At 45.3% G+C, this 125,815-nt stretch overlaps 1 protein-coding gene across 1 annotated transcript; it reads left to right on the top strand.

The window, feature by feature from the left end:
- Positions 1 to 43,644: 43,644 nt before the first annotated feature.
- On the top strand, positions 43,645 to 113,885 carry ptar1 (protein prenyltransferase alpha subunit repeat containing 1). Its single transcript, XM_084314024.1, has 8 exons — positions 43,645 to 43,743; positions 51,263 to 51,432; positions 59,458 to 59,524; positions 69,235 to 69,339; positions 91,212 to 91,455; positions 106,352 to 106,929; positions 108,381 to 108,727; positions 113,646 to 113,885. Exons 1-8 carry the CDS (start codon positions 43,658 to 43,660, stop codon positions 113,825 to 113,827), a joined length of 1,779 nt encoding a protein of 592 aa, XP_084170150.1. The 5' UTR covers positions 43,645 to 43,657; the 3' UTR covers positions 113,828 to 113,885.
- The last annotated feature ends 11,930 nt before the right edge of the window (positions 113,886 to 125,815 follow it).

The following is a 125,815-nucleotide window of genomic DNA, read 5'->3' as shown; positions in this document are numbered from 1 at the left end:
GGCACATCGCGAATCGTCCCCATTTAGCCAAGAGTAAAGACCATAACCCTATCAAAACAGCAGTCAAAGTGTATATTTTCATTTTTACCGATGTTTTGTAAGATTTACCGAAAATAAGAATTTATCGAAAACATGCTAATTATATCTCTTTTATTGTAAAACCGTGAGGAAATGACTAAATCAAGATTTAACCCTGCCATTGGAAAGAGGAGCCTTTCCCCTATCCATAGATGTATGATTTGGCCATAATAAGGTCAAGGTGACGTTCAAGGTCAAATATGAATTTATAATTAAAATCGATTATCATTTATTACTGTATCTACAAATCCATCTGTTTAATCATCTTCCCTTTATTCATTTGCTTAGATTTTTTGTACACTTGATCTCAATAAGGTGTTGAAGGAGCTCAGTGAGCGAGCTCGGTTTGCTCACAATTGTAACATAGTGTTATTCACCGGCACAGATGCAAAAAAATATCATCATTTATATTCTCCTTTTTTTCATTACAATTTACTCAAGCCTAATAACAGACACAATATTTATGACACTGGAAATACATTTCCCCAGGTCCCTAGATGTTCCTAGATACCAAGAACATGCACATTGACCTTGTAGAAGTGGAGCAATCTTCCATTTATTTAGGCATGTACCTTTAGGCAAAATCTCTGAAAATAGGGCTACAGTTTAATTAATCTGATATTAGGATGTCTATTTTTTCCTGTTTTAAAGCCTGTTATTGTGTTTAATAAATGGATACTTGTGTCAAACCGTGTTGTGTTGTGCTTCCTGCTTCAAGAACAGAACAGACAGTTCTTAACTATATTCACAGGACATACTTGACTCCTATAAGACTGAAAAAAATGGGTCTTATACAAGACTCCAAATGCTCCTTATGTACAAATGGGGACGAGGGGACATTTATGCACATGTACTGGGACTGCCCACCAGTTAAGATATTCTGGAAAGAGGTGACCCAGCAACTATCAAACCTCTTAACTTGGAATATACCTGTACACCCCTCTGTACTACTGCTGAACGATGTTTTTGAGTGTGCAGTACATCCACAGCTAAAGAGATTGGTTTTATCGGGTATCACAGTGGCTAAAAAGCTGATAGCATCACGATGGTTCCAACCGGAAAAAATTTGCCGAAAGGTCTGGATTATTACATATCTCGATGTGATCTATCAAGAAATATCTACAGCAAGAATTTTGGGTCTCAATGAATCCAAAATGACATTGTGGTTAGAAGTGGTGGAGAAAATAAAAGCTAGCATATAATGGTAATGTCTGGTTAGGAGCGAGGGAAAATGGATGGATTATCCAATGGGGGGTCCGGAAGGGGGGGGTACGAGCTGGAGCATATGTGTGTAGGTTTTTAGATAACAGGTATTAAGGGTATATCCTATATAAGACAATTAACTAAAATGTGATTTCATTGGATGTGCACTGACAACTAATGCTTGTATATCCTTTTTTTTTTTTAATTTTTTTTATTATTGCAAAACAAAACTTATTAAAAGTCAGTACTCAACACACAATGTATAATGAAACTTTCAGTAAAGGTGGTTAAAATATATGCAAGTACAGAAACAGGATAAAACAAAAATAGTCAATAATAACATTTTAACCGTATACCGTGTATATCCAGCGAAGTTACAATTATATAAATGTTAGTATATAATATACCCCTAATACCTATTTTCTAAAACCCTACACACATATGCTCCAGCTCAAATCCCCCCCTCCCGGACCCCCTCTTGGATAGTACCTCCATTATCCCTCACTCCTAACCAGACATCACCATTATAGGCTAGCTTTTATTCTCTCCACCACTTCTAACCACATTAACATTTTGGATTCATTGAGCCCCAGAATTCTTGCTGTTGATATTTCTTGATATATCACATCAAGATATGTAAGAAACCACACTTTCCGGCACATTTTTTCCGGTTGAAACCAACGTGATGCAATCAGTTTTTTAGCTACTGTGATACCCGATAAAACCAATCTTTTTAGTTGTGGGTTCACTGCAAACTCAAAAACATCATTCAATAGCAATACCGCGGGGTGTACAGGTATATTCCAAAATACGAGTATTGATAATTGTTGGGACACATCTTTCCAGAATGCCTTAACTGGTGGGCAGTCCCAATACATGTGCATAAATGTTCCTTCGTCCCCATTTGTACATTGGGAGCATTTGGAGTCTTGTATAAGCCCCATTTTGCACAGCCTTATAGGAGTCAAGTATGTCCTGTGAATATAGTTCAGATTGATTTGTTGATGATCCGGGTTCCTTGATGTAAGTCGGACATTTGCCCAGGCTCCTTGCCAATCAAAGTCATTTTCCAGGTCTGGTATATCCCTCCTCCAGACATTGTCTAGTTGAAGGGTTTCGTACGAGGACGTTAGTAATTGATAATAAAAACCTGATACAAAACCTCCCAATGTATCTCTTTCATAGAAAAATTTGTGGTATCTGTGGTGTTCAATTGGTATGTGTAATGGAACACCGTGAGATCTCATACAAAGTCGTAACTGTATGTAAAAAAGCCATGTGGACTCGGTGAGGTTAAACTTTATGCATATTTCGACATAACTACAGAGGCCCTTGTTATTAAAAATATCCCCTAATGAGTGTATGCCTCTTTCTTCCCATACAGGGAATCTTATAGGTCGTTTTCCCATTAAGAGAGCATTGTTATTGAATATGGGAGTGTGATTATGCCATACTTGATTGTTAGGAAATTTCCTTTGTGTTTCCCGCCATGTCCTGATTGCATGGGTTATTATTGGGCCAAATTCTCGCTCACAATGCTTGATTGAAAGTTTAGTGTATGCTATGTCTTTCAATCTCTGTGGGGCTACTATGTTTTCTTCTAATTTTCTCCAAGATACCAAAGCCTCGGGGTCAAACCATATCTTCTTCAATGGTCTTAATGTGAAGGCATTAAAATATTGTAAAAAATCTGGGACTGCCATGCCACCGTCTGCTTTACTTCTCTGTGCGGTGGATCTTTTTATGCGAGGTGGTTTGTTATTCCAAATAAATTTGTATGTGGAGGTTGTGCTTGTATATCTTATCGTGTGTTGTCATGTTTGTTTATGTGTTTGTTTAAAAAATAATAATAAAAAAAAAAAAAAAAAAAACAGAACAGAACAGACCAATAGAGCCTGATCTGTGTTTAAACATGGAATCCACTTCTGTGTTTAAACATGGAATCTACTTCTGTGTTTAAACATGGAATCCACTTCTGTATTTAAACATGGAATCCACTTCTGTGTTTAAACATGGAATCCACTTCTGTGTTTAAACATGTAATCCACTTCTGTATTTAAACATGGAATCCACTTCTGTATTTAAACATGAAATCCACTTCTGTGTTTAAACATGAAATCCACTTCTGTGTTTAAACATGGAATCCACTTCTGTGTTTAAACATGGAATCCACTTCTGTATTTAAACATGAAATCCACTTCTGTGTTTAAACATGTAATCCACTTCTGTGTTTAAACATGGAATCCACTTCTGTATTTAAACATGGAATCCACTTCTGTGTTTAAACATGAAATCTACTTCTGTATTTAAACATGGAATCCACTTCTGTATTTAAACATGAAATCCACTTCTGTGTTTAAACATGGAATCCACTTCTGTGTTTAAACATGGAATCCACTTCTGTGTTTAAACATGGAATCCACTTCTGTATTTAAACATGAAATCCACTTCTGTGTTTAAACATGAAATCCACTTCTGTGTTTAAACATGGAATCCACTTCTGTATTTAAACATGGAATCCACTTCTGTATTTAAACATGGAATACACTTCTGTATTTAAACATGAAATCCACTTCTGTCAAAATTGCGCTTACTATTTATACAATTTATGGAGAAGAAAAGGGTCTTGATTGTGAATTTAAAGTAATGAATGGGCTGCTGACATGTTGTTGCTGACACAAGCTGATGCCCACATGTCCTCTAGGGCAGTGGTTCCCAACCTTTTTCCCCCCAGGGACCCCCAAACATCTCTGATGAAATTCGCGGACCCCCCCCTAATAAGATACCATAAAATACTTTTTTTTTTTTCATTTTAATAACAAACTGCTTATACACAGGCATATGCATCACAATTAGACCCACTATGCTTCTTTGACTTGTGCCTTCAATCAACAAATCTCATCTTGCACCATATGCATTTCAAAATGTTTGGCCAATATTCAAATGCTGTATTCATCCTCTCAAATCAGGCCCTAATGGTGAACGGTTTGCATTTATGGAACAAATCAATGCAACAAATTAAACTAAATATGAGACAGGAAATTCCAATCAGTAGCAGAGAGAATCTGTCCTAGCTGGGTTTAATACCTTTTTTTTGTCATTTTAATAACAAACTGCTTATACACAGGCATATGCATCACAATTAGACCCACTATGCTTCTTTAACTTGTGCCTTCAATCAACAAATCTCATCTTGCACCATATGCATTTCAAAATGTTTGGCCAATATTCAAATCCTGTATTCATCCTCTCAAATCAGTCCCTAATGGTGAACGGTTTGCATTTATGGAACAAATCAATGCAACAAATTAAACTAAATATGAGACAGGAAATTCCAATCAGTAGCAGAGAGAATCTGTCCTAGCTGGGTTTAATACCTTTTTTTTGTCATTTTAATAACAAACTGCTTATACACAGGCATATGCATCATAATTAGACCCACTATGCTTCTTTGACTTGTGCCTTCAATCAACAAATCTAATCTTGCACCATATGTATTTCAAAATTTTGGCCAATATTCAAATCCTGTATTCATCCTCTCAAATCAGGCCCTAATGGTGAACGGTTTGCATTTATGTTGAATGAAGTAAGAATCCACTGCAGTAAAAATCTCCTCACCTCGAGTGGTGGTAGTAAGGTTGACTGACATGAGAATGTCCTGCTTCAGATCCTCATTTTCGATATATTGCACATAAACGATGAGCACAGCCTCGTCTGCGACAGTTGTAGTTTCATCAAGTTGTATGGCAAATGGACCCTTTCTAAGCTTTTCTGACAGCTGCTGCTCGCAATCACTTGACATCTTATCAATTCGGTCTTTCACTACATTGTTCGAGAGTGGTACTGATTTTAGTTTATCCGCCACCTGTGGGCCGCACAGTTTCTAAACCATTTTGATGCAGGCTGGTTTGATGAGCTGCTCGCCAATATTGTGCGGTTTCTTTGCTTTTGCAATTAAAAGCGAACACTCAAAGGAGGCTTCGGTAGCCTTCTGTAAATCACTGCCACCCCTGCTCCACGCTACTCTAACATCAACAGGCTTGTTCGCCTTGAGAGACTGTTCTTTCCTCCGAAAAAAGTCCGGATCCTTCCCAACGGTTTCTGGGTGCTTAGACGCCTGATGTCTCTTCAGCTTGCTGGGCTTCAGGCTCAAGTTTGCCAACTTTTCTCCACAAATCACACACTCAGGTCGTTTGTCTGGTCCCTCAGTGAAGCCCATGGTGATGTAATTTTCGCGATTGCTGTAGGTCCTAACTTTTTTTGCAGATGAGCTGCCGTCATCTCCTTTTTGTTTGTCACACATTTTCGCCTCTGGCGGCTGACTGCAGACGAGCCGAGAAAGTTAACTAGCGTGCTAGGCTAGCTACAGAAAGTGATACAGTCAACTGATTCGCGTTTTAGCGGCTACACGGTAGCCTACTTGTAACCCGATGGTTTAGCTTGCGTTGTGTTCTGGTGTACTGTCAAGAATCAGGCAGGACTGGATCTCAGGTTGTTTATTCACCCTCTGTGAAAACCCAAATAACACAGGAATCACTGTCTGGTCTTATCCTTTTTGGCCACAAGATGGCGCCTTGGTTCTCTTAACAACCAGAGAGAAACTCTCATTTTAATCACATTAAAATGGCACATGGAGTAAATACAATTCAATACCAAAAATAATACAATATGGGTCACTCATCCATCTGTTAAAACAGATACAAAATAATACAATATGCCAATAATAAGATTGACTCATTACCTATTAAACAAATACATTAAAATAATAAACAAAACCATTAGTAAGATGGACCCATTACCTGTTAACCAGATACATTATAATAATAAACAAAACCACTGATAAGATTCAATCTTTACCTGTGAAAACCCAAATAACACAGGAATCACTGTCTGGTCTTATCCTTTTTGGCCACAAGATGGCGCCTTGGTTCTTAGATTGTAATGGGAAGACATAATAACGTCAGGGTTTGAGGCCTACTCAATGTGTTACACAGAAAAGATCGTCACTTCTAAATAACTCCACAGAAAGTGCACAAAAGTTACTCTTCACCATAGGTAGTTAATGTATATAATCTGGTTCATTGCCCAGCAACTTATCCATACATTTACACCACAATAATGCTCTTTTAACCCAAAGATATGTCTAGCACCACAGAGCAGTCCTTACCTCTTAACAACCAGAGAGAAACTGGCGCGAGAGGGACGCACGCTCAGAAATGAGCGACGTGAGGGGAAATACGTCACTTCGGCAGGAAGTGACGATGTTTCAAAACAAAAGACTTTTGGTAATAAAATAATAATAATAAACAAAACAATGAAAAAAGGGTGTTTTGGCGAAATTCACAAGAGGGACATATTAACCTGTTACATTCACCCCCCCCGAATTTCCCCAAAATCACCTAGCACCAAAGCTGCACTTCAACACTAAGGACGCGCATAAGACACCGCTCAATTCTACCCCTCTGGATCAGTCAACACAAAGATCTAATCTCTGAGTTCAGTTAAAAAAACTATCCGTAAAACAGATTAAAAGGCGTTACAGGTTGATCAAACCCCCAACCCTTCAAGAACATAGGGGTGCAGTCTACACCCCATTACACCCGATCCCCAGGCACTTATATGCGACAGCGTCCTATCGGTCCCATTTATAAATATGTGTATGAAGTGACTTTAAAGCTTTATGCCACACCATGCCTTGCGAGGCGGCAACAGACCCCAATTAACAGGTTTCTGAACCATGTTCTCTATGAGCCTATTGACTGGCTTGACCATCCTCCCCGCCCTTGTGACTACCCCACCCGCAATCGGAACTCGGACAGAATCATGCTCGGGCAACCCTGAGAGTGGTCTGTCATGTCGGCTGCTAAAGGTTTGAGATAGGTCGGGCTGAGGGCTGTAACGTCTGTGTTCAGAGGTCTGTGGCATGTCCGAGTCGACAACAGGGACAGTCTGTGTCTCTTCAGAGTCAAGTGGACAACTGGCCAGAGTGGAGGCTGTGTCAGTCAGTGCGTCATCCACGTGGTCAGAGGGAGGCGAGTCAATGACATCTGCCACTGTGCTTCCATCCTCATTTCGGTCTGAGTCAGACAGGACCCACGATGATGTCCGCTCCCTAGAAGACTCGTCGTCCAAGCCACTGAGATCACCAGCATCGGATGAGATGTCTGAATACTGATCCTCCAGTCGATCCCGAACAGGGAGGAAACTGACATCCAACAGCAGGTTCCTGTGGACGACCTTCTGCCGGCCCGAGACATCACAGATTTTGTAGATATGAAGCTTGGGGTTTTTCTCGACAACAGTGTACACCACAGGCTCCCACTTATCAGCTAGCTTCCTCTTGCCCCGTTCTCCCTTGTTGGCCAGCAGCACACGATCCCCAACTTGTAGACTGATGCCCTTGACCTTCTTATTGTACTGACCAGCCTGGTGCGCTTGCTCTTTGGCGGTGTGCTGTTGAGCAATTCTGGCAGCCTCAGACAGGTAAATCTGGAGGGTCTTAGAGTAGCTGCTAAAATCCACCACAACGGGATCATGCAGGGCAGACCTGAATACAACGTCCACCGGAAGCCTCGGCACACGCCCAAACATCAGGTGGAACGGCGCATAGCCAGTGGTCTCATGGACAGTCGCATTGTAGGCAAAGGTCAGCGTCTGGATCTGTTGAGGCCATTCTTGCTTGGCTCTGAGAGGGAGTGCTCGCAACATATTTCCCAGGGTGCGATTGAACCGCTCTGTGCCCCCGTTGCCCATGGGGTGATAGGCGGTGGTATGAGACTTGGCCACACCAGACAACTGCAGCAGCTCGGACACCAGTTCACTCTCAAAGTTGGTACCCTGGTCTGAGTGAATGCGCTCAGGGAACCCGTAGGTACAGAAAACACCGTCCCACAGCTTCCTGGCAATCTGTTTGGCCGTCTGGTTTCTGCATGGGAAGGCATGTGCCATTTTCGTGAAGTGATCAGTTATCACAAGCACGTCAACAGAGTTCTTGTTCTTGTCTTCCGCTGACCAGAAGTCGATGCAGACGAGTTCCATGGGAGCTGAGGTCTTTATGCTCTCCAACGGGGCTCGTGCTGCAGGTTCTGGAGTCTTAGCAAGCACACACCTCTCACAGCACCGAACATACTCCTTCACATCCCTCTCCATGTTAGGCCAGAAGAAACATTGCCTTGCCAGATGGAGGGTTCTGGCCCGACCTTGGTGTCCTGCCAGATCATGCACTCCCTCCAACGCCTTGTCCATCAGACTTGCCGGCAGCACCAACTGAAGTCTTTTTATCTTGCTTACTGGGTCTCTTGTCTCCCTGTACAAGACACTGTCTCGGACCTTGAGCTTCTCCCAATGTTTCAGCACAGCCAGTGACCTTGCATCTATACCACTTCTCTCCCGCCTGGAAGGACGTCGCTTGCGGACAACGAATGGCAGCACACCGGCGATGGCAGAATTTTGAAGCTGGTGATCCTCCAGCTCACGTAAGGTGAATGAAGGCAAGGTGTCTTGACCAGCAGGTTGCAGCTGCTGTACCTGGTGAACGAGGCAAGTAGCCCTGTTCTCTGCAGTAGCCGTCCAGTCACTGTGATGCAGCAGGGCAGCCCTTACTTCAGAGGAGCCGCAGGAACCAGCCATGTCCGGTGCGGACTCAGATCCCTGGACCACCTGAACATGCTGGATGCTAAGCCTGAAAGCATCCTGCACTCTGCCAGCTTCTTCACCCTCTGCTTCATGCACCAAGCTACTGTAGGGTTCCTGAATGAGACGCCTGCTGATGGGAGAAGTGAAGGGGTCACGGCTGAGTGCGTCTGCAACAACATTCTTTGGACCTGGGATGTATTTCAAGTCGAAGTTGTAGGCCGACAACTTGTCCACCCATCGCTGTTCATAGGCGTCAAGCTTGGGCTTCGTCAGTATGTGGGTGAGTGGGTTGTTGTCAGTCCACACCGTGAAGCCGTGCCCTTTCAGCCAGTGACTGAACTTCTCCGTAACGCTCCACTTCAAAGCCAAGAATTCAAGACGATAGGCGGGATATCTCTGCTGCGACTTGCTGAGGCTTTTGCTGGCAAAGGCGATGGGGCGTGCCTTATCCTCTCCAGCAGGTAGCTGTGACAAGACTGCCCCTAGTCCGTCCAGAGATGCATCGACAGACAAGATGAAGGGCCTCGAAAAGTCTGGATGAGCCAGCACAGCACAGCTGAGGAGCTCCCTCTTGAGCCTATGAAAGGCTTCCTCACATGCAGGACTCCAGTCTGCTGCGGCCAACTTCCTGAACATGCCGGCACTCCTTCCACCACGGCCCTTCCTCTTCTGGCCCCCTGTCAGGGCAAACAGAGGCTTGGCGATGGCAGAGCATCCAGGGATGAAGCTCTGGTAGAAAAATACCATGCCCAAGAAGGACCTAAGCCTCTTCACGGAGGGAGTGCAGCCATCCTCCTCCATTACGGCCTCCCTTGGCATGTTAGAAATCACATCCACCTTTGTTGGGTCCACAGCAACACCACTCCGGTCGATTACGTGACCAAGGAACTTGACTGACTCCCGCAGAAGATGACATTTCTTCGGACTCAGCTTGAGATTACTGCCCCTCAGCTTCTGGAAGACCACTCGCAGCCTGCTAAGGGCTTCCTCTTCGGTGGGGCCAAATACAAGGAGGTCATCCAGGTAGCAGAGCAAACTGGTGAAGTTGAGACTGCCAAAGATATCCAACATCATCCGCATAAAGGAAGCTGGACTGTTGCAGAGTCCCTGTGGCATTCTGTTGTATTCGTACAGGCCAATCGGTGTCGTGAAGGCAGTGTACTTTTTGTCTTCTTCGCACATGGGGACGTTGTAAAACCCGGAGGTTAGGTCCATTGTGCTGAAGAAGGCATTGCCTCCGAGAGCTGCCAGACAGTCGGCTTGGTGAGGAAGCGGATGGGCATCCTTCAGAGTCCGAGCATTCAGCCATCTGAAATCTGTACAAATCCTCAGCCCACCATCCTTCTTCCAGACCATGACGAGGGGAGATGCATATTCGCTGATGGATTTGCGGATGATGTCCATCTCCTCCATCCCTGTGAGCACCTGCCGGAGATGTTCATAGTGGGCAGGGGGCACTCTCCTGTATGGCATGCGGAACGGCCGGTCATCTGTCAGGCGGATGCGATGCACAAACCCCCTCTGATCCAGAGAGTAAAACAAGGTTGCGCTCTCCAGACTACACGACGAGGTAAATAGAATCCAAGAGGCGAATGTTAACGCCGCCATTTTAGTTCTGGGAGATTTCAATAGCGCCAATCTGAGAAAGGTATTGCCCGACTTCTATCAGCATGTGACTTGCAACACCAGAGGCGGTAACATCCTAGATCACTGTTACACGCAATTTAAAGGTGGCTACAAGGCTCATTCTGATAGTGGCTTCGGTAAGTCAGATCACGCATCAATTTTTCTTACACCGAAGTACAGACAGAAAATTAAAAGTACTCCCGTAGTCTCGCGAGAGGTGCAGAAATGGGATGTGACGTCAGAGGATACGATCCGGTCAGTGTTTCACAACACAGACTGGAATGTGTTCCGCGACACAGATAACATTAATGCCTACACGGAGACAGTGCTGGACTATGTTTGTACTAGGGTGAAAGAAACAATCCCCACTACCAAAATGAAAGTTTACCCAAATCAAAAACCCTGGGTAGACAAATCCGTCCGTGAAGCTCTGAGAGAGCGCACCAAAGCATACAACGACGGCCTAGAGGCAGGCAACATGAATGACCACAAGGTGGCGCGATACAACGTAAGGAGGACTGTGTCAGAGGCCAAACGACGCTACAGGGATAAAATTGAACTCCAGTTTGAACAAGCTGACTCTAGAGCTATGTGGCAGGGGCTCAAAACGATGACAGACTACAAAGGCGCCTCCCTCAAACTGAACAGTGACATCTCCTTAGCAAATGACCTCAATACCTTCTATGCGAGGTTTGATGCTGGTAATAACAACACCAGCTCACAAGCCTCTGCAATGGGGGGGGGGGGGGTCGGCTGCTGATGGAGGCGCAGTGTTCAGGGTAACAGAGCATGAGGTGAGGCGGACCTTTAAAAAAGTGAATATCAGGAAGGCAGCAGGTCCAGACGGCATCCCCGGCCGCGTCCTAAAAGTCTGTGCCGACCAACTGGCCCCAGTATTCACTGACATATTTAACCTGTCCTTAGAACAGGCTGTCATCCCCACCTGCCTGAAGAAGTCCACTATTATCCCTGTACCCAAAAAATCCAAGCCTGCTTGCCTCAACGACTACCGCCCTGTAGCTCTCACCTCCATAGCCATGAAGTGCTTCGAGAAGCTAGTAAAGGGCTACATCTGCTCCTCCCTCCCCATCAACATGGACCCCCTGCAATTTGCATACCGCCCCAACAGGTCCACGGAGGACGCCATATCCCATGTGCTGCACACAGCAGCATCACACCTGGACAAGAGGCAGGGGAACTATGTGAGAATGCTATTCATCGACTACAGCTCGGCATTCAATACCATAGTCCCCTCCATACTCATAGCCAAGCTCAGGGACCTGGGCTTGGGCTATGACCTCTGCCAGTGGGTCTTGGACTTCCTGACTGGCAGACCCCAGGTGGTGAGAGCAGGCAACTGCACCTCCTCATCCATCACCCTCAACATAGGGGCCCCCCAGGGCTGTGTTCTGAGTCCCCTCCTCTACTCCCTGTACACACACGACTGTGTGGCTCAGCGGAGTAGCAATACAATCGTCAAATTTGCTGACGACACAGTGGTGGTGGGCCTGATCTCTGCCAACGACGAGAGGGCCTACCTGGAAGAGGTCAAGGTCCTGGCGGGATGGTGCCAGGAAAACAGCCTCTCCCTGAACGTCAGCAAAACAAAGGAGATGATTGTGGACTTCAGGAGGTCGGGGGTCAAGGACTACAGCCCCCTCAGCATCGACGGGGCACCGGTTGAGAGAGTCAACAGCTTTAAGTACCTCGGAGCCTACATATCCGAGGACTTGACATGGACCACACACATTAACAGTGTTGTGAAGAAGGCACGACAACGCCTCTACTTCCTCAGGCGCCTAAGGAAGTTCCAAGTCAGCCAGAAGATCCTTAAGAACTTCTACTCATGTACAATAGAGAGCATCTTGACCGGCAACATCACCTCCTGGTTTGGGAATAGCACTGCACAAGACCAAAGCAGACTACAAAGAGTGACACGTTCAGCCGAACGCACAATTGGAGGGGGGCTCCCCACCCTCCAGAACATTTACTACAAGCGTTGCAAGGGCAAGGCTAAGAGAATCATTAAAGACTCCAGTCACCCGAACAACTGCCTCTTTGAACTGCTGCCGTCAGGCAAGCGATACAGGAGTCTCAAGGCGAGCACAGAAAGACTCAGAAGAAGCTTCTATCCCCAGGCCATCAGGCTGCTAAACGAACAATGAATGAACACTACACAACAACAACCACCAAACGCACATAGCACACACATCCACACGCACACACTCACTTTAAACAAACACACTGTAGCACCCACTCCACACACTTATAGCACACACCCACTTTAAACAAACACACTGTAGCACCCACTCCCCACACTTTATATTTATGGATGAAGGATTGCACTACAACTCGTACACCTTACTGTAAATTGTACCTAAAATTGTACCTCATCCCATTTCTGCTTTGCACTAGATAGTACTGTACATTAGTACACTGCATAGTATTGTGTATTGTATATTATATGGTAACTCAGAACATTGTACATATGTCTATACCGAACACTGTGACCTCATTTTCTTCTTCTAAATTCATGCTATATTATGTTATTATGTTATTTGATACTATCTTGTCTAGCACAGTCTCTGGAGCGTAACAGTAAGAAGCATTTTGTATGAAAGTATTCTGTACTTCTGTATGACAACTATTAAAGAACTTGAACTTGCTTTGCCGCAGTCAAGTGAGTGCCTGGAGAATATATCCTGGTACTCTTCGACAAGCTCAACAAGCTCCTTCTTAGAATGGAAGCTGGCGTGGCACGAGTCGATGTCGAGGGCACTCAATCCGAGGGTGGAGAGCCTGTCCCTGAGGTCGGTATCTGTGGCAGCCGGCCTGATACCCTGTCCTGGCCCTCCTGCCTCCATCGTGCAGGAGCCCTGCTGGATGTCTAGGTCTTCCACCGCAAGGCAAGGTGAGACATCTGCGACCTTGGAGTTGCGTTTCAGGGTGATTGGTCTGGGTGAGAGGTTGGTCATCCTCACAGGCACCCACCGATCTCCCCACATTGGCGTGATAACCCGCCCAACAAGCACGTCTCTCGGTCTGGCCTTAGAGGTGCAAGGCTCCACGATGACCGTGCTTCCTGGAGACACTGGCACATTGCTGGGCAGCCTGCCCCACACCAGGTATTCGCGTTGAGGGAGCAGCGTGATGGCATGGGGTAACTTCACAGTGCCGATCCTGTCGGGGGCCTCGTCTCCCCTCCATCTGGTGGTACATGACATCATATCCAAGAACTGCTCATGATCAGGCGGCGAATGCTTGCCTGCCGCAGATATGAGTTTCCAGTAGGTGTCACTACCTTTCATGACACTCATTAGGTGCTTGAGAACGTTTGATCCGATGATGAGGTCATCGCGCTGACCTGGGACCACTAGAACAGGGACGAAGCATTTCACTCCGTAGATGGTCAGTGTTAAGTCATATATGTATTTGGGGTGGGTCTGTTTTCCTCCACAGCCAACCAGCATAATCCTTCCTGCTGACTGAGGTTCTCCCACTAGGGCCCCAGCTTCTCTGAGCTTACATTCTGCCTCCTCATTCAGGGTGCAAGCCATGGATCCTGAATCAATCATGCCCTTCAGTCCAACTCTGTCATTCACTGTGACCTGAGTGTAGAACAATTCACTGAAAGCTGGCACCTCTGCTGATCTTTGAACCACGACTTCGCATTCTGGCATGGCTGAACAGGTGTTAACATAGAGAAGCTCGAGACTTGACTCATCTTCACTGAGGGTCTGCTGTCCACCCCCCACACTGCCCCTCTCTGAGTGTGGGTGTTCTAGTTTCCCGAAGGCTGATCCCGACTGGGGTTGCCCTAACCTGACTGCCTCTGTCCACGTCTGTTGCAGTCTCTCTTCCAATGACCTGGAGTGAAGCATGAGAGGCACAGATTCTCTCTCCTGCAGTGCATGAGCGTGGAGTGGCCGGTATCACCGCAGACCCGGCAGTTCCTCGTCTGAAAAGGACCCGGAGCAAACTGTCTTGGCGGGGCCGGTGCCGGTGCATGGGCTGCCACCTGCACATTCTGCTGTGTCATCATGCGACCCAAGAGGCTGAATAGAGCACGCATGCCATCTACGTCGGCCTCTGCAGTGAGGCCCGGAGCCGGCTGGCGATGACCTGGCTCAAAACCAGGTTGAGCAGTGGCCACTGGTACCGGGTGAGGGGCGATTAGCACCTGGGGAAGTTGTGGAGTGAGAGCGGCTGTTGGAGCCGGAATGAACTGGGCTGCTGTGGGCGAAAGCTGTGGGGTTAGTGCTGACCCCGATGTCACATCGTATGCTGCCGCAGTTGAGACAGCTGAGAGATGTGAAGCTGTGCTGACATGCACTGGCGGTGGTCTCTCCATGTGCTGTGGTATGGCCGTCTGGGTGTGGCTCAGTACATGTATCTGCGGGGCTTGAGAACGGCCTTGCGATGACCTGAGCTCACGCTGGTGGCTGTCGATGCGCTCCTGAACCTCGCTGGTCGACCATTCTTCAGCCGCTCTGATGCTGAGCCTGTTAAAAAGGACCGGGTCTGGACAGTACTTGATGAACATCATCGACACTTCACGTCCTGGATCCTCCACACTACGCCCCTGCCTCTTTAGACACTCGTCTGCAATATCAATGGCATTGTTCAGTCTCACCCAGTACTCCATCACTCCCTCCCGCTGCAGTGGCTTGATATTATAAAAGTCAGCCATGGGCATGGATGAGTAGGATAGCTCACCGAAGTGCTGCTTCAGAATGTCAAAGATCAGGTCGGGAGTCTTAATGGGGTCGAGTGTGGGGTTGTGTCGTAGCGTAATTCTCACTACATCTTTCGCCCCCCCCCATTAGCTTAGACAGTATCTCTTGTGACTGTTGGTGTTTCGGTGTGTTTTTCTTTATAAGATATACCCCCATTACTTCCACCCACTCACGAACGGAGTATTTATCACTGCCATCGCCCCTGAAAATCGGTGGCTCCTTAACATCGGACTGCATGACGAGCTTTACACCTGACAAATTCAACTCAGGGGCTCTCTGCTCCGATTTAGGGCTCTCTGCTGACATGGACCTATTAACACCCCTGTCACCCTGTAACTGGGTCGCAATCGACTGACCAATCTGACTGGCCAACTCTGAGATGAGAGCACTCAACTCTATGTGAGAAGCTGTTTGTGGGCTTGGTAATTCATACCGGGGGACCTGGCCACCAGTGGAACAAAACCGTGGGGTTTGCAACCCACCCGCCCTAGGCGTTTGGCCTTCATCTACATGAGAAGCTGTTTGTGGGCTTGGCAATTCATACCGGGGGACCTGGTCACCAGTGGAACAAAACCGTGGGGTTTGCAACCCACCCACCCTAGGCGTTTGGCCTTCATCACCCAAAAACCAACCTCTCCCAAAGCCCACCCCAGATAAACTCTCTACTTCAGAGACCCCAGCCCCTTCTGAGTTAGCTGCTGGTTCCATGCCAATTGAGAAATTCAAAGAACTATACAAAAATAAAAATCATACGTACATAAGTACATATATATATAGTCACACAATATCCAATAATCCAATGTTCCTATTTGACACTTTAAAGTAATTATTCTCCTTTTTTTCCCAGCCTTTTCTCCTTTTTTGTGTGTATAAAACCTTATCTAACAAAGTATTTGCTTTATTCTATTCGACACTTTGAAGTAATTATTCCCCTTTCTTCAGTTGTCAATCTTTTCTCCTTTTCTCCTTTTTTTTTTTTTTTTTTTTTAAACCTTATTCAAAATGCCCCACACGGCCAAGAGTGACCAACTTGAAACGAAGGCGATCTCCAGCTTCCCTCGGCGATCGAGACGACATCGATTGGCAGATGAATCGGAAGGTCGACGGCACCAATGTAACCCGATGGTTTAGCTTGCGTTGTGTTCTGGTGTACTGTCAAGAATCAGGCAGGACTGGATCTCAGGTTGTTTATTCACCCTCTGTGAAAACCCAAATAACACAGGAATCACTGTCTGGTCTTATCCTTTTTGGCCACAAGATGGCGCCTTGGTTCTCTTAACAACCAGAGAGAAACTCTCATTTTAATCACATTAAAATGGCACATGGAGTAAATACAATTCAATACCAAAAATAATACAATATGGGTCACTCATCCATCTGTTAAAACAGATACAAAATAATACAATATGCCAATAATAAGATTGACTCATTACCTATTAAACAAATACATTAAAATAATAAACAAAACCATTAGTAAGATGGACCCATTACCTGTTAACCAGATACATTATAATAATAAACAAAACCACTGATAAGATTCAATCTTTACCTGTGAAAACCCAAATAACACAGGAATCACTGTCTGGTCTTATCCTTTTTGGCCACAAGATGGCGCCTTGGTTCTTAGATTGTAATGGGAAGACATAATAACGTCAGGGTTTGAGGCCTACTCAATGTGTTACACAGAAAAGATCGTCACTTCTAAATAACTCCACAGAAAGTGCACAAAAGTTACTCTTCACCATAGGTAGTTAATGTATATAATCTGGTTCATTGCCCAGCAACTTATCCATACATTTACACCACAATAATGCTCTTTTAACCCAAAGATATGTCTAGCACCACAGAGCAGTCCTTACCTCTTAACAACCAGAGAGAAACTGGCGCGAGAGGGACGCACGCTCAGAAATGAGCGACGTGAGGGGAAATACGTCACTTCGGCAGGAAGTGACGATGTTTCAAAACAAAAGACTTTTGGTAATAAAATAATAATAATAAACAAAACAATGAAAAAAGGGTGTTTTGGCGAAATTCACAAGAGGGACATATTAACCTGTTACATACTGTTAACGTTCAAAAATCATGTCTAGATGTTTATTTATTTATCTTTATTTTTTATTGTAGTGGAGAGACTATTCATGCTTCTGATGATAAAAATATGCTAATTAAATATTTATCTGGAAAAAAAAAATTAAAAAAAATTAGAAAAAAAAATACCTCAAATCATCTGTGGTCTGGCGGACCCCCTGCGCCCCCTGGCGGACCCCCAGGGGGTCCGCGGACCCCAGGTTGGGAATCACTGCTCTAGGGCAGTGGTTCCCAAAGTGGGGGTCGCGAGTCGCCGCGGAGGGGGGGGGTTGATTAAAAAGATTTAAAAAAAAATAAAATAAAAATTGTTTATGCATTCAGGCCACTGAACTTAGAAGCAGGCCAAGCCATTGATTCTAGTTGCAGCGGCGCAATAGTTAGATAACCTAGGTGGTGAACAACCAGGTGATCACTGCAACTCACACAAGTTGGAGAACTATCTCTCTCTCTCTCTCTCTCTCTCTCTCTCTCTCTCTCTCTCTCTCTCTCTCTCTCTCTCTCTCTCTCTCTCTCTCTCTCTCTCTCTCTCTCTCTCTCACACACACACAAAGGGAGCCGCATGTGATTGGTGGGCGGGCCCCTCCAAAAAAACAAAAGATCCATCAAAATCAGTGTTGTTGCTAATCATTGACACATGCTAGCCTGTATTAATCCCCCTCAGAAAAATCTACTTTGCATTTGATATATTGCAAATATATGCCATCACACACACTGGCATTTAAATGGTTAGAATTATAAAATTAATATGTGGTGTTATGATCAGGGCTGAAGTTGAATAAAAGATTGTATTATTTTCAATCTGACATTACAAAAAAACTGAAAATCCATCAAAAGCAGTGTTGTTGCTAATCATATACTAGCCTGTTTTTTAACAATACGTTGTGATGCCATCACAAACACTGGCATTTAAAGGGTACAAATAAAAAGATTCCTGCACCAGAATGCCCCGCCTGGTGGGGGACCCCCAGACCCCCCGCTAAAAAAGTGGCCTGACTGGGGCTATATTTCACACTATATTTCCTGGCCTGAATGATTTCCCCAGTCCGGCCCTGGTTAAAAGCCTCCAATGCTTATTAGTGTGTGTGTGTCTGAACGTTTGCATGTTTCAACCATACATTTCCATTTATATAAAAAAAATAAAAAATTAAAAATATATATATATATATATATATATATATATATATATATATATATATGTGACTGGTGTACTTAGACAGCGTTGTGTTTAAAGATGACAGACAGGGAGACTGTTGGTTGTATTTATTTTCACCCTGTTGTTACAAAGGCAACAAAATGCAGCAGCATTAGGGACACAGTCATGACGTTCTGCAACACGAGCTGTCTCATACCTCGGAGACACTCACTCATAAGAATTACACATTAGAATTACACATTAGAAAAATACATTGAAAAAATAAACAATTCAATACAAAACGGACCAAAAACATGGGAGCTACTGTACACACATACCTGTTGTTACAAAGGCAACAAAATGCAGCAGCAATAGGGATAGTCATGACGTTCTGCAACACAAGCTGCGATTGGGAAAAGACGTGACTCCATTAGCATGTTACCAGCGCACGTGCTGTGTGCAAACCCCCTACATGCTAGGCTACTAAAGTGCATTTATAAAGTTCCCTAACCCAGTCAAACCTCCCACAAAACAACTGCACAGGTACATATTATCAACATGAGTTACATTACAAACTCGTTTCACAGTTTAGGAATATACTATACAATATTTAACAACTTTTAGACCGAAGTCTATCATTGAACATAAGAGTTAGACCTCACCTGTCTCATACCTCGGAGACACTGGCGCATTAAACAGGAACCAGACAATTATGTGTGCTCCGGGAGGGAGGTGCCGATTTCAAAATAAAAGACTTAGCTCCCAAAAGTGCAATAAAATAAAACGAAAGCAATGAAATAAAACCAAAGCAATAAAATAAAACTGATTATTAGTGGAATGTATTAGAGTGTATTTTGTGATGGGGTGTAATTATCCATACAAGGCAACAAGGCACTTGTTACATATATATATATATATATATATACTTTTTTTTAAGTTCAAGTTTCAAGTTTCCATATTATTTGTCATACAGAAATACAGAATACTTTGCATGAAATGCTTCCTTCTGTTGCTCCTGAGAGTGTGCTAGATAATAACAGATTATATAATAAGTATAATAAGTATAAAATAGAAAGTCAAGTCAAGTAAAAACAGTGTAAACAAAGATTTTTCAGTATACCTCTATATACAGTATGTACGTCTGGTACAAGAATGGTGAGGTATAGCTTAGCTTGTGCAATAGGAATAAGGAATAAGATATGTGCAATTCCCTTATCAATATAAATATGAATATAAAGTGTAAAGTGTAAACGTGTACAGTGTGGTAAAGTGGGTGCTACAGTGTGTTGTTTATTTAAAGTGAGTGTGTGTGCTGTGGGTGTGTTGATGGCCTTTTATTGTTCATTGTTCAATCATTGTTCATTGAGCATCCTGATGGCCTGGGGATAGAAGCTCCTTCTGAGTCTCTGTGCTTACCATGAGACTCCGGTATCGCTTGCCTGACCGCAGCAGTTCAAAGAGGCAGTTGTTTGGGTGGCTGGAGTCTTTGATTATTCTCTTGGCCTTGCCCATGCACCGCTTGTTGTAAATGCCTTGTAGGGTGGGAAGCCCCCCTCCAATTGTGCGTTCGGCTGAACGGGCCACTCTCTGTAGTCTGCTGCGGTCTTGTGCAGTGCTATTCCCAAACCAGGAGGTGATATTGCCAGTCAGGATGCTCTCTATTGTGCATGAGTAGAAGTTCTTGAGGATCTTCTGACTCACGTTGAACTTCCTTAAGCGCCTAAGGAAGTAGAGGCGTTGTCGTGCCTTCTCGATAACACTGTCAATGTGTGTGGTCCATGTCAAGTCCTCGGTTATGTGGGCTCCGAGGTACTTAAAACTGTTCAATCTCTCAACCGGTGCCCCGTCGATGCTGAGGGGGCTGTAGTCCCTGACCCCCAACCTCCTAAAGTCCACAATCATCTCCTTTGTTTTGCTGACTGTGTTTAACCCAAGAAGACTACTTTAACAAGGAAATACTAATACAAACTAAAGAACCAAGAATAGAAGAACGTGATAACCCTCTCTGTTAACCCACACTCCTCTAACCACAGACCCTGCATGTGTGACTCAAGGGCTGGTTTTAAGCTCCCAGCAGGTAACCAATCAGCAGCAATTAGCTAATTAGCAGCCCTCACCTGTATGCCCAGTGACACAGCAGTGATCAGGCAGTGACACAGGAGTGATCAGGCTCATGGTACATAACACCTCCCCCACCAAACTGGTTGCCCAAGAGGCAACCACTATACACCAACCCATAAACAAAAAACAAAAAACAACTGTGACCCATTAGTTGTCAGGGCCACTACCACAACAGCGATAACGGGCCGGCCCCGGTCGAACACGACCACCAACCGTGTTGTATGCTCCTCAGCGTGGAACATTTGTCAATGCTGTGTAAAACAAAAAACAACCCTGTCCCGACTCACGGGCAAGCTAGACCTCACAAAAGGTTCCGCCACTGCGGTACATGGCTGCAGTGGGGCAGGCGCCTCCTCCGCTGAGGCGTAAGACTTAGGACCCCGTTGACCAACCAAGACCGTATCATATATGAGCTCCCTTTCAACAGGCCCCTCCACCGATACCGACCTGTCAAAAATAGACTGCAAACCAAAATCAATTTGAGAACTAATCTCACTGCGCTCAACAGGACAGAACACAGAAAAACAAAAACCATAGATCTCTGATACCACCAACGCGCCCATATCCATCCCACCTGGCACTGGCAGTTCAGGATACCGCAAACCGTGAACATCCAGAGTAGCATGTACCGCCTCAGGTACAGCCCCACCGTCCCTGGAACATGGCAATACGTCAGTCACAAAAGCGTCTGGAACACCATCCAAAATGGCGTCACACAAAATAACATTGTCCTGATCAAAATGGCTGCCACTCAACAGACCAGGTCGCGAAGGCGGCTCCTGCTCCACAGGACACAGGTAACTAGGTTGACCATCACACCTAGTGCATGGCAGAGAATCAGTGTGGACACATGGATCAATGTCAGAATCATCAACTGACATACTGGGACCATCCCTGCCCACAAGTGAAACATCAGGGACAATAGAGCTACTGTGGGAAGGCTGGCAGCCTAAGTCAGGCCTAGTAGCCCCTTCAACTAGAACGGTGTCACATGAACCAACAGCACCTCTCATAGCATCCTTCCCACACTCATCCTCCAATTAGTTCGTGGCCTCAGCCACCGTACAGGCTGGGAAGACCTTGAGACACTGCGCTGCCAGATCATCTCCTACCACATGCCTCTCCGGCACGCATGTCAACCCTGGTTTCACCACCGGGCCGAACACAAAGGCACAATCAAGAGAATCATTATGCAGAGGTACATCCACAGTGTGCTTTCCAAAATTCTCAACAGGTACACTTTTCAATTCAACAAAGAATGTGTCACCAAGTGTAATGTCCCAGGTCGAAGTATCAACAACATAATTTCTGTCCTTTGACATGGCCTGTGTCACAGCACACACAGGGAACACTGACGTTCAGGGAGAGGCTGTTCTCTTGACACCATCCCGCTAGAACCTTGACCTCCTCCAGGTAGGCCCTCTCGTCGTTTGCAGAGATCAGGCCCACTACTACTGTGTCGTCAGCTAATTTGATGATTGTGTTGTTGTTCCGCTGTGCCACACAGTCATGTGTGTACAGGGAGTAGAGGAGGGGACTCAGAACACAGCCCTGGGGGGCCCCTATGTTGAGAGTGATGGATGAGTGCAGTTGCCTGCTCTCACCACCTGGGGTCTGCCCGTCAGGAAGTCCAAGACCCACTGGCAGAGGTCATAGTTCAAGCCCAGGTCCCTGAGCTTGGCTATGAGTTTGGAGGGGACTATGGTATTGAATGCTGAGCTGTAGTCGATGAACAGCATTCTCACATAGTTCCCCTTCCTCTTGTCCAGGTGTGATGCTGCTGTGTGCAGCACATGGGCTATGGCGTCCTCCGTGGACCTGTTGGGGCGGTATGCAAATTGCAGGGGGTCCAGGTTGATGGGGAGGGAGGAGCAGATGTAGCCCTTTACTAGCTTCTCAAAGCACTTCATGGCTATGGAGGTGAGAGCTACAGGGCGGTAGTCGTTGAGGCAAGCAGGCTTGGATTTGTTGGGTATTTGAAGCAGAAGTCCTTCACATTTGTTAGTAATGTTAGTGGAAGTGAACGGCGTTCCTTTGCATGTCAGATATAATGTAGCACCTTCCAAACCCCCCTCTCTGAGAGGCAGTGGATGTGAAACCCATCAAAGGTGCAGGTTAAGGCTGCGGTTACACATTGATTGGTTGATCGAATGTTATTAAGATTGCAGAATGGGTACAACAATACAGTATACAGTACTGTTTATGATACAAAATAGCTGTTTATTTGTTCCTCACATAACCATGTATGTAAACTTTTTTTTCTGGTGATTTGTTGTCGTGGAATATATTATCATGTCATTGACTGGTTCACTCTGACCAGCTATGTAATGTGTGTGTGTCTCTTTAAGAGACTCCAAGATACCGACATCTCCCCAGCCATAGCAAGGTTGTTGTTGCTTCCCGTGACTGGGACCCATTTTTTATTTACCTTCATCATCATATCTGATGTATTATGTTACGTAGACAGTTCAAGTTTAAGTTTCAAGTTTCTTTAATAGTTGTCATACAGAAGTACAGAATACTTTTATACAAAATGCTTCTTACTGTTACGCTCCAGAGACTGTGCAAGACAAGATAAGTATGAAATAAAATAACATAGTATAGCATGTAAATTAGAAGTAAAAAAAAAATGAGGTCACAGTGTTCAGTATAGACATATGTACAATGTTCGATGCAGAATAGACGTAACTGAGTTACCATATAATATACAATACTATGCAGTGTACTAATACAATACTATATAGTGCAAGGCAGAAATGGGATGAGGTGCAATTTAGGTACAATTTACAGTGGGTGTACGAGTTGTAGTGCAAATCCTTTATCAATAAATATAAAGTGTGTTTGTGTGGTTTAAGTGAGTGTGTGCGTGTGGGTGTGTGTGCTGTGTGCATTTGATGGTTGTTGCATAGTGTTTATTGTTCGTTTAGCAGCCTGATGGCCTGGGGATAGAAGCTTCTTCTGAGTCTTTCTGTGCTCGCCTTAAGACTCCGGTATCGCTTGCCTGACCGCAGCAGTTCAAAGAGGCAGTTGTTCGGGTGGCTCGAGTCCTTAATAATTCTCTTAGCCTTCCCCCTGCACCGCTTGTTGTAAATGTTCTGGAGGGTGGGAAGCCCCCCTCCAATTGTGCGTTCGGCTGAACGTGTCACTCTTTGTAGTCTGCTACGGTCTTGTGCAGTGCTATTCCCAAACCAGGAGGTGATGTTGCCAGTCAGGATGTTCTCTATTGTACATGAGTAGAAGTTCCTAAGGATCTTCTGACTGACTTGGAACTTCCTTAGGCGCCTGAGGAAGTAGAGGCGTTGTCGTGCCTTCTTCACAACACTGTCAATGTGTGTGGTCCATGTCAAGTCCTCGGATATGTGGGCTCCGAGGTACTTGAAACTGTTCACTCTCTCAACCGGTGCCCCGTCGATGCTGAGGGGGCTGTAGTCATTGACCCCCGACCTCCTGAAGTCCACAATCATCTCTTTTGTTTTGCTGACGTTCAGGGAGAGGCAGTTCTCCTGACACCACTGTGACAGATGCTCTACCTCTTCCAGGTAGGCCCTCTCGTCGTTGGCAGAGATCAGGCCCACCACTACTGTGTCATCAGCAAATTTGATGATTGTGTTGTTGTTCCGCTGTGCCACGCAGTCATGTGTGTACAGGGAGTAGAGGAGGGGGCTCAGAACACAGCCCTGGGGGGCCCCTATGTTGAGCGTGATGGATGAGGAGGTGCAGTTGCCTGCTCTTACCACCTGGGGTCTGCCCGTCAGGAAGTCCAGGACCCACTGGCAGAGGTCATAGTTCAAGCCCAGGTCCCTGAGCTTGGCTATGAGTTTGGAGGGGACTATGGTTGCAATGAGTATTCTATTATAAAGGCCCAGACTATAGCTCACAGGATTGTGTTTCTTCAGAGCCATAACCCAAGGTTATGGGAACTGTTAGACAAAGCTGTTTTCCTTCCAGGCTATAGTCATAACATAGTCGTATTATTAATTATTCTAAGCAGCCATCTTGTTCTTTCTTGTTATTTTCCATTCTCATACGTCATTTTCATGTGTTTAATTGTATGTCTGACCAAAGTTCGTTCTCACTTCGTGGTCAGCCATTGGTTACACTGGTCTGATTTCTAACTGAGCATTTCCTTTGTATGATCATATGAGGGAATAAATCTATCTCTTTTTATTCAACTTTGGACTCAGAAAATTGTTATTGCTCACCTTATATTATAAATTCCCATCACAGTGTTCACAGAGAAAGTGACCACCAGGTTGAAGGGCGTTCGGAACAAGTACAGGAAGGCCTGTGGCGATGGGAGGCCAAGTGGCCATGTGGGCGTGTCAATGTCATCCTCCTGCACTAGGAGCTGCAGAGCCATGTGGGCGTGTCCTCCTCCTGCACTAGGAGCTGCAGAGCCATGTGGGCGTGTCCTCCTCCTGCACTAGGAGCGCTGCAGAGCCATGTGGGCGTGTCCTCCTCCTGCACTAGGAGCTGCAGAGCCATGTGGGCGTGTCCTCCTCCTGCACTAGGAGCTGCAGAGCCATGTGGGCGTGTCCTCCTCCTGCACTAGGAGCTGCAGAGCCATGTGGGCGTGTCCTCCTCCTGCACTAGGAGCTGCAGAGCCATGTGGGCGTGTCCTCCTCCTGCACTAGGAGCTGCAGAGCCATGTGGGCGTGTCCTCCTCCTGCACTAGGAGCTGCAGAGCCATGTGGGCAGGATGTCCAGCAACTGAGCAGCTACCTCACGGTGTTGCGTCCATCAACGTTGACGCGGGCCCCCCCGGCGACAGCCTAGACGAATCCATGGCAACATCGACACAGGGACATGAGGAGAGCCGTGAGGAGAGCAATGGAGTGTCCTCTCCTGAGGTTGTGTTGATGACGGAGCGACGTCATTTACTAAACGCTACCTTGGCGCCACAGAAGAGACCAACTCAAGAGAAAGCTGTCCCCCATTGACCAGTCTCTGGCCTTACAGCGTGACGACATGGCCTGGAGAAAGAGAGAGAGACGGGAGGACAGAGAGAGGGACAGAGAGGACAGAGAGAGGGACAGAGAGAGGGACAGAGAGAGGGACAGAGAGAGGGACAGAGAGAGGGACAGAGAGAGGGACAGAGAGAAGGACAGAGAGAGGGACAGAGGACAGAGAGAAGGACAGAGAGAGGGACAGAGAGAGGGACAGAGAGAGGGACAGAGGGAGGGACAGAGAGAGGGACAGAGGGAGGGACAGAGAGAACAGAGAGAAGGACAGAGAAAAGGACAGAGAGAAGGACAGATAGAAGGACAAAGAGAGGGACAGAGAGAGGGACAGAGAGAGGGACAGAGAGAGAACAGAGAGAACGGAGAGAAGGACAGAGAGAACCATGTAGCTCTCGTTGCCTCTTTGAACACGCTCGCCTCCACCTTTTCACAGTTTATGCAGCACATGTTGGGTCCAGGTTCCATGGTGCCACCACAGGCACCCATGATGCCACCCTCCCCCTACTATGGCCACCAGCCCGTGGAACCACGCTCACCCTTGGTGTCAACCCACAGACCTCGCCAGCCCTCTGGCCTGTTCATGCCAAGAAGGTCGTTGCTTGCGCCAACACGTGGCCAGCACAGCAGAGAACCGGCTCGTGATGATGATGATGATGATGATGATGATGATGATGATGATGATGATGATGATGATGATGATGATGATGATTGTTACAAAGGGTCAGATTAAACCGAATATATATATATATTGCTTGAGATCCCTTGTATAATATTTGTATATCGTTTGATATCCCTTGTATATTCTTTGTATATATACACGGAATATCCCTTTACCTAGGTACAAACCAGACCATAATATTCGTTCTCCTATTGGACAGCGACCCCTAGGCGCCAACGACCATACCCCCAATGGCGAGTTCAAAGCCACCGCCAAGGCTTGTCTCAACATGTCCAGGTTTGCGCAGTAATACGAGACAGAACTGAGGTTGGCACTAGATAATTCACCTTACGTATAAATACGGCGCAGGTGGAAAGCAGCAGCAGTTCATTCAGTTCATCATTCGTTCAAAGTAGTTGAGTACCAAAACGTTAAAGCCTTCACCACGAGTCAACGACCAAGTGAAGTGAGCAACTTTGCGTCTAAATAGAGCACTTATAACATGTGCGAATAGGATAGTAAAAGTGTCAGAGTTTAGGAAATAACGTCAAGTTCGACCTAGTTAATGTGAAGTATAGTGCACAGGAGAATCTACACCGGCGAATGCAGAGCCTTTTCCGGCTGGATTATATTGCTTTGGTACTGTGGCTGCTGGAGCAGAGAACCGTCTACCCCACTGCTGTGTGGGATCTACCCTGTGAGGAGCACCATCGAGCCCGCCTCTAGGACCACAGAGGCTGGTTAGCTTTCATCCATGCTGTCGTGCATACTTGGATTATAGCTGCTGCTTTGTCTGCCGATCAAGGGGAGTACATGTACCGCCTCCCGTAGCTGGAGCTTCTTTGTTCTTCGTTGATCCAGACTTTGCTCCCGAACATTCCTATGCCCTGCCGGCTTACAACCGGAGGGAACCCCCCTAGTGTCTCCAGCTGACTACGAGTGTGCCTTATGTAATTCTTATGCTACAGGTGGCGTCAGTTATACCCATCTTACTATGCTCATGGACTTACGCTCTTGACCTACTTAATTGTTCTTCGCCTTACAAGCGCAAGTATAATTCTCATCCTGTAACCTACCGTTGTTGCTATAATAATAAATCCCTCCAAATAGAACTTTAGGTGTCATTGTTGTATTCTTGTGTGGGTGTTCACCAGATATACCGTGTACTGTATGGCCAGTAATTAAAGTACATAACTAAGTAGTGGTTTAATAATACCATACTCTCAATACAGTCAGGGAATTGTACCCCTCAGTTACAATGATGATGATGATGATGATGATGATGATGATGATGTGCACTACGCAAAGCTGTAACAAGAGTGACATGGTGCATTCTGGGTGTTATGTGCAGCATCCTGAGGAAGAGGAGAGCAAAAAGAATGTTTTTTTTTTTTTGCTTTGCTTATGCCTGAGTTGTGTGATGTTCCAAAGTTAAATGAATAATAAAACAAATGGCTGCAACCATGTCCAGACCTCTTTCTTACAAAATCAGGTGTAACAAATTTGTGCAAATGCAGTATCACATTAATAACTGTCCTTTATGACATAAGCATTTATAACGGAACTAGTCACCTTGTGTACGACGCAACACACCTTTCTCCCACACAATCCACTCATAGGCAGCCTTGTGTTTATGGGGTTATATCATGTAAGCTATTAAACTAGAATATATGCAGGTGCGAACCTGTTCCACCCCAGGTGAAAATCTGCATAAAATGTATACCTAGGTAAATGGAATATTGCTCCACTTCTACAAGGGCTATTTGCATATTCTTGGTATAGGTACATCTATGGACCTCAGTGAATGCATTCACAGTGTCAGAAATATTGTATCTATTACTAGGCTTGCTTAAATTGTGATGAAACAAAGGAAAATATGAATTATGATTTTTCTTTTCATCTTTGACAGTGAATAACACCATGATAATAATGTCCAGACCACTGACCTCGTTCAGTACCCTCTTGAGATCATGTGTACAAAAAATCTAAGGAAATTAATAAAGGGAAGATGATAAAACCGAAGGTTCTGTATATACAGTACTGAATTCTCCCATCCGGACCAATGCAATTTGAAATATTATTATAGAATATATGCTTATACATTACCTTATTATAGCCAATTCGCACATTTATATATATATATATATATACATATAGTATCTTTCAAATGCCCGAGTTCAATTTGGATTTAGTATCACCAGGCGTGCATAATAACAGATAATGATATCTACTGTAATTTACTGTAGTTTTTTTATTTTCCCTACAGTGGAACCATTTTGAAACTAATTTCAGATCTAATTGTTCCTACATGCTAACAATAGGGAGGAGAAACTAACTGCATTTCAATATTTGTCAAATCGTTACCTTTTGTGGCTTATTATCGCGAATTATTATAGTTATTGCCATATTCATAATTCAACTCTGAACTTTGAACCCCCATCAAACTTGAAGGGAAATGTAGTTCGGAAAAATATCATCGCTGATCCACATCTATGCATGCCCTCGACAAAATGGCCACAAAAAAACTACAATTCCGTTTTTTCAACATTTTCAAAATGGTCGCCGTCTCGGATTATAGTTCAGCAAAACAGGAAGGTAAAACCATATTATGACTCTTTTAACCTATTGCTACCCTATTGCTAAACTAACGTTTTACATTCTACATGCTTTTGTGACATGTTAGTGATGTTAATACTTGAAAACGTTTGATTTTAAAATCGCAAATTATTTCCATCACTTCCAAAAATATGCCTATATGATCATAATGTCAAAAGGGGTCGGTACCGACCCCGTGGGGGGGAACAGGTTTAATGCATGTACTTATTCATTATGTTATCAGAATGTTATCTTTCAAAAAGAGACCAGGCTTATGCATGTGCTATATAATCTATAGTTTAGATTCATATATAAAGACAGTAGAGGTTGGGTACTTTATTATCTAAATATGGTAAGTTAAGTGTTGTGTTCATTCATAGATAAAGTGTAAACAATATAATTAACTGAAAAAAAAAGTATGCAGTCAATGTCTCAAGTTCAAGTAAAATAAAATGGCCACTTTTCAAGTAGGCAGTGTGACTCTGGCAAAAACAAGATTTGAATATTCAGGAATGTTGGTGCATAGTGAATGCAATCCTTTTATTAGTATGATAATTTGTGTAAGATGTAAATTGGATGTGGATGCTTGTTGCACTGGTGGGGCACCTGGGTGTGGGCATGCATTATTTTGTGGTGTAAATAGGTGTCTGCAAAGCCAGACAGTATTGTGTGGCAATATGCATATTGCATCTGCAGCCCTACCACTGTGACCAATGCAGGAAGGGCTTCAGCCATATCATATTCCATAATGCATTTTATTCTGCCAATATCCTGCTAGCTAGCAACACACCTTTATCCCACACAATCCACTCATAGGCAGCCTTGTGTTTATGGGGTTATATCATGTAAGCTATTAAACTCCAATATATGCAGGTGCTTAATGCATGTACTTATTCATTATGACATAAGCATTTATAATAGATTCATTTATAGATTCATATATAAAGACAGTAGAGGTTGGGTACTTGGTAAAAAAAAAAGTGTTTTATTGTTCTGAGCACATACATATAGGGCTGTGTTTCTCTCCGTGGTAGGAGCTAAAACGTTTACATTGCTCAAGGATTTGGTGGCGCCAGACAAGCCAGGCGACGTGGACTTGAAAGACTTGTTAACGGAAGTGAGAGCCTATTTTTCACCGAAGAAGAATGTGCTAAACGTTTTACATGAAATACAGCCCAAAAACCCTGCTGACAAACGTTTGCTTATTAAATACATTCTATACTATAATAATACAAACGTTTCATTGCCTCTCTGTGACGACAAAGTTGTTTAAATAAGGGGAGAAAAGTAGCTAAAACCAATGTATTTGGATGGGAAAGGAAGTACCATTCGCAACCGGAAGTCAGCCGGAAGTGCCTACTTTCAGGTTGTGCAAGTGGAGAATACTCTCTCTGGGGGGGCATCCGCTTTGATCCTACCCCCGGTCTGGGTCCTGAGGACAGATGGGGTTGGTGATGGCGGTGTGGATGCTGGTTGGACTCCCCAGGCTGGCGTAGAGCCCACTCTGGTCCTGGAAGGTGTTCTGGCCCGGGCGGAGGGGGCCCGCGGTGTCTGTGAACTGGGACAGCCGCCTCCTGAAGTCAGGCGGGTCCTCCAGCAGAGACAGCGCCCTCTGTGGGTGAAGAGAGGAGACGCAGGACACGCTGAGGTTAACCCTTTCACTGCCACACGACCAAATGGTTAACCCTTTCACTACCACACTACAGAAGGTTAACACTTTTCACTACCACACTACAGAAGGTTAACCCTTTCACTACCACACTATAGACCAGTGGTTCTCAAACTTTTTACACCAAGTACCACCTGAGAACGTAGCTGGCTCTCCAAGTACCACCATATGACCGGCGTTAAAATACAGTCTATTCAGCTATGCACAGTTCACACAGGAGGCAAATGTATTCCTAATACCATTATTTATTGTTAACTTTTGTCAGACACAGCCACAATGTACAAAGGGATAGCACTAGAACTAGCAAACGCTTCCACACAACTCATACAATGCAAGGGGCATTGAGAACATAATAACTAACATTCTCACATAGCAAGTGAGAAAATTAAGAACAACTGTATTTCAGCAAATGTACTTAATTCTCTCTCTCTATCTCTCTATCTCTCTATCTCTCTCTCTCTCACTCTCTCTCTCTCTCTCTCTCTCTCTCTCTCTCTCTCTCACACAGCAAGCAATTGTCCGTCATTCTCTCTCTCTCTCTCTCTCACACACACACACACACACACACACACACACACACACACACACACACACACACACACACACACACACACACACACACACACACACACACACACACACAATTATTTTGTTACAAAAACATAATTTCCTGCATTCTGGTGCAGGAATATTTGAATGTTTACCCTTTAAATGCCAGTGTTTGTGATGGGCATCACAAATTATTGTAAAAAAGAAAAGAAAACACATATTCAATACATTTTTGAATGTTTACCCTTTAAATGCCAGTTTGTGTGATGGCATCACAAATTATTGTTAAAAAAAACACACACACAAAAAGTAAAATATTTTCAATATATCAAATGCAAAGTAAATTTTTCTGGGGGGGATTATTACAAGCTAGGCATGTGTCAATGATTAGCAGCAATTACAAAAAAATCTAAAAATAAATGGTTATGATCAGGGCTGAAGTTGATGACTGTTTAGACTGCATTACTCTCTGTCACAGTGATCTCCTGGTTGTTCCCCACTTAGATTATCTAACTATCGCGCCGCCGCAACAGAAACACTGGCCTGGCCTGCTTCTAAGTTCAGTGGCCTGACTGCAAAAAAAAAAAAAAAAAAAAAAATCTTTATTTTTTTTGCTTTTTTGGAAATGTTTTCAAGTACCACCAGCAGTACCACTAGTGGTACGCGCAGGGCCGCCTCAGGGGGTGTGCGAGCAGTGCAGTCGCACAGGGCCTCGCGGGAAGGGGGGCCTTGCACAAATAAAAATAAAAATAAATAAAAAAATTATATTTTTTATTTATTATCTTTTTTATTCTTTTTTTTCTTTTTTTTCTTTTTCTTTTTTTTGCGAGGCCCCCCTTCCCGCGAGGGCCTTTTTCATCACAGACCTAAAATCTAGTTTTGCTTATATGCTTATATATTTCACATTAGACACGTTTGTAGAATGTGTCTGACTTGTTCCTGGCTCTGCGGCTCTGCAGCAGACATACTCACTATTGGAGCTCTGGGGCTCTGCAGCAGACATACTATTGGTTTCAACGAAGGGAGGGGTTACATGTGTACAGTCGGCCGGCGTGCGTCAGCTGCGTTTGACTATTTCGCGCGTGCAGCATTGGAGGTTATGCTTATGCCAGACGAAGAGGACGGCCGTTCGGCAGATGGACTGAAGATGAAAGTTGTTGCATGTTAGACAGTTCAGTCAGGCTAGCCATGTCGGCTTAGCTAAAGGCAGGGACAGCTAGTTAGCTTTAGCTACGTTATAATATCGAGTGCTAACGTGTGGTTCAGTCGGGATAGCCATGTCGGCTAGTAGCTTAGCTAAAGGCTAACTAGCGTTAGCTAACCTAGAGAGAGCGCGTGCAGCATTGGAGGTTATGCCAAGATGAAGAGGACGGTCGTTCGGCAGATGAACTTCGTCAACTCCACGCGGTTGTCTCCATCCTCTTGGACGTTTGGTGAGTTTTTAATGCACTCTATTCTATTCCCGCCGTGGATATATCTCTCTCTCTCTCTCTCTCTCGGGCCGGCTAGCTATCGTGGCTAAGGCTAGCGTTATGTTGGCTAACGTTATGTTGAGCCAAGCGGGCCGGCTAGCTAACGTAGCTAACGTTATATTGAGCCAAACGGGCCGGCTAGCTGTTGTAGCTAACGGTGTGTACCTGGTGTCAGTACCTGGCTACTCTATTTGCAGTTAGCCTATTTAGCTGATGTCGGCCGTTGGCTCCTTGCTACTTTGTTTTCTCTGGTATAGACCCTCTTCTCTTTGGATTTAAGTGTTGATCTTTGTCCTTTTGGATCTATGTATATTCATGTTGCCTTTGTGAAGTTATCTTTTCCTTCTGTTTTGTTCTTCCATTAAAAGTTGAATATCCTTTAGGGGCTCATCTTAGCTGTCTTTCTTATCTCTCTCATACATGCTCTCTCTCTAACACACACACACACACACACACACACAGACATACTCTCTCTCTCTAACACACAAACACACATGCTCTCTCTCTCTTTCTCTTTCTAACACACACAGACATGCTCTATATCTCTCTCTAACACACAAAATGACATGCTCTCTCTCTATATTTCTCTCTCTTTCTAACACACATATACATGCTCTCTCTCTAACACACACACACAAACAGACATGCTCTCTCTCTATCTCTCTCTTTCTAACACACACAGACATGCTCTATCTATCTCTCTCTCTCTTCAATTCAAATGGGCTTTATTTCACATTCTTGTATTTCTCCCAGTAGGTATGGGAGTTTTGAGTTATTGTCCATGTTTTCAAAGTCTCTTTGGGTGTTTGCAATTTGTGGGAAGTATATGTCTTGGTATAGTGGGCAGGTTGTTAAGAACTGGAGCTCGGTTTCCACCTCATCTTGTGTGCAGTGGGTCTGTCTTCTCTTGGGAGCCAGGTCTGCCTATGGTGGCCTTTCTCGATGGCTAGGCTGTGCTCGCTGAGTCTGTACCTAGTCAAGGATCTTCTTAGTATTGGGTCAGTCACAGTGCTCAGGTATTCTGCAACTGTGTACTCTCTGTTTAGGGCCAAATAGCATTTCAATTTGCTCTGGTTTTGGGTTGTTTCTTTCCAATGTGTGTCTCTCTCTCTCTCTATCTCTCTCTCTCTCTCTCTCTCTCTCTCTCTCTCTCTCTCTCTCTCTCTCTCTGGCCTTGCTCTGGTGGAGGGTCAGGGGCATTGCCGGGTCTGTGCAGCGATAACACTGTATATTGACTGTAGAACGGGAGCTCTCTCTCGCTCTCTCTCTTGCTATATGTTGACTGTATCATGCCCAACCTCGGGCAGCGCTATTATTTAAGAATATGTTGACTGTAAAAAAAAAAAAAAAAAAAAAATACCTTTTAGGGGGGGGGGGGGGGGGGGGGGCTCGTGTTTAAATCTCGCACAGGGCCTTGCATCTCTCCCAGGCGGCCCTGGGTACGCGTACCACAGTTTGAGAACCACTACTACAGAAGGTTAACCTTTCACTAAAACACTACAGACGGTTAACCTTTCACTACCACACTATAGACGGTTAACCTTTCACTACCACACTACAGAAGGTTAACCTTTCACTACCACACTACAGAAGGTTAACCTTTCACTACCACACTACAGATGGTTAACCTTTCACTACCACACTATAGACGGTTAACCCTTTCACTACCACACTACAGAAGGTTAACCTTTCACTACCACACTATAGACGGTTAACCCTTTCACTACCACACTACAGATGGTTAACCTTTCACTACCACACTACAGAAGGTTAACCCTTTCACTACCACACTACAGACGGTTAACCTTTCACTACCACACTACAGAAGGTTAACCCTTTCACTACCACACTATAGACGGTTAACCTTTCACTACCACACTACAGAAGGTTAACCCTTTCACTACCACACTTTAGACGGTTAACCTTTCACTACCACACTACAGAAGGTTAACCCTTTCACTACCACACTACAGACGGTTAACCTTATGTTCTGTGGAGCCCAGTAGCCCAGTAGGGAGTGAACTGCTGCTGGGAAGACTACAACTCAAGTGTGTAAATATTGTTCCAATCGATTATATTTCAATTTGATACAATCTCACTGTGAAGAAAAATAAACGATGTTCACCAGAGGAAGTGTTCTATATTCCAGCATTTGAACCCGAGGCAGACGTTGTATTGAGCCTCTCGACACGGTGGTCCGGGGGGGCTGCCCACTCCGCTAGCAGGCGGGTAATGCCAATATAACGGCCGGTCAAATCGGTTACAGGTGGCCTTGAATGTCCTCGTGTAAAAACCAGAGAGTTCAGTGGCGTTCAACAAAGGCCATGGCGCCCTGCGCACGGTCACCCTTCACGGGCAACTTCACTCGCTTCCTAGTCCATGTTCCTTGATTTCCTGTTTCAAAACTAGATGTGAATTTTCCGATGTCTAACGCAGAACACCTGTGGGCCCCCAGAGCGTAAAGCCCTCGGCTCAGAACTCCAGGGTCGCTACTGCGGAGAGTCAGGGAACATATTGCACATCTGGAAAGGCTTATATCCAGAGCAGTAGAAATAGAAGAAGGAAAGCATGTTTTAAATACATGATGTTACAACCCTATTCCTGCTTACTGTGCAATAGACATTGTTTGTGTATCCGGAATGTCAAGTTTGATCTATGACATAACAGAGAGACTGAAGTGGAGGAGATATTTGTTTGTGATATCGGTCAGCCAATCTTCACGCACTAGTCTTTACTAGGAATGACGTTGTTAGGGAACAGCCCAGACATCACGTGTGTGTGTTTCCTGTATGATAACAACCGTATCATCATCTGATCATCACGTCTCACTCAGTGGATTCATCATCTGATCATCACGTCTCACTCAGTGGATTCATCATCTGATCATCACGTCTCACTCAGTGGATTCATCATCTGATCATCACGTCTCACTCAGTGGATTCATCATCTGATCATCACGTCTCACTCAGTGGATTCATCATCTGATCATCACGTCTCACTCAGTGGATTCATCATCTGATCATCACGTCTCACACAGTGGATTCATCATCTGATCATGGTACTCACGGCTGGCTCCATGCAGCAGCCCCATGCAGGTAGTTGAGGTGGGTAAGCCCCTCCATATGTGGTGTGCCACCTGCTGAGAGGGAGAGACAGACCACGGTGAGGAAGCAGCTTCCTAACTCGATGAGTCAGCAGCGTCCAAGGCTTCCCAAGGTATTCCAACGCCTGGCTGTACAGCAGGGACCCCCCCCCCCCCCCCCCCCCCCCCCGGGGACCAACTCTGAAATTTATACTGTACCAGTTTACAGGATGATCTGACACATAGATTTATACTGTACCAGTTTACAGGATGATCTGACACATAGATTTATACTGTACCAGTTTACAGGATGATCTGACACATAGTTATACATCGTATAGCTCCGCTCTGCGTCATACTGGAATACTCTTCCATATCAGTATTAGCACTGAATAAATTTTCACATGCACCTTTACACACCTCATCTGTCTGGCCACACCCCCATCCGCTCCTCTACATAAGCAGGGGTGTGGCCATACTAACAGCTCCTTCTTTAGTTTTCACCACGGCAAGTGCCTGTATATCCACTTTGAGACTGCTGAAATATTGAAGAAAGGAGCTACGATGCAGGAGCTACGTTGACATTATATATTTGTTTTCTCTCTCACTATTTTCGAGGAAATACAGCGAAAATGTTTTCGCCACTGGGGTGTCTAGAAGATGATGATCATTCTGACCTCCACCGGCATTTTAGTATTAGGGGCTCGCGTCGCTGGCCTAATCCCCACCTGCATTCCTCCAAGCTGCAGTTGGACAGGTATTACCTCCGCTCTGCATTTGGACTTTGCTTAAGAGGCGCTCGGCTGTTGTGAGGGCTAGCAGCCTCTCCGGGTGAGTGATGGTTTTGATATGTGAGCGCCAGAGAGAGAGAGAAAGAGAGCATACCTGATCAGAGAGAGAGAGAGAGCATACCTGATCAGAGAGAGAGAGAGAGAGCATACCTGATCAGAGAGAGAGAGAGAGCATACCTGATCAGAGAGAGAGAGAGAGAGCATACCTGATCAGAGAGAGAGTGAGCATACCTGATCAGAGAGAGAGAGAGCATACCTGATCAGAGAGAGAGAGAGCATACCTGATCAGAGAGAGAGAGAGAGCATACCTGATCAGAGAGAGAGAGAGAGAGAGAGCATACCTGATCAGAGAGAGAGAGAGCATACCTGATCAGAGAGAGAGAGAGAGCATACAGTACCTGATCAGAGAGAGAGAGAGAGAGAGAGAGAGAGAGAGAGAGAGCATACCTGATCAGAGAGAGAGAGAGCATACCTGATCAGAGAGAGAGAGAGAGAGAGAGCATACCTGATCAGAGAGAGAGCGAGCATACCTGATCAGAGAGAGAGAGAGCATACCTGATCAGAGAGAGAGAGAGAGAGAGAGAGCATACCTGATCAGAGAGAGAGAGCATACCTGATCAGAGAGAGAGAGAGAGAGAGCATACCTGATCAGAGAGAGAGAGAGCATACCTGATCAGAGAGAGAGAGAGCATACCTGATCAGAGAGAGAGAGAGAGAGCATACCTGATCAGAGAGAGAGAGAGCATACCTGATCAGAGAGAGAGAGAGCATACCTGATCAGAGAGAGAGAGAGAGAGCATACCTGATCAGAGAGAGAGAGAGAGAGAGAGCATACCTGATCAGAGAGAGAGAGCATACCTGATCAGAGAGAGAGAGAGCATACCTGATCAGAGAGAGAGAGAGAGAGAGCATACCTGATCAGAGAGAGAGAGAGAGCATACCTGATCAGAGAGAGAGAGAGAGAGAGAGAGCATACCTGATCAGAGAGAGAGAGAGAGAGAGAGAGCATACCTGATCAGAGAGAGAGAGAGAGCATACCTGATCAGAGAGAGAGAGAGCATACCTGATCAGAGAGAGAGAGAGCATACCTGATCAGAGAGAGAGAGAGAGCATACCTGATCAGAGAGAGAGAGAGAGCATACCTGATCAGAGAGAGAGAGAGCATACCTGATCACAGAGAGAGAGAGAGAGCATACCTGATCAGAGAGAGAGAGAGAGCATACCTGATCAGAGAGAGAGAGAGAGAGCATACCTTATCAGAGAGAGAGAGAGAGCATACCTGATCAGAGAGAGAGAGAGCATACCTGATCAGAGAGAGAGAGAGAGAGCATACCTGATCAGAGAGAGAGAGAGAGAGCATACATGATCAGAGAGAGAGAGAGAGAGCATACCTGATCAGAGAGAGAGAGAGCATACCTGATCACAGAGAGAGAGAGAGCATACCTGATCAGAGAGAGAGAGAGAGCATACCTGATCAGAGAGAGAGAGAGCATACCTGATCACAGAGAGAGAGAGAGAGAGAGAGCATACCTGATCACAGAGAGAGAGAGAGAGAGAGAGAGAGAGAGAGAGAGAGAGAGAGAGAGAGAGAGAGAGAGAGAGAGAGAGAGAGAGAGAGAGAGAGAGAGAGCATACCTGTTCACAGAGTGCCTGTCACAGTCAGAAGGCCGGAAGAGGTCTGTATCCTGGGGAGTCTCTCTGGCAACATCCTCTTTCTTCAGGAGACACTGGCCCATCTGAGATTCTGTAGTGGTGGTCCAGTCCTTGGAACATTACAAGAAAGGATATTATATACAGGCCTACTATTCCCATAAAAGCATAGGATTTGTCATGTTACAAAATATGCAATGTAGCCTATACTCAATTAATTCACCATAGGGCATTACTCACAAAACTGGAAGAACTTGGTGTGTATTTTGTTCATTTGCAGGAGATCAGTTATGTCAACGCTGTGCTGCTGTGGATCACTAATAGACCCTCTAAGCATGGTTCGAAAGATACAGTATTACTCACAGGATCCAAGCTTGTTCCAAAGTATCTGTAGGTTGACTTGGTGAGGTTTTTCTTCCCATCAGGACATAGGGCGGAGTCATCATCGCTGGGCTCAGCCTCTCTGTTTTTATGCCTGAATGACAAATGTATGGATATGGATTTGTATTTACAAAGCCATCATTGGTAAACTGACCACCCAAAAAAAAAAAAAAAAAAAAAAAAATGCCTATAGATTAAGATCACAGCCCTGCATTCTCCTTTAAAGTCCCCAGAGTTAGAACTGTCGATGTGGTGGTTTTCAGTGGTCAACACAACTGGAAAGTAGTCAGAAGACAGGCACAAAATAGTACTTATATCAACATGGTATTTGTTTATTTTAATGCTATTATTGGTAAACTTCCCTCTTACTGTTGGAATGGAATATTGGAACCGGTTCTACACGTTGACATGACCGGCTGGTTCTTAGGGCTCCTCCAGTTTGCTCTGGACTGGGACTTGCTTCCAACACCTGGAATAAGATAAGATATTCCTTTATTGATCCCCTTGGGTAGGGCTGGGCGATTAATCGATATTATCGATTCATTCGAATGAATGATTTAGGACGATTTTGAAAAATTAAAATCGATTTTTAATAGTCACCTTTTATTTGACAAAAAGTGATGTTTGGTGAAAGTTAGATTTGCACTTTATTAATCCCAATAGGGAAATTCATTCTTGTTTGATGATCAAGAGGCACCTTTTATTTGTTTTAAGTGAAGTTTGGTGAAAAAGCAAGTCAATAGGGACATTCATCTTTGTTTGATCAAGAGTAACCTTTTATATTACATATATATATATATATAATAATAATAATAATAATAATAATAATAATAATAATAATAATTATTATTATTATTATTATTATTATTATTATTATTATTATTATTATTATTATTATTATTATTATTATTATTATTATTATTATTATTATTATTATTATTATTATTATTATTATTATTATTATTATTATTATCTTTTTTTTTTTTTTTTTTTTAAGTGGTGATTGGTGAAGTTAGGTTTGCACTTCAATCCCAATAGGGAAATTCATCTTGGTTTGATAATCTTTTTGTGTCAAATAAAAACAAAGGTTATTTGAATGATTTCCTTGGCGTTTCTAGTTTTCAAGAGAAAAAAATCGATTAAAATCGTAAATCGGATTTAAAAAAAATAATCAAGGATTTTATTTTTAGGCCATATCGCCTAGCCCTACCCTTGGGGATCCCCCCCCTTGCACGCTCTGGGGGCCCTCCACAGCCGTGCCCTGCTGTTTTTGAATTCTTCCTGACCCCCGCCCACACCTCCCTGGTGTTGTTGGCCTGTATCTGCCCTCCAGCTGTCCTTGTAGCTGTCCTTGCTGTCCTTAGAATGCCCTCCAACTGACTCTGAAGCTTCTTCTTTCTTTTGCTGCATTTAAAGTATGTGTGTCGACTTGTAACTGTTTTAGCTGATGTTTTATTGTTTATTCTTATTTATTGTGCCTTTTTGTATGAAATTGCTGATATTGCTTGTTTTGTAAGCTTGTTCTTGCTGTAAATGAGGGTAACGTACGGTTATGTATATAACCATAGTTATATGAACATAGTGACGCTCAGCGTCTATTGGCACATATCTCACTCCAGTGCATGTGCACTGAATAAAAACTCACAAATGTACCTTACATATCAACATCCATCTGGCCACACCCCCATCCGCCACCTATATAAGCAGGGGTGTGGCCATACACTCACCTCCTTCTCAATCTTTCACCACAAGGCAAGATCAAGGGCCGCAGTGGCGTTCAGACGCTGAGCGTCAGTATGTTCATATAACTATGGTTATATACATAACCGTACGTTACATGTCATGTAGCTCTGCTCAGCGTCTATTGCACAACAGGAGCTGAGCAGAGCTTACGCCCGACAAATGTACCCCACTGAGGCCCCCCACAACCATCAGAACCGGGGAGGACCCGAGCCCCCCCGACCCTCCCTATAGGAGGGAACCCTCCCTATTGGAGGACGGGAGGGAGACGGATCCGACTGCGCGAAGAGGAACTCAAGCAACTTAACGCACAGGGTGAGCAGACCGTGGCTTGACCCCACGACTACGCACACGCACAACCCGCATGCCACAGGGAACGAACGGAAGAACAAACCTCGTTACCACCCGCAAAATCACAGGGTCAAGAGCAAAGCTCAACCCTGTGGCAAGGCCGTAGCAGCGAAGCGCGAAGGAAGACCCAGACCCAGAAGGGACTGGATCCCCCCGGAAAAAGGGGGCCCGGATGAGGCCAATGACGTAAGGCACTTGACCCAAGCCTGGAGCGCTGCGGACGAGACAGGCGCCAAAGGGGTCAACTGAAACCAGCACCCCGGCGGAAGGGGCGTATGCTGGCATTGTTGAGCACCATGTCAAAGCCTCCACACAAAAAAACCCGGACGCTCTAGAAGGGCCGAGGCAGAGAAGGCTGACACGATTGGCAGACATCATGAACGTGCAGGGGCACACTCAAACGGGTAACCCGGGAGTTGACTCCGCTCCAACACACCAGGGAATCAACCACCCTCTTGGTTCAACATGAGGTGGTTGCTCCTATAACCCCTCAGGAAAAAACTCCAAAACACACCTGCGGTTATACACTGGCTATACCGCAGTACAAGTGTTTTAGTTTTCAAAAAGGGGTTATCCCAGGCCTACGGGTCGACGAAAACAACTTCGGACTGGGCCCGGCGGACCGGGACGTACACAGGGATGCCAGAGGAGTTCCATAAGAACCACCTCAACAGCCCCCTCTCAGCCATGCGTAAGCAGGAGAAGAGAGGGGCGACAAGAATGGAGAAGGACCAGGCCCCCTTAGCGCAGCTCAAGGTACAACACAACATGGACCAACCAACAGTGAGGGGTAACACGTAGTAACACAACCACGAACATCTCCATAACGCCAAACCCTGTGACACCCGGGCCGACCAGGCATTTTCCCCCCCGAAAAAAGCACAAGTCCCTCAGGGTACCAGAACAGCAGATCTGCGTCCCCGGCGGACAACGGGTTAACTGACCTGGACCGGCGTGACCAGAACCAGTCCCATGCCCTAATCACGCCGACATCCCCAACTCTAGGAGGGGGGTAGGTACGCGTGTCGATCCAAAACATTATAGAGGGCTCCACCCAGACGGTCCCGTTCGTACCGCGCTCAGTGGCCCACCCCAAGGGCGTGAGACCCCTCTACCTATGCTTTGATCTATATCTATCTATCTATCTGCTGGTCTCTGACAGGGACAAGTTGCAGGTTGAAAAAAACTTCAGCTGAACTCGGCAGAATCTGCACCTGACTCGCTGATAACAAACTTTCATTACACCTGGGTAAAACAGAGTCCATTCTCTTCGGATCAAATAACAAACTCAGCAAAACCAACGGCTTCTCTATTACAGTGGGTGACAATATTGTCACAAGGAAAGATGAAATTACCTACCTGGGTTCCATCCTAGAGGTAAATCTTTCCTGTGACAAAATGGCATCCAATGTAATCAAAAAAGTCAATCAACGAACAAGATTCTTGTACCGGATCACCTCTCTGGTAAACAAGAATACCCTGAAGACTCTGGCAGGAGCACTCATTCAAGGGTACTACGACTATGCTTGCACCTCATGGTACCAAAGCACCTCAAAGGCACTAAAAACAAGATTACAAACATCACAAAACAAACTGGTCAGACTACTACTTGACCTTACTCCTAGAACCCACCTCACCCCTGCCCACTTTGACAACCTATGGATGGCTTAGAGTAGACGACTACAGCAACTTGCAATGGGCCTGGTCTACAAGATACACTACACCACACAGGTACCCATGTACATGTCGAAATACTTCCCAAAGGTCAGTGAATACCATGACCACAACACCAGAGGGAGTTCCACAAATCATGTTCAACCCAGATTCGTCACAAACAAGGGCCTAAACATGTTTCGCAATTATGCCACATCAATGTGGAACGCCCTACCCAAAGCTGTAAAGGAATGTGAATCACTACCCACCTTCAAAACCTCTCTCAAAGAGCACCTACGGGAGGCTGCAATTCGTAACTGGCCCCCGTAAATGTCCAAACCCCCCCCTCCCACCCCCTCCTAATGTACAGTTTCCTCCCCCTCGTATGTATATATTTTCTGTTAGGATCTCTGTTTAACAGTACTGTATATTTGCATATCTTGTATGTCACAAATGTAACAGTACTGTATACCTGTATGTCATGTATGTCAGAAATGTCATGATATATATCTGTATGTCATGTATGTCATTAATGTCATGATGAATTGAACATGGGGGACCCTCTGATGTAAACAAGACGAAAGTCTTTCTCTGATCTGCATCCACAATCTATAGCTCAACATGAAAATATTCGCAATTAATCAGAAATTAATAAAAAAGAAAATCGCCCAATTTTATTTCAACCAAAAATGCTTAAAAATAATGTTAGTGATAGAAGGGAACTCATTTTGTCCAAAAATGGAAAGCTTTTCAATTTCCATGCGGCAGAATTGTTACAATAGCCGATAATCCATTTTCCCAATGATAAATCCCTATACGGGTGGAACAACCAGTGACGTCAGACTACACCTCCCTTATGCAATATCACTTTGTATTTCTACTGTATTGCCTGTTTTATGTTTCATTGTGTAACCACTTGCTGCCATGTTTGACCAGCTCTCCCTTTGAACATAGATTTTGAATCTCAATGGGACTTACCAGGTAAAATAAAATAAATTAAAATAAAAACTATAGAGCACATAGGACTTCAAATGGCAACTCACCAGTCAGTTACAAGAGTCCGCTTACTGTACTGTTGCTTGAAGCAGGTAGACAACATACCGAAGAGATCAAAATGTTTATATCTACAGAAGCTTTATCATACCAGATCCTGGATTAAAGTAACTGTCACTTCGCCTGCATTCCTATATTATGGGGTACGACTGTGTGGATTTGTAATAATGTCGCTACCTTCGTAACCATGGTGATGATTCCTCGCATGCGCATTGCGTTCACATTTTACAAGCCTTTTATTTTATTTAATGTGTTCCTGTGTTCCTTTCTTTATTGTACATATCCCATTATACACGACGCACACACAGACACATAGACAATAAACTAAAATAAAAAATACCACAAAAAAACATAGATGACCTTTATTTGATAATATAACCCGGATGGAGTTCTCGCAGTGATGTGACGTCACTCGGCGCTGCCGTTATGAAAGATGGCGGAGTCGGAGGAGGAGGTGGCCGTGTTGGTCCAGAGAGTTGTGAAGGATATCACCAACGCCTTCAAGAGGAACCCAAACATGTACGTGTATAATGCGTTGTTGTTATTATTATCTTCTTAGGCAGGCGCCGCGAGTAGCTCGTGACTGTTGTTGTGACACCGAGGCGGAACGCGAGCCATCGTTTGAACCGCGGCGGGCTCCGGCTAATGGCGTCTCCGAGGAACTTCTAGAGGAAGGAAGGGTCGTCGCGTCACTGTAGTGTTGGTGGTGTAGACACTTTCAGTTTGCCCACATTGAGTTGAATTATGATCAGTCATGTATGTCGTGTTTGTCATGTATGTCATTATGAATTGAAAATGGGGGACCCTGATGTAAACAAGACGAAAGTCTTTCTCTGGTCTGCATCCCCTTAACAATTGTGTGTATTGAGCCGTACTGTACCCATTCTGCAATCTGTTAAATAAAGTTTTCAATCATTCATTCGTCATAATATCCTCGTGGCAGTGAAAGGGTTAACCGCCTGTCGTGTGGCAGTGAAAGGGTTAACCTTCTGTTGTGTGGCAGTGAAAGGGTTAACCTTCTGTCGCGTGGCAGTGAAAGGGTTAACCTTCTGTCGCGTGGCAGTGAAAGGGTTAACCGGCTGTCGTGTGGCAGTGAAAGGGTTAACCTTCTGTCATGTGGCAGTGAAAGGGGTAACCTTCTGTCGTGTGGCAGTGAAAGGGTTAACCTTCTGTCGTGTGGCAGTGAAAGGGTTAACCGGCTGTCGCGTGGCAGTGAAAGGGTTAACCGCCTGTCGTGTGGCAGTGAAAGGGTTAACCTTCTGTCGTGTGGCAGTGAAAGGGTTAACCTTCTGTCGCGTGGCAGTGAAAGGGTTAACCGGCTGTCTGTCGTGTGGCAGTGAAAGGGTTAAACGCGTTATTACCTCTGATGTCAGAATCATCAGTAATTCGTTGCCTCGTCAAATAGCCAACGTTTGGTATCGTGGTTGTTGGTGTGTATATCTCTTCAGGTTGTATCTTTTCTGAATTTTAATATATGCTTCAAAATACTGGTATTCTGACGTGAGGATCCTTCCTTTTATAGTTTCCTTGAGCGTTGATCGGTGGGTTCACTGTTTATTTAGTATTCACCTAGTTATCATCATCACTGTTTATTTAGTGTTCACCTAGTTATCATCATCACTGTTTAGTGTTCACCTAGTTATCATCATCATCATCACTGTTTAGTGTTCACCTAGTTATCATCATCATCACTGTTTAGTGTTCACCTAGTTATCATCATCATCACTGTTTAGTGTTCACCTAGTTATCATCATCCTAATTAGGATTTGCGGTAAACGTTAGTTTTTCCTAAACTGCTTGAAACTGGTCTGCAGGAACGCCTTTTGGGCGTGAGATCTTTTAGATAACAATAATAAATTGATAATAAAATGAAACGAACCGCCCTAACTTGTATGTCTGTTCATCTCCAGTCAATAGACAGTGGATATAGTGGCTGTCGAAAAAAGCCGGGAGGGAAAAGCCGTCCTTGGATATATTAGACTAGATATAGTTTTTCAGTTGTGGATCTCCTAAGCCTGGTAACAATACTGGGGTGTGGAAATATTACTTCATTGAATAAATAATACAGTTTTCTGGTACCAACGGTAATTTACCATAACAGAAGAGCTGTCTTTCTTTGCAATGCTAGGAATGACATGCCAGAGAGTCACGTGACGGGCAGCAGCGCTTGTTTTGACCATAAACAACCCCTTATATATTGAAACACGTCTCATCTTTGAGCTCTATCTTCAGAAATGGGACATTTCCATTTCCCACAGTCTCTTGGCAGCATCTCGCATGCTTTCCCTTGCTGTCGCCACCAGTGCCTATTTGAATACAGGGCTGTACGCTAAGCTTTTTCACTAGGGGCACACTTGCCCCTAAATGAGACATTTAGGGGCAAAAAATATTTTTTAGGGGCACATTTTTAAATAACAATTTTACCATTATTAAAAATATGTTCCTCCTGCCTCATTACTGTGGTCCTTTTATTTAACATTTAAGTGCGTTTGTTTTCAGGTTTGTATCTTTTATAATGAACCAACAGAGAAAGTGTGTAAATCACTAATAGAACAAAAACAACAAACTGTGTGTGTGTGTGTGCGCGCGCTTGTGTAGTGCTCCTTGAATGAGATCACCACAACACACACACACCATTGCATTAATCAGGAGGACAAGAAACTCTGCATACATTTGTTTCACAATGAAAAGTGCTTTAGAAATCAAATGAATTATTATTGTAAATAACCCCATGAAAGGTTTATTATTTGTATGGGTAATTACCTGCTTCATATTTGTGATGTTACTGGTTTCAGTGTGTGCCTAAAGTGATCAATGTGTTGGGCCGTTTATAGAGATCTATGCCAATTAATGTTTATGTATATCCGGGACTTTTTTTAGTACGAATTGAGAGGTATTTGTATATGTGACCTTTATTTTGAAAACCGTGTTGCGACGCAACCTTATTTACATTTGCGCTTTTGACAGTGAAATGTTCAGTCCAACTTAGCTCGAAGGAAAGACTAATCAAAAAGGTTTAATTGACCCGTATGAGGCTCTTACGGTAGGACTTTGATTGTTTATAGAAGTGGAATGTAATACTATGCTAAACGAGAAATAAACAGTTTGTGACAGCCAGTAAAGTTGCAAGCCACTTTCATTTCATATACGGGGACACCGTGACAATTATTAGTATTATCTTATTTGCATATTGTCTCATTATTAGATAGATAGATAGGTTGATATTTTATAAATTTAAGTAGACAGTATTTCACGTCCTAATAGTGGGCTACTACTACTCACCTAATGCTGAACCTGAACGTTAGAAGTGCCTGTGTCCCCGTCAATCAATCATCACATCATCACGTCAATCATCATCATCTTATCATCTCTCCACATCGGACGTGGTTGTCATAAGATGGACTGATATCCACTCCGTTGTTCTTGCAGAGCAAAATTTGTATCTTAAATGTATTGAAATGAGGTGCTTCTTTGGCGATGCAATAGTCCATATTGAAAGGAAGAGAGGCCACATTCAGTTTCGTTTTGCTAGGAATTATGGGATTTGGTGTTGGATGTATAGACTACGCAGACAGGGACATGGTCTTTAATCGCACGATAGACTACAAGTACCAAGTATATAGCGTGACCTAGATTCACTCCACACGCAAATCTTTTTTTTCACTCAGGCTATCGGTGATCGCAGTAAGTTCATTCATTGCCGACAGATTCTTTCATAGCACCACGACATTGTGTCGCACTGACAGCTCGCGTGAGTGGCGTCATCACACGCCTTGGATAATTTAGGAGTGAAATGCGAATGCAAGGCTTGAAAGCACTACTCGCAAGCCCGCCCCCAGATAATATTTACCAATCGCAACGGCCAATTAAAGGGGCAATTCGCGATCATATCATCGCAGTGTACAGGCCTGGAATATAGCTGAGATGTTCTTTATTTTGAACCGAGTGAAATATCACTATTGACTTTGGTAGTGGAGTTTGTTATGGTCGCCCCTCACAACATACTACATCATGTGGCCTAGGTAGGTGTTATCTGACACAGCGTCTCCATGTGAAGTCGTGTTTTACTGTCATTTTGTGTCGTACGTCCGAAGCTCCGCCTCCTGCCGCCGGCGGGCCTCGTGTCTCTGGCCAGAAGACGGGACGGCTGCCGCCTACTGAGTTCTGACCTGGTGTCTCTGGAGTCTCAGCTGCATGTGTGTGAGGCCAGAAGACGGGACGGCTGCCTACTGGGTTCTGACCTGGTGTCTCTGGAGTCTCAGCTGCATGTGTGTGAGGCCAGAAGACGGGACGGCTGCCGCCTACTTGGTTCTGACCTGGTGTCTCTGGAGTCTCAGCTGCATGTGTGTGAGGCCAGAAGACGGGACGGCTGCCTACTGGGTTCTGACCTGGTGTCTCTGGAGTCTCAGCTGCATGTGTGTGAGGCCAGAAGACGGGACGGCTGCCTACTGGGTTCTGACCTGGTGTCTCTGGAGTCTCAGCTGCATGTGTGTGAGGCCAGAAGACGGGACGGCTGCCGCCTACTGGGTTCTGACCTGGTGTCTCTGGAGTCTCAGCTGCATGTGTGTGAGGCCAGAAGACGGCTGCCGCCTACTAGGGTTGGGCATCGTTTGGATTTGAACGATTCCGGTTCCGATTCCGATTCTCCATATCGATTCCTGTTCTAAACGATTCTCGATTCCGATTCTTTGAGGTGCAGGTCAAAACAGGTCACAGCTTATTTCGAAGGAGATTTTATTTTTATTTTTTTTTCAAAAAGAAAATCATACTATTCACATTTTCAGTTGACTTGATAGTTTAATTTGGTTGCTGTACTGTAACTAGGGTATTAATTAACAAAGTAAAAAAAAAAAAGTAAAAAAAAAAAAAAAAATCGAAATTTAGAATCGAAATTCAAAAATGTTACTTCCGGTTCCAGAACTGGAAGTTAGGAACCGGTTCCTATTAGAACCGGTTTTCGGTGCCCAACCCTACCGCCTACTGGGTTCTGACCTGGTGTCTCTGGAGTCTCAGCTGCATGTGTGTGAGGCCAGAAGACGGCTGCCGCCTACTGGGTTCTGATGCACACATCTGGCTGGCTGCTCTAAATTAGTGCTGCCCTACATTTCTTTGGCTCATTTAACCGGTAACCATGTTTGAACGTTAAGTGCTTTGATGCTCGACGCACTCCTTTCCCTTCCACCACGCTCTTTTAGCTCGTCCTTACTTGGGTCTATAAAAAGATTAAAAAAATAATAATAAATACTTTGGTGATGTGTAGGAAAAAGAAGCATGGACCTGAGTGAGCAACAGTGCCGACTACAGCTGCTGCTGAAAGATGGCTAATGATGATGCATCAGGCATAACAAAAAATATTGTTCGTTTCCTGTTGGTTGTCAGTTAAGGCCATGGGTAGGTAGGGAATTTATTTTATTTTTTATTTTATTCTTTCCCACGGCGACTATGGATAGGGAATTTCTTTATTTAATTAAAATGTTCACAACAACATGGATGCATGTACTCTGCCAGCATGTTTAATAGCCATAATACTAAAGGTTTGACTAAAGTTTTTTTTAGTCAGCAGTAGAGCAGTAGCCTGGTTGTTCACACCAGCAGTAGAGCAGTAGCCTGGTTGTTCACACCAGCAGTAGAGCAGTAGCCTGGTTGTTCACACCAGCAGTAGCCTGGTTCACACCAGCAGTAGAGCAGTAGCCTGGTTGTTCACACCAGCAGTAGAGCAGTAGTCTGGTTGTTCACACCAGCAGTAGAGCAGTAGCCTGGTTGTTCACACCAGCAGTAGAGCAGTAGTCTGGTTGTTCACACCAGCAGTAGAGCAGTAGTCTGGTTGTTCACACCAGCAGTAGAGCAGTAGTCTGGTTGTTCACACCAGCAGTAGAGCAGTAGTCTGGTTGTTCACACCAGCAGTAGAGCAGTAGCCTGGTTGTTCACACCAGCAGTAGAGCAGTAGTCTGGTTGTTCACACCAGCAGTAGAGCAGTAGCCTGGTTGTTCACACCAGCAGTAGAGCAGTAGTCTGGTTGTTCACACCAGCAGTAGAGCAGTAGTCTGGTTGTTCACACCAGCAGTAGAGCAGTAGTCTGGTTGTTCACACCAGCAGTAGAGCAGTAGCCTGGTTGTTCACACCAGCAGTAGAGCAGTAGCCTGGTTGTTCACACCAGCAGTAGAGCAGTAGTCTGGTTGTTCACACCAGCAGTAGAGCAGTAGTCTGGTTGTTCACACCAGCAGTAGAGCAGTAGTCTGGTTGTTCACACCAGCAGTAGAGCAGTAGTCTGGTTGTTCACACCAGCAGTAGAGCAGTAGTCTGGTTGTTCACACCAGCAGTAGAGCAGTAGTCTGGTTGTTCACACCAGCAGTAGAGCAGTAGTCTGGTTGTTCACACCAGCAGTAGAGCAGTAGCCTGGTTGTTCACACCAGCAGTAGAGCAGTAGCCTGGTTGTTCACACAAGCAGTAGAGCAGTAGTCTGGTTGTTCACACCAGCAGTAGAGCAGTAGTCTGGTTGTTCACACCAGCAGTAGAGCAGTAGTCTGGTTGTTCACACCAGCAGTAGAGCAGTAGTCTGGTTGTTCACACCAGCAGTAGAGCAGTAGTCTGGTTGTTCACACCAGCAGTAGAGCAGTAGCCTGGTTGTTCACACCAGCAGTAGAGCAGTAGCCTGGTTGTTCACACCAGCAGTAGAGCAGTAGTCTGGTTGTTCACACCAGCAGTAGAGCAGTAGTCTGGTTGTTCACACCAGCAGTAGAGCAGTAGTCTGGTTGTTCACACCAGCAGTAGTCTGGTTGTTCACACCAGCAGTAGAGCAGTAGTCTGGTTGTTCACACCAGCAGTAGAGCAGTAGTCTGGTTGTTCAGCAGTAGAGCAGTAGTCTGGTTGTTCACACCAGCAGTAGAGCAGTAGTCTGGTTGTTCAGCAGTAGAGCAGTAGTCTGGTTGTTCACACCAGCAGTATATATATATTTTTTTTTTTTTTTTTTTTTATATAAATATAAAGTTTGCCAATAGGGATGTATCAGTAGTATTGGCAGTGGTAGTAGTCGTAATAGTAATCCACTATATTTTTTTATTTTCTAAAAAATAAACCAGTTCAACACAGGTAACCACTTTAGCTTCATTTCTTTGATGGCTCAAATGTCCGCTCTAGTCCAGTGGTTCCCAAACCTCTCCTCGAGACCCCAGCCGGTCCATGTATTTGCTAAATTCCACCACCAGCACACCTTGATTCAACTAATAAAGGGCTAGTTAAGTTGAATCAGGTGTGCTGGTGGTGGAATTTAATAGGGATGCACCGATATGAAAATTTGCCACCGATACCGATTGTTCAACTAACACAATCGTCCGATACCGATACCGATATTTGTGGCAAATATATTTATTTATATATATATATAACACTACTATAGTGTAACTAACTATATAACGTTAATGCCACAAAACGAATGCATTTGTTAATCATAAGTAGTAACTTTGATGCAGCGTGTGGGGGCCTGGGGCGGCGTTGTGCAGGTCGCGACACGACAGAATTTTTTTTTGCCTGTTGACGCGACACAAATTGATCGGCTACTGCCATCGGCACATTCAAGCTTATCGGCCGATAGGCCGATTGCAGTCAACAAGGCACTTATCGGCCGATACCGATACCCGACCGATACATCGGTGCACCCCTAGAATTTAACAAATACATTGAACGGCTGGGGTGCTTCGAGGAGAGGATTGGGAAGCACTGCTCTAGTCGATTTTGTGTTTTGAGCACAAAGTTCATCATAGATCTGGCCTCTTTATTTTGCGCTCAAAGTGCACCAGATTGATGCATTTAACTTTAAAATGTAAACAAAAAAAAAAGTTCCGGGGGGTGATGCCCATCAGACCCCCCTAGAGGGTCGGAGGTTCACCGTCCATAGTCTCTGAAAATCCTGTGGGAAACACTGAGTCTGTTAACACTTTCTCTCTCTCTCTCTCTCTCTTTCTCTCTCTGTCTCTGTCTCTGTCTCTATCTCTGTCTCTGTCTCTGTCTCTCTCCCTCCCCCCCCCCCCCCCCCCCTCAGTGATGAGATAGGGCTGATCTCCTGTCCAGAGGCGCGCTACAACCGCAGCCCCATCGTGCTCGTGGAGAACAAGCTGGGCGTGGAGAGCTGGTGTGTGAAGTTCCTGCTGCCCTACGTCCACAACAAGCTGCTGCTCCACCGGCAGCGCAAGCACTGGCTGGAGCGCCCAGGTAGGGGACCCTTAACCTGTCACTGTGACAATACAGAAGGTTAGCCCTTTACCATCACATAACCGACGGCGATGCTCCATCATTAGCGTCGTTAGCTCCGCGGATGCTAATCAGTTGATCACAACACTCTTCAACACAGACCAGCTGGTTCAGTCGTCCTGCTTGACCTCAGGTCTGTTAGCTGGTTCAGTCCTCCTGCTTGACCACAGGTATGTTAGCTGGTTCAGTCCTCCTGCTTGACCACAGGGCTGTTAGCTGGTTCAGTCCTCCTGCTTGACCTCAGGGCTGTTAGCTGGTTCAGTCCCCCTGCTTGACCTCAGGGCTGTTAGCTGGTTCAGCCGTCCTGCTTGACCTCAGGTCTGTTAGCTGGTTCAGTCCTCCTGCTTGACCTCAGGTCTGTTAGCTGGTTCAGCCGTCCTGCTTGACCTCAGGTCTGTTAGCTGGTTCAGTCGTCCTGCTTGACCTCAGGGCTGTTAGCTGGTTCAGTCCTCCTGCTTGACCTCAGGGCTGTTAGCTGGTTCAGTCGTCCTGCTTGACCTCAGGTCTGTTAGCTGGTTCAGTCGTCCTGCTTGACCTCAGGGCTGTTAGCTGGTTCAGTCGTCCTGCTTGACCTCAGGGCTGTTAGCTGGTTCAGTCCTCCTGCTTGACCACAGGGCTGTTAGCTGGTTCAGTCCTCCTGCTTGACCTCAGGTCTGTTAGCTGGTTCAGTCCCCCTGCTTGACCTCAGGTCTGTTAGCTGGTTCAGTCGTCCTGCTTGACCTCAGGGCTGTTAGCTGGTTCAGTCCTCCTGCTTGACCTCAGGGCTGTTAGCTGGTTCAGTCGTCCTGCTTGACCTCAGGTCTGTTAGCTGGTTCAGTCGTCCTGCTTGACCTCAGGGCTGTTAGCTGGTTCAGTCGTCCTGCTTGACCTCAGGGCTGTTAGCTGGTTCAGTCCTCCTGCTTGACCACAGGGCTGTTAGCTGGTTCAGTCCTCCTGCTTGACCTCAGGTCTGTTAGCTGGTTCAGTCCCCCTGCTTGACCACAGGTCTGTTAGCTGGTTCAGTCGTCCTGCTTGACCACAGGGCTGTTAGCTGGTTCAGTCGTCCTGCCTGACCTCAGGGCTGTTAGCTGGTTCAGTCGTCCTGCTTGACCTCAGGTCTGTTAGCTGGTTCAGTCCTCCTGCTTGACCTCAGGTCTGTTAGCTGGTTCAGTCCTCCTGCTTGACCACAGGGCTGTTAGCTGGTTCAGTCGTCCTGCTTGACCTCAGGGCTGTTAGCTGGTTCAGTCGTCCTGCTTGACCTCAGGGCTGTTAGCTGGTTCAGTCCTCCTGCTTGACCTCAGGGCTGTTAGCTGGTTCAGTCGTCCTGCTTGACCTCAGGGCTGTTAGCTGGTTCAGTCCTCCTGCTTGACCTCAGGGCTGTTAGCTGGTTCAGTCGTTCTGCTTGACCTCAGGTCTGTTAGCTGGTTCAGTCGTCCTGCTTGACGGCAGGGCTGTTAGCTGGTTCAGTCGTCCTGCTTGACCTCAGGGCTGTTAGCTGGTTCAGTCGTCCTGCTTGACCTCAGGGCTGTTAGCTGGTTCAGTCGTCCTGCTTGACCTCAGGGCTGTTAGCTGGTTCAGTCGTCCTGCTTGACGGCAGGGTTGTTTCGAACAAATGTGTGTTACAATCATTTTCATATAACGCTACTTGGGACAGCTCAGCTGTAAACACTGGGAATAACCTCGGTTGCTATGCCCACACGCAACCACTCCAACCGGGATGTGCGCAAAACTTCACCCTCGACTCCGGTTTTCAAAGACCGCGGTTGCAGTGTAGCAAAACCCCGGTTGTGTGTGGGCGAACAGTGCAACTGCGCACATTAGGGGTGGACGGTATGGTCTAAAATTTATATCACGGTATAATTTGAAGCATAGACGGTAACGTTATATATCACGGTATCAGTGTTTCCGTTAGAATTTTTTTTTTGCCTGATAGGCAGGCTATATAAAGTGACATCCTCAAGGCATGTAGATTTATAATATTTTAACTTAAAACTAGGCTACTTTTGCGTATACAGTCATTATATTCCAAATAGAATAAGTCCCGAGTCGAGACTCCGTGCTGCTCCCAACGAATCCCAATAGTATGCAACTGCAGAGCCGCAGAGCAGGGGCGCTTTCAGGTCCGGTCACAGGCCCGCTCAACAGCGCCCCCCACCCAACGGCTGAATTGCCGATGGCTGAATTGGAGTATTGCACTGTGCAAAATCCAGCTTCCAGCTTCCGCTGCCCAGCCGTCGTTATCAGAACACTACACACATCATAATGTTCACAGCAAACTGTAGTTGATCACCAGGTATGTTTTATTAACGTAGAATAATTCATATAAGAAAAACGATATGGAAATCTCTTACCTTTCTCCACTGGTTAAAAATGCCAGGAACTGAAATTGAAACTTGCTGTGCACCGCGGTGATATGTGTTTATTATGAAATGACAATTGCGTGTTGACACGCCCACTGCGCGAAGCCTCCTAAATAACTTTTTCCAGTTTGCACATATCTATTATCTATGACTAATTCTATCTATTTTTAGGGGCAAATGCGAGTGAAATAGTTGCGCTGTGGTTAAACAACGTCATTGCTATTTTAGAGCTGCTCTACCGGTTACCAGGTATAGTCAAAATCCATACCGTAGAGCAAATTCATACCGTTTATACCGTTTATACCGTTTATACCGTCCACCCCTAGCGCACATACAATCACGGTTACATTAAACCCAGTGTTCGTGTAGACAGCCCCTTAGAATGAATGTCCTTAAAGTGGAGATGAAGCATAGCGATAAATACATATTCATAGCATCACATTAGTATTTAGATAAGCCACAGAAAAAATCACGTTATAAAAATAAGCAGTTTCTAAGAAAAAACGATTTGTTATGTGCATTTTTGAAGCATTTATCATTATGGGCGCGGCCATTTTGTTGCTGACGTCATGGGGCTGGTTTGGTGTATACACTGCTGGTTAGCTGCCTATAGTTAATGGGTCAGTCAGTAAATAAAATGTTGCCTACAAAACAACGGGACCGCGGTGGTTCTGTTTGTATTGCTCCTGGCTGTTCAAACTAATTTTACCGTGTGAAAGAGAGGAAAGTTGGTTAATTTCCACAAACTACCAGTGAAAAAAACAGTGTTGTTGGCACGTTGGCTCAGGCTGGCTGCACTCAGGCGGCGCGACCAGCCTGTTGGACAGGGAAGGAGGATCTGCAGCGAACACTTCATTGCCTCGGATTATGTTGTTGGGGTGGGATGTTTGTCCAGAAGACCACTAATCAGCTGAAGCCGGACGCGGTTCCCTCGGTCTTCGACAGACAGACCGGCCCAGGCAGTTCAGCGTCGCGGAGCATTCAGCCTGCTGGCTACCTAGATCCACTTCAACCAGCGTCGCGGAGCATTCAGCCTGCTGGCTACCTAGCTCCAGTTCAACCAGCGTCGCGGAGCATTCAGCCTGCTGGCTACACAGCTTGTCGGTGTGCTAATAGCCTCGGCAAGCTAACGGTAGCTGGCTACACAGCTTGTCGGTGTGCTAATAGCCTCGGCAAGCTAACGGTAGCTGGCTACACAGCTTGTCGGTGTGCTAATAGCCTCGGCAAGCTAACGGTAGCTGGCTACACAGCTTGTCTGTGTTTTTAATAGCCTCGGCAAGCTAACGGTAGCTGGCTACACAGCTTGTCGGTGTGCTAATAGCCTCGGCAAGCTAACGGTAGCTGGTTACACAGCTTGTCGGTGTGCTAATAGCCTCGGCAAGCTAACGGTAGCTGGCTACACAGCTTGTCGGTGTGCTAATAGCCTCGGCAAGCTAACGGTAGCTGGCTACACAGCTTGTCGGTGTGCTAATAGCCTCGGCAAGCTAACGGTAGCTGCCGGCTCCAGCAGCTTGTCGGTGTGCTGGAGCCTCGGCAAGCTAACGGTAGCTGGCTCCAGGCTATTAGCACATCGACAAGCTGCTGGAGCTCCCGACGCTCGGCTGGTTGAAGTGGAGCTAGGTAGCCAGCAGGCTGAATGCTCCGCGACGCTGGTTGAAGTGGATCTAGGTAGCCAGCAGGCTGAATGCTCCGCGACGCTGAACTGCCTGGGCCGGTCTGTCTGTCGAAGACTGAGGGAACCGCGTCCGGCTTCAGCTGATTAGTGGTCTTCTGGACAAACATCCCACCCCAACAACATAATCCGAGGCAATGAAGTGTTCGCTGCAGATCCTCCTTCCCTGTCCAACAGGCTGGTCGCGCCGCCTGAGTGCAGCCAGCCTGAGCCAACGTGCCAACAACACTGTTTTTTTCACTGGTAGTTTGTGGAAATTAACCAACTTTCCTCTCTTTCACACGGTAAAATTATTTTGAACAGCCAGGAGCAATACAAACAGAACCACCGCGGTCCCGTTGTTTTGTAGGCAACATTTTATTTACTGACTGACCCATTCACTATAGGCAGCTAACCAGCAGTGTATACACCAAACCAGTCCCATGACGTCAGCAACAAAATGGCCGCGCCCATGGCGAAAACAGGGAAATTATATTTGATTTTTCAGACAAATAAGCAGGATTTCACATTTTATTATAGGACCCTGTCTTACACAAGGTACACGACAAACAAACTAGGATCACATTGTTCACTGCTTCATCTCCCCTTTAACGTAATCACAGTATTACTCAATGTATTTGTTAAATTCCACCACCAGCACACCTGATTCAACTTAACTAGCCCTTTATTAGTTGAATCAGGTGTGCTGGTGGTGGAATTTAACAAATACATGGAACGGCTGGGGTGTCTCGAGGAGAGGTTTGGGAACCACTGGACTAGAGCATACATTTGCGCCATCAAAGAAATGAAGCAAAAGTGGTTACCTGTGTTGAATTGGTTTATTTTTTAGAAAATAAAAAAATATAGCGGATTACTATTACGACTACTACCGTCTGCCAATACTACTGATACATCCCTATTGGCAAACTTTATATTTAAAAAAAAATGGTAAAAAAATATTTTTATTTTTTATTACTTTTTTTGGGTTCATTATACAACTGTGGTGGGCCGCCACAGTCTAGGTCATTAATGGGAAACCCTGTCTTTAACTCATTCGGCGCCAGCTATTAGTTGTGGCCCGCTGTAGCTAGGCCGCGCTTTAAACGATAGGACTGCGTCACCTTGTTTGTAGAGCTATAACTATATTCTATATTATAGCTATGGATACAATACTATAATAATAATAATAACTTTATTTGTATAGCACTTTTCATACAGAGGTTGCAGTTCAAAGTGCTTCACAACAGCAAAAAATACAGGCATAATCGAGCATAAAAAGATAGACAGGTAGAATCACAGTGTTTCACATTAGGATCTAGCATCCCAATAGGCTCTCCGCTTACAGTTTTCAGTAACACAAATAATAAAAATAGTTTAAAATGATTCAGTTTAAAAATAGTCAAAAAAATTATAAAATAGAACGGACATAAAAAATACAGGCATGAGCGAGCATAGCAAGATATGGCAAATCACAGTGTTTCACATTAGGATCTAGCATCCTAATAGGCTCTCTATTCAGTAATACTCCTGTAATTCATGAACAAATAATCAGTGTTTCACATTTGGATCTAGCAAATAATAAGAATAAAATGATTCAGTTTAAAAATAGTCATCAGTAAGAAGTAAAAAGTGCAATAACCGACACATGAATTTGATAGGCAGTGTAAAAGAGTAGGCAGGGTAAGAATAAATACAAGTTGTGTCAGGATATCCCTGATGTTTCCTCTTGCCACTAGGTGGTAGCAGATATCTATCAGTGAAATGCCTGAGCAATGCTATGACCCATTTGACATCGCCTATCTATCGTTCAATATGTGAAAAAGAATAACATTTTCCATCCATATGTTCCCCTGTTATATCGTGGTGAATATAAGTATGGTTTTAGAGCGGTTTAGGGTAATTCATGAAATGCTGAGTTATAGCCCTATACGTCAATTCCACTATAGATGTTGCCGTGTCTTGCCTGTATACGCTATTATTCCAAAATCAAGTCTATATCATAGGTATTATGTTCCATCATGAATGCATGAAGGGGGGCTGGTCGTTTCTGATTATTTGATTGCCAGTAACGGCATTCGTATTGAACACTAAAAACGCTTATCAGCCCGATCGGTATAAAAGCATTGCCGGATCAAGGTAAGATTCACGTCAGATCGTTCTTACCTGTGATCGGGAGTATTCCAAAAATAATATTCCAATTGTTTGATCGCCATCTGGTACATCAAATGTCCATTTGGCCCACGGCATAATCCACCACAACATATGGATCGGGGATATTTGACGCGCTTCAATGGAACCGGGAGAACGGCTGCCCTCGCCCGACAAGGAAACATGAAACCGGAGACGTTTGGCCATTACACAGGCCAAGATACAAGGGTACAACGGGTGTTCGATACCGCCGTCTAGCGGGATGCGGCCGGTATTGCACTTTGGCGACCTCAAACTCATTCCCTATGGCAACACAGAGGTCCGTGGATGAATAATGAATACAAATATCGAATAAAGGAATAAATGACCAAAACCCGAGAAATCTCGGGTCTTGGCGCCCAACGCATGGCGAGTTAACCCGGGATATCTCGGGTCTGGCGCTGAATGTGTTAAAGGAACATGCCAGCATTATGTGAAGTGCACTCACTGTCACCTTCTCCCCCCAGCTCTTGTGGACATTATGTGAAGTGCACTCACAGGGCTCTACAGTGCGACCATATTGCTCGCATATGCCCCTAAAAATAATAGTGTGCGAACCTGCAAAATCAAGTACTCGCACGGCGTGCGAGTGGGGCCGGCGAGTGCAGAGTACAGCCTCATTCGTCCTTTTTTTTCCTCCGCTGCGAGAATCGTTAAAAAACTACAAGTCCCACAGTTCACAGCCGCATAAACGTTCCAATCACAGTAGAGTTTCCTGTGGTCACGCGACTGTAAACTGAAAGTAACGATCAGCGTCACTGTCTGAGTCAGACAATACAGCCATGTCGAAGCCCATTCATTTTTATTTTGCGCGAAAAATACCGGAGAATGAGAAGTCAGGCGAGGCAGCTCATGTTACAGAGGTGATGGTTAACGTTAACCAAGATACTGACGCTAGCCAGCATGCTAGCGAAGTTGGCCAAGCTAGCGAGGCTACACCCACTGTAGCACCCAATGTAGCCACTGTAGCTAGCGAAGCTACACCCACTGAGGGAAGACATACAAATTTAACGTGAATTGGCTAAACATTTCCCCATGGCTAGAGTTCGAAAACAATGTCATGTTTTGTAAATATTGCAAAGTAGGATCGATGCATTGCGATGTATTGTTACACCCCTACAACTGGCCCACTGTGTATGTGTGTACAGCTAACTTGGCTAGCGTTATCAACCGCAGAGGTGGGCAATAGGGTCCGGCCAGAGTGCAAGCGGTGTGACGTCGTAATTGGCAGAATCGACTGTCAATCAATGGTCTACCTGACACGCAAACTCATAAACAATGTTTCTGTACTGGAGGTGTACAGTATTTCGATAGGCAACCCTGAAAGGATTATTTTTCTAGAAGAGCAACACTAGCTCCCCCCTCTACTGATGGCCCTGGTTGTAAAGCCAGTGTCTCCTTTTTGTTCAATGTCACTGCCTTTCTTATTAGGCCTAGTTGTTGGCTACAACTTTGCCACAGTAGGCATTAATCACTTAATTAATAGTTCAAATGTCTGTGTCCCATTCCCGTTTGCACACGCAGATGATACACACACACGCACACAGTGGGCCAGTGACTTTGGTGGTATGTGCTATTGCACAGATGTGTCCCGTTCCCGTTTGCATGCACAGTACAAATATACATATATTTTTGAAAAAAAAAAAAAAAAAAACTGTTACTTGACATATTTTCACTGTGCTCCTAAATATTTTTGGGTGCTCCTAAATTTCTTTGTGTGCTCCTAAATTTTTTCATTTAGGAGCACCTGTGCCCCTAGTGAAAAAGGTTAGCGTAGAGCCCTGACTCACTGTCACCTTCTCCCCCCAGCGCTTGTGGACATCACCTGCACTCTCCTGCTGCTCAACCCAGACTTCACTACGGCGTGGAATGTCAGGTACGGACTCCAGTCACCAAACAGGAAATAGGAAGCGCTCCAAAGTTTCAAGTTCAAGTTTGTTTATTAATTGTAAAATACAGAATACTTTATCATGAAATGCTTTTTTCTGTATGAGCCCCTGGGAGTGTGCTAGATAAAAATAGATAAAAAGTATAAAAAAATTGAAAAAGTCAAAAGTACGTCAAATAAAGTGTTCAGTCAATATACATAGTAGGGCTGTCCCCGACTAAGGATTTGGATAGTCGACTATGTTTGGCCAAAATTTGCAGTTACTCTACTATTAGTCGACAAAAAAGAATATTTTTTATTTTTATTTTTTTTATTAGTTTATCATTCCATTGGGGCTGTGGGGGGGGTGCTTAATGTCTGAAGGAGTCGACTGAAGGCTTCTTGTCCTCTGTGAAAGCATGCAATTGGTCCACTGATGGATACATCTTGATATTTGTCTAGTCTAGTGTGTTCATTAGACGGGTGAAATCCTCTTTCAGTGCCTCTGTGCCTGTTTTCTTAGGCAGTTAGCCTCTGGTATGCGTGCCATTAGCGTTAGCCACGCTTCTAGGCCTCTTTTCTTTTGGAAAGAATGATTTAAATTAAAAAATTAAAAAAAATTGCATTAGACTAATCGACTAATAGGGGTCAGCCCTAATACATATATACAATATACAATACAGAGTAAAAAGAGTAACAGCGAGGTACAATGCAGAAATGGGATTAGGTACAAACTTAGGGTAAGGTGCAATGAATGCGGTATGAATTGTAGTGCAAATCTCTTTACTAATAAATATAAAGTGTGTTAAAGTGTCTAAAGTGGGTAAAGTGGGTGCTACGGTGAGTGTTTATTTAAAGTGAGTGTGTGCGTGTGGATGTGTGTGCTGTGAGTGTAGATGATGGTTTGTTACATAGTCAAGTCAAGAGTTTTATTTGTCACGGCATACAAGTATACAATGAAATGCGGGGGGTCTACGCAACGATTGTGCAATAATACAATAGTAATATATAATAAGAATCCAATAGGACGACATTGTGCAAAAAAACAAGTAATCAAAGTAGGGCATATCGGTATCTGTACATGAGTTATTTACAGAGAATGGTAGGACATGCTAGGTCCTGTGGCAGTGCAGTACACTGTTAGCTACGGATGAGGCACTGGGTCTTTATGTACACTGCTATACAATGCAGTACTATACTATTCTTAAAGTGACCTTTCCTTTTGTAAAGTGACCATAAGTGTGAGCGTGTGCAGCATGAGTGTTATTGTCATTGAGCATCCTGATGGCCAGGGGCCCAGGAGTTCAAAACATTGAATCCCTATTGATTGGGTTCGACGGTGTTACTGCAACGGACCCACGTGTCCCAAGGGATGTCGGGTCAGCGCCCATGTGACGGGCTGCTGTCTGGTTCAGCCGTCCTGCTTGACCGCAGGGCTGTTAGCTGGTTCAGTCGTCCTGCTTGACCTCAGGGCTGTTAGCTGGTTCAGTCCTCCTGCTTGACCTCAGGGCTGTTAGCTGGTTCAGTCGTCCTGCTTGACCTCAGGGCTGTTAGCTGGTTCAGTCGTCCTGCTTGACCGCAGGGCTGTTAGCTGGTTCAGTCGTCCTGCTTGACCGCAGGTCTGTTAGCTGGTTCAGTCGTCCTGCTTGACCTCAGGTCTGTTAGCTGGTTCAGTCGTCCTGCTTGACCTCAGGGCTGTTAGCTGGTTCAGTCGTCCTGCTTGACCGCAGGTCTGTTAGCTGGTTCAGTCGTCCTGCTTGACCTCAGGGCTGTTGGCTGGTTCAGTCGTCCTGCTTGACCTCAGGTCTGTTAGCTGGTTCAGTCGTCCTGCTTGACCACAGGGCTGTTAGCTGGTTCAGCCGTCCTGCTTGACCTCAGGTCTGTTAGCTGGTTCAGTCGTCCTGCTTGACCTCAGGTCTGTCTGGTTCAGTCGTCCTGCTTGACCTCAGGGCTGTTAGCTGGTTCAGTCGTCCTGCTTGACCACAGGGCTGTTAGCTGGTTCAGCCGTCCTGCTTGACCTCAGGGCTGTTAGCTGGTTCAGTCCTCCTGCTTGACCTCAGGGCTGTTAGCTGGTTCAGCCGTCCTGCTTGACCTCAGGTCTGTTAGCTGGTTCAGCCGTCCTGCTTGACCTCAGGGCTGTTAGCTGGTTCAGTCGTCCTGCTTGACCTCAGGTCTGTTAGCTGGTTCAGTCGTCCTGCTTGACCACAGGGCTGTTAGCTGGTTCAGCCGTCCTGCTTGACCACAGGGCTGTTAGCTGGTTCAGTCCTCCTGCTTGACCTCAGGGCTGTTAGCTGGTTCAGTCGTCCTGCTTGACCTCAGGGCTGTTAGCTGGTTCAGTCGTCCTACTTGACCTCAGGTCTGTCTGGTTCAGTCGTCCTGCTTGACCTCAGGGCTGTTAGCTGGTTCAGTCCTCCTGCTTGACCACAGGGCTGTTAGCTGGTTCAGCCGTCCTGCTTGACCTCAGGGCTGTTAGCTGGTTCAGTCCTCCTGCTTGACCTCAGGGCTGTTAGCTGGTTCAGCCGTCCTGCTTGACCTCAGGTCTGTTAGCTGGTTCAGCCGTCCTGCTTGACCTCAGGTCTGTTAGCTCGTTCAGCCGTCCTGCTTGACCACAGGTCTGTTAGCTGGTTCAGTCGTCCTGCTTGACCTCAGGGCTGTTAGCTGGTTCAGTCCTCCTGCTTGACCTCAGGGCTGTTAGCTGGTTCAGTCGTCCTGCTTGACCTCAGGTCTGTTAGCTGGTTCAGTCGTCCTGCTTGACCACAGGGCTGTTAGCTGGTTCAGCCGTCCTGCTTGACCTCAGGGCTGTTAGCTGGTTCAGTCGTCCTGCTTGACCTCAGGGCTGTTAGCTGGTTCAGCCGTCCTGCTTGACCTCAGGTCTGTTAGCTGGTTCAGCCGTCCTGCTTGACCACAGGGCTGTTAGCTGGTTCAGTCCTCCTGCTTGACCTCAGGGCTGTTAGCTGGTTCAGTCCTCCTGCTTGACCTCAGGGCTGTTAGCTGGTTCAGCCGTCCTGCTTGACCTCAGGTCTGTCTGGTTCAGTCGTCCTGCTTGACCTCAGGTCTGTCTGGTTCAGTCGTCCTGCTTGACCTCAGGGCTGTTAGCTGGTTCAGTCGTCCTGCTTGACCTCAGGTCTGTTAGCTGGTTCAGTCGTCCTGCTTGACCGCAGGGCTGTTAGCTGGTTCAGTCGTCCTGCTTGACCTCAGGGCTGTTAGCTGGTTCAGTCCTCCTGCTTGACCACAGGGCTGTTAGCTGGTTCAGCCGTCCTGCTTGACCACATGGCTGTTAGCTGGTTCAGTCGTCCTGCTTGACCACAGGGCTGTTAGCTGGTTCAGCCGTCCTGCTTGACCACAGGGCTGTTAGCTGGTTCAGTCGTCCTGCTTGACCTCAGGGCTGTTAGCTGGTTCAGTCCTCCTGCTTGACCACAGGTCTGTTAGCTGGTTCAGCCGTCCTGCTTGACCACAGGGCTGTTAGCTGGTTCAGTCGTCCTGCTTGACCACAGGGCTGTTAGCTGGTTCAGCCGTCCTGCTTGACCACAGGGCTGTTAGCTGGTTCAGTCGTCCTGCTTGACCGCAGGGCTGTTAGCTGGTTCAGTCCTCCTGCTTGACCACAGGGCTGTTAGCTGGTTCAGCCGTCCTGCTTGACCACAGGGCTGTTAGCTGGTTCAGTCGTCCTGCTTGACCACAGGGCTGTTAGCTGGTTCAGCCGTCCTGCTTGACCACAGGGCTGTTAGCTGGTTCAGTCCTCCTGCTTGACCTCAGGGCTGTTAGCTGGTTCAGTCGTCCTGCTTGACCACAGGGCTGTTAGCTGGTTCAGCCGTCCTGCTTGACCACAGGGCTGTTAGCTGGTTCAGCCGTCCTGCTTGACCTCAGGTCTGTTAGCTGGTTCAATCGTCCTGCTTGACCGCAGGGCTGTTAGCTGGTTCAGTCCTCCTGCTTGACCACAGGTCTGTTAGCTGGTTCAGTCGTCCTGCTTGACCTCAGGGCTGTTAGCTGGTTCAGTCGTCCTGCTTGACCTCAGGTCTGTTAGCTGGTTCAGCCGTCCTGCTTGACCACAGGGCTGTTAGCTGGTTCAGTCGTCCTGCTTGACCGCAGGGCTGTTAGCTGGTTCAGTCCTCCTGCTTGACCTCAGGGCTGTTAGCTGGTTCAGTCCTCCTGCTTGACCTCAGGTCTGTTAGCTGGTTCAGTCGTCCTGCTTGACCGCAGGGCTGTTAGCTGGTTCAGTCGTCCTGCTTGACCTCAGGTCTGTTAGCTGGTTCAGTCGTCCTGCTTGACCACAGGGCTGTTAGCTGGTTCAGTCGTCCTGCTTGACCTCAGGGCTGTTAGCTGGTTCAGTCCTCCTGCTTGACCTCAGGGCTGTTAGCTGGTTCAGCCGTCCTGCTTGACCGTCCTGTATTCACTGTCTTTCTAACTGTATTCACTGTATCTCTAACTGTATTCACTGTCTTTCTAACTATTCACTGTATTTCTAACTGTATTCACTGTCTTTCTAACTGTATTCACTGTATTTCTAACTGTATTCACTGTCTTTCTAACTGTATTCACTGTATTCCTAACTGTATTCACTGTATTTCTAACTGTATTCACTGTATTCCTAACTGTATTCACTGTATTTCTAACTATTCACTGTATTTCTAACTGTATTCATTGTATTTCTAACTGTATTCACTGTATTTCTAACTATTCACTGTATTCCTAACTATTCACTGTATTTCTAACTGTATTCACTGTCTTTCTAACTGTATTCACTGTATTTCTAACTGTATTCACTGTCTTTCTAACTGTATTCACTGTATTCCTAACTGTATTCACTGTATTCCTAACTGTATTCACTGTATTCCTAACTATTCACTATTTCTAACTGTATTCATTGTATTTCTAACTGTATTCACTGTATTTCTAACTATTCACTGTATTCCTAACTGTATTCACTGTATTCCTAACTATTCACTGTATTTCTAACTGTATTCACTGTATTTCTAACTGTATTCACTGTATTCCTAACTGTATTCACTGTATTCCTAACTATTCACTGTATTTCTAACTGTATTCACTATTTCTAACTGTATTCACTGTATTTCTAACTGTATTCACTGTATTTCTAACTGTATTCACTGTCTCTAACTGTATTCACTGTATTTCTAACTGTATTCACTGTATTCCTAACTGTATTCACTGTATTTCTAACTGTATTCACTGTATTTCTAACTGTATTCACTGTATTCCGTCCTGCTTGACCACAGGGCTGTTAGCTGGTTCAGCCGTCCTGCTTGACCTCAGGTCTGTTAGCTGGTTCAGTCGTCCTGCTTGACCTCAGGGCTGTTAGCTGGTTCAGCCGTCCTGCTTGACCTCAGGGCTGTTAGCTGGTTCAGTCGTCCTGCTTGACCACAGGGCTGTTAGCTGGTTCAGCCGTCCTGCTTGACCTCAGGGCTGTTAGCTGGTTCAGTCCTCCTGCTTGACCTCAGGGCTGTTAGCTGGTTCAGTCGTCCTGCTTGACCACAGGGCTGTTAGCTGGTTCAGCCGTCCTGCTTGACCTCAGGGCTGTTAGCTGGTTCAGTCGTCCTGCTTGACCTCAGGGCTGTTAGCTGGTTCAGCCGTCCTGCTTGACCGTCCTGTATTCACTGTCTTTCTAACTGTATTCACTGTATTTCTAACTGTATTCACTGTCTTTCTAACTATTCACTGTATTTCTAACTGTATTCACTGTCTTTCTAACTGTATTCACTGTATTTCTAACTGTATTTACTGTCTTTCTAACTGTATTCACTGTATTCCTAACTGTATTCACTGTATTTCTAACTGTATTCACTGTATTCCTAACTGTATTCACTGTATTTCTAACTATTCACTGTATTTCTAACTGTATTCATTGTATTTCTAACTGCATTCACTGTATTTCTAACTATTCACTGTATTCCTAACTATTCACTGTCTTTCTAACTGTATTCACTGTCTTTCTAACTGTATTCACTGTATTTCTAACTGTATTCACTGTCTTTCTAACTGTATTCACTGTATTCCTAACTGTATTCACTGTATTCCTAACTGTATTCACTGTATTCCTAACTATTCACTGTATTTCTAACTGTATTCATTGTATTTCTAACTGTATTCACTGTATTTCTAACTATTCACTGTATTCCTAACTGTATTCACTGTATTTCTAACTGTATTCACTGTATTTCTAACTGTATTCACTGTATTCCTAACTGTATTCACTGTATTCCTAACTATTCACTGTATTTCTAACTGTATTCACTGTATTTCTAACTGTATTCACTGTATTTCTAACTGTATTCACTGTATTTCTAACTGTATTCACTGTATTTCTAACTGTATTCACTATTTCTAACTGTATTCACTATTTCTAACTGTATTCACTGTATTTCTAACTGTATTCACTGTCTCTAACTGTATTCACTGTATTTCTAACTGTATTCACTGTATTCCTAACTGTATTCACTGTATTTCTAACTGTATTCACTGTATTTCTAACTGTATTCACTGTATTCCTAACTATTCACTGTATTCCTAACTGTATTTCAGATTCGGATTACTTTATTCGCCATTTCATACAGGTACAAAATGGAACGTCTTTTGACATTACAGTGCATACTTTTTTCACAATTAAGAACAATACAACAGTAAATAAATAATTTTAAGTAAAGTGCAAGACAGGACAGAACAGTGAGACAACAATAAATTAAACAGTGCAGCACAGTTCAAGTCCAGAGGTCCAGCACTAGCAGCTCCCCATAGAGGGGGGGAGGGGGGGGGAGCAGGGGGACACCTGACTCGTTTACCAGGCGAGCTGCTGAGGGGAAGAAGCTGAGTCTATGGCGGGACTTTAGTTTCTTGGGCAGCCGTAGCCGCCTGCCGTGGGGGAGCATGGTGAAGAGGTCGTGACCCGGGTGGGCGGGGTCTGCCATGATCTTCCTCGCCCTCCTCAAGGCCCTGGTGGAGTGTAGGGACTCGAGGGAGGGAAGGGGGCAGCCTGTATTCCTAACTGTATTCACTGTATTTCTAACTGTATTCACTGTATTCCTAACTATTCACTATTTCTAATTATTCACTGTATTCCTAACTGTATTCACTGTATTTCTAATTATTCACTGTATTCCTAACTGTATTCACTGTATTTATAATTATTCACTGTATTCCTAACTGTATTTCTAATTATTCACTGTATTCCTAACTGTATTCACTGTATTTCTAATTATTCACTGTATTCCTAACTGTATTCACTGTATTCCTCACTGTATTCCTAACTGTACCTAACTGTATTCACTGTATTCCTAACTGTATTCACTGTATTCACTGTATTCCTAACTGTATTCACTGTATTCCTCACTGTATTCCTAACTGTACCTAACTGTATTCACGTATTTCTAACTGTATTCACTGTATTCCTAACTGTATTCACTGTATTTCTAACTGTATTCACTGTAGGAGCCACTTGTTTTCATCATCGTGCATTTCTGTTGGCTCATGTAGGTTCTCGGCTAACATGAAGTATGCTTGTTTATGATATCAAACACTAGTTAATGTTCCCGTCTGTGGAGCAGATCTGGGTCAGGGCGGGTCACCTTGGACCCAGACGGCCACAGGACACGGCAGACTGATGGGCCTGCAGAGTGAGCCCTCGGTGGCCTGGCCTCCATGTCGCCTGGCAGTGCAGCATTATTCCCTGTGGAAGACAGGGATTTCTATGGCAGGCTGCTTTAAAAAGGGTGAACGAGGCTACAGATTGTGGTCTTTCTTGGGAAAGGCTTTTGGGCACAGTTTGGGTGTCCAGTGGATTCCTGGTCATCCTCAAAGTCGGATACTATAAGACCGGCGTCATACAGGCTGTTGGCGTTGGGTGACTTCATAGCTGTGGTTGATTATTTCATGTTTAGTTGCAGTGAAAGTGCAAACTTGGTGCCCCCGACACTGTTGGCCAGCAGAGGGTGCTACAGAACACTATTTAGATCCCAACGCACCGCATTGACTCTTGAGGAATGATTCAGAATGAGAATAATGAACACAAGTCCTGTGTGTTCATGCATGCATCCCACAAACCCGTGTTCTGTTGTCGACGCCCCCTTTTTAACACGGAGCTCCTGCTCAAACTGCTGCCGCCCTAAATCTGTCACTTAACCCTTTCACTGCCACACGACAGAAGGTTAACCCTTTACTATCACACAACCGACGGCGATGCTCCATCATTAGCGTCATTATAAAGGGCTAACCCTTCTGTATTGTCAACAGTGAAAGGGTTAACCGGCTGTCGTGTGGCAGTGAATGGGTTAACGCGGCCACACGGGCCTGAGGGTCCATCGCCTGGGTAACGGCCGGTACAAATGCCCCCATCACATAGGGCTGGACGATGTGACCAAACATTTTATCACGATAAAAATGTTCATATCACTCGATATCGATAATTATCTCGATATACATGAATTAATTATTTCTGTCTAGTTTAGAGGCTATTTTTTGCTGCTGAAGAAACCAGAAGGTTACTTGTGGTTCAGAATATTACATGTGGTTACAAACTACTAGGCCTACTTGCCAAACCACAAATCTGAGGTAGAACACGAACTGTATAACAATACAACTTTTATAACTGGCATTAACTAGATCAGTGATTGAACATTTAACGGCCATTTAACATTGAAAACCCCGTTGAGTGCCAGCATCCACTTCAATGATGGCGTTAAAAACGCATAATCTATGTTTAAAATTTTGGCTATGTGTCTAATCTTCCCGTCGCTTATCAATGACTTGTTTGCAGTCAACATTGTCGAAACGGATCGTTTTTTTAATCGGTTCATATCCTTTTTATAGAATTTCGAAAAGCTATCGTTCTCTAGAAGATTTCCGGAAAATAGAAAGATTCCCCCATAAACGGCATTTATTGGAATATTCTCGAATACACTAGACACGTTGTCATTTGTCGGCCTATTTATGAATCGTTTTCAAATAAACGCTAGATTATCGATAGTATATGTGTACTTATGCACGCTATAGAACCACACTACAGAAGGTTAACCATTTCACTACCACACTACAGAAGGTTAACCTTTCACTACCACACGACAAAGGGTTAACCCTTTCACTACCGCACTACAGAAGGTTAACCTTTCACTACCACACGACAAAGGGTTAACCCTTTCACTACCACACTACAGAAGGTTAACCTTTCACTACCACACTGCACAAGGTTAACCATTTGTCGTGTGACAGTGAAAGGGTTAACCTTCTGTAGTGAAAGGGTTAACCCTTTGTCGTGTGACAGTGAAAGGGTTAACCTTCTGTAGTGAAAGGGTTAACCCTTTGTCGTGTGACAGTGAAAGGGTTAACCTTCTGTCGTGTGGTAGTGAAAGGGTTCTTAACCTAACCATAACTATTATACCTTTGGAGGTTGAGCTCCCAGTCTGTGGAGCGCTCTCCCCGACCATGTGAGGAGCCACAGACGGTGCTTCAGAACGTGCAGATTCCAAACTGTGAAAGCGCTCCTTTACCTCGTGGGGACCGGACAGTTTAGTTTAGTAGGGAATAGAGGTGTAACAACAATGCATCGATCCTAAGGTCGCATCGAATCGAATGGTCAAGAGATTTCACGATGCCTTGAATCGTTGCCTGAAGAATCGCAATTGAATCGTTGTATATCAAATATTTACACCCCTAGTAGGAACCCAAGGACACGCACCACTGTCCCCCGAGTGCTGACGCTGTGTGTGTTGCAGGAAGGAGCTGGTGCAGAGTGGAGTGCTGACCCCAGAGAGGGACCTGTACCTGGGCCAGCTGGCCCTGACCAAGTTCCCCAAGAGCCCAGAGACCTGGATCCACCGGTGAGCACACACACACACACACACACACATACACACACACACACACACACACACACACCAGGGCCCTCATTTATCAAAAATTCTTAGAAAGTGTTCTATTTTCATACGTAAGCACAGAATTTAGAATGTGTGCACGCACAAAAAAAACTGGATTTATCACATGTGCGTACACGGGTCCTACGCACACCTGTCTTGATAAATATCACTTTGATCCTACGCTTGAGCTCGTGCATGGTTTTAAGTATTTGCATACCAGAACCGCCCCGATTATCCATATATGGTCATGAAACACCCCCATGGGATGTGAAATAATGGACTGACCCGAGGGAAGCGTGTTATGGAGAAATACGAGACAGGCTGACAGACATGTACACGTACGGTGATGTCGGATATGATATCTATTAAAGACCATATTAACTAATAAAGCCCGTGCTGGAATATGACTGCCTTTTTCCGTTTTGTTCGATTAATACCCAGGGATTAAAGTTCTCCTCAATTGTATTCCAAATCGCGACGGATTTTCCGTAAATTTTTTACCTGCTGCATATGATTTCTAGAGGCATACAATCTATTTTGATGTCAGTATTGGGTAGCCTATATAAACAATAATACTAGAGCATATACAAGAACAATGAATCTCACTGCCATGTATGATGTAGCCTATACGCCATGTGTAGCCTGCCTATGTGATCAATATAAACATGAACTTGAATCCCATCATTATTTACATAGTCTGTCCACTATGTTTATTACTTTGTTAATTCCCCCCCCTATCTATGTAAAGCGACCTTGCATGGGTCTCTTGAAAGGCGCTATATAAAATGAAGCTTTATTATTATTATTATTATTATTATTATTATTATTATTATTATTATTATTATTATTATTATTATTATCATTATTATCACGTCTGTGCGTGGAGCTCACAAAAAAAAAGACTATCTTTTACTGTTAGTCTCAGTGAAGTTTCAACGGAGCGAGGTAATCTATTCTAACCAACAAATTGAAGTAGAAAGCATTTTGTATTTGGAAACATGACACAAAATAATAGTATGTCGCTTTTTATTTGAAACAATATTTAATCGCGTTTGGAGGTGGGTGTTCTGTAACCCCTTTCGTGACTGTGATGCACCGAGTGAATCCACAGTCACTTGCTCCTCAATAGGAAACCAACCTAGATTTACCCTGAAGGACTGGTTCTAACCGAACCGTTCGTTATACAAGAATTACAGAGAAATGTCAAAGGTACTCACAGTTGCACGAGGGTTTCGGACAGAGATACGGGATGGTTTGAAAGCTTGGCGTTGCTAATAAACATTTTAAATATTTTTTATAAACTGGTCAACACGGCATTATTTCCGGCGTTGGCTGCCTGGTGTGATCACAGCGCATGCGCATCATGCACACAACGCCGGAAATAATGCAGTGTTGACCAGTTTATGAAAATTATTTAAAATGTTTATTAGCAACGCAGAGCTTTCAAACCATCCCGTATCTCTGTCCGAAACCCTCGTGCAACTGTGAGTACCTTTGAAACGTCGTTCGGTCAGAACCAGTCATTCAGGGTAAATCTATTGAGGAGCAAGTGACTGTGGATTCACTCGGTGCATCACAGTCACGAAAGGGGCTAGGTGGTTGACGGTGGTTGAGAAGTGAGAGAGAGAACCCTTGTAAGTTCTCTCTATTTATACACTGTGGAGCGCAGTTCTGGAAGGTTCTGCTATGACATCACTGCGGCATCCTCAAACCTCAAGACCGTTCCAGAACGTTCTAGCCTGTTCTAACCGGTTCTACTATATGACATCATACTGAAGCTTAACTTGAATTACACTATGACACGGCGGCAGTTACACTAGGTGTTCTGCGTCTGCCCCCCGTGCCAAACAAGCAAGCCAACCTCTTGTTCGCGCATGAGCCCGTTATAATTACACTACTGTCGCTATTTCACAATGAACTATAATGAATTACGGTTCATACAGAACAGCACCAGTGTCGGGAGTAATGCACGAAAGCTTATTTCCGCGTTGAAACTAATGCATGAACTGAGGAGCGCATATGCCGTAGTAACGATATTCTACCACTGGGCGTCAGCTACGCATGCTCCGAGCTGTGCGTAGACATAAGCACAAAGTCAAGTTCACGTTCAAATTGATAAATCCCACACTTTGCTTAGAAATGGTCGTACGCACGGGTTAAGCACATATCTGTGCGTACGCAACGTTGATAAATGAGGGCCCAGGTCTCAGCTAAATTAACTTTTCAATGTCAAAAGTAAAGTCTGCACCCTTATTTCACACTCTACAACAGTGCATTAAATGTATTGATTACTTTTTACATTGTCACCGCACAAGGTAACAAGTAGGGGTGGGGGGAAATATCACTTTGCGTGGTGATACTGTATCGATACAGGGACGCCAAGTATCAATATTTAAGTATTTATAAAAAAAAATCATTTTTTTTTTATAAGGAAGTTGCATTGTTCATTTCAATACCTGTAATAGTACAGTAGTCCACACACATGCACACGTGTGCATTCAGTTAAGTTGGAATATGACTGTAATACAAACGGTTCAGTTTGTCAGGTACATGCAACACAGATTACAGTGTTTACATCCGTCTGCTTGAGAAAATACCATGTTCTGCAATAAAAATTATTGAAGTGAGATGAACAGACTGAACTTTATTTTATTAGATAAACATGTTGACAAAGTTGTACTTTTCAGTTGAAAAAAAGGTAATATATCGCAATATTAATATCGCAATACTCTTTAGTATCGCAATAGTGTTGTATCGTGAGGCCTCTGGTGATTCCCACGAGACAAACGGATAGAAAAGCGTTTGGCTTGTACTGATGCATGTTCTGGTGCACAATGTATTCATGCCACGGCCATGTTTGATTGCAAATTACTCTGAATATATTGCATCACAGAGCAGCTATTGCACATTAATTGCAATAAACTGTATTGCACATGCTTGTCCACCACCACCAGTGGCGTCGTTAGCCCTGGGCTTCCGGGGCTTTAGCCCCGGATGTTTTTCTCCTAGCCCTGGATCTTAAAAAAAATAAAAATGTGTTTACATTTTATTAAAAAAAAATTTTTTAGATGGCAGCATCCCCATTGTCTGTGCTGAATGTTTGTTAGTGTTTGGTATTTTCTTTTTGGTTTTTAGTACTTTTAAACATCCATTTTTAAGTAGTCGTTTTCATTTGATCCTATAATTTTTTCATTCACCGATTTGTGGACTTTTTTTGAGTGTCCTGAAAGGTGCATTATAAATAAAATGCATTATTATTATCATCCAGGAGGGAAAAGACACTTTGGATAGTAGGGACTGCATCTCTGCCTGTCCTGGCCAGGAAACTAGGGGTGCACCGATATATCGGTCAGGTATCGGTATCGGCCGCTAAGTGCCTTGTTGACTGCCATCGGCCTGTCGGCCTATAAGCTCAAATTTGTCGATGGCAGTGGCCGATAAATATCCGTCAATTTGTGTCGCGTCAATCTGGTCCACACGTTCAAACTTTGAAAAATGTTTCAGTCAAGCGACCTGCACAACGCCGCCCCCACACACACACGCTACTGCATCAAAGTTACTTATGATTAACAAAGGCATTCGTTTTGTGGCATTAACGTTATATAGTTACATGTTCAATAACATCAGCATATTATTTACCCGACCATAGCAAGCATTACTCATTCATATCTCTCACTTCCTTCCTTTGCTCAGAGCCCGTACTGAATTGTACCTATTCTGCAATCTGTTAATAAAGTTTTCTTTTTTTTGGATCAAATCTTTTTTATTTTCATTTTTCAAACAAGAAACGACACAACTCGCAACACAATAATAACAATAATAATACATAAAAGACATCTAAGAACATAAACTAACACAACAATGATTAGACAATAAATTAGACGGATTATACATTTACATGCATAACCAGTCAAAATAAGTTGAGACAAAGTAAAAGGGAAATAAAATATTTACTATAAAACGGGCTTACCGCGCCCCCTCCACCTCCAGGCCCGTCAACCGCAAGCCACAACCCCGGAGGACCCACAGCCCGGCCCCCCCCGCGAGCCAAAGCACCACGCCTCTTTAGTGCCTCGACCCGCAGAGACCCCGAACCATGGCCCCCCCCAGTCCGAGCCCACGACCACCAGACCCAGATCAGAAGGGGGTCAGAAAATATACATAGGATCACAAGGAATGAAAAATAATAAATAAAACAAACACAAACGACACCAAAACCACCAACATACATGAATATTTGCTCGTTCTCTCCCCCCCCCCCCCCCCCCACCCCACCCTCTCTCTCCCCAGGACCCCAACGTGAGACAGTCATATAATACCTTATTCAGTACTCAATTTCCAGAGTCATTTGCGTTCTTTTAGTTTTTCGACCACAGCCAACCAGACCGCGATATTGGCTTCATTAACACCTATGACACGTGCAGTGGAAATCTCCAAATAAATAACATCAAGATATTTGAGAATCCATACCTTCGGACATAATTTATCTGGTTGTATCCAGCGTGAGGCAATCAACTTTTTGGCAGCCGTCGGGCCAGCCAAAATGATTCTCTTTACATGTACAGAGGCCGGCAATTGAGTATCATTTAACAATAAAACAGAAGGCAAGGCCGTTATGGTTAGAGAGAAAATCTCTGATAACTGAGTGGTAACATTTTCCCAAAAGATCTCAACAGGAGGGCACTCCCAGTACATATGCATATATGTTCCAATGGCACCATTTGGACACAAGGTACATCGAGAGTCAGGTCTGAGACCCATTAGGTTCAATCGCCTGGGGGTAAAATAAGTCCTATGAACAACATTTTTATAAATCTGTTGGTGATCTGGGTTGCGTGATGATAGCCTAATATTTTCCCAGACTGCATCCCAATCAAAATCTATATCCAACTCAGGGATATCCTTTCTCCAAATCGTATCTAAGGGTAGGTCTTTATATGAGGACATAAGTAAGTGCCGATAAAAGTCAGAGACGAAGCCTCTCGATGTCTCTCTGTCATAAAATAATTTGTGAAACCGGTGTCGCTCTAGTGGAGCGTCCCATGGAACTCCATGAGCCTTCAGAGCTGCCCTCATTTGTAAATAAAAGAAAAAGGAGTTTCCGGGGAGATCAAATCCGTTGGATAGGTCCTGAAAAGACTGGATACCAGAGTCATTGAAGATATCCCCCAATGTATGGATGCCTTTCCCCTCCCATCTACGATATCTAATGGGTCGTTGTCCAATAAGGAGCAAATTGTTATTGAATAGTGGGGAATGCGTGTGCCATTTATGGCGGTTAGTGCGTGCTTTCTGGGTGTCACGCCAAATCTGGATCACATGTGTGATCAGAGGGCGAAATTGTAATTTGCATTGCTTAATTGAAATGTTGGTATACACGATATCTTGAAGTCTATGTGGGGACACCATCTTCTCCAATGGTCGCCAGGACACGGCTGCTTGAGCGTCAAACCAAGTGATGAGAGGTCTCAAAGAGTAAGCGTGAAAATAATACTTGAAGTCTGGAAATGCTAAACCCCCGTCTAGTTTACTCCTCTGTGCAGTGGATCTCTTTAAGCGTGGGCGTTAGTTATTCCAGACGAATTTATATGCAGCAGAGTGCAGTTTTTGCCAGTAACCAACAGGGGGAGATAACGGTAGCATGGAGCTGATCAAATTAATTCTGGGTAAAACATTCATCTTAATTATTGAGGCGCGGGCCTGTAATGAGTTCTTTAATTTGGACCACCTGTCAAAATCCTTCGTAATCCTGTCACCCAAGCTGGAGTAGTTATACGTTACTGTCTGGTTAATAGTTGGGAATATTTCAATCCCAAGGCATTTAAAGTGCTCTACCATGAGTATGTTTGCTGGAAGGATGGTTGCCTTCGCAGTCTCGTTGAGTGGAAGGAAGGCTGATTTTGGCCAGTTGATCTTAAATCCAGATAGACTGCCAAAGTCATCTATTACTTGGAGAAGATAGGGCAGAGAGACGGCTGGGTTCTGCATAAATAGGAGTACATCATCCGCGTATAAGCTGATATGGTGATGTGTGCCCTTAATTGACACATGGGATATAACCCGGGATTGTCTTATGTACTGAGCTAGAGGCAGGCATTAAAGCGTTCCGTCTTGGGACGGATATCCGTCCATTTGATTTGGAGATTCCGTCATTTGATTCGGAGTCGTGACGGATTTTAACCTGAGCCAATCAGAGGCGTCAAATATCCTTTTTTCCCCCTACCGCGGCCGCACCATGCAGTCATTTGCGAGCAATCGGCAAATTCTCAGGCAAATGCAACCAACCAGAATGCGAGATTGTTCTGAGTTTACAGCCCTTTCACCCGCCTCCGCTGTGCTCAGCACCAATGGGAAGCGGCCATTTTCGTTTGAGTTTCTGAAACGCCGCCATTGCTCTCTATCGTCTAGCTGTACTCGCGAGTAAACTTGACTCATCAACAACATGCGGCAACTTTTAAGAGACCGTAAGTTTCATTTGACTTATTCTAGTCTAAAGAAACATATATATTACTATTGCTATTGATAAATCTATGTAACGTGAATGCCACAAAACGAATGACTTTGTTAATCAGAACGTTATATTTACGCGACAAGCAGTGTGTTGTCGTTGTTGTTGTTGTTTCGTGTGTGTGCTTGCGCCGCTCGCTTTCTGATAAATGTATGAATGTTGATAAATATAGGTAACGTTAATGCCACAAAACGAATGACTTTGTTAATCAGAACGTTATTTGCGTTATCAATTGTTTTTAAGCTCAATAAACGTCTTTCTCCCATTTGTCCGGGAGATCTCTGGGTAACAGTACTGTATATTTGCATATCATATATGTCACAAATGTAACATTACTATATGTAGTATGTCATGTATGTCACTATGAATTGAAAATGGGGGACCCTGATGTAAACAAGACGGTCTGCATCCCCTTAACAATTGTGTGTATTGAGCTGTACTGTATTGTACCCATTCTGCAATCTGTTAAATATTGATTGATTGTTATTAACAGATTGCAGAATTGGTACAGTACAGCTCAATACACACAATTGTTAAGGGGCTGCAGACCACAGAAAGGCGTTTGTCTTGTTTACATCAGGGTCCCCCATTTTCAATTCATAGTGACATTTATGACATACACAACATACATGACATCATGACATTTATGACATAGGGACATACATGCCTTACAGGTATATAGTAATAGTACTGTTACATTTGTCACATATGCGATATGCAAATATACAGTACTGTTACCCAGAGATCCTAACAGTAAATATATACATATGATGAGGAGGAGACTGTACATTAGGAGGGGGTGAGTGGGTGGTAAAAAAATATATACAAACGGTGGGGAGGAGACTGTCCATTGTTGTTGTGGCATAATTGCGAAACGTGTTTAGTCCCTTGTTTGTATGATAACAAGCCGTTTAGTTCATGGTTCAAAGTAATGGGAAAAGGGTGCTAGCTCGCCATCAATCCATCTTGCTAGCCACAAGACTTGCATTCACGCTCTCCAGCACACAGCCTCCCTGCCTGGCACAACAACAGTAGGGTCTATAGTCACAGTCGGGACAGTAGGCTCTACAAGTAGGCTCCCTTAAAACGCTAACGCTATTAAAAAAAAATACAGTGGAGGTTAAAATAAGAATATGACTTGGCCAGAAAAAAAGTTCAGTCAGGAGAATTTTTTTTGCTTTAATCCCTGGCTAGAGGTTCGAGTGATAAAGCAAAGAGTCCTGGGCTAAGAGGACAACCCTGTCTAGAAGAGCGTGAAACAGCGAAGAGTGGCGAGCAAAGCTTCCCTGTCAAGATCATGGCAGAGGGACCTGTGTAGAGAACTTTGATCATGTGAATAAAACCCTCACCCAATCCCATCCTTCCAAGTACTGCCCATAAATATGACCACTCCAATCTGTCAAAGGTTTTCATCGCGTCTAAGGACATGACAGCCGTAGGGGTTGCAACATCTTTACTGGCATCAATCACGTGCAGTAATCGTCTGATATTATCCGTGACCAGTCGGCCTCTTATAAAGCCAGTCTGATCGGGGTTAACCAGAAATGTCATATGCTTTTGAAGTCGGATGGCTAGCACCTTAGCATATAGCTTGAGATCGGCTCCGAGGCGACTTAAGGGTCTATAGCTGCCACATTCGGTGGGGTCCTTATCTTTCTTAAGTAGAACAGATATAAGTGCCATATTGACATCCCTGTAAAAATTTTCCTCCTCGACTGAGTGTAAAATCATTGAAAGTAATAAGGGACCGAGTACATCCCAGAACGCAGTATAGAGTTCCGGTGGAATGCCGTCCCAACCAGGAGCCTTGCCCCGCTGCATGTCAGCAATTGCTTCCCTGAGCTCATCTAGTGCGATAGGTTCAGCTAACCGTTTAGCGTCCTCCTCTGAGATTTGTGGTAGGTTAATTTGACTAAGATAGTCCTCCAGCTTGGTGTGATCAAAGACCACTTCTGACTCGTACAGGTTGGAATAAAACGAGCGAAAAGTATCGTTGATTTTGTTGGGGTTGGTGGTTATCTCCCCCTGTTGGTTCTTAATGGCAGGGATATCTGCAAATTGATCACTGGCCCGTATCTTCATAGCCAGTAGGTGACTAGGTCTAGAGCCATGAAAGTAGTAGTGTTGTCTTGTTCTGTGCATTTGAAATTCAGACTGTTGTCTTAAAATGGAGTTAATCTCCTTTTTCACCACTTTAATTTGGAGTTCCAGTCGGCTAGAGCAGGGGTTCCCAAAGTCGGGGTCGCAACCCACAGGAGGGTCGCGAGCCGCCGCGGGGGGGGGAGGGGGGGGGGTTGCAGCAGCGCAATAGTTCCATAACCTAGGTGGGGAACAACCAGGAGATCACTGCAACTCACACAAGTTGGAGAACTCTCTCTCTCTCTCTCTCTCTCTCTCTTGCTCTCACACACACACACACAAAAGGAGCCGCATGTGATTGGTGGAGGTGGGACCCTTACAAAAAACTGTTGTTGCTAATCATTGACACATGCTAGCCTGTAATAACCCCCCCCCCCCCCAGAAAAATCTACTTTGTATTTGATATATTGCAAATATATGCCATCACACACACTGGCATTTAAAGGGTTAGAATTATAAAATTAATATGTGGTGTTATGATCAGGGCTGAAGTTGAATAAAATATTGTATTATTTTCAATCTGACATTACAAAAAAACTGAAAATCCATCAAAATCAGTGTTGTTGCTAATCATACATATGCTAGCCTGTTTTTTAACAATAATTTGTGATGCCATCACAAACACTGGCATTTAAAGGGTACAAATAAAAAAATGCCTGCACCAGAATGCAGGAAATGAAGTCTTTGTAACAAGAAATGTCCTGGTGGGGGACCCCCAGACCCCCTGCTTAAAAAGTGGTCTGACTGGGGCTATTTTTGCACTATATTTCCTGGCCTGAATGATTTCCCCAGTCCGGCCCTGGTTAAAAGCCTCCAATGCTTATTAGTGTGTGTGCGTTTGAACGCCTGCATGTTTCAACCATAAATTTCCATTTATTAAAAATAAATAAAAAAATTAAAAAAATTACCTCCTATAATAGTGGGGGTCACGGCTCTCTGACCCCGTTGTTTTGGGTCGCGGCCTGAAATGTTTGGGAACCCCTGGGCTAGAGTATCTGTGCTGCATAGAAGACATCATTGTTTTATGAAGCTCTTCTAATTCTACTAACTTGGAGAGACGCCCCTTGCGGAGATTGGAAGCAAATAGAGTGGTATTACTCCTAATAAACCCCTTAACCGCATTCCACAAAGTTCTGGGGTCCTGTACCGATCCAGCATTAAACTGCAAGAATTCAATGAGCTTCTCCTTAAATTGTAGGTAAAATTCCTCGTTCTTCAGCAGCGGTGAGTTAAAGCGCCATCTAGGGGCACGAGACGTCATTTTGCTGAGCAAACTCTTAACACTTTCTCCGCCAATAACGTCATACAACGGGTTTCAAGTTCATGCGAATTCTGCCAGATCACGGCGTACGACGTTATTCTGATCATATTTCTTATTTTCGCCATGGTATTCATATTTCACTCACGGAGCCTTGTGGGATTCTGTGGGACTCGGCACAACTCTGCAACGCTTCAATACTGCCACCTGGTGGATGATCGGCGAGTTGCCAAACCGGAAGTGGACGGTTGGGTCTCGGTGCGTCTCCGAATTCCGTCCGGCCACTCGCTTATCGTTGCGGGACTCAAGACACACGTCCATGTGTAGCGATAGCTGCCATAACTCAATAATCGACATGATTTGGGCGTGTATTAGTATTATTCAAACCGGAAATGGATCGCCTCGATCCCCATCACATAATTGGGATCTGTTTGCTCCAGTATCATCGCCCAACGGTAAGAGGAGGCTGCCGTGAGTTTCAGCGTTTTTGTTTATTATTATCGATGCAAACTGCTCTGATCTATATATCACCCATACTACATAAATCATTTAACGACGATCACGGAATTATAAAACGACCCCCCCCCCCCCCCCGTTCACCCGCGCATGATCAGTCATAACTAAGGCTGTCAAATATATCGCGTTAATATCGCGTTAACTCCCGATTCTATTAATGCCACTAATTTTTTTAACTCAAGATTAACTAAAAAAAAAATAATAATAATAATTTACTAGACTTCACTCAGGTGTATTATTGATGCTCTCATTGATACTATGTTTGTTTCTGAAGTGTGTGTGTGTGTGTGTGTGTGAGATATAGAGAGAGAGGGGGGTGAGAGAGATGAGGAAGGGGCAAAAGAGAAAAAGATCTGGGAGAGTGTGTGTGTGAGGGAGAGAGGGGGGTGTGTGATTAATCAGCCCTTGTGTGTGTGAATGTAACAAGTTCCTTTTTTTTATCCACTTTTTCTCCCATTTTCTATATTTTTCTCCCATCCCAATTTCGTATCATCCAATTCAACCCTCCCCTGTCATGAACGCTGTTTCTTGCCTCCCACAAGCCGGCTGCAATGTGGACTAAGTCATACATAGCACAAGTCCCCTCCGGTACTTGAGGTAACAGCAGTCGCATCTTTTCACCTGCGCAGCTCGATCTCTCAGTGGCGAGGAGTAACGCGTGGGAGGCTCACGCTGCCCCCGACACTTCCTGATTCTACTGCGCAGGCGCACCAACCGACCTGTAGGAGACGCGGTCCACAACGCCCAATCCCACCCTTCAGTTTCCCTCCCCGTAATACGGCCAATGTGTATTACTGCGGACGACCAGCTAAACTGAAAACAATGTGGAGAGCTGGTGAATGTAACAAGTTCCTAACGTTTTCTTTCCCCTATTATTTCATGCACACTTTATTCATTGTTTTAAATTATTATTTTCTTTTAAGTTATTTTGTGCATCACTCTGTTTTGAATTTGATGCAAATTTGCAATGCATGAGGGTCATCCTTTTGTGTTAAATGGCTGCACAAAGAAAGCATTTGTTGACTCGCATGTTGATAAGAGTATTAAAACTTGGAACTTGAAAAAGATCTGTTTAAGGTAAAAAAGAAATTAAAAATAAAAATTCGATTAATTTGCGATTAATCGCGAGTTAACTATGGACAATCATGCGATTAATCGAGTTAAATATTTTAATCGTTTGACAGCACTAGTCATAACGTTTAGGACCATGTACAGTTGAAATTTTTAATATAGTGTATCGGCAACAAATGGCATATGATAATTTATATATGCATTTATGTCTATCTCACGTTCTAGGATTTACTGCAGAAAACGATAAAACATATTTATATTCTAGACGGTATTTTTGTATGAATGTGTGAATGAAAAAGTAAAACGTTCCTACATCCTGAACGATGGATAATCGATGTTGAATGGGCCATAGTAATGTCAATTTAGCAATACATTTTAAAAAGTTATAGCCCTGCAAAGAATGTAAACATCTCCATAGGCTTAGACTGGTGGCAGTGATCAAACATTGATGGATATAAGCGTGGCAGAGAAAGTGTTAAGGAGGATGTATTTGTGGTCCGACAGTGCAATGGGCTTCAAGTCGACGTCAAAGCTATCGAATAGCCTAGGGGAGGAGAAAACATAATCAATTCTGGAGAAAGTTTTATGTCTTGCGGAGAAAAAAAGAGTAGTCTCGCGCGGTTAGGTTGAGTAACCGACCACATATCAATAACCCTGGTGTCTTTAGACCAGCCACGTAGGGCCACGGTAGCTTGCTTCTGATCGTGGGTTTCAGCATCTCCGGATTTATCAATCAATGGATCTCACATGGCATTGAAATCAGCACCCACTATGAATGAGTACTCGGGTAGTTTCAGCATCTCTGTAGTGAGTGCAGTATAAAAGTGCGCGTCATACACATTAGGGGCATAAGCAGCTATAAGAGCAATTTTCCTGTTAGTGTATTCCATCTTCGCAATAGTAATTCGTCCTTCCGCATCAGACCACACGTCTAATAGTTTAATATTCAACTTCCGCTTAGCCACTATGGCTACTCCCCGGGACTTAGTGCTAAAAGAAGAGGAGCTTATATTATGATAAAATTTGTTTGCAAGTTTTGCACTGTCAGCCTTTAACACTTTGAATGCCCAGCAGGGGGCGCACATTTAGTGCTTGAATGCCCACATCCACTTCAATGTTAGCATTAATATCGCCTAATCTATGTTTTAAATTATGGCTACGTGTCTAATCTGCCCGTCGCATTATCAATGACCTATTTCCAGTCAAAATTGTCGAAGCAGATTGTTTTTTTATCGGTTCATTTCCGTTTCATAGCATTTAGAAAACCCCTAGTTTTCACGAAAAAAAAGAGGATTCCATGATAATCGCCCCGTACTGTAATATTCTAGAACGTTGTCATTTGTCGGCCTATTTATGAATCGTTTTCAAATAAACGCTAGATTATCGATAGTATATGTGTATGTGTGCACGCTAGTGCCGCGCGCTGAAAATCGATTCTCTCAATTCCTGATCGCTCTTAGAGTCAAACAGCCACATCACAAAAAAATAAAAAGCTTATATCTCTGTGAAAACGGGTCTGATTATCCTAATACTGGTAAAATAGATTCCTTACCTGAGATCAGATGGTATCCAAATGGATTATTCCAATTCCTGATCGCCATTCCGAAAATCAATCCTTTTATTGATCCACCATGTATACTGTAAAAACACATAATCCCCGCTGCTCTGAGGGTCCAGCATGAAGCTGATCGACCCCGGTTACATGAGTGAGAAGTAAAATGTGGAGTCCGGGTATTTTTTTCTCATGCCTTTTCATTGAGTCCAATCCAAAAGGGTGAATTACCATCTGGGAGACGATAGGGGGTGCTTTTTCACATCTGAGCGCCTGGGGTGGCTGATTTTCCAACGGTAGACTCGGTTGATGAAATATGAATTCAGATCGCTAATAAAAAAAAAAAACGGAAGGTTGGGCATCCAAAGTGTTAAAAGATGCGTTTCACTCAGCAAAGCCACATCAACCTCCTGTCTTTTCAACCATGTTAGTACACTTGTGCGTTTATGTTGGATATTAAGACCCCCTGAATTCCAGATCAATATGTTTAAATTTGCCATAGTCCAACCAGGTTGCAGTATGACTGAATGTGATTCCCCTGAAGTAGAGCACCACAACATATACACATCCCAACGCTAAGGTCCTGTTGGGCGAGAGCAGACGCATAGTAGAGCGAGCCAAAAGAAATAAAAAACGAAAATCCCCGTATCCCCCCCTCCCCCCCATCAAATATCTTGTCCGATGTCGATCAAACATCATTTGGCACTGTGACCGGGTCACAGCAACCAAAACCACATTACGTAACTTAACCATTCTAACCAGAATTGTATATTGTTTTTTTTTTTTTATTGGTCTTTTTCCCCCTCCATTTTCCTCCGATTTTCTCCCATCCCAATGTTAGTCGTATGCCAATTCCCAGTCCCTTCCTGGTCGCTGCGCTTTACCCCCCACAGTCAGATCATTTGGGAGAGTGGAGGCTACCACGTGCTTCCTCCGACACACGTCCAGCCAATCACCGCTTCTTTTCACCTGGCAGCGCGGATTCTCATTGAGAGGGCGTAGCGTGTGGGAGGACCACACTATCCCCCTCACGTCCAATCCGCGCTTAGCAGGCGCCCCGACCGAACTGTAGGAGTCGCTGTTTACAACGACCCGGACCCACCCCGCCAGCTTCTCCCACCCTCTGATACAGCCAATTGTATCAGTGCAGACGGCCAGCCAAGCTGGTGACAACCCCGGAGCTGTGAGCTGGATTCGAACAGGCGAACCAAGCTCACAGCTCCGGGGCTGGTGACGAACGCAATCTCCGCTCGACCACCTAACCGCCCTCAGAATTGTATATTGTAACGATTTAGGAATAGGGGAACCCCCCATCGCTCAACAGAGAGAATCAATCTATATCTATATAGAGCTCAGTGCATAGAACATTATGCAGACGATAAAGGCACGAGCTAAACTTGAGTAAAGTGAGGTACTCGTAACACATGTCGAAATAATATCACTGTGGCAATAAACCCCCGATCATTACCGTGCTGCTATCGTTGAGGTAATGCAGCGTCGGTGGCAGTCTTGTGTTCTGCTGTGATAAGAAAGAGTTAAAAGCACGCATTGTCCGCAGCGGTAGGATAGCCTTGATCTGCCACCCGCATACAGTTCGTTGCAAAGGGGGACACCCCCCTCGGTTGAACGGTTCATAAGCACATACAGTCTGTTTTAGTGAAAATTGTGATATTCATCCCACTCGGTTAGAGCCGAATAAAGATAACAAACATACGTAATAATCCTTGCGCCGGTCAATGCATAGTTCGAGTGTTAGATGATAAAAAAAAAGGCAACAGAGCCGTTAGCTTGGTTAGCTAGTATTCGAGCAGCCCACGTGTGGAGCCAGCTCCACTTCTTCAGGGCCACTTGCTTGGATAGCTAGCATGCTAGCAGGCCACGCGTGGAGCTAGCCTCAGGTACCTGCTCCGGCCTCTCACTCCCCGTCGCTCGGAGTCTGCTCCACTGTGGCCGGTCTGTTCCTCTCAGTCGGAATGACTGTATTGCTTTTCCGAATGAAGTCCTCCGCCTCGGATGGTGACTTGAATAGACGGTTGCACGACACCTCTCCCCGTCCCGTCTTTACTTTCAGCGTTGCTGGGAACAGTAGATATACCTCCACCGCCCTCTCCCGTGCTAGATCCATGGCGCCGGCAAATGCTCTGCGACGTCTCGCTGTGTAATCACTGAAGTCGGCGGCGAATCTCAGGGTACGGCCATTCACCACCGGAGGTTTCAGTCTGGCCTCTCTCAAAATATGCCGTCTTGTCTGGAATCTCAGGCAACTAAACACTTTACTTAACTAAACGTAACTAAACGCTTTACTTAACTAAACGTAACTAAACGCTTTACTTAAAGGAAAACTCCAACATTTTGGGAAATTAGCTTATTTAACATCTTCCCTGGAGTTAGACAAGAAGATGCATACCTTTTTCGTCTCTCTGCATGCATTGGGCTTAGGGAACGCCTGGACCGTTAGCCTAGCTTAGCTTCATCACTGGAAGTGGGTCAGACTTTTACCCTGAAGTCCCCTACAGTCACGAAATACACTCCAAATACAACTCCCAAACGTTCCTGTAAACATGTTATGACCTGTGTATTTACCACGTGGAGAAATAAAAAATAATTGAATTCGACATTTACGTTTTCTAAGCAAATATACCTAACCACTCCTCTTGGGGCGCAGTGATTTCACGCAACGCAGTGCTACTTTCTAACGTGAGGCCAGTGTTTGTTTACATTTTCATTTCATTCAAAGGATCCGAACCGATTGAAGTTTATGGATACCATGACTGTATAACGTTTAGCTGCCATTCCAATGCTCAAAGTGTGTACACTCGACGTATCCAACAAAACACTGTAAATAAAACAAAAATTTAATAAAGACTAATGGTTTAACGTATGTTTAAAAGAACGTTCCTTGGGGAGGTCAAACGAAACACGACCTCACTCCATGTCGCCTAGACCACGCCCCCATAAATGCGAAATTCTAATATAATGTGACAGCCCTAGTATGTGTATATATATTAGGGGTGTAACGGTACACAAAAAACCGCTGTACGGTACGTACCTCGGTTTTGAAGTCACGGTTCGGTACGGGTTTTCGGTACAGTTGGGCGTTAGGTACACAGCTGTACGGTACACACTGAAACGGTTCGGTTCGGTACGGATACACGTACCTTTACACCCCTAATATATATATATATACAATGGGGAGAACAAGTATTTGATACACTGCCGATTTTGCAGGTTTTCCCAATTACAAAGCATGTAGAGGTTAACACTTTGATCGCCATGGGTTAAATTCATAATTTACCATCCCTCGCCATCTCTATTTGTCTATGGAGAAGTTCCCCTTCTTTGCAGGGCTATAACTTTTTAAATTCTATTGCTAAATTGCCATTATTATGGCCCATTCAATGTCCTATATGTATTGGTCAGGGTGTAGCAACGTTAAACTTTTTCATTAACATATTCATACTAAAATATGGTCTAGTATAAGTGTGTTTTTATCGTTTTCTGCAGCTTTCTTCAGAACGTGATTTATAGCCCTAAATGCATTATATTGATGATCAAATTCAGTTTGGTAGGAATCTGTGCGAGATAAAAAATGTCAACTGGATGTGCTTCTAGGAGTTACTACATATCATCTGATGATGACCGGATGGGCGGGGGATCGTTTATAATTCCGTGGGCAGCGTTAGATGATTCATCCACAGTGGGTCATATGTTCATCATAGCAGTTTATATGGAACACGTTAGAATATAACGCTGAATCTTACCGTGGCTTCCGCGCGCCGCTGGCAGATGAGCGTGGAACAGAATTTTTTTCTATTATGGGATGGAGAAATGCCAGATCCATTTCCAGGTTGTATAATAGTATATACGTCCAAATCATGTTGTTTTTTTCGAGTTATTTGCACCGATCGATGTCCACTGTATCAAGACGGAGTCTCTCTAACGATAGCCCTAGTGAAAGGAGAGAGCGCGCCAGAGAGAGAGAGAGAGAGGGGAAGAGATTACCCCCCGAACATAATCACTATGCAAGGTCGAGGGATGGCTATTGTTGTGGGCGTGCGTGTGTAAGCCGTTGCATCATCTTATCTTGTAGTGAGGGAGGGGCCACAGATGGTTTATGTGGGGGGGGGTGTGACACTGGTGGAATTGCTTTGCCATCTGGTGAGCTGGGTATCTGACCTCTTGCCACATTTTACCTCATTTGAACTTAATCAAAAAGGTTTGATTAAACGACTTGAGATGATTCCTCCTAGAAATGTGTAAAGTTTCCACATGCAATTGTGCAGATCTATGGGGGAGCAGCCCTACTCATTACCCCATGAGTCGGTACGTTCATGGACCCCCCCCATGAATAAGCAGGCAGTTTAACCTCTTAACTGGCGCCCAGAAAAGTGGCCATTTTAAAACTTTTTTTTATATCCACTTTTTCTCCTTATATTCTATTTTGTCTCCCATCCCAATTTCACCTCGCCAATTCTCCCCTCCCCTGTCTTGAATGTTGCTAGACTATGCCTCCCACAGGTCGGTTGTAGTGATGATAGAAGCCTTGCATCACGTGTCCCCTCCGGCACACGAGGAGGCAGCCTGTCGCATCTTTTCACCAGACAGCGCGGACTCTCAGTGGCGAGGAGTAACGCGTGGGAGGCTCACGCTGCCCCCGATACTTCCTGTTTCTGCTGTACAAGCGTCACCCAACCGACCTGTAGGAGTCGCTGTCCACAACGTCCAATCCCCACCCATCGACTTTCCACCCGCTACCTCTGCCAATTGAGATAGTATGACGACTCGCAGGCAACGCTGACTCGGGGAGTCGAGACCGGAGTCTCTTGCGTTGGTGACGAGCGCAATCTCCGCTGCCACCCAGTCGCCTGCCATTTTTAAACTTGAACTTGAGGACTGCATACTTTTTTTGAAAAGCGTATCTTTATACTTTATACTTATAGCACATGCATAAATGATAAGCCTGGTCTCTTTTAATTTTTTTTAAGATTTATTTTTTAGTTTATTTATTGTTTATCGCTTTTTCCTGGTCAGACGTGACCGCCAGATGCAGTGAGGGTGAAACGGGAGACAGAGCAGGGGAAGACATTCGGCAAATAACGGCGGGTCCGGGAATCGAACTCGGGTCGGCCGATCCGCAGCGTGGTACATGGTGTGCTACTGGAGCGCCCAGCCTGGTCTCTTTTGATGGATAACATTCTGAAGGTTCTGATACAATAAAGAGAGTGTAGTAGTTGGTATGAGCTGGAAAACACCCTGGGTCCATAGTAGGGCTGTCCCCGACTAAGGATTTGGATAGTCGACTATGATTGGCCAGAATTTGCCGCTAGTCGACTATTAGTCGACAAAAAAATAAAAATAAAAAAAGTATATATATATATTCCATTTGGGCTGTGGGGGTGCTTAATGTCTGAAGGAGTCGACGGAAGGCTTCTTGTCCTCTGTGAAAGCATGCAATTGGTCCACTGATGGATACATCTTGATATTTGTCTAGTCTAGTGTGTTCATTAGACGAGTGAAATCCTCTTTCAGTGCCTCTGTACCTGTTTTCGTAGGCAGTTAGCCTCTGCTATGCGTGCCATTAGCGTTAGCCACGCTTCTAGGCCTCTTTTCTTTTGGAAAGAATGATACAAATGTTTTACATTTATTTTTTTATTTATTCGACTAAGAGGTTGGCAGTCGACTACGGCTCCTTTCGACCGATTAGTCGACTAATCGACTAATAGGGGTCAGCCCTAGTCCATAGCCTGAAGTCTTATGTAGTACATGTCCAGATTTCATATAAATCCGTTCAGAATGATGATTATGTGTGATTTAGGTAAACTGTGGAGAGAAAAAAAGCTCTCCAGTAAACCATTTCCTCATTGACTTCAATTCATTCTGCGTTTTTTTATCTTCCTGTTTTCGCTCGTGACTTTTCACCTAGATCCCTGATTCGCAGATGCCCACGTGGGGTATCATTGGAAAGCCACACTCATTGGCTACAACCCTGTCCAATAATATTCGAGATCGCCAAAAAATGTACGGAGCCCCGGGAGTCGGGGGTGGTAATAATTTTTTTTTAAATAGCTCTGCCGTGTACTTTGGCGCACGCCTCACATATCGGCATGTAACTCGAGAACCGCTGAACGGATTTTGTCACCTGAAAGGGCAATCGCAACAAATAGGGCTTTAATTCTCTTTATATATTGTATTTAAAAAATGTAGACCCGAGCCGCTAGAGGTTGGCAAAGTGGCGTGTCGCGCCGGTCGGCACATCGTCCTCAAGATGTCCCGGGGCCGGCTTGGTGCCAGTTAAGAGGTTAACCCGTTCACTACCACACTACAGATGGTTAACCTTAAAGGTAAGGATGTCCCGATTCGATCACGTGATCGGGATTTTCCGAAGATCGGGATCGGCAAAAAAAAATATCTGCAATCTTTTTTTCTTTTTTTTTTTTTTATTCAACAAACATGACTGTAACTGAGGGGTACAATTCCCTGACTGTATTGAGAGTATGGTATCATTAAACCACTACTGAGTTATGTACTTTAATTACTGGCCATACAGTACACAGGTATATGTGATGAACACACACAATAACACGGCTTAACGAAGAAAGTCCTGTTTGGAATATTTATTAGAAGAGCAGCAATATCAGATTACAGTATTGAGAATTAGAGTCGCGCTTGCATGGCGAAGAATGTGCATGAATAGGTCAAGAGCGTAAGTCCATGAGCATATTACGATGGAGATAATTAATACCACCTGTAGCATAAGAATTATATAAGGCACACTCGTAGTCGGCTGGAGATACTAAGGGGGTTCCCTCCGGTTGTAAGCCAGCAGGGGAGAGGAATGTTCGAATGCAAAAGTCTGGATCAACGAGGAATCAATAAGCTCCAGCTACGGGAGGCGGTACATATACTCCCCTCGATCGGCAGACAAAAGCAGCAGCTATAATCCAAGTATGCGTGACAGCATGGATGAAAGCCAGCCAGCCTCTTCCTAGAGACGGGCTCGAGTGATGCTCCTCACGGGTAGATCCCACACAGCAGCGGGTAGACGGTTCTCTGCTCCAGCAGCCACAGTACCAAAAGCAATATATCCAGCCGGAAAAGGCTCTGCATTTGCCGGTGTAGATTCTCCTGTGCACGGTACTTCACATTAACTAGGTCGAACTTGACGTTATTTCACTAAGCTCTGACACTTTTACTATCCTATTCGCACGCGGTTCTAAGTGCTCTATTTAGGGGCAAAACGGGCCCACTTCACGGCACGTTGTATCGTGGTGAAGGCTTCAACTTGTTGGGGTAACTAACTGCTGTATCCACCTGCGACGTATTTATACGTAAGGTGAATAATCTAGTGCCAACCTCAGTTCTGTCTCGTATTACTGCGCAAACCTGGGCATGTTGAGACATGTCTTAGCGGTGGCTTTGAACTAGACATTGGGGGTATGGCCGTTGGCGCCTAGGGGGTCGCTGTCCAATAGGAGAACGAATATTATGGTCTGGCCTGTACCTAGGTAAAGGGATATTCCGTGTATATGTACAAAGAATATACAAGGGATATCAAACGATATACAAATATTATACATGGGATCTCAAGCAATAAATATATATATTCGGTTTAATCTGACCCTTTGTAACAATGACCATGTTCACGTCTTAAACTCATACTGAGGCCTTAGTTTTGGTTTTAAATTGCATATCATCATTCATTTATTTATTGTCACAGAGCAGAAGAATTTTGCCAAAACATCCAGCTGCAGAACGGCAGACCATCCACACTTTCAGACCCAAATTATTATTTTTTTTTTATTTTTTTTTAAATCCCAATTTCTCACATTACATTCACCCTGAATGTTGACGTTATCCAGGTGAAAAGTTAACTTCATAAATCATTTGATGTATACCGTAATTCCTCTAATAGTAACCCCGGCTTGTATTTGTTTCAACTGTAGCGGGTACCAGGCTTGTATTAGGAGGAGGCCTGTATAAGAGGGAGGCCAAATTTTCAAACTGATCATAATGAATAAATCAACATTTTGTGTCAGTTTGAACCCAGTAAAATGTACTGGGTTCATTTATTGAAACCAAGTACTGTATGAAATAGTAAACAGTGCAATTACAGGTGGTCACTGGTCATTTCAACGTTTTCAAAGTGAAATCAAGTAACTAGCTCAGTATGCAGCTCAGTATATTAGTAACCCGGCTTGTATTAGGAGGTCGGCTTATAATTGCTTAGCTCAAGAGCGCACCCGGCCATTAATAGAGACCCGGCTTGTATTTGAGACCCGGTTACTATTAGAGGAATTACGGTAATTAAATCAAAGGAAATGCATTTGGGTCTGAGTGTGGCTGGTCTGCCGTTCTGCAGCTGGATACTATTGGTTTGTTTTGGCAAAATTCTTCTGCTCTGTGACAATAAATAAATTAATGATGATATGCAATTTAAAACCAAAACTAAGGCCTCAGTATGAGTTTAAGACGTGAACATGGTCATGTTTGTTGAATAAAAAATAAAAATAATAATTTAATCTTTTTTTTTTATTGGATCGGGAAATATCGGTATCGGTAGATACTCAAAATCACATGATCAGGATTGGATCGGGAGCAAAAAAACGTGATCGGGACATCCCTACTTAAAGGGTTAACCTTCTGTAGTGCGGTTGTGAAAGTGTTATTAACCCTTTGTCATGTGGCAGTGGAAGGGTTTAACCTTCTGTATTGTCACAGTGAAAGGGTAAACCCTTTGGTAGTGAAAGGGTTAACAAGTCTCCCCCCCCCCCCCCCCCCCCCCCCCCCCCCAGACGCTGGGTGCTCCAGCAGATCCTGCGCGAGTGCTCCCCTCCGGCCGGGGACAGGAAGGAGGGCCGGGCGGTGGAGCTGGACCCCCGGGCCGAGCGGAGCCCCAGGCTGGGTGAGCGGCTGGCTCGCACGCTGCGGCAGGAGATGAAGGTGTGCTCCGACGCCGCCGGGCGCTACCCCAGCAACTACAACGCCTGGTCCCACCGCACCTGGGTGCTGCAGCAGCTGGCCCCCGGCAATGCCCAGGTAGGGGGGGGGAGTAACTACCCAGGTAGCCCTTTCACTGCCACACTGCAGAAGGTTAACCTTTCACTACCACACTGCAGAGGGTTAACCTTTCACTACCACACTACAGAAGGTTAACCTTTCACTACCACACTACAGAAGGTTAACCTTTCACTACCACACTACAGAAGGTTAACCCTTTCACTACCACACTACAGAAGGTTAACCTTTCACTGCCACACTGCAGAAGATTAACCCTTTCACTGCCACACTGCAGACTGTTAACACTCTCACTACCACACTACAGAAGGTTCACCTTTCACTACCACACTACAGAAGGTTAACCTTTCACTACCACACTACAGAAGGTTAACCCTTTCACTACCACACTACAGAAGGTTAACCTTTCACTACCACACTACAGAAGGTTAACCCTTCACTACCACACTACAGAAGGTTCACCTTTCACTACCACACTACAGAAGGTTAACCTTTCACTACCACACTACAGAAGGTTAACCCTTTCACTACCACACTACAGAAGGTTAACCCTTTCACTACCACACTACAGAAGGTTAACCTTTCACTACCACACTACAGAAGGTTAACCCTTCACTACCACACTACAGCAGGTTAACCCTTTCACTACCACACTACAGACGGTTAACCTTTCACTACCACACTGCAGAAGGTTACCCTTTCACTGCCACACTGCAGAAGGTTAACCCTTTCACTACCACACTACAGAAGGTTAACCTTTCACTACCACACTACATAAGGTTAACCTTTCACTACCACACTACAGAAGGTTAACCTTTCACTACCACACTACAGACGGTTAACCTTTCACTACCACACTACAGAAGGTTAACCTTTCACTGCCACACTACAGAAGGTTAACCTTTCACTACCACACTACAGAAGGTTAACCTTTCACTACCACACTACAGAAGGTTAACCCTTTCACTACCACACTACAGAAGGTTAACCCTTTCACTACCACACTACAGAAGGTTAACCTTTCACTACCACAGTACAGAAGGTTAACCCTTTCACTGCCACACTGCAGAAGGTTAACCTTTCACTACCACACTACAGAAGGTTAACCTTTCACTAACACACTACAGAAGGTTAACCTTTCACTACCACACTACAGAAGGTTAACCCTTTCACTGCCACACTGCAGAAGGTTAACCTTTCACTACCACACTACAGAAGGTTAACCCTTTCACTACCACACTACAGGTTAACCTTTCACTACCACACTACAGAAGGTTAACCTTTCACTACCACACTACAGAAGGTTAACCCTTTCACTACCACACTGCAGAAGGTTAACCTTTCACTACCACACTACAGAAGGTTAACCCTTTCACTACCACACTACAGAAGGTTAACCTTTCACTACCACACTACAGAAGGTTAACCTTTCACTACCACACTACAGAAGGTTAACCTTTCACTGCCACACTGCAGAATGTTAACCTTTCACTACCACACTACAGAAGGTTAACCCTTTCACTACCACACTACAGAAGGTTAACCTTTCACTGCCACACTGCAGAAGGTTAACCTTTCACTGCCACACTGCAGACGGTTAACCCTTTCACTACCACACTACAGAAGGTTAACCTTTTCACTACCACACTACAGACGTGTTAACCGTCTGTAGTGTGGTAGTGAAATGGTGTAGTGTGGTAGTGAAAGGGTTAACCTTCTGTAGTGTGGTAGTGAAAGGGTAGTGAAAGGGTTAACCTTCTGTAGTGTGGTTGTGAAAGGGTTAACCCTTCGTTGTGTGTTGCAATGAAAGGGTTAACCTTCTGTATTGTCACAGTGAAAGGGTTAACCATTTGGTAGTGTGGTAGTGAAACGGTTAAAGGAGCACAGCGCTCTAAATATTTAGTTTAGAGAGATTCAAACTAGAGTTGCTCCTGATCTACACGGTACAAGAAAAGCGTTCTTGCTGCTACCGTGCTGTTAAAGAGACGGATCCTCAACCTGCACCTGAATATAAAGTTTATATTATAAACCTAGTTTGGGTGCAAGAGCTCACGCAAATATGTGATGGCCTTGTGAAGTCAGAACCCCATTCGTGGTCTATGGAGGAGAGAGTGGTGTGTGTTCATTCTGAATGAACCTGTCCTGGGGCAAGATTGAAAAATGTAAGAAAATATGTCAATTAGGGGTGTAACAAGGCCTCGTTCCTAAGATCTAATCGAATCGTGGTCAAATTAATATTGAATCGTAGCCTGAATAATTGTAATCGAATCGAATCGTTGTGGGGTCAAATATTTACACCCCTATTATTGACCTTTTATTACATGGCGTTTTCACATTCGCCGAAATGCTTGCTTGTGATTGGTCAATAGCGCGCGTCAGAGGTCCGATATTACACAATAATGACCGCTGTGGGACAATAATGACCGCTGTGCGCAGCTGTTCGCAATCAAGCCCACTGACATCAGTGCAATCAGACACTGCCGGTGTTCTGCTGCCGGGGAAGCTGCCGGCGATGACAGGGGGCGGAGCGACGAGCGGAGCCAGAACCAGTGTTGCGAGTCGATGTAAAATGAATTAGGTATATTGTTAGTAAGTTAGCCATGTAATAAGCGGGATAATGTATAGCTATACTCGATCATTGTCGCAAAATAATTGACCTTCACTGACGTTTAAAACACCTCGCCGAGGCGGCTCGGTATTTTAAACTCTGTCGGTCAATTATTTTGCGACAATGACCTCGTAGCTATACATTATCCCTTACATAGTCCATTCATGCTGAGTGAATCAGTTCCCCCAGCCTCATTTGTGTATTCAAAATGTTTGGGGGAATTAACTGATAGAAAATGTATGAAGATGATGATAAATGATTTATGAAAATGAAGAGATTTCATGATGCATTGAATCGTTGCCTGAAGAATCGTAATCGAATCGTTGTGGCGTCAAATATTTACACCCCTAGTGTTCACACATTCTGAATGAACCGTCCTGTGGCATAAAAAAAAATATATCCCATTGACGATCCCCATTTTAGTTCAATCAAATAATTGGAATGAGGTGAAAAGACTTAAAATGTTATGTTATTAGATCAAACAGATGATGTATATATAATATCTTTTATTGCAGATGTTGATAACGTTTTCCATTGGGCACTTAATGGAACACTGTGATTAGTATTGTGATATTACAACACTGACTAGTATTGTGATATTACAACACCGTGACTAGTATTGTGATATTACAACACCGTGACTAGTAGGGCTGCAACTAATGACTATTTTGGTAGTCTACTAATCTGTCGATTATTTTTTCGATTAGTCGACTAATCGAAAAACTATTATATTAAAAAAAAATATATATATATTTTTTTATATAAACTACCTATCTTTGTGAAAGTGGCTTCTCAGCTCTGGTCCAGCTGAAGACAGAGCAGAGGAACAGATTGGACATTGAGCATGACCTCAGAGTTGCTTTGAGACTCTTGTCGGGACCAAACAACATCCCCAGTTATCCCATTAGTTCCCCCAAACTTACTGTCGGTCTGTTATGTTAAGCTGAGAAGTCTTCAGCTGGCTGGACCAGAGCTGAGAAGCCACTTTCACAAAGATAGGTAGTGAAAAAAAAAAATTATAATAATATATATATATTTTTAATGACTAATCGACGCAACAATTTCTCGTCGACGATTTTTCATAATCGGCGTCGTCGATTATGTCGACTAATCGTTGCAGCCCTAGTGACTAGTATTGTGATATTACAACACCGTGACTAGTATTGTGATATTACACAAGTGCTCTGCCCTGGAGGTACTGGCGACTAAGATGTCATCTAAGTAGACAAACAAAAAAGGCAGGTCCCGTAACACAGTCCATCAAGTGCTGGAATGTCTGTGCTGCGTTTTTAAGCCCAGATGGCATGCGCAAGAACTCAAACAAACCAAAGGGAGTAATCACCGCCGTCTTAGGGATGTCCGCTGGGTGGACCGGCACCTGGTGGTATCCTCGAACTAAATCTATTTTTGAAAATATGAGTTTCTGGGCCAGGTGGGTGGAAAAATCCTGAATATGTGGAACCGGGTATCAGTCCGGTGTAGTTACCTCGTTAAGGCGGCGGTAATCGCCACACAGGCGCCACCCTCCGGCAGCCTTGGGGACAATGTGAAGGGGTGAGGCCCATGGGCTGTCAGAACGACGGATAATATCCAGGTTCTCCATGTTGGAAAACTCTGCCTTGGCGCAGAGTGGTGACGCAGGCAGCACGCTTCTCTGTGCCCCTGTGTCGCACATGAAACACCTGCCTGAGATGGTGTCCCGAATAAACAGTAGCCTGCCGGCCCCACCAACGCTCATGGCCACTGTTGAGCGCCGGCCCGGGCGTTTCCCGGCCCCTTGTAAGTAAAAGGTGGGACGGCATGGTTAGCCCTGGCTCCATACTTTGTGTGAAAGAAACACCAGCCAGTGTCTCTCCCTCTCTGGCGATGGGCTGCCACCGCAGCAGCGACGGTATCATCCCCATGGTGAGAGGCAGAGGGTTGGTCCTGGTAGAACACAGTAGAACAGTGTTGTTGGCTGGCCAAAAATAACTTATCCGCCTCCGTGGCTAACATACGGCAGTCATTTATTGTTGTGTTGGCCAAGGCAGCCCTTACCTGAGCCGGTAACTGGCGTAAGAACAGCTGTCTGAAGAGAAAGTGGTTGGGCTCATGCTCTCCCATCAATGCCAGCATCCTATCCATAAGCTCGGACGGTTTACTGTCGCCCAGACCTTGCAATGAAAACAGCCGGTTAGCTCGTTCCACCTCAGATAGTTCAAAACACTTCAACAAGTGTGCCTTCAGCGTGCCATATTTGTCGTGCGCCGGAGGGTTTGTGAGTAGACTCACCACTCTGGCTGCCGTGTTAGTCCCCAGCACAGCGACAACGTGATAGTACTTGGTATCATCCTCCGTTATTTTCTTTATTGCAAACTGTGCCTCCGCCTGCACAAACCATGCTGTAGCTTGCGTTTCCCAGAACTCTGGCAATTTCAGCGCGACTGCTGCTTCCATAAACTTCAGCTTCCATTGTTCAATCGTTCTTGAAAGCGTCCAAAAACGTCGGGTTCACCAATGTAGGAAGTGGGAAATCACGACCAGAGAGAGTTGAGTTTCTTTGACCACACATTAGTGTGCGTCATTTATTAGCATAGCGTGTATACCACAACAAACCAAGCAAAGAGTTACTATGGCCGCTCTAGCTACCCACAATGCCCTGTGTCCTTAAAGTGACAGCGTAGGTGGATTATGTCCAGTCCATGTAAGTGTCCATGTAAGTGCCCACTACAGAATATAGATATAGCTCTGCAAACATCGTGACATTGTTGCATCAAGCTGAAATTGATGTCAGATAGTCCTTACCTTTGATCGGGGTTATTCCAAAAAGAATATTCCAATTGTCTGATCGCGATTTCCAGTATTTGTGTCCATCTGGTCCCGGACATAATTTGGCACAATCTATGGATCGAGTGTGCCAGATGCGTTTCGAAGTGGTCGGATGAAGCGATTTACTCTGCTCTGTCTAAATTTAGCGCCCGGAGGGATTTAAGTGTAACACAGGGTGAAATATAAGGTTTCAAAGGGTGGGCGACACTGATTTGATTTGATTTGATTTTTATTTAGTACATACAATTTATACAATAGTATAAAAACAAGGGGTACAAGGATAACATGTGAAAGTCTGTCGACTTGTTTCCAACATGGTCCCAAGAAAAATACAATAAATCACAAAGAAAGAGTTAAGATAAAATAGATACAACAAGTAGATAAAATAGACAACACAATTTTCTAAGAGCCTCATTACAGCATGTCATGTTCCTGTTCTTCAAGAGTGGTGGCCAAGCACCCTCTGCAACCTATTGTTGCAGATGTCGCTTCACACCCCTCTTGAAGACAGCAATAGTGGGGGAGTTTTGGATGGCCCTGGGCAGAGAGTTCCACAGCCGGCAGGCTGTAGACAGAAAGCCATTCTGTGAATAGGAACCCTTTCTAGGCTCATAAACTGAGAGCTGTCCAGACCGTAACTGTCGTCCGTGGACCTGGCCACGCAGGACAATACGAGAGCATAAATATCTGGGGGCAGATCCATTTAACATTTTATACATATGTCCCAGTTTCAGAAAGGAGACCCTCTGCTCCACAGGGAGCCATCCCACCTCATTGAAGTGACATGGCTCAATATGGGTTCGAGGTGGCAGATTTAGGACCAATCGTATGGTCTTATTTTGGCTGGTTTGTAGCCCGTGTTTACTTTCCACTGTAACACCACTATACCAGTACGTACTTGCATAGTCATATTGGCTAAGGATCATGCAGTTGGCAAGCAGTTTCATAGTTTCCAGTGATAAGAACCTCTTTTCTGTGCAAAAATTTCACCCTTGTTAACTTTTTTGATCACCTTCAGGGCCATTGTTTTCCCTGAGAGTGTTTGGTCGAGGTCTGCACCTAGGTATTTAACACAGTCTCTAGACTCGACACTGAAGCCATTACAGCTGATCTCAAGTCGGGAACATTCCGTTAATTTATGTTTTGAGCTGAATAGAATTGACTCAGTTTTTCCAAGGTGAATCGATAATCTGTTGTCAACTAACCATTTGTGAAGGCTTTCCAGCTCCCTACTGAGACCGGCTTGTATTTCTGCTGTGTCGTCTCCAGACACCAGAAGTGCTGAGTCGTCAGCATACAGTAGGAGTCTGCAGGATACTGCAGACACCATGTCATTAACATCTGATGGTCAACAGTATCAAACGCTTTCTGCAGGTCAATCAGAACCATGCCAGTTCGTTTGCCACAGTCCATCTGGGTTCGAATATGGTCAGTGAGATCAATCAGGCAAGCATCCGTAGAATACCCAGGGCGAAAGCCAGACTGGAATTGATAAAGGATATCTGTCTGTTTAAGAAAATCTGATATTTGATTAAATATGACCTTCTCAAGAACTTTGGAGATGACGCTGAGAATAGAAACTGGACGATAGTTTCCCTTGTTTGTCCTATCTCCTTTTTTGTGTAGTGGAACCACTCTGGCACATTTTAAGTCATCGGGTACGATACCCTGTTTCAGTGATAGGTTGATGTAGGGCTGGGCGATAAAACGATAACGATAAATATCGCGATAAATTATTTCCTCGAAATAAACATGAAACGTGGTCGCAAAGTTTCGATATATCGATTTTCCAAGTTTGGCTCCGTTCAGCCTCGGCTCAGCTCACTCACTAACAACCAACGTTACGTGATGACGTCCTTACGCACCACAGCTCAGGACTCAATGCTGCTAGGATACTTAGCCTGCACGTCGCTGTTTTTATATATTTACGTGCCGAGTATGTGTGTGGCGAGAATTCTGATGCCACGGTTATAGTAGTGTGTGATATACGGTGGACGTCGTTGCAATGTATTGTGGCGGAACAGAGTATTTTAGGGATATTTACTAGTACATTGTCATGGAATACATCGCTTGTAAACGAAGCTGGCTAGGTTAACTAGCTTGCGCGTCGCTGTTTTTATATATTTACGTGCCGAGTATGTGTGTGGCGAGAATTCTGATGCCACGGTTATAGTAGTGTGTGATATACGGTGGACGTCGTTGCAATGTATTGTGGTGGAACAGAGTATTTTAGGGATATTTACTAGTACATTGTCATGGAATACATCGCTTGTAAACGAAGCTGGCTAGGTTAACTAGCTTGCACTGCGCTGTTTTTATATATTTACGTGCCGAGTATGTGTGTGGCGAGAATTCTGATGCCACGGTTATAGTAGTGTGTGATATACGGTGGACGTCGTTGCAATGTATTGTGGCGGAACAGAGTGTTTTAGGGATATTTACTAGTACATTGTCATGGGATACACAGTACTGCTCGCTCTGGCTAACGTGCGCGGACTGATGACGACATCAACTCGAGACATTCACGCAGAAAAATAAGTCTATTAATAGCCCGTCCATCGGCGCCGGGCATAAAAAGTTAATTAAACTTGACAGACATTATATCGACGATAATTATCGATATCGAGTTATATGAAAATAATTTTATAATTTTATCGCGATAACGTTTTTGGTCATATCGCCCAGCCCTAGGTTGATGATATGTGTTAGAGGTTCACTAATCTGGTTTGCTCCGTCTTTGATAAACCTCACTGGTAAGCCATCTATTCCAGTAGCTTTATCCTTGCCTAGGGTATTGATCGTTTTTTCTACCAGGGCCATGTCCACTGGTTGTAATTTGAAGGAATCCTGTGCAACCTTATCTGAATAATAATTAAATACATGACTACTACCAAACTGTCCAGTGGGTTCGGGTAGCTTCTTCACAAGTGTTGATGCCACTGTAGTGAAAAAATCATTGAATTTTTGGGCCACCCTTGCACTGTCGAAGCAAATTTCATTATCAATATCCAACCCAATCTTTGAAGAAGCTGAACAATTGTTTCTAATGGGAGCCCCCAGATTTTTTAGAGTTTGCCAAAGTTCTTTGGGGGAGTTTTTCACTTCTTGGAATTTTGTTTTGTAGTATTCTATTTTGGCCTTTTTTACCAGGCTGGTTACTCTATTTCGCATGTGTCGATACTCATCGAATAGAGCGCTATCGCCGCATTTTCTAAATGTTGCCAGAGTTTTGTCTTAACCGAATTTGTTCTAAGATGTCTGAATCCATCCAGGGTTTGGAACGTTGTTTGACTCTGACAAGCCTGATGTGGCATACTTTGTCTAAAACCGATAGAAATATTTCTTTAAAAATTATCCAAGCTTCCTGAGCTTTGTCGCACTCTGTAACCTGACTCCAGTCTTCAGACTGCAATAGTTGTTGGACATTTTCCAGGTTGTACTTTTTCATTGACCTGATCCTAACCGTGATCCTAACCGTGCTGTGTTTGCCTATCTGGCTGTGACGGATCTTTCTTGTGCAGTATGTGACAAAATGGTCACTGATTCCTAAAGGTAGCACCCCAGATTGGCATATTTTTTCTTTGTCAGATGACAAGATCAGGTCAATGATGGATCTGCTAGTCTTAGTAATTCTGGTAAAATCATCAATCAATTGTGTAAAATCAAAAACTGAGCAAAAATTCATAAAATATGCAAGTAGACCATTGTTTAAATGACTAGTTGGATGGACATTACAGTTAAAATCACCAGTGACAATAACCTCTTGATCTAGAAAATGGTCTGCATTTGCACAGGACTTCTCGAGAAGATGAAAAAAATTTGAGCATTTCGGGGGTCGATAGCAACAACCGACCAGAATAGGTTGTGATTTTGGTAGCAGTATATCGATCCAGACTGTTTCTAAGTCATCTCTATGTAAATTATGCCTGGGGTTGAATGCAATATCGGCACGTATGTAGAGGCAGACCCCACCTCCTTCCCTATTTCGGTCATTCCTAGTCACAACAAATCCAGGTATTTCAATTTCATTGTCCGGTACACTATCATCAAGCCAACTTTCAGTTATTGCAATCACAGATGCCTTTGTTTTCATTGCTAGTATTTGCACTTCAGGTAGTTTTGGTATCAGGCTGCGTGCATTCGGATGAATGATATGCAAACCCTTTTTGTTAAAGTGTTCAAAAGGATCATTTTGGGTTGTTGAGGATGGTGAGACCTGGCCTGGACTTGTAGGTCTATTGGAGGCTGAACAGTCCTCTGTGAACAGATTATCATTAAAAAATGAATCACTGAACATGGGTAGTGTACACAGATTGCAAAACCACTTAAGATCTGATTTAGCTAAGTGGTTGTATTCTTTCACAGACATATTGATACATTTTGGGTGATACCAGTTATTGCAGTCATCACAGCATATACCTCTTTGTTTTGTTTGGATGTGCTTGTAACATGACCCACAAGTATCAATTGAAGGACCAGGGTTTGTTTGGATATCCCAACTTAAAACTAGGATCACAAACAGGCATTGCTGAACTGGATCAATGGAGTATTTGCTTAGTTTAACTTTTCGACCTGTAGGAAAGCATCTAGTATGTATACTGTCAAGGTATAACAGAGTAAGCATTCTGCTGGTTACAATGGGCTGATAGTTTAACTGATAGTTTAGCACAGATGATTCAGTTTGCCATGTTTTGTCCTCCAGTTGGCTTGGATTACTGTGGTTTTCTGGAGTAAATGACATTCTACCTAATAGGACTAGAATCACAGTGATCAAACGCCTAGGGCCTAGTACAGCCATTTTGGTAGTGAGAGTACACTTTTCTAGCGGCAAATATGCAAAGAGGTCCCTTGTAGCAGGCAAACACTATTTACAAATTACCAACAAAGATTAAGGAAAAGTAGAGTGTATAGCCTGGAGCTGGCCTGGTGGTGGTAACTGGTAGCCTGGGGCTGGCCTGGTGGCTGGTAGCTGGTAGGCTGGGGCTCGCCTGGTGGTAGCTGGCTGCTCCTCGGCCTGGCCTGGTGGTGACTGGCTGCTGCAGGGCCTGGCCTGGTGGTAGCTGGCTGCTCCTGGGCCTGGCCTGGTGGTGACTGGCTGCTGCAGGGCCTGGCCTGGTGGTAGCTGGCTGCTCCTGGGCCTGGCCTGGTGGTGACTGGCTGCTGTTGGAGCCTGGGCCTGGCCTGGTGGTAGCTGGCTGCTCCTGGGCCTGGCCTGGTGGTGACTGGCTGCTGTTGGAGCCTGGGCCTGGCCTGGTGGTGACTGGCTGCTGCAGGGCCTGGCCTGGTGGTAGCTGGCTGCTCCTCGGCCTGGCCTGGTGGTGACTGGCTGCTGCAGGGCCTGGCCTGGTGGTAGCTGGCTGCTGTTGGAGCCTGGGCCTGGCCTGGTGGTGACTGGCTGCTGTTGGAGCCTGGGCCTGGCCTGGTGATGACTGGCTGCTGCAGGGCCTGGCCTGGTGGTAGCTGGCTGCTCCTCGGCCTGGCCTGGTGGTGACTGGCTGCTGCAGGGCCTGGCCTGGTGGTAGCTGGCTGCTCCTCGGCCTGGCCTGGTGGTGACTGGCTGCTGCAGGGCCTGGCCTGGTGGTAGCTGGCTGCTCCTCGGCCTGGCCTGGTGGTGACTGGCTGCTGCAGGGCCTGGCCTGGTGGTAGCTGGCTGCTCCTAGGCCTGGCCTGGTGGTGACTGGCTGCTGTTGGAGCCTGGGCCTGGCCTGGTGGTAGCTGGCTGCTCCTGGGCCTGGCCTGGTGGTGGCTGGCTGCTGCTAGAGCCTGGGCCTGGCCTGGTGGTGACTGGCTGCCATCTAGCAGGATGCGGCCGGTATTGCACTTTGGCGATCTCAAAATCCTTTCCTATGGCAACACAGAGGTCAGTGGATGAATAATGAATAAACATATCGAATAAAAGAAAAAAACTACCAAAACCCGAGATATCTCTGGTCTGGCGCCCAACGCATGGCGAGTTAACCCGGGATATCTCGGGTCTGGCGCCGAATGTGTTAAGAGCTTTCAGATGACAGTGTCCTGGTGAAACTGTCTTAACTCATTCAGCGCCAACCACGTAATAATACGTGTTTGCTCGCCAGCGGTTGAGCGCCAATCACGTAATATTACGTTTTTAGACAGTTTTTTCTTTTTTTCTATTTTAATATTCTATACACTCTCACGGACCTCTGTTATCATTGGAATTACTTCTAAGACCTCGAGAGTGCAATGCCGGCTGAATCCTGCTGGCAGTATCCCCTACCCCTTTGAAACCTTATTTAACACTGTTACATTTTATATGGTCCGTGCGGAGAATTTGGACCCGGGCAAGTGAAACGCTTCATTCGAGCAACTTGGAACACGTCCAGCACACTTGATGCAGATTTTGTCCCATTTCATGTCAGGGACCCGATGGACATCAATACTGGAAATCGCGATCAGACAATTGGAATATTCATTTTGGAATACCTCCTAGCAAAGGTAAGGACTATATGACGTCAATCCTACTTTGATCCTACAATGATTTCAAATCGATCGCAATGATCAGAGTAGTAGTAGTAGTAGTAGTAGTAGTATTCAAAATGTATGCCGTTGCTGACGATCAGAGCATCACAAAACGACCCCTTTGATGCCTTCATGATGAAACATAATACCTATTATATACCTTTGATTTGGAAATAGTATCGTGTCCAGGCGAGCAATGACTTTTGCAAAATGCACATAGCGCTCCATAAGGTCCGCAACCTGGGTGTTATCCTGGACTCTACCCTTTCCTACCAAGCCCATGTCAGTTCCGTCACCAAATCCGCCGTTTTCCACATCGGAAACATCTCTAGACTCCGACGATCACTTTCCGACTCCACACCCGAGACCCTCATCCATGCCTTTGTCACCTCCCACCTGGACTACTGCAACGGGGTCCTGTCCGGGGTCCCAAGCAAAACCCTGGACCCAGTATGTTCAAAATTCAGCTGCCAGGGTTCTAACCCGCACCAAACCCTGGCAGCACTCCCACCCTCTGGAACTCCCTCCCCGCAGAACTCCGCAACGCCCCAACTCTGGACTCATTGTACATCCTGATCACGCGCCTCACACACACACATCCTCCTCTTCTGACGCGCACACGCACACACACTCACGTACACACGCGCACACATCTCCCCCACCCAGCTGTCGGGGCCCATGATTTGTGGAGGTGTTGTTCGAGACTAGGGGTCTCCTACATCTGGAACCCATTAGCCCCCCTTCTGAAACAAGCACACACACAGACAAGCACACACACCACACACACACATGCATACACACACAGATACATATACACACATACACCCCTCCCCTCCTCCTTTGTATAAATGACATGTAATGCGATGTACTCTTCCTTCTACTGGTGGTGCGAGGAGCTGAGCCTGTGCGGGCTGCAGGAGAGTTCTCTTCTCTGTGTGACCAACAAATAAAAGCTCCGTTTGAAATCTTTTGGTCGACTGGTCCATGACCATATCAATTCAAGAACTCACAAGGGACAGGGTATCCCTTTCAAATGGAGGTTCCAAAGTGAGAATTGATGTGGGCCAGCCGCAACCAAGGACGGAACAAGGAATGGAGACACAAAGGAGAAGACGATGCAGAAGATCCAGACATTCACTACCAGCTGTCTGCAGCGCATCTGAACCAGGGATGAGATACCAGCAGCAGCCCCTCAGACGTCCGTGACGAGACGACCAGGTGACAGGCAGGAGGAGACGAAGGACAGACAGGCCAGGATGAAGAGAGGCAGACCGGAGGAGATGGCAGCTGAGCAGCAGAGGCCGGAGATGAACACCGCAGCCAGGCACCGCAGATCATCTACGGCACGCAGATCATCTACGACAGGAGGAGAAACGGCAGCAGGAGAGACACTGAGCTGAGTTGGAGTGACGGTGGGCCAGCTGAGGAGAGGTGGAGAGGACAGTCCAGAGACACTGAGGAGGCAGCAGACCAGAGGAGACACTTTTGTCTAGGGGACCGCACCTGGAACGGGGACCAACTCAGGAAGAGGCCCTTGCCCTCTAGGAGACGGGGCTGACCCAGGTGGGCGGTGTACTGTAACAGAGGGAAGGTAGCGCCCTGATGGACGTTGGGTGTGCCTGAGTAAGGGGGGTCCCACAGGGGTTGCGTGTATCGTCTGGTGAAGTTGCAAAATCTGTGTTTCTCTCTTTCTCTCTCTCCCGCCCCCCCCTCCCTCTATCTCTCTCTCTCTCCTCTCCTGGTGTTGTTATCCTGTCTGGTATTAGATGTAATGCATGTAATGGTTGACAATCGACGGGTACAGATCCATCAATGAACTGTTGTGTTGACATATTGATTTATATGTCAAAAGGGGGATTGATAGTTTTAGTTCATTGATCTAGTAATATTTGATGTGAATATCTTATATATATCTAAAGGCCATAATGTATAATATGCCTGTGAACGTCTGTGTGTCTGCCTTCTCCCTCCCTGCATTGGCGTGACCTGCTGACCTCGTGGCTGTCTCCTTCCACACACACCCATTAACACACACACAGGGCTCCCTGTACATCCTGATCACGCGCCTCACACACACACATCCTCCTCTTCTGACGCGCACACGCACACACACTCACGTACACACGCGCACACATCTCCCCCACCCAGCTGTCAGGGCCCATGATTTGTGGAGGTGTTGTTCGAGACTAGGGGTCTCCTACATCTGGAACCCATTAGCCCCCCTTCTGAAACAAGCACACACACACACACAAGCACACACACCACACACACACATGCATACACACACAGATACATATACACACATACACCCCTCCCCTCCTCCTCTGTATAAATGACATGTAATGCGATGTACTCTTCCTTCTACTGGTGGTGCGAGGAGCTGAGCCCGTGCGGGCTGCAGGAGAGTTCTCTTCTCTGTGTGACCAACAAATAAAAGCTCAGTTTGAAATACTCTGTCGTTCCGCGAATCTTTTGGTCGACTGGTCCATGACCATATCAATTCAAGAACTCACGAGGGACAGGTTATCCCTTTCACCCCCTATGTAAAGCAACCTTGGGTCTTCTAAAAGGCGCTATATAAAATTAAGTTATTATTATTATAACGCAGCTTCCAGGAATTAGCCCGGATCACTCTGAAACGATACAATATTCACCACGGGATAACACGCAAACGTATACATGAATTTACATATTGGACTACAAATAGTGCCTGTCAAATGAGCCGGACTATTTTCTCCATAGCTATCATATAGAATATACAATAGATCCGCAAAGATCATGAAAATAGGCAATGGAAAGCTGGCGCTAGAGAGCAGAGATGGGCGCTGGCTATGGCGTTGAATGAGTTAAGAGCTTTCAGACCGGTGTCCTGGTGAAACTGTCTTAACTCATTGACTGTCAAAAATAAGTATATTTGTTTTGTTTTTTTATTATGATACTAGACGACAGTCCCTCCATCCCTCCTCTCTCCCTCTGTCCATCCATCACTTTCTCTCTCTGATCTCCTACTCTCTCCACCAGGTTCTCCATGACGAGCTCTCCTCCATGCAGCTGTGGGTCTCCATGCACGTGTCGGACCACAGTGGCTTCCACTACCGGCAGTTCCTGCTCAAGGCCCTGGTCCGTGACCTCAGCCAGGGTACCTCGCCCCAGCACCGACCCACCTCTCCCCAGCACCGACCCACCTCGCCCCATCACCGACCCACCTCGCCCCAGCACCGACCCACCTCGCCCCAGCACCGACCCCTCAGCCAGGCCACCTCGCCCCAGCACCGACCCACCTCGCCCCAGCACCGACCCCTCAGCCAGGCCACCTCGCCCCAGCACCGACCCACCTCGCCCCAGCACCGACCCCTCAGCCAGGCCACCTCGCCCCAGCACCGACCCACCTCACCTCAGCACCGACCCACCCCAGCCCCCAACACAAACACCAACCACCACCACCATCATCCAGCCCATGTCCAGGCCAACGGGGAGCAGGAGGAGGAGGAGCAGCAGCAGCCTGGCTCAGCCGTCACTCAGCTCTTCCACCAGGAGATGGCGCTGTGTACAGACCTGATCCAGTCCTACCCAGGCCACGAGACACTCTGGTGTCACAGGTAGGCCCACCAGACTCTGGCTACGGTTAGGCTACTGTGGTTATTAGGTTAATTTAAGGTATACTTTATTCATCCCTGTGGAATTAGATTAGGGTGTTGCCTGCTCCTTTAACTCATTGAACGGCAAAAACAAGTATTCTCGTTTTTCAAAGCCAACCGTTGGCCGCCAAAAACGAGATTTTTTTATTATTTTTTTTATTATTATTCTAAACAGTCCGCCGGATATTCTTGTGTGGGCTCTGTGTGAATTGGAATTGAAATGACGATAGGTTTAACTTATTTAAGTACAATGTATAAGGTTGCACAATAGTTTAACATTGAACACGAAAACGCATGCACACACGCACACGCACACACACAGTGTAACAGAGGACAGAGCAATTACTGTTTCTAAGCTGGCCCCAAGCTTTCACTGCAAAAGAAACACGAGGTCCATCCACCACATGGTGGCGCTGGTGCATCGTCATAGTGGCGCTGCATCCTATACCATTGTTTAGGGAAAGCCCTGATATATAGTTATCGTCTTTTCTTAGAATTGTTTTAACTCTTCCCCTGCTGAAGAACTTCTGTTTAACTCTTCCCCTGCTGAAGAACTTCTGTTTAACTCTTCCCCTGCTGAATAACTTCTGTTTAACTCTTCCCCTGCTGAAGAACTTCTGTTTAACTCTTCCCCTACTGAAGAACTTCTGTTTAACTCTTCCCCTGCTGAATAACTTCTGTTTAACTCTTCCCCTGCTGAAGAACTTCTGTTTAACTCTTCCCCTGCTGAAGAACTTCTGTTTAACTCTTCCCCTGCTGAAGAACTTCTGTTTAACTCTTCCCCTGCTGAAGAACTTCTGTTTAACTCTTCCCCTGCTGAATAACTTCTGTTTAACTCTTCCCCTGCTGAAGAACTTCTGTTTAACTCTTCCCCTACTGAAGAACTTCTGTTTAACTCTTCCCCTGCTGAAGAACTTCTGTTTAACTCTTCCCCTGCTGAATAACTTCTGTTTAACTCTTCCCCTGCTGAATAACTTCTGTTTAACTCTTCCCCTGCTGAAGAACTTCTGTTTAACTCTTCCCCTGCTGAATAACTTCTGTTTAACTCTTCCCCTGCTGAAGAACTTCTGTTTAACTCTTCCCCTGCTGAAGAACTTCTGTTTAACTCTTCCCCTGCTGAATAACTTCTGTTTAACTCTTCCCCTGCTGAAGAACTTCTGTTTAACTCTTCCCCTGCTGAATAACTTCTGTTTAACTCTTCCCCTGCTGAAGAACTTCTGTTTAACTTCCCCTGCTGAATAACCTCTGTTTAACTCTTCCCCTGCTGAATAACTTCTGTTTAACTCTTCCCCTGCTGAAGAACTTCTGTTTAACTCTTCCCCTGCTGAATAACTTCTGTTTAACTCTTCCCCTGCTGAAGAACTTCTGTTTAACTCTTCCCCTGCTAAAGAACTTCTGTTTAACTCTTCCAGGCGGCACGTGTTCTACCTGTGGCACCACTGGAGGAGGGACCACCAGCACCGCAGCTGCGAGTCGCCCCACCTCCACCCCCCTGCAGGCCCGCCCACGGAGGCCCCGGCGGGAGGCAGCAGGGTAGGGAGCCTGAACGGACTGCCAACTAGTGACGCTATGGAGGTGGACGGTGGGGCCCTCCCAGACCCCCGGGACACCAAGCGCCTGAAGAGGGGCCCCCCGGGGCCCTGCCCCCCCGCCCTGCCCTCGGAGCACAGCTTCGTAGCCGCCGTGCTGGACGGCTGCCCCGGCCCCGAGCAGGGGCGCTTCGCCCGCGCCTACAGGAAGTGGCTGGACACTGTCGTCGGTCAGTAGCCTGGAGAGGAAGACGTTTAGCCCCACCCCCCTTTTCCTCCGTGTTGAAGTTGCCTTTAGACAGACCTAGGATCAGCTTACCCTTTCCTTAATCCTAATCTTAAGGATGTCAAATGCAGCATCAACCTTATAAAAAGGGCCTCGGAGCCCGTCTTCTCTGGGGGATGGGGTCTCTCTGGGGGATGGGGTCTCTGGGGGATGGGGTCTCTGGGGGATGGGGTCTCTGGGGGATGGGGTCTCTCTGGGGGATGGGGGTCTCTTCTCTGGGGGATGGGGGTCTCTCTTCTCTGGGGGATGGGGGTCTCTCTTCTCTGGGGGATGGGAGTCTCTTGATAGGTCAGATAGTCGGGGGGCCTCGCCCACTTTTCCCTTCTTCCCGGAAATGTCTGGACTCTGATTTGCTGACAGAGCTTGGTCTGAGCCAATAACCCCTTCAGAATGGAAATGTGCATATGGCTTGCAGAAAGTATTCGCTTGCCGCTGTGTCTGTCATTAGCTTCCGCCTTATTCCAGGTACCACGGTACCTCTGGTCCAGGTACCACGACACCTCTGGTCCAGGTACCACCACGACACCTCTGGTCCAGGTACCACCACGACACCTCTGGTCCAGGTACCACCACACCTCTGGTCCAGGTACCACCACGACACCTCTGGTCCAGGTACCACCACACCTCTGGTTCAGGTACCACAACACCTCTGTTCCAGGTACCACCACGGTACCTCTGGTCCAGGTACCACCACGGTACCTCTGGTCCAGGTACCACGACACCTCTGGTCCAGGTACCACCACGACACCTCTGGTCCAGGTACCACGACACCTCTGGTCCAGGTACCACCACACCTCTGGTCCAGGTACCACCACACCTCTGGTCCAGGTACCACCACACCTCTGGTCCAGGTACCACCACACCTCTGGTCCAGGTACCACCACACCTCTGGTCCAGGTACCACCACGACACCTCTGGTCCAGGTACCACGGTACCTCTGGTCCAGGTACCACCACACCTCTGGTCCAGGTACCACCACACCTCTGGTCCAGGTACCACCACCACACCTCTGGTCCAGGTACCACCACACCTCTGGTCCAGGTACCACCACACCTCTGGTCCAGGTACCACCACACCTCTGGTCCAGGTACCACGGTACCTCTGGTCTCTCACAGTGTGAGGGACCAGATACCAACTCCCATCACCAAGTCTGCATTCAGCTTCACACACTCGCTCCGTTGTCTTCCATTATTGTTTTAGCAGAAAGGCGAAACAAAGCTGCCAATCGTTACAGGTGAAACCGTACATGTGTTGATCTCTGCAGAGGTGAAAGCAAAGCTGCGTTCAGTGGTTTATTCTAAAATAGGTTGATGCTAATTTGAAATGGAATTTAAAAGAGAGAAAATAAAATAAAAAATAAGATTATAGAACTGTGTTCCTGTTCAGAAATATAAGTACATTGTCATACATTCCAATCAACCTTCTGTGAACTGTTCAGAGAGAGAGAGCTGTTCAGAGAGAGCTGTTCAGAGAGAGAGCTGTTCAGAGAGAGAGAGAGAGAGAGAGCTGTTCAGAGAGAGAGCTGTTCAGAGAGAGAGAGCTGTTCAGAGAGAGAGAGCTGTTCAGAGAGAGAGAGCTGTTCAGAGAGAGAGAGCTGTTCAGAGAGAGAGAGCTGTTCAGAGAGAGAGCTGTTCAGAGAGAGAGCTGTTCAGAGAGAGAGCTGTTCAGAGAGAGAGAGCTGTTCAGAGAGAGAGAGCTGTTCAGAGAGAGAGCTGTTCAGAGAGAGAGAGAGCTGTTCAGAGAGAGAGCTGTTCAGAGAGAGAGAGCTGTTCAGAGAGAGAGAGCTGTTCAGAGAGAGAGAGCTGTTCAGAGAGAGAGAGAGCTGTTTAGAGAGAGAGAGCTGTTCAGAGAGAGAGAGAGAGCTGTTCAGAGAGAGAGAGAGAGCTGTTCAGAGAGAGAGAGAGCTGTTCAGAGAGAGAGAACTAGGGTTTCTTTCACGACTTGCACTGAGAACATGTATTAAAGCACTAGTAGAATTCTGCTTTTCTTTCTAAGTGTGAGGCTTCCTCCTCCTCCTCCTCCTCCTCCTCCTCTTCCTCTTCCTCTTCCTCCTCCTCCTCCCCCTCCTCTGTCCTCGGTAGTGACTGCTGTCTGGTTTTGGGTGTCTAGGAGCACTGCTGAATAGTGGTAACTGTATGTCCCTCTAGCTATGTAGCTAACACTAGCAGTCACGAGCAAAGGAAGGCTGTTTGTACAGTAGCTAGCCCCCCAAAAAAGCCAGCAGCTAGCTACTGTAGCTATATAAAGCTTGCACTAACTACAGTAGCAGTATGGTTGACTATAGCTCGGGAAGGGAGTTCCCGCTGCATTCATTGGTGCTACATGCTACTGTTTCAACAGCTAATGGTGTGTAGCTAGCAACAGGTAATGGTGTGTAGCTAGCAACAGCTAATGGTGGGTAGCTAGCAACAGGTAATGGTGGGTAGCTAGCAACAGGTAATGGTGGGTAGCTAGCAACAGCTAATGGTGGGTAGCTAGCAACAGGTAATGGTGGGTAGTTAGCAACAGCTAATGGTGGGTAGCTAGCAACAGGTAATGGTGTGTAGCTAGCAACAGGTAATGGTGGGTAGCTAGCAACAGGTAATGGTGTGTAGCTAGCAACAGCTAATGGTGGGTAGCTAGCAACAGGTAATGGTGGGTAGCTAGCAACAGGTAATGGTGGGTAGCTAGCAACAGCTAATGGTGGGTAGCTAGCAACAGCTAATGGTGGGTAGCTAGCAACAGCTAATGGTGGGTAGCTAGCAACAGCTAATGGTGGGTAGCTAGCAACAGGTAATGGTGGGTAGCTAGCAACAGGTAATGGTGGGTAGCTAGCAACAGCTAATGGTGGGTAGCTAGCCACAGCTAATGGTGGGTAGCTAGCAACAGCTAATGGTGGGTAGCTAGCAACAGCTAATGGTGGGTAGCTAGCAACAGGTAATGGTGGGTAGCTAGCAACAGGTAATGGTGTGTAGCTAGCAACAGGTAGAAAAAAAACGTAACAGCACTTTGGACTATTTTGAGACAATAGTCGTTCTCACCTGGGGTATTCAATGATAAACCTCAATATTACAACCATTTATTTTAAATACACGTCACCTACTTGTATGTACTGCTACTTTGCACCACGTTAGCTCTCCTGCCTGAAGAGATCAGAGCCTGGACCAGAGAGCAGAGGGGCCCCTGAGTCCTCATGAGGTGTATATACGGTCATGAGACCCTGAGCGCTGATCCCAGGTCAGGATGATTATTATTATTATGATATAGTTCCTCCCCCTACATGCTCTCCCACCTCGGCACAGTGATATAGTGAGAGACTAATGGAGGTCTTTCATCTCTTTTTGTTTTTAGTCACAAATCTTAACTCTGCCTACTATATACTTGATAACCACACGCTGGGCGATAGGGCTCCTGTAATAAGTCTTAGGATCAAAAATAGGTTACTCTCGACACACTTAACTGTATAATATGCATATTATGGTCAAATGTTCTCTTTGGTTGTGTTACAATAATGATTATAAGCCGACATGTTTCAGTATCTCAGCAAGTCTATGAGGATTCACATGACTCCCTAAACTGTATATTCACAAAGCCTTGTATGGAAAACATATCTAGCCAATTATGTCACTCACAAGGGTACGATTTTATATGAGGAAGAAGAAAGAAATATCCCCCTGCCTTAGTTATGTTTTTATTTATTTATTTTATTTTTTGCAAATGTCATCTGCACCATTGGGGAAATGTCCCATCAAACTATAAGGTCATTATTTTGACATGAAATGATGGATATAGACCACCGACGACCTTTGACGGCACAAGAGCCACAGTGAAAGCCGTGTAACTTCTCTATAATCCCACATTTTTGCCTCTGATTTTAAAAGTAAACATCACTTGTTTACAGCCTATGATGGGAAAGACAACATTTTCATGCATCACAGCGAAGCTCAATATGGGTCATAAAGGTTGGGACCCCCCGGTGTGCTGGGTGTGGTCCACTTTGGTATTGTTCTATCCCTGAAATTAAGACTTTGGTTTGGTATTATTCTATCCCTGAAATTAAGACTTTGGTATTATTCTATCCCTGAAATTAAGACGTTGGTATTATTCTATCCCTGAAATTAAGACGTTGGTATTATTCTATCCCTGAAATTAAGACTTTGGTATTATTCTATCCCTGAAATTAAGACGTTGGTATTATTCTATCCCTGAAATTAAGACGTTGGTATTATTCTATCCCTGAAATTAAGACGTTGGTATTATTCTATCCCTGAAATTAAGACTTTGGTATTATTCTATCCCTGAAATTAAGACTTTGGTATTATTCTATCCCTGAAATTAAGACGTTGGTATTATTCTATGCCTGAAACCAAATTATGGGGGAATCGGGGAATATTATCGAGGCTCTCATCCACATTCATTCATTTTCTCCCCCCCCCCCGCTCTCTGCCATGATTTCAGAATACCGGTAGTGTTGCGGTGGTCTTTTACTACCACACTACCAAATGGTTAACCCTTTCACTGTGACAATACAGACGGTTAACCCTTTCACTGCCACAGTGTGGCGTTGAAAGGGTTAACCTGCAGTGTGGTGGTGAAATGGTTTTAAGGACTTGATGGATGCCACCGTAAGAGCAGTGGTTTTTATAACCATTAGATTCACGTCCCTTCCTCACCCCGAGGTGGATCTCATCACACTGCGGGCCGTAGCCCCCTGGTGCAGGTGCTTCACCATGGAGACCGGACGACACATTATTGCAATATAAAACATTGGATCCGCTGCATTGATAAGTCTGGTTAAAACTATTAATACAGTCTATAATGAAGTGTAGAGATTTTTAACCAGGGGGCGAGGCCTAATGGGATGTCACTTCTGTGGTCTATAGACCCTTTTTACCGTTTTGTAGGCAAAACCACTTCCGAAACCAAACCATCTTTTGGGGAGAGACTCCAGGCCACGCCTCCAGGAACCCGACCTGTCTGCACCTTCACCACCCTGAGTGACGCCAGAACACACCCTGAGGGACTCCAGAACACCACCCTGAGGGACTCCAGGACACCACCCTGAGGGACTCCAGAACACCACCCTGAGGGACTCCAGAACACCACCCTGAGGGACTCCAGAACACCACCCTGAGGGACTCCAGAACACCACCCTGAGGGACTCCAGAACACCACCCTGAGGGACTCCAGAACACCACCCTGAGGGACTCCAGGACACCACCCTGAGGGACTCCAGAACACCACCCTGAGGGACTCCAGGACACCACCCTGAGGGACTCCAGAACACCACCCTGAGGGACTCCAGGACACCACCCTGAGGGACTCCAGAACACCACCCTGAGGGACTCCAGAACACCACCCTGAGGGACTCCAGAACACCACCCTGAGGGGCTCCAGGACACCACCCTGAGGGGCTCCAAGACACCACCCTGAGGGACTCCAGAACACCACCCTGAGGGACTCCAGAACACCACCCTGAGGGACTCCAGAACACCACCCTGAGGGAGTCCACTGCTCCAGGAACACCACCCTGAGGGACTCCAGAACACCACCCTGAGGGACTCCAGAACACCACTCTGAGGGACTCCAGAACACCACCCTGAGGGACTCCAGAACACCACTCTGAGGGGCTCCAGGACACCACCATGAGGGACTCCAGAACACCACCCTGAGGGACTCCAGAACACCACTCTGAGGGGCTCCAGGACACCACCCTGAGGGACTCCAGAACACCACCCTGAGGGACTCCAGAACACCACCCTGAGGGGCTCCAGGACACCACCCTGAGGGACTCCAGAACACCACCTGAGGGACTCCAGAACACCACCCTGAGGGGCTTCAGAACACCACCCTGAGGGACTCCAGAACACCACCCTGAGGGACTCCAGGACACCACCCTGAGGGACTCCACTGCTCCAGAACACCACCCTGAGGGGCTCCAGAACACCACCCTGAGGGACTCCACTGCTCCAGGAACACCACCTCTGCACCGGCTCCACGACCCTGCAGTCTCTCCCCACAAAGCGGGCGCGGTTCGGGGAAGCAGAGTCCTGCCTACAAGATGATGCTGACGGAAGGGTCTATCAAGCTGTTCGTCGGGTTTCCCGTCGTCAAACAGGCATCGGGGCAAACCTGGGGAGGAGGTACAAGTTACCTTCAACCCACTGATCCAGGGTCAGCTGTCATCAACCCCTAAAAGATTACGTTTGGAAGGCTTGCGGTTGTCTAATCAGACTGTAGATCTGTGGGCGGATCTTGAGCTGTGAATTGTTGGCTTAGGCAATGGTAAAAATAAAAAAACATATCTGTGTATATGAAATATATATATATATATATACTGACAGGGTCACTTAAACAATCTCAAAATCAACACAATGTGAAAGAGCTGAATAATCAAAGCAAACTGTTGGTGTGTGAAGGTTGCTACCAGCACAATGTTCCAGCGTGCCACGTCTTGGGGAGTGAAGCACACGGTAACCACTCGAGGGAACGGAGCTCATGGCTGCGTAACCCTGACAATACAGAAGGTTAGCCCTTTACGATCACACAACCGACGGCGATGCTCCATCATTAGCGTCATTAGCTCCGTGGATGCGGAGGGTTAACCTTCTGTCGTGTGGCAGTGAAAGGGTTAAGAAGCTCGCACCTGTGCACCCACTGCTAACACAAAATGGCCACTAACAGTTTCAATGGCTTTGTGTGTCCTGTGTGTGTGTCGGTCAAATGAGGTTAAACTTGTAACCTCGATGATCATGTCACAAATTAATTGAGGAAACTTGCTAAGATTGTCTGGTTGTCGTGAGGTTTTAGTAAAAAGTCTGTGACTCTGTTGGAAACAGCCGGGGCGCGTGAGCGGAGGGAGACGGGCGGGGACGACAGCCAATCAGAGCGGTTGGATGGGGTCTTGTTTTTAACACTCGTTTGAATACTGTTCAATGGTCTGGTTGGTGGGAAAGGCACTTACGTTATTATTATTTTTAAATCTACATTAGTGTATATTTATATGTAGTATTTAAATCTACATGTAGTGTATTTATGTTTAAATCTACATGTAGTGTATTTATGTTTAAATCTACATGTAGTGTATATTTATATGTAGTATTTTTACGAGTGCTTCCATGTAATTACCATGGCGCTCTCTTTGTTTCTTTAAGAAGGAATGAAGGCACCACCTGAGCTCATCTCAGACCACCAGGTCATAAGAGTCGTCTTAACATGACATTACTTTCTCCTTGTGAGCCGTGCATCTTCCTTGTAAGTTTTTCATCATCTTTTGATTTGAATACAAACATATCCTGTGGGTATCATGTGGGTATTGTGACACGTACCTGCAGATCAACAACACAAACTTTGAATACAAGAATTCTATACATCTATGCAGAAAATGTTCTTTTTACAAAGGTTCAATGAGCTTTTAAAGAATAATGTAGCTTCTGTTGATATTTTCTTTCCAGGTTTGTCATTTTCCTATTTTTTTTCTTCTATTTTCTTTTCTAATTTATTGTTCAGTTGAATTTAGGGGAGGGTGTGTGATATTAATATTCCCTAGCATCTCATTAAATGATTAATTTTGTATTTATTTATAGAGTACTACTATTCTATCTCCACTTAAAACTGTTTTGTCAGCTGCTTACCAAGCAAATAAAGCTCATCTGGAATAAAGATTTTGTTTGATTATAATCTTTTTTTTTACATTTGTTTGGGAGATGGTTTGAATATTTTATGGCATATGCGTGCAATTATTTCACAGCACTTTAGTTATAAATCTACCCTATCAGGAGCATGCATGTAAATTGAATTGGTCGCCTACTGGGTCAAACTCTTTAGTCTGTCAACACTTTATTAAAACCCTTCCAGTGGGGAATACCTTCACTCTTTCACTTCTGTCTATGTCCGTTTATGAATGAATGAATGCAAACTTTATTTAACATATTGCAGAATGGGTACAAGACAGTACGGCTCAATACACACAATTGTTAAGGGGATGCAGACCAGAGAAAGACTTTCGTCTTGTTTACATCAGGGTCCCCCATTTTCAATTCATAGTGATCTCGTGACAACCAGTGTCATCAGAATCCCATGTAAAATCCAATGGTGTCATGATTTTGATTTGATTTTATTAGGGATCCCCATTAGCTGGTGCGATAGCAACCAGCTAGTCTTCCTGGGGTCCACACACAAAAAAAACATACAAGAACAATCACTATTGCAAAAAACAAAATTATTAAAAGTCAGTACACACAATGCATAATGAACCTACTGTAATAATTAAGATAGCTAAAATTACATTAGTGTAAAACAAAAACAAAAAATTACTTTAGTGTTAAAAACAATTTAAGATTATTTTTAAAGGTGAATCTACTGTAAATGCAGCAGAGGTTCCGAGGCAGGCCATTCCACAGAGTTAACGCTCTAAAAATAAAAGATCTCCCCAAAGCGCTGGTTCTAGGACCTGGCAATTCAAGCTGCCCACTACTGGAACCTCTAGTGTAATGCTCGTGCACAGTATTACTAAAAACAATCTGATTATGTATAAAAACAGGAGTTTTACTGCTCATGACCAACTTGAACAGCACAAGTATATTAAAAGACAATCTATTTTCAACGTTAAGCCAAGAGAGGCGGGCATGCATACCAACCGTGCTGCCCTGTTCTGGACCACCTGGAGCTTCCTGAGGTCACCACTGGCAGCAGATGACCACATCGCAGAGCAATAGTCAAGATGACATAAAACTAGGGATGCTCGATATTGGCCAACTCTTAATTTCCGATACCGATATCAACCGATACCAATATATGCAGGGTTTCCCCCCCCAAAAAACAGAATAATTTCAGGTAACTAATAATTTCACTGGATATATATATAACAAATATTGTTATTGTTTTTTTCTTTTTTTAAACCCATACCGATATTTTCCGATATCACATTTTACTGCCGATATCGGCCGATAATATCGGTCGACCGATAATATCGGACATCCCTACATAAAACTAAACTTTGCACTATCTGACATAAAAGGTGACGGGCAACAAAAGAAGCACATTTCCTGGAAATACCAATTGCTCTTCCCATTTTTAAAACAATATAATTAATATGCTGAGACCAAGACAGTGCAATCCAGCATCACTCCTTTCAACTTGTTGAACTGCCGAATTACACAAGTTTAAATTAAGCTTTGGATTTGTAGATAACCTGTGCCTTGTTCCCAGCACAATACATTTAGTCTTGGAGATATTAAGGACCAGTCTATTACATACTACCCAGTCATGCACAACTTTAAGTTCTCTGCTCAAAACTTCATTAAGTACATTGCATGATGGTGCAGCGTAATACAATGTTGAATCATCTGCATAAAGAACTGTTGTAGCACATTTGGTAGCCCAAGATAGGTCATTAGTAAATACAGAGAAGAGCAAAGGTCCTAGGCAACTTCCTTGCGGCACGCCACACTCTAGACCTCTGCTACTGGACAGGCTGCCATTTAGATACACCTTCTGTGATCTAGAGGACAAATAACTTAGTATCCACTTTAAAGCAGAAGAGTTAAAACCATAACATTTAAGTTTCTCAACCAGTAGAGAATGGTCCAGCACATCAAATGCAGCACTCAAATCTAACAGCACAGCTCCCACCAACATAGTTATCTATAGCTTTTTTTCTGAGAGGATCCAGCGGGGAGATGTTCAAGAAGGTGGTGATGGGTAAGGTGGATGGAAAGAGAGGAAGTGGAAGACCAAGAAGAGGCTGGGTAGACCAGTGGTTCCCAAAGTCGGGGTCGCGACCCAAAGGTGGGCCGCGAGCAGCCACGGGTGGGCCGCGAGATGATTTAAAAAAAATAAAAAAAAATATTTTTTTTATTTTTTTATTTTTTATTTTAATTTTTTTTGTCAGGCCACTGAACTTAGAAGCAGGCCAGGACAGTGTTTCTAGTTGTATTCTAAAATTATATTCTATTGTATTCTAAAATGTGACTATATGGTTTTATATTAACTTAATAAATAAACAAAAACGAAAAATCTACTTATTTCAACGAACATTTCAAACTAAATAACAGATTATGCACATAAAACGCTGAAAACAACCGAAGCAACGATAGTATTTTAATGAGGCTATTATTATTATCATTATTATTTTGCAACAAGTTAGCCCTCTCATAAATAGCACATATAAATGAATAACTAACTTGAACTAACTTAATAGGATTGAAGTGATATTCGGCTTAAAAAATCGGTCGCCTGGCAAAAAAAAAAAAAAAAAGCCTGACGATGTGCATTGGGCCGCGGCTCTCTGACGCCTTATTTTCTGGGCCCCGGCCTGAAAAGTTTGGGAACCCCTGGGGTAGACGACGTCTGTGATTGGAGCGGAGTGAGAGGCGGAGTCACGGAGTTGGAGAGAAGAAGTGGCGACAGAATGGGTTGGAGAGTGATAGGCAAGTTCAAGTTTCTTTTATTGCCACACGGCCACGCCGGTGGAATTTGGGCACGGTACAGGTGGTAGCTGCGACAATACACCACATGGAACAACATAACATAAATAACAAACAGCAGGGGGTGAAATTAGGATGAGTTGGAGTTGAGTAATTGTATGGCCTTGGGGAAGAAACTTGTTGAACCTAACCGTGCGACTACCTAGTGACCTAAACCTTCTACCAGAGGGGAGGAGTTGGAAGAGGTGATGAGCTGGGTGCAGGGGGTCACTGATGATTTTGTGTGCGCGTGTGATGGTGTGATGTTTGTGTATGGAGTCCAGGGTGGGGAGTGTGCAGTTAATGATTTTGGATGCCCTAATGAGGATCCTGTGTAGTGTGTGTTTGGGTGTGTTGCCGTACCAAACAGTGATGGAGAGTGAAATGATGTTTTGTATGATGGCTGTGTAAAATTGAATCATTAACGTCTTCCTAACCTTATACTTCCTGAGTTGTCTTAAGTGAAATAATCTTTGGTTGGCTGTTTTAAGTAGATGAGTGGTGTGATGATCCCAGTTGAGTTTGTTGCTGATGTGTGTTCCTAAGTATTTAAATGTGTCTGTGGCTGAAATGGGTTGGTTATTGATGAGCGTGGGTGTTTTGGTGGGTGTGATTTTGCGAAAGTCAATAATGAGTTCCACGGTCTTGCTTTCATTGAGTAACAGGTTATGTTCTTTGCACCATGTGAGTGTTCGCTCCACCTCCAGCCGGTAGTCATCCTCCTTGTTGTTGGAGATCAACCCTAGGATGGTGGTGTCGTCCGCGTATTTAAGGGTTTTGACTGAGGGGGATGCTGAACGGAGGTTGTTAGTGTAGAGGGGAAAAAGCCACGGGGAGAGAACACACCCCTGTGGTACCCCAATGTTGGTGGTCAGAGGGAGAGAGGTGAGGTTGTTGTAGCGGACTACCTGTTTGCGGCCCTTCAGTGTGTCCAGCAACCAGAAACAGAGGGAGGGGGCAATGTTCATGTTGGTCAGGGTTTGGAACAGTATGAGGGGGTCGATGGTGTTGAAGGCACTGCTGAAGTCAATAAAGAGTATCCGGGCGTAACTGTTTTTGGTCTCCAGATGCTGGAGGGTGTAGTGCAGTGCCAGGTTGACTGCATCATCAGTAGACCGGTTTGTGCGATAGGCGAATTGTAGAGGGTCCATCAGGGGGGATGTGAGTGTTTTTAAAACTGACAGGACTATGCGTTCCAGCACCTTCATGGCTACTGCCGTCAAGGCCACGGGTCTATAGTCATTAAGGCTAGATATTTTTCCTTTCTTGGGTATGGGGATGATGATGGATTGTTTGAAGAGGGCTGGGATCTGCATTTGCTGGAGTGAGGTGGTGAAAATGCCAGTGTAGACTGGTGCTAGCTGGTCAGAACAATAGCTGAGGCAGGCAGGTGAGATGTTATCCGGGCCTGCTGCTTTGCCCTTATCCAGCCTCCGGAAGAGGTTCCTCACTGTATCTATATCAATGGTGAGTGGGGTGGATAGGTGAGGGGGTGGGGTGGGCCAGCTGTCTTTAAGAGGCTTCTCAAACCTGGCAAATAAGGTGTTCAGCTTGTCTGGGAGGTGGGGGTCTGTGTCGGGGGGGGGGGGGGGGGGGGGGGTTTCTTTTTGTAATTGGTTAGTTCATTGAGAGTTTTCCAGACTGCCCTAGTGTTGTTTGAATCAAATTTATCCTCCAGTATAGTGGCATAGGATGTTTTTGCCTTCCTGATGGCAGCTCTAAGTTCATATTTAGCTGCTTTGTAAGTCTCAGTGTCCCCCTCCCTGAACGCAGTGTTTTTCTTTCTCCGCAACTCAATGAGATCGTGTGAGAACCATGGCTTATTGTTACCATAGGTTTTAACAGATTTAGTGGGGATATGGAGATTAACACAAAAATCTATATAGGATGACACTGTGTCTGTGTAGGAGTCTAGATTGTTACAGGCCTCACTAAAAATGGACCAGTCAGTATATTCAAAACCTTCGGAATGAAGAAGCCACCTAATGATGATTAAGCCAGTCATCAGTCATCTGTATCAAAGCAGTAGAAGTAGAGTGACCAGCTCTATAGGCATGTTGAGAATCTGTTGCAAGCTTGTTTGAAACAAAATACTCTTGAATTTGTGAATGCACCAACTTTTCCATGATTTTGCTCAAGACAGGTAAAATATTTTTTTTTTTTTATCCACTTTTTCTAATTTTTTCTATATTTTCTCCCATCCCAATTTCGTATCATCCAATTCAACCCTCCCCTGTCACGAACGCTGTTTCTTGCCTCCCACAAGCCGGCTGCAATGTGGACTAAGTCATACATACCGTACTTTTCGCACTATAAGCCGCACCTGACTATAAGCCGCAGCAGCTAAATTGAATGATGTGTACATATATAAGCCGCACTGGACTATAAGCCGCAGGTGTTTTAATGTTTAATTACCATATGTAATTAGCATTGGGACACAATACTGTCGGACAAATAACAAGAATGAACTCATTTACAAGTTGTATTAAGTTTAGCAAATAAGGGAACAGATAAATAACATTTCAATGCAGTCAAAAAAGCAATATTTTGATTTTTACATTTTCGGGTTTGGTCACGTCGAGTCACATATAAGCCGCACCGTTATATAAGCCGCAGGATCGAAAAATGGGTGAAAAAGCCGCGGCTTATAGTCCGAAAAGTACGGTAGCACAAGTCCCCTCCGGTACTTGAGGTAACAGCAGTCGCATCTTTTCACCTGCGCAGCTCGATCTCTCAGTGGCGAGGAGTTACGCGTGTGAGGCTCACGCTGCCCCCGACACTTCCTGATTCTACTGCGCAGGCGCACCAACCGACCTGTAGGAGTCGCTGTCCACAACGCCCGATCCCCACCCATCAGTTTCCCACCCCCTAATACGGCCAATGTGTATTAGTACGGACGACCAGCTAAACTGAAAGCAATGTGGAGCGCTGGGATCGAACAGGCGATCCCAGCGTCTCCGCATTCGTGGCGAGCGCCTTGCCCACTACGCCACGTAGCCGCCCAAGACAGGTAAAATACTTATAGGTCTAGAATTTCCCTCATTAAAAGCAGCTTTGGTATCCTTAGGTAAAGGAAACACCTTAGCCTCCTTCCACATCTTTGGAAATAGACCCACATCCAAACATCTATTCATAATATGACATAATGGGAGATGCTATAATACCAGCAGTCATTCTCAGCACTTTACTATCCAGGTTATCTAGGCCTGCTAACTTACTATCAGGAAGAGAGCGGAGTAACCGCTCCACCTCACTGACTTCAGCCTGATGGAATTCAAATTCACACATTTTGTCTTTCATTATAATATACTTAATACAGTCATTTGTTTTCAGGTTGTTTGAAATATTCATAGCCTGCCTTAGATACTTTACCCACATAATAATCATTAAAATGATTTACAATCTCACCTGGTTTCGTGAGAACAAATCCATTTGATTCCACTAAGGGTGTGCACACAGTTGTCTTTCGACCCATCGTTTCATTAAAAATATTCCATATTTGTTTGCTATCATTTCTCGCATCATATAACCTTTGTTTAAAATAGTCCCTTTTTTTTACCTTGTTTAGTTTTGTCACCTGATTGCGTAAAGAACAGTATTTATGCCTGTCATCAATTGAACCAGAACTAACTGAGGCTTTTTTGGCCATGTCTCTCTCTTTCATTAGGGTCCTGAGACTGCTGTCAAGCCATGGGGCAGATCTATTTTTGACCATGAATTTTTTTAAAGGAGCATACTTGTTTACAACACTCATATATCTTGACATAAATAAATCCAGGGCAGCTTCAGGGTCATCCTCACTACACACCATGTTCCAATCTATACTGGATATTTCATCAATAAATGAATCTTCATTAAATCTTTTATAGGACCGTGTTAATATGATTTTAGCTTTAAGTTTTGGAACCTTTGTCTTTCTAGTGACAGCTATTATATTGTGGTCACTGAACCCTACAGGGACAGAGACAGCCTTAGGGCATTGTTCAGAAACATTTGTATAAATATGGTCAATGCATGTCCCAGAAATAATACCATCACTGCCTAGACTTATTCTTGTTGGAGATGCAACAATTTGAGACAGATTACAAGCATTTAACATAGAGAGCAACTTATTCTTGTTGGGACATGCCTTCACCATCCAGTCTACATTCATATCACCTAACAAGAAGATTTCTCTATTTTCATCTGATATCTTGTCAAACATCTCACACAACCCATTCATATACATAGCATCTCCACTAGGAGGCCTGTAGAAACAACATACTAGAATTGGTTTTAAATAAGGCAAGTGGACTTGCACACAGTTTGCTTCAATGTCTTCCCTCATCAGATCATAACGTATTTTGGCAGGTAAATTATTTTGAACATAAATAGCCACTCCACCTCCAAACTTATTTCTATCTTTTCTAAAAACTGAGAAACCCTCAATAGCTACATTGGAATCAGAGAAGGACTCATCAAGGTGGGTCTCAGAAATAGCAATGATGTTAATACAGTTATGTCTGACAATACACTCTACCTCCTGGTGCTTATAACGCAGACTACATACATTCACATGAGCTAAAACCAGGCCCTTGTGAAGGCCTAACTTAATGCAGGGTATATGATGAGCCCTATACGTGGTCAGAGAGCCCACCTCCAGATGCTTGAGACTAGAGAGGAGAGTTTATTTTAACATTCCAAGTCTAGCTCAGCACAACGGAAGCCTTTCAAGAAGACCGCTGAGACGGACTGAGCAAGTGGTGGTGGACACAAACACAATCCTCCTATTTTGAAGATGTTTTTTTTGCTTATTGTTTATAATAATCCCCTCTGATGTTTGATTGATTGATTGCAAATTTTATTTAACAGATTGCAGAATGGGTACAATACAGTACAGCTCAATACACACAATTGTTAAGGGGATGCAGACCAGAGAAAGACTTTCGTCTTGTTTACATCAGGGTCCCCCATTTTCAATTCATCGTAACATACATGACATACAGATAGACCGTACTGCTACATCTATGGGAGGGAGGAGGAGGAGAGAGAGAGAGAGAGAGGAGGGGGCTGCCTGGTGGGAGGAGGAGGGAGAGAGAGAGGAGGGGGCTGCCTGGTGGGAGGAGGAGAGAGAGAGAGAGGAGGGGGCTGCCTGGTGGGAGGAGGAGGAGAGAGAGAGGAGGGGGCTGCCTGGTGGGAGGAGGAGGAGAGAGAGAGAGGAGGGGGCTGCCTGGTGGGAGGAGGAGGAGAGAGAGGAGGGGGCTGCCTGGTGGGAGGAGGAGAGAGAGAGGAGGGGGCTGCCTGGTGGGAGGAGAGAGAGAGAGAGGAGGGGGCTGCCTGGTGGAGGAGGAGGAGAGAGAGAGGAGGGGGCTGCCTGGTGGGAGGAGGAGAGAGAGAGGAGGGGGAGAGAGAGAGAGGAGGGGGCTGCCTGGTGGGAGGAGGAGAGAGAGAGGAGGGGGCTGCCTGGTGGGAGGAGGAGAGAGAGAGAGGAGGGGGCTGCCTGGTGGGAGGAGGAGAGAGAGGAGGGGAGAGAGAGAGGAGGAGAGAGAGAGAGGAGGGGGCTGCCTGGTGGGAGGAGGAGGAGGAGAGAGAGGAGGGGGCTGCCTGGTGGGAGGAGGAGGAGAGAGAGAGAGGAGGGGGCTGCCTGGTGGGAGGAGAGAGAGAGAGGAGGGGGCTGCATGGTGGGAGGAGGAGAGAGAGAGGAGGGGGCTGCCTGGTGGGAGGAGGAGGAGAGAGAGAGGAGGGGGCTGCCTGGTGGGAGGAGAGAGAGAGAGAGGAGGGGGCTGCCTGGTGGGAGGAGGAGAGAGAGAGAGAGAGAGGAGGGGCTGCCTGGTGGGAGGAGGAGAGAGAGAGGAGGAGAGAGAGAGGAGGGGGCTGCCTGGTGGAGGAGGAGAGAGAGAGAGGAGGGGGCTGCCGGGGAGGAGGAGAGAGAGAGAGAGGAGGGGGCTGCCTGGTGGGAGGAGGAGAGAGAGAGAGGAGGGGGCTGCCTGGTGGGAGGAGGAGAGAGAGAGAGAGAGAGGGGGCTGCCTGGTGGGAGGAGGAGAGAGAGAGGAGGAGGAGAGAGAGAGGAGGGGGCTGCCTGGTGGGAGGAGGAGAGAGAGAGAGGAGGGGGCTGCCGGGGAGGAGGAGAGAGAGAGAGGAGAAGGAGAGAGAGGAGGGGGCTGCCTGGTGGGAGGAGGAGAGAGAGAGAGGAGGGGGCTGCCTGGTGGGAGGAGGAGAGAGAGAGAGAGGAGGGGGCTGCCTGGTGGGAGGAGAGAGAGAGGAGGAGGAGAGAGAGAGGAGGGGCTGCCTGGTGGAGGAGGAGAGAGAGAGAGGAGGGGGCTGCCGGGGAGGAGGGAGAGAGAGAGGAGGAGAGAGAGAGGAGGGGGCTGCCTGGTGGGAGGAGGAGAGAGAGAGAGAGAGGAGGGGGCTGCCTGGTGGGAGGAGGAGAGAGAGAGAGAGAGAGGAGGGGCTGCCTGGTGGGAGGAGGAGGAGAGAGGAGGGGGAGAGAGAGGAGGAGAGAGAGAGGAGGGGGCTGCCTGGTGGGAGGAGGAGAGAGAGAGAGAGGAGAGAGAGAGGAGGAGGAGAGAGAGAGGAGGAGGAGAGAGAGAGAGAGAGGAGGGGGCTGC

Source organism: Notolepis coatsorum, assembly GCF_963971535.1.
Source record: "Notolepis coatsorum genome assembly, chromosome: 1".
In the NCBI taxonomy this organism is placed as follows: Eukaryota; Metazoa; Chordata; class Actinopteri; order Aulopiformes; family Paralepididae; genus Notolepis; species Notolepis coatsorum.
This window is presented reverse-complemented; position numbering and strand designations above follow the sequence as displayed.

Coding starts and splice junctions, on each gene's coding strand:
- ptar1 (XM_084314024.1), top strand. CDS start 43,658: ATGGCGGAGTCGGAGGAGGAGGTGGCCGTGTTGGTCCAGAGAGTTGTG. Junction 91,456..106,351: donor TGGCCCCCGGCAATGCCCAG/GTAGGGGGGGGG, acceptor TCTCTCCACCAG/GTTCTCCATGACGAGCTCTC. Junction 108,728..113,645: donor GTGGCTGGACACTGTCGTCG/GTCAGTAGCCTG, acceptor TGTGGTCTATAG/ACCCTTTTTACCGTTTTGTA.